At 44.2% G+C, this 133,770-nt stretch overlaps 5 protein-coding genes across 12 annotated transcripts; 2 read left to right on the top strand and 3 right to left on the bottom strand.

The window, feature by feature from the left end:
- Window positions 1–752: 752 nt before the first annotated feature.
- CUNH9orf152 (chromosome unknown C9orf152 homolog) lies at window positions 753–6,960 on the top strand. The gene is made up of 2 exons (XM_009467566.2): window positions 753–1,137; window positions 5,838–6,960. The coding sequence occupies exons 1-2, from the start codon at window positions 909–911 to the stop codon at window positions 6,407–6,409; spliced, it is 801 nt and encodes a 266-aa protein (XP_009465841.2). The 5' UTR covers window positions 753–908; the 3' UTR covers window positions 6,410–6,960.
- A 4,551-nt stretch (window positions 6,961–11,511) lies between these two features.
- On the top strand, window positions 11,512–29,743 carry NUB1 (negative regulator of ubiquitin like proteins 1). 3 transcript variants are annotated; one of them, XM_087730696.1, is made up of 15 exons: window positions 11,512–11,793; window positions 15,108–15,225; window positions 15,312–15,473; window positions 18,239–18,297; window positions 18,885–18,955; window positions 19,818–20,000; window positions 21,553–21,641; window positions 23,074–23,180; window positions 24,052–24,238; window positions 24,598–24,705; window positions 24,877–25,029; window positions 26,025–26,171; window positions 26,446–26,541; window positions 27,300–27,492; window positions 29,035–29,743. In XM_087730696.1, the coding sequence occupies exons 2-15, from the start codon at window positions 15,109–15,111 to the stop codon at window positions 29,196–29,198; spliced, it is 1,836 nt and encodes a 611-aa protein (XP_087586822.1). In that variant the 5' UTR covers window positions 11,512–11,793; window position 15,108; the 3' UTR covers window positions 29,199–29,743. The 3 variants fall into 3 exon arrangements, with proteins under 3 accessions (XP_087586822.1, XP_087586806.1, XP_087586814.1); XM_087730680.1 differs by having other exon boundaries at window positions 11,514–11,793; window positions 29,032–29,743; XM_087730688.1 differs by lacking the exon at window positions 11,512–11,793 and adding an exon at window positions 13,139–13,303 and having other exon boundaries at window positions 29,032–29,743.
- A 1,601-nt stretch (window positions 29,744–31,344) lies between these two features.
- On the bottom strand, window positions 31,345–56,481 carry WDR86 (WD repeat domain 86). Of its 5 annotated transcripts, none has more exons than XM_087730722.1 (7): window positions 56,402–56,481; window positions 55,047–55,359; window positions 52,113–52,254; window positions 50,114–50,546; window positions 40,389–40,524; window positions 35,398–35,501; window positions 31,345–33,339 (listed from the first exon to the last, which is right to left on the bottom strand). In XM_087730722.1, exons 2-7 carry the CDS (start codon window positions 55,207–55,209, stop codon window positions 33,121–33,123), a joined length of 1,197 nt encoding a protein of 398 aa, XP_087586848.1. In that variant the 5' UTR covers window positions 55,210–55,359; window positions 56,402–56,481; the 3' UTR covers window positions 31,345–33,120. The 5 variants fall into 5 exon arrangements, with proteins under 5 accessions (XP_087586848.1, XP_087586869.1, XP_087586838.1 ...); XM_087730743.1 differs by lacking the exon at window positions 56,402–56,481 and adding an exon at window positions 56,154–56,256; XM_087730712.1 differs by lacking the exon at window positions 56,402–56,481 and adding an exon at window positions 55,863–56,070.
- An 18,014-nt stretch (window positions 56,482–74,495) lies between these two features.
- On the bottom strand, window positions 74,496–82,584 carry CRYGN (crystallin gamma N). Its single transcript, XM_009467570.2, has 3 exons — window positions 82,276–82,584; window positions 80,379–80,524; window positions 74,496–74,723 (listed from the first exon to the last, which is right to left on the bottom strand). Exons 1-3 carry the CDS (start codon window positions 82,582–82,584, stop codon window positions 74,588–74,590), a joined length of 591 nt encoding a protein of 196 aa, XP_009465845.2. The 3' UTR covers window positions 74,496–74,587.
- Window positions 82,585–91,614: 9,030 nt separating this feature from the next.
- Window positions 91,615–133,440, bottom strand: RHEB (Ras homolog, mTORC1 binding). Of its 2 annotated transcripts, XM_087730658.1 has the most exons (8): window positions 133,165–133,440; window positions 114,333–114,404; window positions 107,394–107,461; window positions 104,086–104,168; window positions 99,822–99,878; window positions 99,674–99,721; window positions 99,062–99,143; window positions 91,615–92,122 (listed from the first exon to the last, which is right to left on the bottom strand). In XM_087730658.1, the coding sequence occupies exons 1-8, from the start codon at window positions 133,214–133,216 to the stop codon at window positions 92,030–92,032; spliced, it is 555 nt and encodes a 184-aa protein (XP_087586784.1). In that variant the 5' UTR covers window positions 133,217–133,440; the 3' UTR covers window positions 91,615–92,029. The 2 variants fall into 2 exon arrangements, with proteins under 2 accessions (XP_087586784.1, XP_087586794.1); XM_087730668.1 differs by lacking the exon at window positions 99,822–99,878.
- Between the last annotated feature and the right edge of the window lie 330 nt (window positions 133,441–133,770).

The following is a 133,770-nucleotide window of genomic DNA, read 5'->3' as shown; positions in this document are numbered from 1 at the left end:
TCAACAGTATCAGATGGACCTATTTCAGGGAGAGAAACTTGCAGTTCATAGTGCAGACATAGCCTCATACTTTATTTGATATGATCAAAAGCCATGTATTTTTAAAATTTTTGCCTCATTATTAGATAATACTATGACATGTATGATGAGTTTTAAACTGTGGCTTACCACGCATTTGAAGAGTTTGTTCAGCTCTCAGTAAGGAAATGATTATTTCTATAGTTTGTTTCATTTTACAGAAAGGCAGAAAACTGAATGAGTCAGACTAAGGCATTCCTGTCTGCAGCCTCCCAATTCCAAGTGCCATTGGCACATACTGTTTTGACTCTGCACCCAGGCCTGAATACTTTTAACACATTCTTAAAAGGGAGCAATAAGCACAAAATTATTAAGGTATAACAAATCCTCCCCTCCCACTCCGCTGCCCCAAGAAGCAGCAGCAAGAATGAAACTGGATGAAAGTTAAGGAAGGGAGAGAGGAGGGGAAAAGACACAAAATACATGGAAAGAAACCTGAAGAAAGATTTCCCTGGTGGAACTACTGTCTTGGGGAGGTCACCATGACAGCATCCCTTTAAGAATTAACATTACTACACAAACCAGTATTACCCAGCCCTTTGTGCACCTGACTGTGTTCAATGAGGTTTTATATTTCATTGTTTTTTTTGGCAAAGCTTCATATGCTCACAACCTTAAGTCAACATTAAATCCAACTATCCAGTTATAATCATGAACTCTGTATGCAGTAGCTCCAGACGTACCACATGAAAACAAGCTGACTGAAACCCACAACTTCAGAGTAAACCACGCAACTTCTGAAAGAAGTCACTGTACTTAGAAGAAAGTTACTTCTTCATTTAGGAAGAATTTCAGATGCTTCATACTTTATTTGCTTTTTTGCCAACACAATGAAGGAAATGTCCTGCTTCTGCATGACTTTTTCTTCCTTGTTGGAACAGATGGTGAAGGCTTACAAATATATGACTGGTATTTTTTTAGTGACTCATACCTCAGAGCAACAGGCTTCAGATCATGATAAGCAGCCAACCAAGATGGATGTAAGCTTACTTGAGGAGCAGTATGACCATATAAAACAGAAGCAAAAACTGCAATCACACATTATTGTATTTAAAACAGGTATGCTTATATTTATAGGAAACAATGCAAATGTAGATGTAAAGACTATTGCTTTAAATCTTTAATAACTCCTAGCTTTGTTCTTTTTATGCTCAGCTTCAAGAGAGGTACAAACTGAATTCTTTCTCTGTCATTTTGGTTTTTTATTTGTTTCACTGAAAGGCGGTCTTATGTTTATATCAATTAGCTTCACGGCAGTGAAACACTAACATGAATTTGAAACAGATGAATGTATTTGAGATAAGGTTTTATAGGTTTTATGGCAGTAAAGTAAAATTCTAAACATAAATGGTAACTCTTACAGGAGCCACATACTTCATGTCTATCATCAGTGTATTTGTGCAATGTATTCTGTAACATTTCTGCTCTCTTGAATGCTTCCATCAGAACAAGCAGTTCTGGGTTTTCTGTCTCTTTTTCCCTTCTTCTTTATCTGTATAAAGAAATGTGTCCTACAAGACTACAGGAAGCAATAGCAAATATCAAGTGACTAGCACAAGTTGGGGTTTTGTTAAAAAATAACTTATACTAAGAGTCATAGTGGGCAACTAAGATACAAGCTTTGAACAAGAGGTCCCGTTTTGAAAGTATTTTCACTGCATATTGCTTGGAAACTACATAAATAGGAAGGCAAATTAAAATATATACCACTCATCTGCCTGCTACATCAGGCAGATTTTATATAAGAAACTTCCAAATATTTTAAAGTTTTTAGTTAGCTACTGCTTACAATACTACAGTGATATATTTTCATTTACTTTCCAAGTTAAAGTGATATTGAGAATACTAAGTCAATTAATGAAGCTATCTTCTGAATTTAATTGCAACATGAAAAACATGCTTCGTTCACCTCTCATATTAGTATTTAGCTCAACAAATGCAGAACTTAGGTTATTTCATTCCTTACATTTTCCTCTACATTTTTCAGCAGTTCTAGATTTTGGCTGTGTCAGTCTATATCATCAAAACAATTGAAAAAACACATAATTATGAACTATACAACAGATTCACTTCTTCAATATTCTTTCATCCACATGTCTAGACATTCTTATGTGAAAAGAATTTAAATCTCTGAGAGGAAGATATAGATAGAGAGATATATACAAGCTTATTTTATCAGGTATGAAAAGGCAACTAACTTGAAGACAAAACAACCCATCTAATCAGCAATAGCAAAAGTGTTAGTCAGTTAAAGGAAGGAAGCAGAAGTCTGTATTCAGATTAATTCAAATGAAGCTTCGGATATAATGGATGTAATCAGAACAGATTTTTTGCAAGGACACCATTTGAAGATTAAAGAAAAGACATAAGAAAGTAGGACTGCACAGTTTCCGGGAAGTTTAAAATTCGGTAGGGCTGGAAGTTCACATACAAATATTTTCATATACATACACATAACCCAAAACACCCACAAAACCATATAACCTACTGCACTGCACTTTTATCTTTAAACAACCTGTGTGGAAAGGATTAATGTTACTGTTAGAAGCAGCTGAAGTTTGGGGTTTTTTTGTTATGCTGAGTTCTCACTGTCCTCAAGCTGATCTTATACATTCCTATGGTTTGGAAGCTGGAAAAACCTATTACATAGCTCAGCACTTTGAACCTGTTACATGCATCAGATTCCAAGAGCATGTCAAGCAGAAATGAACACTGCCATATCGGGATAGCCTACTGCCTTACGCTCCTTAAGTTACGAGCTTCAACTATCCAGAAATTCCAGCTAGTACCAAAAGGCAATCCATGTATGTACCAGTATTTTGTAATGGCAGTAAACTGCTTCCCTACTTAGAGGGTAAGATTATGGCTGGGCTGGGAAGGGGACGACAATGACAGCACCACCACAACCCCACACATACACACAAACGCCAGAGGCCAGACACAAAAGCCTCATGAGATTCAAACATCATGGAAGGAGGGCACCTTCAGTCACTCATGGTCTTAAAAATCCCTGCCAAAGGTCTTTATTGTAGCTAGTAAAACCCTAAATTGTTTCTGCCAGACAGACCAGCTGTCTTGCCACGGTATCACAGGGATTTTGAGCATTTCAGGTTTACTGCACCACAGCTGGAATGGTAACTCCAAGTTTCCTTGAGGACTTTTAGCTTTGTATGTCATTACCTGTTTGCCAGAGTCATGAAACTGTGGACCTTTAAACAGGACTTAAGATTCTCTAACTTCTCTGGGTTTTTGACTGGTGGGTTACTAACTGAGAAGTCACCTGAAAACAACTTTCTTCCATTCCTGCCCCAATACACACAGCCACATTCATGCTTCTGCCTGCTCCTGATTATTTGAAAACAAAGAGCGTGATAAGATTTGAAAGCCGCCAGCTAGGGGATAATACAGCAGTGTATTCATTATTTATTGGCTAAGAAGATGAAAAACAGTATTTACTTTAGGAATTAAATGGGAGCATTCAGCGCATGCAGTCACAACAGAATAAACACTGGGGCTCTGACTGCAGAAACCTCTTCCAAGAATTTCCCAAGCTAACTTGAAATAAGATTAACTTTTGTCACTCCAGAACATTAAAAGTCTCTGTCTATGATGACAGCATATGAAAAAGGCCAAATGGTAAACCCTGCAACAAGGCTATTATGCACAATTTAAAAAAAAAATAAAAAAATAAAGAGACCAAAGCTGTGTCTAATTAAAGCTTTGTTAGAGGAGTAGACAGTGCTGAATGTGTGTTAAGTCCACACACAGTGGTTCAGGACTCTAACATTTCTATCAGAAGTCGTTGCTCAATTTTGTGTGCCGCACCTGTAGCCAAGGAATCAAATCAAACCTGAACTCAAAACCAGCCCAGACTATTAAAATGGGACTAGATGCATTACTTTGAACTCTCCGATCAGCTCAAGCCAGATCATAATTCTTCAATGCCAGTTCAGCCAAGAGTGCAATTACATCCACAAGAACGTGCAAAGCTGCATCACCTCAGAGTCCCTCAGTTCCTTCTCTCTTGCTTTTTCTCTCACATATGCAGAACAAGCCCTAATTTTTGTATCTTGGTGCTATACTGTGCTGTTTTGCAGAACATGGTGGGATCTATTTTGAAGTGGACTTTCTGCAGCCACCCAAGCTCAGCTTTATTTCCTGGATAAAGTCCAGTCATAACTTTGATTCTCACTGCTCCATGATAGCGATCTGTGTGTTCTTATCGCTGTGAATGGTTTCACCCTAGGAAATTCTGTTAGCGTACTTCACTGTATAGACATATGTACAAACACATCTGTCTCTCTAAGCTCTGCATGTGCTTTAGTCTCCTTTCTCCTGGTAACCCTGCAGTAGAGCAGAAGATGTGAGCTGACACAGTTCTCACTCCCAGAGCCGTGCTGCAAAGCAGCTCTTATCAGATCAACCCTACGTGGTCAACCCAGGGAGCAGAAGAAATATCCGTGCTGGTGTTGTTGCTTCAGCAGTGGGAGCCAAAGACAGTAGTGAAAGCCGCTCCTTCGCCTAAGCCATGTTGTACAGGTTCATTTACTGCCAGTAAATCAGCTGCGGCTGACATCTTCAAATATCTCCTTGTAAAGATGGTACAAAAAACAGTTATAAAGGGGAGGCTGTGCTGTTGTTTTTTTTAAAGGCAGCATCCTATTTGAACTAGCTTCATTTCAAATTCAGGGCTACAATTCTTTTAAAATGGCTATTCAGATATTCTGTTTCAGAATATAATCAGCACTCTTCTATGTCTACTTTTTTCACTTTAATGCGCTTCATAACTCATACTGCAACAGACACAGTTCCTATAACTCAACCCTGTAAATAAGGTCAGCATTCTGCACAACCCCTACTTTAAACTGTATTTATAGTAATTGAAGTATATTTCATTAATACTTGCAATGCCAACAGCACTGTTTAGTGTAATGGTTCAGTTTCTATTCATTTTCAAGGCACAGAAAGGCAGTCATGTTCAGTAATCTGATGGCTGCTACATGTAATTACAGTAGCATTAGCATTTCTATCCCTAATATCTTATACATTTCTAACAGTAACTTTCATACTGACCAGATTCTCTCCCACTCTTACAGCTACTCTATGCCATTCATGGAACAAGCATTTTTTTCCTCTAAGCGATCATTCCAGCAACACTAGTGTGATAAGCTATTTACTGCACACCATTTATACTGACTACAATAGTAAAATTGCAGTAAAATATTAAAATACAAGCCTATGTGTTAATAATCCCTCATTAAGAAAAAGAAGAAAGAAATTCATAAATTGTTTCATCTAGAAGCAGTCACAGTATTTTTAAGTTGTGAATACGAACTTCGAACAGTATCAAAGAGAACATTTTTGTCTTTCAAATCACAGCACCTACCAACACACGGAGAAAGTCCCTGCTCACCTTAAGAATTTTGGCTTACAAGCAAATAATTACTGAAAGTCAATTCTCAATCTGTGTTGTTAATGAGTCTTAGAGTGCCAGTTAGATCAATATTGACTTGATAAATCTCCATTTTCATTTGACTAACCCTAGGGCACCATTTATGTCCCCAGAACTGCAAAACCGAGCATGAAATATTTCTACTCCATAACCTGGCATCAAAAGAACTTGCACTACTCTCAGCCACACATGGAAAGAGTACAGATAAACTCATCTGTTAAAGCTCTTCAGTTGAGTTTATGCCACAGAAATTACACCCTTAATCTTTGCCACCATAGTAATGTGCATATATGCATTTCTCTTGTAGGTGAAAATGAATCTGTTCTCCCAGAATCAATGGTCAATGCTGTTTTAATTAATAAAAAAGTTAGAAGATCAAAGTCGTTTACAGAACGTGTGCCTGTCAGAAAGGTCAGACTGGAGGCGACCAGCAGTGGCACCGTACAAGACAACTCACTATGGCGTACCCACCTGGGCATTCACCGCCTGGTGCAAGCCCCTTGTCAAGGGGTTTCCTGGGATCCTTCCCACTGCAAGAACGGACCGTGCAGTTTCAACAATCAGAGACTGATTTCACAGGGAAACGGCACCCTGCAACCCAAGGAATTAGAAGGAGCAAGTGAACTATCTGCGCTCAGTCAACTGGGAAGTTCAAGCACGTTGAACAGTTGCAGCAAAGAGAACGGCAGCAACATTTCAAGCACCTGCCAAAAGCCTCCTCTGAAATCAGCCACTTCAGCAGTTTGGACACATCAACACATTTCTTCTACAAAATGCATGCCAGCCCACAATAAACTGAACTTTTACCCTTTCCCTAATAAAAAAGGGCCCAGAATTTCTGAAGCAGCAAGGAGGCTTGGATTATATGTCTCACAATGAAGACATTCAGTAATACATAAAACTTAGTCAAAAACTTGACTAAAACTTAAAATAGCAAAATAGTCTTCCTAGTTACACTGATCGACCTGCTGAGGGTCTACTACTTTTATTAGCCAAGGAAGATCCTTACTATATAATCTGTTGTTTTACAGTACAGTGTAAAATGAGATGTTCTCATGAAGATGCTGGACTGCAATGACAGATAATCACTTTTGTTATTTGAGATATAAGAGCAATTTTATCTTTTTTTTTTTTTTTCTCCTATTTTCAGGTTACTGATTTTAGAAACTAAGATTTTATCACAGCAATATTTGAAATATCTGAAAGAGCTATAGCAAAGACAAGTAGAACCACTGATGAAGCAACTAGGCCAAATTTCAGAATGGTACTATTTAATTAGACAATAAACAAGTAACAAATGAAACAGTATTGAAGATGATTGGTACATATAACATATGATTTCATCATTGACTTTCCTCGAAAAAAGATATTCAAGATACTTTCTAATGTATGTATTTTTAAAATCAATGAATAAAACCTCTGCTCATTTCTACTGTTGTTTTAATGAGACTTAGTAAATGTCACCTTTTTCTTATATATAAATTCAATAATAACATATTGTTGGTTCCCATCTGTCCCCAGTACTTCATTAGAAAACAAAAGTCTGAAATAATTACTTAGCTCCCTGATATCGTATATCAACATACCTTCCTCACCAGAAGTAGAAAGCATCTTTCTGCTGTTAGAACTGCCCATGCACAAAGGGGTTATAACCACCTCAACTGCACAAATGTAACTGTAGTAGTACAACTGGTTTTTATAGATAGGGTTTAACATTTTCCCTTGTGGCACAACTGCACCACAAACCTGTGCAAGTTTTTAAACATGCGTAGTTATTGCTGGTCTCCCCTCCTGCAAGATCTTTAGAGGAAGGAGACCCTCTTTTGCTGGGGCTTTTCAATGATAAAAACATGAGCCAGGTATCACCCACTTCTGGCTGCAAGTGTTCAGACAGGTCTCTTTCTCAAATGCAGGCTTCAGAAAAACTGAAGACTTGAAATGTCTCCCCATTTCATCATGACATTAATTTCAAGCTATACACCTGGCAGCCACTGGCTCTGCTGAACCATTCCATATCTACCTGAGCCCTGAAAGGACAGCAAAATGAGGATCGGGTGGATGGCCCACAAAGCTCTTCATGATCCCTGCAAACAGTCTGCAAGCACACATCTCCAGTTACCACCACTGTCTCAAAATCACACCGTCCACACACAAAAGAAGTGAGCCAAAAAAAACCAGATGCCAAAGAGGCTCAGCTGTGGTATATGTCCTTCTAGACACAAACTTTTCTCAGCAAGAAAGAGAAACCATCCCCTCATAAGATATCTCGAAAACAGAGTTAATACCAATGTGCAAATAAAATCCTATTGTCAGAGATAGCAGTGCTACCCATTTCTAAGAGAAACTACCATTTTCTTTGCATCCAGCACAACTTCAAACCATTAATCCTTCATACAATTCCACTGATTTTTGTTGTGCTTGATGGAGGATACTACATCTAGAGATGTTTGCACAGATCTGTCAGAGCCTATGCTCCCATTGCAGGAGATTCACAGCTGTGAGTGTACAACAGTACTTCGTTAGGTCCACAAAACCAGAAAAAATATAATGGAATATAATGCTATTTTACTCCTTCTGGCCAAACACTATTTCCTCTGTGCCACTCCACAGTTTCAGACCCCACCTCTGTAGTGTTCCCCACCAATCCAGCCACCACCAGCAGACAGGCAGGCACCTTGCCTCCTGGAAGTGACAGTCCTTAAGACAGTGCTGAAAAGTCCTAGCTATTACCAATAGCTATGAGTACACCACAGTAACTCCTGAAGAATTTTCCATTCATCCTCAGTAAAAGCAGCAGAATCACAGAATCATTTAGGTTGGAAAGGACCTTTGAGATCATCAAGTCCAACCGTTAACCCATCACTGCCAAGCCCACCACTAAACCATGGCCCTAAGCACCACATATCACATCTTTTAAATACCCCCAAGGATGGGGACTCAACCACTTCCCTGGGCAGCCTCTTCCAGTGCCTGACTGCCCTTTCGGTGAAGAAATTTTTCCTAATATCCAACCTAAACCTCCCCTGGCACAACCTGAGCCCATTTCCTCTCGCCCTATTGATTGTTACTGGGGAGAAGAGACCGACCCCCACCTCGCTACAGCCTCCTTTCAGGCAGCTGTAGAGAGCGATAAGGTCTCCCCTCAGCCTCCTCTTCTCCAGGCTGAACAACCCCAGCTCCCTCAGCCGCTCCTCGCAAGACTTGTGCTCCAGACCCTTCACCAGCTTCGTTGCCCTTCTCTGGCCACGCTCCAGCACCTCGATGTCCTTCTTGTGGTGAGGGGCCCAAAACTGAACACAGCACTCGAGGTGCGGCCTCACCAGTGCCGAGTACAGGGGCACTGTCACCTCCCTGGTCCTGCTGGCCACACTATTCCTGATACAAGCCAGGATGCCATTGGCCTTCTTGGCCACCTGGGCACACTGCTGGCTCATGTTCAGGTGGCTGTCAACCAAAACCCCCAGGTCTTTTTCCACTCAGATGCTGATTTTTATTTCTGGGTAGGCATGACACATTAATAAAGAATCATAGCTACATTTTTTTTTTTCTTAGCAGTGGTTACAGTTTTTAAGGAAAGATTAGAAAGAAAAAAAAAGATAAAACACAGATATGCATAATAGGTATAGGTGTAATCTGGAGAAAATACTAGATAACAACTAGCCCATATGAAACAAGAAACTACCTGGTGGGAAATAACGTACAAAAAATTCATTGCCTTTTGATATGTGGTATACATTAGCTTTCTATTTACTTGTCTTGCTGATTTGTACTCCTGCCTATCATTATACTGGAGTGTTATTTTTGTTTTATCTCCAAATCTGTAGACTACAAGAAAACCAAATAAAGCTAAAGGAATAACTGAAAGAAAAATCCCATGTTAGCAAGAGGCCACTATTAAAACTATTACAAAATTAATTCACGATCATTTTGCCTAGATACTTGCAATGACACACTTCAGAACATTTCAGCAAATGCAACTTCAACTTTTAAATCTTTTAAATCAGTATCACAGAAAGTTTATAACCTTATCTAGCCACTTACCTACTCTATAAACCTATTTGAACTAAATTAGTGATATTATTTTCTGCAAATACTTTTAAATTGATTTTAAAGTGCTTTGAATTAGTTATCTTAATTAAACATGGACCTTGAATACCTTGATTTAAAACTCAGTGCAGGTTTATGCATGGACTAAGTAACTAACTCCTGTGTAAGCACTTTCATACAAATGCTATGTCCTTTTCTGGGGCTCCTCTAGCATATTACTGTGCCTTGTACTGACTGGAACTTACTTAGAAAAGGCATTTTGCCTTTGGAGAAGTCTTTCAATTTAATTCCCAAGGACATTATGGAAGAACAATTCCAGTAAATTTTGATTTGCTAGTGGAGTAGTTTTAGTTATGAGGAAAGTTGCTATACTTACATTTCAAGAGACTGAAATATTACACAGGCACATCGTCTAATGAGAAAATTATTTTTTTTCCTAAAGCAGCTGTAGTAAAAATTAAACAGGAAAAAACTGAAAACTTCAAATATTAGAAAGTCCTAGTTCTCAAGTGCACCTGGTTTTCAAAACCCTTTACTGTTAGCTTCTTCATGTTTCGAGATCATGGGACAGTAACCGTCCTCACTCTGTTACCATAGCTTTAGCTAAGTTTCAAGCATTGAACTCAAGACTGCCATAAAAGCAAGTTTACTCTTATTTTATCAGTAGGCAAACTTGACTGATTTATGGACATAGGGGAGCCTAGAATCTGGAAATTCTAGTTCAGTGTCTTGTTCAGAAGCTCATGATACCTGTGAGGTCCCCATTTCCAAAGCTGCAGTATACAGCACCCCCACTTAGTCTGCACAACTGCCTAAGGAAACTGTTTTACATAAGGAGAATCCTGCAGGCCCATCCATTCGGGAATAAATAATACTCCAGTGCAATGATTTCAGTCACACATCAGAGCAGTTATAATAAAATCCCTTTGCTGCTGGGACAGCTGGTCACATGAAAGAATTAACCCACGAGTTAATTATTTCTGGGGTAACCCATTAAAAGAACACATATGTCTTTTACAGGCACCAAAAAGATTCCAGGAACAAGCCCCAACCCCTTCAGGGCCTCACATACAAATACAACATTGAGCAGCCTACCTTGTACAGCCAAATGTCTGTGTAGCCATACACCCTGCTCCCGTTCTAGGGCATTGTGAGAATGAGAAGGGACATTCCAGCACCACCTCAGCTTGACGTGGTGTGTAGTACCAGATTTTCCCCACACCCCCCATGTATTGCCACCCCAGAAGGGGAAATGTAAGCCCACATATGAAAGCTCACCCTGAACACTGCCCTCAAAGAGCACAGCAAAAAACCCCACACATTAATCCTCTCTGGCACCTTTGACAGCACCTCAGCCTCTTGGGAAATGCTCCCCCTCAGCACTGACAAGAATTTTAGCCCCTTACAAGGGCACATAGTGATAGGACAAGAGGTAATAGCTCTAAACTGAAAGAGGGTAGATTTGGAGTAGATCTAAGGAAGAAATTTTTCACTCTGAGGGTGGTGAGGCACTGGAACAGGTTGCCCAGGGAAGCTGTGGATGCCCCATCCCTGGAACTGTTCAAGGCCAGGTTGGATGGGGCTTTGAGCAACCTGGCCTAGTGGAAGGTGTCCCTGCTGACGGCAGGGGGGTTGGAACCAAATGATCTTTAAGGTCCCTTCCAACCCAAACCATTCTATGACTCTTTCGCCTCACCAATGGAGAGGCTGCAGCTGAGGGGTGGCTGCAGTGCCTCCTCCAGGCCCGAACCCCTCCTGGAAGAGAGACTCGCTCAGGTAGCCAAGCACCACGGGGACCCCCACCACCGCATCCCCGGGGACAAGCAAACCCGGCTGGGCTGTACGACATCACGGGGACAGCAGCACCCGCCACCGACCCGCAGCCAGCCTCCCAGCGCCCCGCCCGCCTGACGCCAGGACGCTAAGATGGCGGGCGGAGCGCGGCTTCAACCACGTGACGAGCACCCGCCTCTCTCCCGCTCCCCCGGGCCTGCCGGGCTTCCGTAGGCACCGGCCCCCCCGACCACACCGGGCCGGGGTGACGCGCGCGGCCCCGCCCCCCCGCCGCCCCCGGTCGTTGCTGGGGTCCGAGCTGCCGCCCCGACCCCGTCGCTTCAGGGAGGGCGGCCCCCGCCCGTCCCGCCGCTGCGTGAGGGCCCGAGCTCCCCTCAGAGACCGCCTGGGCCCCGAGGCCCGGCCTCCGCCGCCGGGCGCAGGTGGGTGCCCCGTCCCGGCGGTGTGGCGCGGAGCTCCCCTCCGCCCGTCCCCCCCTCCCCTCCCCGCGGTGCCCGCTCGGCCTGGCCGCCTCCCGCCTTGGGGTTGCCCCGCTCAGAAGCGGCGGCTGGGCGCATCAGCTCCGCTGCCGCCATGGGAGGCCCCTGCTGTGGTTGCCCGAGGGCTCCCGGTGTTTTGGAGGTGCCTGAGACACCACCACCACCACCCCCCGCTTAACATCCCCTGGTGACACCGGTCACTTGTGGTCTCGGTGCTGTCGTGGTAGGGGAGAGACTGGATGTGGCCTTGGGGAGGCCTAAGGACGCCCATCCTCGCGTTGAGCTTCTGGCTCGGGGTTTTTTTTCCACATGATGCTGCTTCAGTCTTTTGCATCGCCTCATGGCTACAGGAGGGGTGTTAATAGTTGCTCCAGGTAGCTGTTTTTAGGAAAAAAATAATGTGTACTGCTCTATTAGTAAACCACTCTTGGAATCCTCTATTCCTTCCCTCAAAAATTCGGCCTTTGAACCCTATTTCTGCAATTGTTTTCTTTAATGTCATATATAAGACTAACTGGCTTTAGAGGATGACATTTTAGTTGCAAAAACTCAGTCTTGCATTCAAAATGGCCTTTGGGAAATACCCTGGATTGTTTACACAAATTCGTTTTGAGAAAGTCCCTTTAAACTCTTACCGAAAGTGAAATCATGTCAGGAGCACTTGTGGTGCCAGCTGATGGAAAAGTAAGTCATAAACATTTTTGCTAAGGATTCTCTGGCAATTTAGTTGTGGTGAAATAGGAATTTATGATAAATGTTAGAAGTGTTACGTATAAAATGATAGCTTTTGTGTTTGTGAAAGCAATATTTCTCTTTTTTTAATAGAGGGTTGGAAAGAATAAGTTTTAATTGGAGACTCCAGTGGTGGTTTCTGTTTTAATACCGTAGTAAGAAATCACAAACTTATAAAACAGTATTGATAAAAAGATGAATGACCAGTTTATAAATGCCACTTGTATTTACAATTCATAGTCTTAAACATGAGTTGCAATTTTAGAATTTATCTGGGTGCCCCAAAGCCATGGATACCTTCTTTGTTTCTTAAGTTAATGTTAAGTAGAATTATAGCTATAAAATAGTTCTTCAGCATAACGTAGAAGTGGGGAAATGATGATTACAGGTTATTTATGAGAATTGCCTGGCATGCTTTGGAAAAGGGGGAAAGCTGCATTAATAACGTCAATGCAATCTCTTGAAAATTGAGCATGTTTGTTGCTTTCTGCTTTGTAAACGCTGTATTTTGCCTTGGCCCTAAAGTAATAATAACAACATCATCATCCCAGCAAGAAGAAGAATGCATGGTTGTCTCTCCTAGTGGAATGCAAATTATAGCAATCAAACAGGAAGGATTGTTAAACCATCCACTTGCTCAGTTAATTCTTCTGATTCCTCTTTAGAAGAGACTATTGCAGCATTCAGAGATTCTTTGTAGCTTGCTAAAGCTGGGGTTAAGGTAAGGTTAACCAGTAAAGTTACCGCACATTGGATGTTTGCCTGCGTGGTTTTTTTCTCTCAAATAGTGTTCTTCTGAGCAGGGAACAGTCTTTGAAACTGGAAAAAATGGATAGAAATGTTTGATTCTTCTTTTCTGTCCCCTTTTCTCCTGAGAGCTATGTGCTAATAAACAAGAATGAGAAAAGAAAACCACTGAAAGAAAAGTGAAACTGATTAATCAAATTTCAATGCCAACCTTAGTGCATATATGCCAACATTTTAAATGCTTTTCTGTATAAATTAAAGGACATCTTCTTCCATATGATTCTCAGCGTCCAAGAGCCAAAAGTCTCCCATGCTTTGATATGCACATAGATTTTCTTTGTTTTTTCTTCTGTTGAGCTCACTGCATCGGCCTTTGCTTGCCCTCTCTCTGCCTTCCCTGTATCTGGTTTTGTTTTCTTTCCGGGGTATGCCCGCTCACAGTGGTTGCTACTTTTTCTGAGGTGAACGAGAATAACTTGTGATGAATTCAGCCTAAACTCTTACCTGTGAGCCAGGGAGCTGCTCTGTTCAGCTCACTGTCATCTTCTCCCCAGTGATGGGTACTTTAATGCCTGGTGCAGATTTACAGCACACTTCATCTCTGGTCTCAGCCTCTGCACTTTGTTGCTTGTGCCCCATGTGCTTGCAGTGGGAAGAGCATCTCTTGGACAATGAAGAGTGGCACCCTGCTATTCCATCTTTGTGAAACCAGAATTTTACAGTACCATTTTATGATACTATTAAACTTGTTTGCTTGATAAATGGTTGAGCTTGGGGAGGGGAGGCGTAGATCATTGTCTGCTCTTTGCACTCTAGGTGATCTCACTTTGCTGGAGGGCTGGGAGCTTTACCTTATGGTCTTCTCATGGTGGAGCTTGTGGTTCTGAGATGTTCCCTCCTGACACTTTTGTCATAGAATCATAGAATCGTTTAGGTTGGAAAAGACCTTTAAGATCATAAAGTCCAACTGTTAACCTAGCACTGCCAACTCCACTACTAAACCATGTCCCTAAGCACCACATCTACCCGTCTTTTAAATACCTCCAGGGATGGGGACTTAACCACTTCCCTGGGCAGCCTGTGCCAGTGCCTGACTACCCCTTCAGTGAAGAAATTTTTCCTAATATCCAATCTAAACCTCTCCTGGCGCAACTTGAGGCCGTTTCCTCTTGTCCTATCCGTTGTTACTGGGGAGAAGAGACCGACCCCCACCTCACCACCTTCCTTTCCCTCCCCCTCCCCCCCCCCCCCCCATCCTGTTTACTTTTTGTGCTTAGCTAGCAATAATTCATGTTCAACTGTCCACTGGCATAGAAAGGCTGTTAAAGTAGGGACGTGGGAGAAGCAGGAAGGCAGGGGTACAGCAGGGACACATTTTAGAGGGGTGGTGGATTGAGCAGCCCTGTCCAGGGCAGGGCAGAAGAATTGAATCACGGATTTTGATGAATCAGTACCTTCTGCAATTCCAGCTTGCATGAGGGGTCAGGAAGAGGTTTAATTTGTCTTGAATTGGCAAGGTCCAATGCAGGGGGTTTCTGAATTATCCCTACTCCAACCCAGGTTTCACTCCCTTTCCAATTTTTTATAATAGTTTGGACTCAGGTTCCCTTCCCCACCAAAAGGCATGGAATGCGTTTTATGCTCAACTTTTTTTGCAGAATTCCAAAATGTCACGTAGACTTCTTGAAAAAGTACAATATCTTGGTACAGGAAGGCTATATTAAAAGATTGACTATTTTTGTTTCTTTTCCCTTCCAACTGTGCTTTTGTTTTAAAAGAATGGCGCAAAAGAAGTATTTAATAGCAAAACTGACAAGTTGCTTAAGAGAGGACAAAATTCAGCTATGGAAACCACCATATACAAATGAAAAAAAAGAAGCTGGTAAAGAGATGAAGGTAAATATTCTCTCTGAATTGATGTCATGCATCTTCCATGTCATACTGCTGGTGCATTTCCCCAGTTTTTCTTGCTGTTTTCTTAGGAGCTTGTACAAAAATATTCATCCAAGCTGAATATCAATGAGAACGATACAGAGAATATGCTTGAAGAAATACGGTGTAAAGCAATTGAGCGTGGAACAGGAAATGAAAATTTTAAAGTGACTGGGATTGCGAGACTTGATATATATCTGCCTCGTAGAAAAGTAAGTGACATTGCAGAAAAGTCAGGATAAGTAGCTTTACTTTGATGGCTTTTTGAATTCTAGATATGTATCTAATGCAAATATTTTCATTTCTTCAACTTTTTCGGGTGTTTTGTATGAGAGATCTATATTAGGTGTATAAAATGTGGGGGGAGGGGGAGTTATGTAGGTATATTTCAGTTTCCCAGGTATGTCATAATATCATGGCAAAGTCATATAATATTGGGAGATGGGTAATTGTCTTGCCTTTAGGATTTAATGAGAAATTATCTTTCCATTAAGAAAAGTAAATTAGATTTAAGTGTCTATCTAGTTCAGTTTGATTCCTTCTGACGTTAACTGTTCATATTAGCAGTAAAGAGCGGGTGTATTTTTTCAGCTGTAGAATACCTCAGGTTGAGTTAGCCTGTGAATATCACTGTATTACCACAGCTTTCATTTAAATGACAGCTTCAATTAAAAAAATAATTCTCTTTAAGTGCAATTAATTCTCTTTAAGTGCAATAAGCAACTTCAACTTGGTGTCATCGTAGGCCATGTAGGGGTGATGATATTGAAAAGAACTCCTTTAGCTTTTAACCGTGGCACGTGGCAATGTTCTTACAGTGATAACATTATCTTCGTGTAACTATTCCAGCCCAGGCAGCTAACTCAACTTACTTTAAAATAGGTATGTCCAGTGTTTGAACTTGGAAATGAGAAGCAGGATTTTCTGTTGTGACGGTACTTGTCTGTTCCCTTCTAAGTCAGGCTCCTAAAAGCTTCACAAAGATACAACTGAAATAAGTCTTGCCCTTTTAAAGCCGGGCTTCAACCTTTAGTTTCGCACATAAAATATGCCAGAATAATGATGTGAATCTAATTAAATCAGTGTTAGACTGGTCACCATACCAGATTCTGTGGCTACGTCTACCCTAGTCAGCTAAACACAGGTGGAGGCAGGCTGGCCACTGTTTGGTGGACATCCATACTGTCAGGCTGTGAGCGTCGGCTCTGATGCGGTTTGTCCCAGCCCCCTGGTGTCCTGCCAAGCAATGCCCATGCACAGTGTGAGGGCTGACGTGGGCCAGGGACCGATCTCAGATGGCACTGTGGATACAGCTGCTCTGCTTTGAAGGTTGAGAGGATTCAACCATAGGGATGTGAAGTGTGCTGTGCAGGTTGGTCACAGGACAGAGAGCAGGCCCTTGGTTAGGTTCTTAGTAATACAAAGTCTCTTAACTGGGAATATTTCCCCCTTAAAAAACAGTCTCTAGCAAGCACAACAGCTATCTCCAATCACTTCCTAGTTTTGATCATGTACAGGAGCAGCACCTTCCCCAATGTTATATGTCTTCATCTGCTCTGATAACGGTGAAAGAGAAGTTCTTTATTTAGGTGCACTTAAAAGTTGTAGTTGTCTTATCAGCAACAGAAGTGAATGTTCACTCTGGAAAAAGGTAATGTTTTTTTTCTGAACAAGATCTTAGATAGTAACCTGGGCTTCAGAAGGACTTTTTTTTTTTTTTTCCTACTGAATACTTACAAAAACACAGAACACAATCATAATTGTTCTCTCTCCTGTAGTGAAAAATAATTACCAGGGAATGCAATGGGCTAAAGGGTAGAGGGTGTTAAGTGATTACCATGCAGTTAAAACAAACAAATCATTTCATAATTCCTCTTTACAATGCTACTGGGCATAGGGGAATTAATTAATTTAAAATTCCAGTTTATCTAATTTGGGACCAGAGACACTAATAGGAATTAATCATAACTTAGCCAGTCACAGGTGAGTGGCATAATTACAAAGCAGAGTTTAGATTGGAAGTGCATAATTAAATTAGCCGGTTTAAATTGTTTGGTTCTGAATTTAGAATTATCTAATTCTGAATCTTCTGCTGTTATAATGCTTATTATCATAGAATCACAGAATGGTTTGGGTTGGAAGGGACCTTAAAGATCATCTGGTTCCAACCCCCCTGCCGTCAGCAGGGACACCTTCCACTAGGCCAGGTTGCTCAAAGCCCCATCCAACCTGGCCTTGAACAGTTCCAGGGATGGGGCATTCACAGCTTCCCTGGGCAACCTGTTCCAGTGCCTCACCACCCTCACGGTGACGAATTTCTTCCTTATATCAAATGTAAATCCACCCTCTTTCAGTTTAAAGCCATTACGCCTTGTCCTATCACTACCTGGCCTTGTAAAAAGTCCCTCTCCACCTTTCTTGTAGGCCCCCCTCAGGTACTGAAAGGCTGCAGTAAGGTCTCCCTGGAGCCTTCTCTTCTCCAGGCTGAACAACCTGAACAGCTCTCTCAGCCTGTCTTCATAGGAGAGGTGCCCCAGCCCTCTGATCATCTTCGTGTCCCTCCTCTGGACCTGCTCCAACAGGTCCATGGCCTTCTTATGTTGGGAGCCCCAGAGCTGGAGGCAGTGCTGCAAGTGGGGTCTCACGAGAGCGGAGTAGAGGGGCAGAATCCCCTCCCTCGCCCTGCTGGCCACGCTTCTTGTGATGCAGCCCAGGATACGGTTGGCTTTCTGGGCTGCGAGAGCACATTGCCGGGTCATGTTGAACATGATTTTTAGCACTGTATAGCAAGTACAAGAGTCCCTACTCAGAAATTACTAATATGTATGCCCAACCATAACCCTATTAACATGATTATTATTTGAAAAAGAAATTGTAGTTGTTGTAAAACAATTAATTAAGAAAATGTCCAAAGTATCTTGATATCATGCTTTTTTCCTTCCCTCCTCCTTTCCCCCACCCAATATAATTACTACAGAGCAGAAAAATCCCACTGGAAACTAACCTGTTCATCACAGGCAAGGAGCTCAGATCACAGTAAGTGTAATCACCCTTGGTACTTCTCTAATGAGATGGCATACTGTCATACAGAACTAAAAAGAAGACACACAGAGCACTATTTGTTCGATTAAGCTTTTTCTTAGCATTTATGTTTGTTCGGTATGTTTGAATAGGATGTCCAGTGTCCCTATAGGGGAGTTCTTCATGTAAGAAGCTGTGGTTTAGCAGATGGAAAACAGGAAAGTTGTAACTGTGGAAGAAGATCATTCTCTGTAAATCCCCAGCCAGTACCTGAGAAGGCACTGGTGATCAGTACTCCAAATCTGTAACTGGGCAGGTCTTCTGAACAGTGAACATTAGCTTCTCTTCCTTTTGTGTTTTTAAGCCTAATAAAATCAGATTCTTTTCTGTCTGTTTTGCTTTTTTGCTTTCTGTATCCCAGATTTTCCCTATATGGTATACAAAGCTCTCTGATGATGTTATTTTATTTCTAGCAGCCTTTTATAGCCAAACTTTTAAGCCTGTTACAAGCGTACTCATTTTTAAGTTTTATTGCTATTCTAACAGAAATACTGCATAGCCTTACAAATTTATATTCATGGATGAAATTATTTATTTCACAGGATAGCACAGGAACATGCATTAAAAGAAAATGCTATCAAAATAATCATAAATAAGAAGCAGCTTGACCTGGGTATGTATACTTCTACAATAATTTTCTAGTTTGCTGATTCTGAGAAGAAAAAGTTCTTGCAACTCTGTGAACTGCTATTCCTTGGGAATTTCTGAAATTACATTTGTCAGGTTCTGCTCTACAGGAAATGTAATAAATTATAATGATCAAAATTCTTAGATAAAATTAGAGCAATTTTAGGAATCCTGTAATAAATGTTGAAAATCTGTTTTTCAAGTGTTGAAACACATTTAAGAGAAACCCTAAATTTCCTCAAAAACCATATTGTGTAGCAGCACATTCAGAAACCTTTTGTAATGCTTTACACATGTTCAACTTGTCAGACGTTGTGGGAAGTGATGACAACAGCTTTCTCTTTATTGATGGCCTAAGCATCTGACATACTTATTTCCCTTAGAATATGTCAGAATTAGAGCCATGGAATTGACAACAGGAACTCAGATTCAATTCCCAGTTCCTCTGGACTGTTACTGTTGTGGTATATCATCCTGGACATGTTGTTGTGCCAGTTTTTGCCTGAAGATCAGTTAACTGAAATAGAAACAATCATATTTTTTGAATGTTCTGAAAAAAGCAAGCAAAGAAACATACCAGTCATTTAAAAAGCACTTTTAAGATGCAAGTCTGATTCTAATTTCTGAGTTTCTGCTGAATATGTCAGTAATTGGCAGAGGTTTTGATTGTGTTCTTGAGTCTAGTAATTACTGTAGTTCTTCAGTCCAGCATGAGTAAGGCAAGGGGCTGTTCAGGTTGTTCTGTTTGTGGGTAGTGTTTCCCCCCCTGCCAATGACATTAGAATGTAAAATGGTCTCTCTTCACAAATAGGGTCTTTGGATTGTATTCATCATACTCTATTTTGCAGGCAAAACCCTTGAAGACCAAGGTGTAACACACAATGCAAAAGTGATGGTACTTCAACTGGAACAGAGTGATGAGGAAACTAAAAGAAAAGTTCAGGAAGAAGAACTGCAGTGCAAGAAGGAAAAAGAAATAAATGACAAGATGCAAAGGACTAAGAAGGGTTTAGAAATTCTAGCAGAAAGAGGTGAGGGGGGTTGTTGGGTTTTTTTTGTCGGCGGGGAGGATATGGGTGTTCATTAAGTCTTATGCATCAAAAATTATCTTCTCAGTGGACTTTCAGCATAGAAGAGTGCCTGTACTGTGGCTGGATTTCAGTTTATACTTTTCTAGGTTTCTGCCTACTTGAAAACTGGATTTTAAGTTGACTAAACTTCCTCTTCTACTCCAACTCTTCTTACACAACTAGAATGCTAGAAAACATCTGGCACTTTGAGAAGGATATGATATGAATCAATTATTATTTAATTGGCACTTGACAGTTAAGGGACTGACGACTCTTGAGAACAGGCTTTAAATTTATTGTAGACATAAGCAGAGTGGAATAATGTATTATAAGTCATTACGCACTTTTTTGTAGTTTACCTCAGATATGGCTGTGCGTAACCATGGTTTCATTGTGCAGAACAGCTCGCTTGTCATTCTCATCTGTAACGTGGCTGTTCTGCTCTCATTGCATTTCATGTTGATTGCTGGCAACTGTGGATTAAGTTAAAGGGATATAATCAGTTTAACAGTAGTAATTTTTCAAAATGAGGTTGTGTTTGTGAATTGCATTGCTGGATGGTGAGTTTAAATCACTTCTCTATTTTATTGTTTCAAAAATCCCCAAACAAGAAACTGAAACTGAGTATGTAGTGAATTCCTGCCAAATGCAAAAATACCTGAACAAAGCTTCTTTTAATGGTCAGTGACAGCCTGTTTCTTACTATAATGTCATATTTTGAACAAACAAAAGAAGTGATTCCTTTTAAGGATTTAAGGGGTAATTTAGACCCCAGCCCTTGCATCCTGTAGAGGGCCTCTTTAAGGTATTTACCACTAACTGTCGGTTATAGCACAATGGCAGAGTAGAGAGTGGAGTCTGTCATGGGCTCACAGGCTGAAGGTTCTGTGTGAAGTGTAGAAAGGATTTAACAACCCTTTTGTTTCATCTGAGAAAAATTGCAGGGCAGAAGCTTTTAATCTCAGCAAACTCCTGCTCAACTGTCTTTTGTTTACAAGAAAAGCATCTTTTCATTTCAAATCAGATGGAAGTGAAAACAAAATTGATAGTTTGGTTATAAGCATTAAAGATGTGGGGAAAGGAAAATACTGAGCTCTATTTTTGGGTTTTTTTCAGTTTTATTAACTGTGCTCAGTTGTGTGTTTTCTTTATATTCTATGCTTTACTTGATAAAGCATTTCAAATGTTATATTGTGTAAAATGTAGGTGTGTTGTCTTCTGCAAAAAATTCTTTACAATTCATGTAACTTTTAGTGTTGTGTCTAAGTTTCTGGATGAACAGGGCCTTTTCCTTAGTGACCTTTCTCAAAGTTCCTCACGTTTGTCTGATCAGGGCCATTTTTGGTAGGTCTGCCCAAGACACAGATGCAGCCCTTTATATGTAATTCTGGTTTTTTTGTTGTTTGTTTGCTTTTTTGTTTAACCATGTGCTTACTGACATACTCTTACAACAGCAGAGTTACTCTGTCGAAGGTGATAATTAAAATTTAAACTGCTTTTTCTTCTCTTTCAGAGGAGTACTTGGATCCAGATTCTGTTCCATACCTAGATATCGCTAATCAGACTGGAAGGTCAATTGAGATTCCTCCTCAAGCTAAAAAAGTAGGTAGAAGTATCTTACAAAGCTACTAAGACAGCTTTTTAAAGCTTGATTCCTGAAGCATTTCAAATATGGGATTGAAATACAGTCAGACTTTTTTGGGGTGTAACCGTGGGTCCAGTAGATGTTTGCTTAATAGAAATAATTTTGAAATAAAATTAAAGTAGAACTCTACAATTGGGAATACTTCAGTCATCTGGAGACAGACCTCTCATTGCTGATCTAATTGCAGGTCTAATCTTGCACTAACCCCTGTGTGGTCCACATCTTATTTTTGTGTTTTAAGATGAGCTTTAACTTTGTTATATCCTAGCACCTATTTTAAATTTTGGGTGCCCTAGAACAATATGAAAATAACTTGTTCATTAAGCCTCCATTTCAGTTGGAAACTTGATGAGTCTCTCAAAATCGGGCTCTTTTAAAATAGTTTTGAGATCTTTTGCATTGTGACCCCTCTCCAATTTAAATTTGCTCACCATTCAAGAAAATTCCACATTCTCAACTGAAAATATCTTTGGGTGGGTGCATGGACTGAATTACAGTAGGAGTGACATACCTGATGTTGGCTGCTGAAGCAGAAGAATAGTGGTAGATACTATCTTTTAAGATTGCTGAATTTCCTGAAGATAAATAAAAATCTTTACAAGTACTTGGAATGACACCCAGTAACAAAAAAAATAATACCTTGGGAAGAAATGAGCAGGCCCCAACGTGTTCTTACTGCTGCCCTCACCTCCTCTGAGGCATGCTGTGTTTTCTGCGTCATCTGGAGATGCTGAATGATTGGAATAACAACTGTCCATTCTCACAATGCTGCTGTTCTGATGAAGTGCTGAAAGTTGTAAGTCACCTGAGGAGTTAAAGCATCAAATGTTCAAGTCCACGAGATTTCATCAGTATTGAACGTGGGTGAGAAGAAATATTGCAGGTTGTTTCTAGGCAGAAATATTATTTACATTTCCATTTGTCATACTGCAGGAACTAGAGTGTTTTCCTGCCACATTCAAAATTTAATTTTCAGTTCTGAGGTTTTGGAGGAGGTGAATCGTTAGGTTTTACAAGATAGTTGTAATAGCAAAGCAAAACAAATTTGCTGCTATTAGGAAGTGTAGCACCCAGGAAAATGCTTAGCTTTTTATCACTCATCATTGAAAATCTACCTAGGGTTGCATTCTCAAAATAAACTTGGTGCAACATTTCATGTGTCAGTAACAATCATTGCTTTTAATTAGACAATATCCAGCGTTAGCAGATGGGAGAAAAGTATGGAGCGATATGAAATAGTACTGCTATGGTATCTGCTCTTACAGAACTGATAGCATGGTATTTTTCTAGGAAGAACAAGGGCTCTAATGGATTACCTAGATATTTCTTTTCAGTTATAGAAGTGACGTGGGGAGGTGCAAACAAAAAGTCTCAATCTGTTTTTTCTAGGCACTTGTGCTGGCAATGGGTTATCATGAGAAGGGCAGAGCATTAATGAAGAAGAAGGAATATGAAATAGCACTGCCATATTTGTTGGATGCTGATAAACACTTCTGGTAAGAACCTTTTTGAGTCCTCGTGTCTCCTTCCATTACTGTCAGCCAAATACAGGAACAGTATCAGCTCTACCTGTGCACATAAATCAGGGCCTGTTTTGCCCGGGATTGCTTCACACCCCTCTGCAGATGATGGGAAGCAGCAGACAAAGGCTCTGACTCGCAGTGACAGGTGGCTTCACGTAGAAGGGCTGAAACAGATACTGCCACTGGGCAATTTAATCTTTCATATCAACATAAACAGAAACCGTCTGTATTCATATGCTAGGCTATAAACTGCATTAGCTTGAGAGACAGTTACAGATACTCTTGCAATTGCTCCTGTGAAGTCATAATTTCTTGTAAAAGGTGGAGCCGATGGCTGAGGTCAGTAACAATACCAGGGTTTCTGCAGGGAAACTACTTTCCTGTCAGCAGTCAGAGCCTGAAATTGCTGTTTTGAGATCCCCCAAAGTAATACTGTCCCATCTGTTTCTCATCTGTATGCACATGCAAGGAGACCAGCACAGGACTTGGCTCACACGCTCTAAGGAAGACAGTTTCTCTGTCCTCTCAAAGATTACACAGGGTTTAATTCCGCTCTGCTTTTAAAGAGATGCTGTCTTAAATAGCAACAAAATGAGTTGTGACTACTGTAATTCTTTGAGATGTAGTGTTATCATTAGTGCCCTGTGTGTTACTGAATGTGGTGGGAGATCAGTGCTTTATTGAAGTTCCACCGACATCAGTTTGCTACCTGAAATATGACATGTGCTTTCTCAAATAAGCGAGTATGCGTGTTTCTAGCATGTTGTTTTATTAGTGGCACAAAGTGTGTGGGAAAAATAAACCACCTCCCCCAAACAAATGAAGTAATTGTTTTATTTTGCAGCGAGTGTAGCACAGAACTGCTGAATACCGTTGATAATTATGCAGTACTGCAGCTGGATATAGTGTGGTGCTACTTCCGCCTGGAGCAGCTGGACTGCCTGGATGACGCAGAGAAAAAGCTGTCCACAGCACACCGGTGCTTCCAGAGGTGCTATGGGGAGAACCACGAGAGACTTATTGATATCAAAGTATGCTGGTTTTGATTTAATTAGTTTTTTTTTTTTTCTTCTACATGTATTCAGTTATTGTTCAACTATTACAAGACTGACTTTTAGAAGTTTAAAGTTTCCTCCTGCCTCCTCAGCCTGCAGTCTAGTTGTGTAATTGTCAGCATTGGACCTGACACAAAGGTCGTGGCAAACGTGCTTTTGTATGCACAGACATCGTCAGCGGTTTAGGTGTGCTGCTTGATCTGCATACTGAGTGTCACAATAGCGACTATGTCTTCTTTAAATGTGTAAAGTGTTCTATTGATAATGAATTGATGTTCTACCGTATGCTTCTGCCCATGTGCCCCTTCCCCTCCCTTGTTTAAACAACTCTCTAGGGAAGCTATGGTCGTGAGAAGGTTTTATTCCTACGGCTTTACCTCCTTCAAGGGATAGGACACTATCACAGCGGCAGAGAAAAGGAGGCTGCTGAGTATATTCAGAAGGTAAGACACCATTAAGTAAAACTTCCGAATCATTCACGCTAGCTCCTGTGTTTGGGCTCTGTCTTGCACCTTCTCCCTGTTCTTTGCTTACTCAGAAAAATGGGGAGACTTTTGTTTGTTTGTGTGTTAGCAGCAGCGTAAGTGGCATCATTTTGTTCTTTCTATATACAGGCATCTCGTTTATATGAAGAGCTGTCCATAGATCCTGATAAAGTTTATCGCCTGTCGCTCCTGGGATTCTCTGAACAGGAAGCCCGCCTTGCCCTGCGAGCATGCCATGGGAACGTGGAGCACGCTGCCAATCTTATCACCAACAGGAGAGAGGTACGGTGCAGTGAAAGCATGAAATCAAGGGTCATATTAGTTGGGGTGTCCAGAAGATCGTGTTTTGTGTGACTAGTGCAACAGGGTGCTAAGTTAAGGACTTTGATTATCCTGCTCTGGCACTGTCAGTGCAACTGGCAGTTTGACATCTGTTGCCACAAGTTTGAAACCAAAATTTAATACAACAAGGGAAGCTCTGTCCCAAAACAGGTGGGATGAGAGAGCCAGAGATCTGTGGCTGTACCACAGAAGTGCATAGCAAGACTTTGCACCAGCGTTTGCTGGTCAGCCATGCTCCATGTGGGAACAAAACCACCTTGATCAAGCTGTCCCTCCTGGGCTTGGCTGGTCTGAAAGACAAGAGGCTGCACAGTAAAGTGCTGTGAGGGGAAATATGAGGGTTGAGCTGCAGCAATACAACCATCAAGCCACACCATATTTTGGCTTTGGACGTGGAAGATCCAGGAGGGGAGAAGGATTTTTTTGTGCTGAAGTGAAGGAAGCTACAGTGAAGTGAAGATGGCGTTGTCCAGATCTGAAGTGCCTGAAGTTAGGTTTGGTAAGCTGAGGTGGCACTTGTAGACTTCAGAGAGTGAAATGTGGATGGAGAAGTCAAACGGCTGAGAGAAGGGCTGAGCAGAACGCCTTGGCTCCGTGCCCAGTTCTGACTGCGCGTCCTTGGCAAGTCTGGTCTGCAGGCCCATCTGCCAAACGGGTTTATCGCTTACCACACAGGGCCTGTAATAGCTGTGGTAGCGTAAGAGCCGATCCGCAGAGAGAGCGGAAGTAGGGAAACAGTGCTAGCTCATGGAAAGGCAACTTTATTTAGTAATGAGTGTCTGGCAGCACAGTCTGTATTTAAAAAAGAAAAAAAACCTCCCTTTTCCTCAAGAGATTCAAACTCGAAGAAGTAAATCCAAGAAACTCTATGTGCAGAGGGGAAGGCTGAAGCATTCCCATGCACAGTGCGCTTTGTAATGGCTGTGTTCTTGCAGGAAAAGGCACAGATAAGGAGGGAGGAGAGAGCCAAAAGAAGGCAGCGCCTGGAAGACATAAACACCTTGAAAAGTATGGGCTATTCAAAGAGAGCTGCTCAAGTAGCTCTGCATAATACACAAGGAAACCTGGACCAAGCCTTCAAGGTAAGTGATTTTCAGGAGTAGTACTTTTGTACAAAGACAGCTTGGTTTGCTTCTCTTATTTATTATGTAGCAGATTCTTATTTTCCATTGTCCGTGTTCATAGCTACCTTTTCTGAACTGTAAGGACTGAACTTCCACTTCCTGACCCAATGAATCAGATATAAACAAACCTCAGCCAACTTAAATGGTATCAACTGTTGGGCTAAATACGTATCCTACCGAGGTCCATTATATTGCTGTTGCTCCATTCTGATCCTTCTCTGTTTTATTGTAGTTTATTCTTGACAATCCAGAGTTATTGTTGGAAGATGACGATGATGATCCTGTGGCCACAGACCAGTTTCAGGTTTCCCAGGAAAGTATCGATCAAGTAAGTTAGACCTTTTGCTTTCTTAGGAGTCGGTTGTCTTGTTTCTGAATTACACCTTCAAACACACCGTATCTTCCTTGAGCAAAGCTGTACAAATTTTCTTTGACCCGTGTTACTCGGGCTGTCAGGCTTCCACTGTCTGGCATCTGCTCTTCATGGTGAAGTCACACTCCGGCTGAAATGTGATCCATGTGCACCTCCTGCCCGTGACGCCAACCTGTCACGTACGGATGCAGAGCAAAGTCTGCGCTCTAATGCTCTATCTGAAAAAGACAACAAATGAGAAATTAATTCAAGTCTCTAAACATGGCAGTGCACGAGGGAAAGAGTTGGAATGTGTCTTTCTCATCACAGGCCATCTGAAAAGCTCCTCAGGAGTTAGTGTGGCTGCAGAATCAATGTCAGATAGGCAAGAAAACGGTATCGCCTAGAAAAAGTAAATGGCACATGCACCCTCCCGATATGCTGGAGTGCTTTGAAGTTTCCTTTTGAAAAACAGAAAAAGAATTGGTTTGATATTAAACATGAGGCTCTTGATTCTGCTCAACATCCCCATTCCTTTAATAGGTCACTGCCCTGTTGTTAACTGTTCCAGTAAACCAGAGTCAGTGTCCTGGAATTCCTGGCATGCAGCGCTTTCCTCTGTGCAAGAGGAATGACTATCAGATGCAGAGTCAGATTCCTGTCAGGCCCTGGTGTTGGATGAGCTTGGATTTCTCCAGATTTTTTTATTTTTACTTTTTTTCCCTCTCCTGTAGCTGATGTATATGGGTTTCAGCCGTGAGTCGGCAGAGCAAGCTTTAAAGGTCTTCAAAGGCAACATCCACTTAGCTTCCCAAACCCTTGCTCATTACGGGGGAGTTCTCCCTGCCTCGCTGCAGCTGTCTCCAGAAGGGTCCAGTCCGTCAGAAGAATCGACTTCATCAAAAGACTCGCCTACGGAGTCTGCAGGTCAGAAATGTTGCGTACAGCGGGCAGAGGAGAGGGAAGGGGAGAGCTGTTCTTCTGGCTCGGGTACAAAGCGATTAAGCAATCTCTGCTTAAATACTGGTAGAGGGCCTCGAGTAACGCCCCAGACTACTTTTATTAGTAACACAGTTACAGGCAGGGCGTCCAAGGGGATATGCGTCGGCTGCAGGCAGCGCCCAAGAGGGATGCATCCCAGAAGAGAGGGGTGTAACCTTCGGAGGCCTCCTGGGACAGAGGGACCGGCGCTGAGCAGGCTGTGGCTTGGGCGCCCCAGGCGTGAGGGCTCGGCTGTCTGCATCCTCGCTTCCCTGGGAGGGACACCTGGCCCGCTCCAGCCCGCCAGCGAGCCCGGCTTCTCCCGTCTCATGGTTCTCACTCACACCGGTTCTCTTTAAAAACAAACCACCCTCTCCCTGCCTGTACTTTCAGAGAGTGAGCGCTACGTTGCTGGAGCACGTTCCCTGGACCTGTTGCTGACAATGATGATTTTTCGGTGTGCTAATATTTGGGCTCTGACTGCTGGGAAGTTTATTCCCAATCTGTGCTATACAGTCAGCTGATTTGACCACATACTCCTTCCCCGTGCCCCGTCCATGGTAGAATTGTAATGGATACTCGCCATGTAGCAAAGAATCATAGAATCATAGAATCGTCAAGGTTGGAAAAGACCCTTAAGATCATCGAGTCCAACCGTTAACCTGTCACTGCCAAGCCCACCACTAAACCATGTCCTCGAGCACCACGTCTGCCCGGCTTTTAAATACCTCCAGGGATGGGGACTCCACCACTTCCCTGGGCAGCCTGTGCCAGTGCCTGACTGCCCTTTCCGTGAAGAAGTTTTTCCTAATATCCAACCTAAACCTCCCCTGGCGCAGCTTGAGGCCGTTTCCTCTTGTCCTATCACTTGTTACTGGGGAGAAGAGACCGACCCCCACCTCGCTACAGCCTCCTTTCAGGCAGTTGTAGAGAGCAATAAGGTCTCCCCTCAACCTCCTTTTCTCCAGGCTAAACAACCCCAGCTCCCTCAGCCGCTCCTCACCAGCCTTGTGCTCCAGACCCTTCACCAGCTTCGTTGCCCTTCTCTGGCCACGCTCCAGCGCCTCGATGTCCTTCTTGTGGTGAGGGGCCCAACACTGAACACAGCACTGGAGGTGCGGCCTCACCAGTGCCGAGTACAGGGGCACTGTCACCTCCCTGGTCCTGCTGGCCACACTACTCCTGATACAAGCCAGGATGCCATTGGCCCTCTTGGCCACCTGGGCACACTGCTGGCTCATGTTCAGGAAAGGAAACTTGCACATTCTCTCTTCTGTTATTTTTTAGAGCTGCAGTGATCCCTGTTGTACAACTAAGGCTTTCCTGCAGCTTATAATAACAGGAACAAATTGCCAGGCTGCAGTATCCTTCGCAGAGCTGTTTTCGCTGAGGCGGTTTTACAGTAACAGACTCGCAGAGCAGTCGTGCTGGGGAAAGAGGGAAGGTACCGGCTCCTTTGAATTCACTGCTGCTCTTCTTTCTCAGAAGGTTCTTCTGGTTCACCAACAGATGAAGACATGGAGACTGATGCAGTCAATGAAATCCTAGAGGATATTCCGGAACATGAAGAGGATTATCTGGATTTAACACTGGAGGAAGAGGAACAGATCATTCATGAATACTTATCCTATATACAAGTACCACAGCATTAAATCCCTTTACATCTACTTCAGTTACATGTATTTACCTTGACAAATTGAGTTTGGATTATAAATGCACCTTCAGCTTATCTCTTACTAAATTCCTTGAATTCAGTTAAACAGTAGGTGGAACACTTAATTCCCGCTTATTTATAAATCTGCTTAAAGCCTACATTTGTGATACATTGTAATTTATTGTCATAGCAGAAAAATAGAAACATTTATTTTCAGAAGAAAATTTAATAGAACTAAACTATATTTTTATTGTGAAATAAGTTAATCACTTAGTATTCAAGTAAAGCATTTCTATACCATTTTAAAATACCAGCTTTAAAAAAAAAAAAAAAAGGTGAGTTTGTAAATCAGACACCTGGCTGATGAGGTTCTAGAGGTATCAGCTTACAAACTGTTCTCCTTTTCTTCTGAAAGATTTCTAAGAGTCAGTTCCGTATCTGTTGTGCATGGATTTATACTGTGTTCTGCTTGTCACTTCACGCGGGTGTTACGCAGGCAATAAAGGTAACGCTGTGCTGCTGCTGCCGCCGCCGCTGCTTTCAGTAAGAGTTTTCTGTGCTTTGGTTTTAGAAGCCAGTGGGAGCTACCCGGCAGGGCCGTGCCCCGTCAGCCCCCGTCCCCTGCCTGGTGGTGGCATTTCCCTCGGTAACCAAATAACCCAAGCAGCTCCTCCTGCCCTCTGGCAGGTGTGCGGCTTAAGACGGACGGATTTCACGGGGACTGCAAGATTTTCTTCCATCAGCTGCTGGACAGAACCCGGCTCAGGCGCTGTCTCAGTTCTTGTACCCGGCCTCAGCCTTCTGGAGGAATATCTGGGGTCTGAGTCTGGTCTGTAACGTCCCGTTTCCTGCTGTGGCAGCACGCCTGCTTGTCAGCTTTTCTCAAAAAGGGTTTATTTGCTTTCCGTACCTTCAGCCTCGCGGTAGAGGGAGCTCACGGCCCGTCTGGAGCCGGTGGGAACGGGGGGCGGGGGGGGGGACCGGCAGTGATCTGTGCTTAGAGCCCGGCCTAAATGAACCTTCCCGGTGCTGACGGGTTATTCTTACCCGGCATTTAGCACCGAGCTGGTGTCAGGGCAAGCACGCTGCTGGGGGAAGCGGAGCGTTGGCCTGCCAGATCCCTGCTCGGTTCCACTGCAGGGACTTAAGAGCTTTCGGTAGTGCATTTTTTTTTTTCCCCCTGGCTACCTTAGCCAAGGACAGCAAAAAGCAGGCAGTGATTACGCTGCCCAGGAATTATTTGTGCTTCATACTTCTGCATCCAGACAAGTGTTATAAAAATGGAGTCGTTTTGTGTCTCCTCCCGGAAGGCTGAAGCATTTCTGAAGCCGGTAACGTGAGCTGCTGAGGAGAAAAGGCAGCCCCAGCAACCGTCGCGTCCTGTCTTGCTCTCGGGGAGCGCTGAGGAACCACTGGACAACACACAGCGCAAAACCAGAACAGGAAAGGACTGAAAAGAAGAAAAACAGTGATGGATGTCGTTTTCAAAAGAAGTAAGTGGGAAAGCGCAAATTTCTCCCTTCCTTCAGCCAGAGGGGTTCCCAAACCTGCTGGCGTTGTGGCATTGCCTTATGCTAGCCCGTCGGCAGGCAGCGAAGGCAGCATTTCTCCTCTTTGAAGTGGCTTGCGTAGCAAACTGGCAGTGACAACTTCAGAAGCGAACGTTTGTCCTTGGGGGAATTTAAAATTAGCATCATAACACGCAATGATGTAATGCTGCCAGCACTGTCCCGGCGTCACTGCCTGCAGTTTTAAGCGATCAGCAGGCAGGAGGCATTGGCTAAAACTTTTAAGTTAATTTTGACCATGTATTTGAAGACATGGTGATATGTTTAGCAACAGAGAGATGCAGCTCTCATGAAGAGTGGAATTAATGAATCATTACCACTTCTATGAAATCCATTGGCTAATTCTCTGTGCAGCTGCTGTATGGCCGGATAAGCTCGCACGTCTAACGTACTGCATGCAAAGTTTTAAACAAAAAGTATAGCCCGGACCATCTGTGCAACGCTGTCCGTCTCTGCCGAAGGCCTCCTACTTAGCACTGACCTCAGAAGCAAAATGCAAATAAAATTAGCCGCATAGCAAGCCATCACCCCAGCAACCGAGAGCCACCATCTCATAAACATTTCCCACAGGGCCAGTACCGAGCTATGCTGACAGTTTACACTGGAATGAAGCCTACGCTATGCAGATGACCTCCCAAATTAGTCTCCTGGTAGGCATTTAACATAATTAAAATGCTGTTTCCTACTAGATGGGGAAACCTGCCAGGTAAGGGCTAAGGAGGCTGCTCATCAGGAGAGGCGAGCAGGGCACGTAGCCGCGCTGGCAGACCCGGCCGCATGACGCAGCGTTACGGTTTCAGGGTGCCACCACGGCAAGCGCTGAGCTTTCCCTTAAGACTGGGCTCACTCCTTCCCCGGGGCAGGGAAACGGAGCTCTGGTGGCTGCAGGAGGCAGGAGGGCCTGACTCCAGCCCCAGCAGTGAGGGAAAGGCAAGAAATGTTTCCAGAAGTAGATTTTCCCCCCCACCCCCCCATATTCCATCCATTCTTAACTGCTGTGCATCTGCAGCCAGCCACATCCCCTCTAAATGAGAAGCAAATAAAAACTAGACAGTTTGTTGTCTGTAGATGCCACATGTTTATTAGTCCATTCTAAAAAAGGATTACAGCATTTTTATCTTGCTGTAGTACAGAATAAATAAAGCCATAAAAATAAAAACATGTGGTTAGATATTTTTATACTGGTTCTACAAAGAGTTATATCTGCAAATAGAAAAATAGAAGAACCCTTGTTTATTCATGGCTCAGTGGTTATCAGAGGGATGAACCTGGAAAAAAACTGGGAGAACTTCTCTTGAGTTTGACCGCTTCTCCGATGCTCCTAGCAACCCAAGGCCAGGCATAGCCTCCGAAGGAGGAAAGACAGCGCCTCTAGAGCACCCAATAAATTTTCTCATTTTGCTCTCCTCTCCCCTGAAAAAATCCCACAATTCGACATTCCCAGTGGGTGTAAGGAAAACCTTCCCCCGCCCAGGACAGTCAAGCAGTGGGCCAGGCTGCCCAGAGGCGCTGCAGTCGCCACCGTAGACCTGGTGCCAAAGGAACTCTTCCGTGCCCACCAGGAGCCCCCCATCTGGGGAACCGGGCCGGGGGTAAGCGGGCAGCTGGAAGCATGCACCCCCGCAGCACACAGACACGTGAGGCCGCTGATGCTTCCTTTGCTAAGCGCGAGATCGTAAAAGGTAAAAAAAAGAACGCGCCAGGCTGTTGGGAGGAGGACAACTGCTGTGCCTTGGTGAAGAGCTGACCTTGGTACAAAAGGTCTGAGGTTTCGCTTGTTCGCTAGCTTATGTTTTGTTAAAAAGAAAAAAAAAATTAATTTCTGTCCTACTCCTCCCCACTTCCCAGAGAGGTGTCCAGCCTGCTTTAAACTCCTCCTGCTGAGCCATGCCATCCTGCGTTAGCTGGGCTAATCAATCAGCAAAAAACTGACCCGAAGGTCAGCTGTGAGAATTGCATTGGCAGTCGTACTGCAGGGCACCTTTCATTTCTACATGCGGCCGAACGGAGGGCACGTGCGCGGGCAGCAGGAACGGGAGAAAACAGTGCTCATTAGATACTAGACAGGCAGAAGTGTGCAACACCTCTGTGCCAGGGGGAATTGAAAACAAGCAGTCGTAAGTGAAGTTCTTAATTACACCCAGAGGTACATCACCTGGACCACACCGCAGTCCCTCCTGACAATACCTGCCTTGGCGCCGTCTGACAGTCACAGAGAATCCCGGCTCCTGAAAAAGAGGTTCAAGCAAAGCCTTTTCCCAGCTCTTTCCAAGTTCTGGTTTACATGGACACAGTGGTGCAGAAAACAAAAGGTTCAGCTTTGGTCACAGATGGAAAGTCTGTTCTGGACAGTCACATAAGTTCAACGGCCTCGTGTTCCCCATTTTCTTGCTGTACCATACAGCCGACTTTATTGTTGAAGAGCCGAGACAGACTGCCCTTCTGAGAGCTCCTGCCCTGGGCAGACCTCTCCTTCTTCAAACGCCGCTTATTTCTCTTGCATATTCCCCGGATGTCCCAAATCCTTAGCGTGCCATCGTGGGAAGCTGTGTAGAGGAGCTCGTTGTGGATCTGGAACAACAGGGTCACATTTAATACCAAACCGTACAGCTCGGAATCGGCACAATCAAACTGTCAAAACTCAGAGCAAACACAGCTTGATCCTAACACTTAAGGCCTGATAGCTCATTGCAAGAGCCAGTATAAATTATCACAAAAGCTGCTGAAGTGGGATGAGACATTACCACGTCAGGACTCATTTCTCAGCCACTTCACAGAGCCATAAAATATAAACAGCAAGAGTTATTTATAACCTAAACCCACCAGAAAAGCAATGGGGAACTAAACTCGATGTCAGAGTAGGCTGTAGCTGGGAATTTCTGTGCTGATTTCAGGCTGCTGGTTTTGAAGACGAAGCTTAAGGAGGCACCAAAATCAGCATCAGTGGGCAGCGGGCAGGGTCAGGAATGCTTCCCTTCTCACTTCCCTTCTTCCTTTGCAGGAAGGTATAGGTACAATTCCTCTTCAAAATTTGTTGTTCTTCCAAACCTGCAGTAATTTAACCTTGATTCCCCCCCCCCCGTAGTTTCATTTCCTTGATGAAACATTTGCTGCTGTTGGTAATGTCTCCAATTGTCCTCACCCCGCCCTAGAAGTAAGCCGTCAGTCTTGATCATCTTCCCCTTCCTGCGTCAGTCTGTCCGCCACGGGCACTCGCAGTCGCCGGAGGCGGGCCGTGATAGCGAGCATCCCGCCGGCAGCCTGGCTTACATCAGCGTGAAGCACCGCACAACCACGGCCCCCTCATCCATCCCTCATTAATATACTTAAGATCATTAATATACTCAAGGTCGCCACTTCTCAGTCCTCTCTCTTCCCGGGATTTTTTTGCCCTGTACACTTGGAAATGAAATTACAAAAAAAATACGAAGCCAAGCTCTGGTCTCGTCGAGACTTAGGAGCTGCACAGAGTGATCGTATCCGCTATCAGCCAAATACATCCAGGTGACCACCTGCTCCACAGCCAACTGGTCGATACCCAAGAGTTTGCAGTTTAAGACCAACTAGCTACTTGCTAATTCACAAAAATATACAAAAGACAACCCTATTTACAACTCTGTACGCTTGGGATCAACTCCAAAAGGAATCTTATCCCCTCTCCTTTTCCTTTCGACTGTCAGCCTGCCAGAAATACTCACAGTGTCTCATGTCCTTCATCAAAATCCTCCTCCCGCACGCAGCTTTTGCCGAGATCCTGATGCAGGGAGATGTGGACTCTTACTTGCACAAAGCATGTAAAGATTCAAGCTTTCCCCCCAGGATTCCTTGCATGATACTGGTCTTTGCATTGCCACCAAAGATTACTAATTCCTCCCCTTTTAACTTTTAAACACCAGTATCGAGCCTGGACAATATGCAAGCAACTTTTCAAGGACTTTTAATTAACGTTCAGAAAAATTTTAGGCCAGTGGCAGAGACATTTCCATTTGTGCGGTAGGATGCGGGTCAGACATCAATACCGAGCTTCTTTGTCATCTTCATACCTTCAGAAAAACAGATCCTGATGGCAATATTTTATATAAACGTTTATATACAGGGTAGCACATGGAAATCACCACTAGCTCTTCCCTAAGATCAGAAAGGACGGTGAGCAGTCGCTAGCCTGTTGAGGGATGCCGCGCCCGGGGGGTTAGGGGTATAACACTGTGTATTATTCTGCTTGGATAAAGCAGGAACGTCTCCTCTGCCTAGAGCACTGCACACACGTATCATCAGTGTCTTGTAACGGAAGGGGGTCTCATGAGGTTGGCGTCCACTCCCTGCCCCTACACAGGATCAGTTACATCTGTCTCATTTCTTATGGTTGCTTGTCTAACCCGACCTGAAAAACCTCCAATCACACACAAAGGACTGTCTCTGCGGTCTCGTTCTGTGGTTTCACTTATCCTCATTATTATCGAGTTTGTCTAAAATTACAAAAGGAATATTCAAGTCCGTTACTTTTCGTCTTACCCTAGCACAACATCCAGCCCAAGACACACAGAGCAGCTAGCCACACCAATTCCCACAAACCAAATGAGGGAGCAATCAGAAGTGAGAAATCCCAGCAAAAAGAAACCCCTTCCTGACCTGGATGCAGTTGATGATGAACTTGTGCCCTCGAAAGATCTTCTGCAGGACACCGCTCTTGGAATTGAAAGCTCTCGCGCAGGCATCACCGCTTCCCGTGAACACTGCAACGCAACCACACAACAGAGCACACGGCCAGATGTCAGCAGCCACGTAAGGTCAGTTCATGCGAGCTCAAAACGTACCTAACACTGGTTGACAAAGGACCATGACGTATCATTTTTGGGCTTGATTCTCTTCTCGGTTATTGCGAGTCCAGATAATTTTCATTTCGCTGACCCCAGCATGCTTGTTTTCATTCATGTTTTTCACTGAACTGCCTTAAGCCTGAAGTTCCTACATACATCAGCATTTCACTCCACACACACTTCAAATATCTATTTCTGCTCTTCTCTTCCACGCATATTTCCCTGCCTAAACATGCCTCAATAATTCTAAGCAGGCAATTTATCTCAAGTCTGGCTTTAAGGATTTCCACTAAGCCTTCCATTTGTTTTACCACAGTTATTTCCAGGTTTCCATTCAGTACTACAGTATCTTCATCACTTCTGCTGCTGCATCAAGCAGCAGAAGCGTCTGTACAGCGGAGCTGCAAACCACAGTAACAGCATTACCACCTCTGATGACACTAATAATATCAATTTGGCCTTAGCTTCATTCAAACATACCCTTTTTTTCCCCCCCATTTTCAACCTTAAGCTTACTATCAATAGGTATGGCCATCTCTGTTGAAATACCACAGTTAAATTGTCTGCCCTCAGAGGTGAGTGGCATGTGCAGGCAGCTTTACAAAGAAGCTTTATAAATTCTTTCAGTGGGGTAGATTTCTTCAGCTAAATCCTGTAGCTTAGGATCTTTGCAAGCACAGATCAGCTTTGTAGAGCCTTTAAGTGATTCAAGACCCAAGCTGTAATCTCTATTTCAGTATGGCAGAGAATTATTTGAGGGTTTTGGCTGTAACTCTCGGGCTATATTGTACACGTGCTACAAAAGGGGGGAGGGGTTTAAGTAAATTAAGCGTGACCAGGGATTTTGGCTCTTCAGCAGGTTTCCTTAGGGTATCTTAACGTGTTTGAAGAACAATTTCTCAACACTTCAGATCCCCAGAACTGCTGCATCCGGGAACTGTAAGGCAGTGTTGAATATTTAGATTTTATGCTTAGCAATATGCCCCCAAAGGAGCACATTTGTGTGCTTTGAGGGTTACGATTGTCTTCATAAACACTCACTTTCCTTCACTTAACCCAAACTCCTCAAGTTTATCTAGAAATAAATATTTTAGAACTGCAAAAAGCAATATATTCGCTGCTCCCTGCATTTCATGTCTTTGCAAAAGCCACTAGCATGGAAAAATTTTTACAAAACTGAACTGCCTGAAGACAACAGATTCCTTGTCTTTTGGGAGAAGTCAGGCACTGGATTCCTAAAGAGAGGTGAAGAAATTATCACGGCAGTAAATTCAAGGACTACGACAAGAGACGAGAGAACAGGCTACCTACTGCCATCAGCTTTTCAACTTCAAATTAAACAGCAGGAGGCTGGGTCCTTCCTGGGTACGCCTTCAAGAAACGTCTGGATGTGGAAAAATCAATGTCATTTTATATGGGCCACTATAAATTCAATTGCCAACACAATCCTGAAAAAGCATTGCGTCCCATTCTGCAAATGAGGAACAACGATGTAAAGCAGGGAACAAGGGACAGATTTTTTTTTTTTCTAGTGAATGGAAATCACTTAATACTATTACACACATGCAGAGTAGGAACCAATTAAGAGCTGTTTTCACTACACAGCTGTCGGTTGACTTTAGCTATCGCTATCAAGATTTTGCTGCTGACAGACATCCTTTATGTCTTTTGAACTGTCACTCTAGATTTAGGAAGTCTCTTTGCACCTCTGAGTTTCAAAGGAGAGCTGTTGATCTAACCCAGATTTAGCATTTGAATATATGCTTATATATACCACCTGTGAAACAAACAAACAACAAAAAACCCCCAAAATCAACAATTCATTTTTATTTTTTACTTAAATTTCAGAGACTCTTGGGAGGGAGAACAGGTTTTAAATGTTCCCTTGGAGCTTCTGCAACATGAAAATATATAAACCGCATTAAATTTTAAACGATTGTGCACATACTGTAGGAGAGAAATAACCAACATAATATCATTAAGTAAATCAGATTGAGAACCAGCTTTAATATTCCCCATGCTATTAATTCCACAAGCAGACTGAGGAAAGCCACTAGAAACACATTCTGATGATTTAAAGCATAGCTCTCAGATCTGTCGGGACTCCCTGTACAATATAAAGCCATTTTGGAAACACACATATATTTTTCCTCTCATTCTTCTACTATATTTTCATATTTAGATGGTAGACTCTTTGGGGAAACGAGCCTTTGGGTACTGATCAGATAGATCTTAATTCTGTTGCTCGCTAACGGAAGGTTATACTTCTCAGCTGAGATTCTTGCCATGTTCTTGGGCTGGTGCAAATGTGACATAAACCATAACAAGCATCATTTATACTGAAGTATTTTCTCCACATTTTTAAAAGACAGAGAATGGACACACAGTGCTGATCTGTCCCAGGTGAACAGCCAGAATTTAAACTACACTAGCTCCAACATTTGGTATCCAGTGAATGTGTCTTTGATCACTGATCTACACAGTACGTAATAGTTTTGTTTCCCTTAGAATTACAACATATTACAACAATGCAAGCAATCACAGTATATAAATTCATTTTTAAGGGGAAATTTCCTCTTTCAAGCACTAAAATGTGTCTAAATTAAATTCAAACAAGTCCCTAATATTTTTCCATGACCTTTTTTCTGCCCTTCAATCGAACAATTCGATTCTCCCTGTTTGACACTTCCAGTATTTTTGCATTTGATTTAAAATGAGATCTTAAATAACTCTGTGAACGTTTCCATCACACTATCAGGATGTTCTTCACAGGTCTGACTAAATGCAGCAATATTGCCTGCATTTTAAGAAAAAAAGAGTGTTATGGAAAAATAATGTATGTGTATGGGAGGGACAGGGTGGTTGGCTGAGGGGGAAGAGAGAGAAAGCTGCAGAGCTGATGGGGGTGGCATCAGATAATGAAACTTTTGTTTGAGCCTAAACTTTCTTTATGACGGTTTTAGAGAGCCTGGTCCAGCCTACACTGGTTGCATGAAAAGCAGGATCAACACTGAACACACGCAGCGCTGGAGGTCTCATTAACGAAGGAGACAGTTTCTCCATCTCCCAGCCTGACATGAAGACTCCTCACTGGGTCAGGCCAACATCAGCTTAGCACAGTTATCTCGCCTTTGGGTAGTCCTGATGAATTCAATGTTTTATTTTGTATCTTTACAATTAAAAGGGGGGAAACACACCAAATCAGTATTTTGTTTGCCAGTGTTCATACTGGTTTAAAATTTCTTGTTCATTTCCCCTGTCCTACCTGCCTGCATCTTTGAGCAATAATAACTTCAGGGTACAATGTAAGCGCAGACTCTTTCGCCTTCCATTTCAGCCTTCTAGCCAACTGCAAAAGCTGAAATCAGCAGAAATTATAACCTGCAGGTAGGGGAGAGTGGGGTAGTTCTGCAATATTGGTGAGGAGAGATGAAATTAACTGCAAATCATGATTAACTGTTTTCAATGGAGAAAAGTAGTGCTGTGGGTCTAATGCTGAAAGGAAGACCAAAAAAAGGCTTCCTGATTAAAATCAAAATCTACCTATGGGCTTGGTTACACGTTGCGTTTCCAAACATAATTAAGAAATCAATTCAGTTACTGGTTTATAAATGTGGTCAGTCAGCCATGTCAAGCATGGTGCTAGACAACTGCCATTAAACTGTAATCATCTGCCTGGGCAGGTACAACTCTCTTCTAATGTGAACCATCTTGCATTTGTCAGCCATTTATCACCATCGCTCTGATGATCTGCCAGAAGAGATGTCAAGGCCCAAATAGCAACCATTCATTTGGCGTTACCCATTCGCTTCACAGCTGAAGTACAGAAATCAAAATCAGAAAAGCGTTGCAAATTTCTAGATTAGATTAAGACAGGCGTTGCCATCCCGGTTACCCTGAAGAAGAGAAGTACTTGTTTGCGAAGCAAATGAAGGCACGTCAGGTCTAAGGCCAGTGGCAGGATAAGGCCAGGATGATACACAGAGAGGTTCAGGCTGATAAAAACAGAGGCACAGTCTTGCAACCCAAACCCAGAAACGCAAAGATGACGTGCAGAAGGAAAGCCAACCAAGACAGCAACTTAAAGAGGAGGTTTCATGGTCAGAATATACTGTTATGTTAACAGCGGACAGTTACATGAAGATATCACTACTAACAGGAGGATTGAAAGTAGGGGAACTGAGTCCCAAGCATTAGTAAGGCAAGCAATGCTTGGCTACTGCAGAAAGATGGTTTGGGGAACAACTACATGAAAGAGGACAGATAAAGGGAAAGAACTTGTGGAAAAGGAGTCTAGGAGATGGCCAGAGCCTGAACAGAAGCCTCACTGTTAGAAAGAAGCCGTGAGCATCTGAGATGTGATTCTGGTTTAGGACAGTCCATTACACAGTACCTACGAGGCAGCAGAGGCAGGCACAGGCTGCATATCCAGCAGCAGCACTTGCTGTCCCCGAGTATGCAGCAGAAGCAGCCTGACAGACATCAGACTAGCAAGGTTAAACCACGGCTATACAAACAACCCACAGACAGCTCAGGATTTAAGCCGCTTCCCTTGGTAACAGAAATAAAGCAACTGCCTCTTCATTTGCCAGAAGAGGGAGGTGGAAAATGGAGGGAAGATCTAAGCTTCCCACGTGGAGCAGTGCAGTGGAGTTTGATACTGAGCATAAACATGCTGGAGTTGAAAAAAGTGACAATTTTGCAAGCCTTCAAAATTATAAGCTTCTCTATTAACAATCTTTGATCAAAGACAAACATTGAAAAGGAGACAAGGGATTGCTGAACATAGCAAAAGCAACTTACAGATCCCAGCGTGGTATTTCAAAGTGCTAACGCTGTGTTTGTGAGCCTTGTACGTTTGGATTCGCTCCCCAGTGTCTACTAACCAGCACTTCACTGTCCTGTCCGCGCTTCCTGAATACAAGTGCCGATTCACTAGCTGAAGGGAAGAGAAAAAAACATCAGCAATAGTCTCTCAGGCACGTTCGTGAGAGAACTGCACTGAAGTGACTCATCCGAAGCCACGGTTTCCAACTCAACAGCCTGTTAAAGAGCAACAACTACACCTTGAAACAGAGGGATGGTGAGCACAACCAACCTTGCATTCTTCACGATCGCATGTCCCATTGACTTCTGGGCCTTAAAAACAGCTCCCACATTTCAGAAGATATAAAACTTAGCCCATCGGCTGGTGCAAGCAGGCAGGATTTTGGTGAGCTTAACAATGCTAACCCGACTTCCATAATTAGTTACATTATTACAGCCTCAAGAAAACCCCTGCAGTGTAGTTTCCGCAAAGCGTATTTGACAAGAACTCTTATCAGATTGTAAGTTTTAATTACAACAAAAATTTCAGAGCAATTCTGAGTAACAAAAAAAGTAAATTAAAAATAAAATTCTACGCAACATCAACCAGGGTTTGACATGATCACTCTGCACACGGTCAATATTCGGTAACGCTAACTCTTCCTTGATACTGTTTTGTATCTGCATTTCCACAAGTCTTTTTAGACTGTGTTATCAAATGATTAAATAATTAACTATTCTTACACAGGTTTCTAAACATCTTCAATCAGAGTGTCTTCTGCTGTGTGTTTAGAGCGTACAAATCCCCAGGAAGACGGGTGCCCGATGACACTAGTTATCCTGCACACTGTGTGCACTCACTAGCGGTGGCGGTTGGTTTTTATTCCAGACAGACACGACAAAGAATGGCAGAGGGAAGGATTGCAGATGGGAAACCAAGAGAGGTACAGTAACAAACCATCCAAAGCCTGACAGCTCAGCAGGGAAACCCTCCACAGTCCAAAGAAAAATCTAACAAAAACAAAGTAAAGGTTTCAACAGCCATCATTAGGTACAGCTCTGATTGCGTACTCCTCCAAGCAGAGGACTGGCCCGACACCTGCCATCCGAAGGCAGTGCAATGAAGGCAGCCAGTCACCACAAGCAATCCAGGGGCTGTAGTCTGAGGTAAGCTTCATGGACTTGCAGCAATCTCTGTATCAAAAGGACAGAGAGGCAGGAGGGGGAACCCTGATCCCCCACAAAGAAACAGAATTTGCATAAGGACTAATAATACCCTCTTTCCCCTCTAGACAGACAGATCAGAAGGCTCAAGTGACCAGCAAAGCACTAACCCCTTACGCTCCTCATGTCTCCAGGAAACCAACTGCAGAACAAATGACAAATCAACTTGACATGGGTCTTAGGTCGCTTTTAAGGATCTGGTTCTTCCACCACCTTAGATTATTATAAACCCACGGCCTCCACTCTTTGCACACTCTGTATCTGTAAGGTTGAAATGTTTTTCACGCTCTCCCATCTCCACCCCCATTCCCAGAAGAAACCACCCCATTCCCAAAAGGCATCATAAGTGAGCTTTGTGCAAAAGAACATTTGCACTGTGTTACAAGAACACGAAACAAAAGGCGTTTTAAGATAAACAGCACTACATTGAGGGGACTGTGCTAACCAATATAAGAAACGTACGCGGGCAGACCAAGATGATCACTGGCCGCAGCTCCCACCAGCCCGCTTGGAGCAGTGCATGCCACACCTCCTGCCAGCAGAACGTGGCCCGTGGGACAGATTTCGTAGCTAATCATCAGGAGACTGTAAAACACATACAACTGTTAAAAGCCAGTGGTACTTTGAAATGTCACATCCTATTACTTTTGAGCTGTTTTAGCAATGGCATTAAAACTACATCTCAGCGAGGACGGAGAAGGAATGACCAGCAGCACTAACAAAAACTGAGAGCTATACAGTCAGCCTGAGGAAGGTAACCTGACTTTTAAATTTCCAGACTCAACCCGAATGGGCACGAAGAGCATTGTCACATTGCACCGGCTAAATGGAAGAGGTTGCTTTGAGTTGAGATCCTGCTGTATTGTTCTTGGCCAAGTCATTGCATTTCTTTTTCAGACATCTTGCTAGCAGCATCAACCCACCCACTGAATAAGGGAAAACACTAAGTTATAACCCCCTGCATGCCACTCTGCCTTAACGGTACATTACGTTACGCTGCTTCATTTCTACATTTAGGTGGGTGTGTAAGTGCTGAAGTGAAACAGAAAAGCTGTAACTTGCCTAGATCTGCTAATTTGCTAGATATAAAAATGTGTTAAATGACGTGGGCTTACCCAGGTAATTTATAGCACCAGGATCATAAGAGCCATAAAAGCTTTTGATGCCCAGTCAGAGGTCGGGAGAGCTGGCTGACACACCAACCACCTTCATTAAATTCAAAGCCTCTGTGCTACGCGGGCTGCTGCATGATATACTTTTACGCACCTTCCTCCCCCTCACCAGTTTAAGCAGGCGAGCACAGCAGCAAAGGATTCTCAGCCTTGCATGGAAACAGAAATACTAACAGGTTAAACAGTCTACCAGATGCCACAGACTAAGCCTGTAGCACAGCCAACAGCAAAACCCAGGACAGGCTCTGACTGTCACACGGCCTCTCATTTCCATGGTATTTTTAAAACACAGAGCACGAAATAGCAATTAGTGAAGAAAGCCATCAAGAGCTATCAGCTCAGGTTGAAGTTGCAAATCAGATCTGCCTTTAGTGATGCGATGCAGGCATCATCTCATCTAAATTGATGCAGATACCTACAGCTAAGATAAGTCTCCTTATAGTCACTGCAGTCTAGGGCACAATTCATCTCATCCCGAAGCAGATGTCTGAAACAGATCACGCCCTAAAACTCGCTATTCCCCCCCCAACAAGGACAGCCTTCTCAGTTGTAGCCATCTGTATCAATTTAGGTGAGATGACTCCTTTTTCACTTGACTAAAGATAGGTCTAGTTTACAACTCCAGCCTAAGCTACAACACTTCAGATATCTATATTTAATCAAAATAATAATCATCATCACATACTGTTCCCCTAGCCAAAGCACCTTACAAGCAGCCCCCACACTCCTGTAAAATAAATACCTTCCCTTCTGGTAAAATAAATACCTTCCCTACTTTACAGATGGGGAACCATGATATTATGCAACTGAAGTCCATCCAAAAAAGGACATGAAATTTATAGCATCCTAACTTTTGAACGCCCAAATCCCAGAGTGCAGCCCTGATTTGGGAAGCTGATCCAGGCTGCAACCGTCCCCTCCTACAACGCACAGGAAGCATTACGTGCTTCAGGGCAGTTGTGACAAGCAACAGTGCACAGTATCCCTGAAACGGGTCAAGACGGTATATGAAAAGCAGATGGGATTCTGTCTGAGAAGAGCAAGACAGAGGCACCAATCCAGTCTGACCCATGTCAAATCGGTATTTTTCCTCCAGAGCCTTCTTTCAGAGTTTGCATCCGAATGGCGTGGCTATGCCCCAACAACGCAGAAATGGCAGCCTTGGCTCTAACTCGCCAAGGCTGGACGCACCGTGCCAACACCCTCACGCTGGCTGGGCACAAGCCACCTTTGCTGTGCAAGCAGTGGAGGTCTTAGGGTCACAGCCAGCAGCACAGGTCCTGGGCTCCTGTAATCGTTTTTCTTAAGCCATGACTGTATTGAAAACTATCTAAAAAGCCCAAGAAAGAAGGACTGTAACACAGTTCCCCTGCCCGCTTCCAGACAGGTCCCCAAAGCACTAATTTCTAGTTAGGTCACCTTCTGCTGGCTCTCCTTTTAGGACTCTTGCTAACCTCCTTACACCAGCTTGGCTTCTCCTATCCAGCGGTTATGGGACTCTCCAAATGCGTTCAAATCTCCTCAGTCTGCAGAGGCCATCTAGTCCAGATCCACCGGTTCTGTTAGACTACTGGGCAAAACAGTATGTTGCTGTTCCTTGGGTTAAACAGAGTTGCTGTTCCTTGGTTTAAACGCCCTCGCTGACACATTACGCTCAGCAGATCTGTCCGCTCTTGGGAGCTGGACAAAGCATACTGGCTTCTTCATCAAAATGTAGGGTCATGCTGCAGCTTCGGTGGGAGCTAAGCCTCCTGGCTGCCAAGACTGGCACCCGTTTTTGTGTATGGGCATCCAGGCACAATTATTTTCAGCAAATACTTGTGGGCTAGGTCCCCATCCCATAACTACTGGGCTTTTCCAACCCAAAGGCTGCAAACCTTTACCCAATTCCCTAGGTCTCAGTCCTATTCTTATTAAAAAAATGTAATTTTCTTATGATTTAGAAGGAAAAATGTAAAATTTCACTCAATACATTTTTCCAGATATACCCAAGTTTGTCAACTCTTGGTTTAAAAATGATCAGTAGAAACAGTTACATATTCTAATCTGCAACTGCCTGGAGAAGCGGTGATATCTTCAAAGCTGTATTTTTCTTGGCTGGCTTTTGAGCACTTCGTTCACTTTGGCTAACTGCCCAACAAAGCTCCTGCCACGCTTTTCCTTGTCAAGGCAAGGACACCTGTAGCAGAGCAGACAACACAGAACAGATTTGCAGCTCAGATACTAACAAGCTGAGAGGACATTTCAAACCCGAGTAGCTTCAAAAGAATTAAAAACCTGATGACAGTCAGATGCCCAGTTCTAAAGCCTCAGCCAGACAGCAAAAAATCACTGCATTGATAGCTGTAATTTTGGACTGTTAATTTTTCGCATTACTCTGAGGGACTTTGCTTTGAACCAGATGAAACACTGAGACACATGAATGGAGCAAAGTTGTCTTAATCCTCAGGCCAAAGTACCGGAGATGTACTATTCCATGTAAAATTTCAGTCAGACTTGCTTGTGAGTAGCAAAGTAAGAGCAGTAGCAAAATACAGGTTGTAAACACTAAAGTAGTTACAGGTTTCATTATTAAAAAATGCCAGTTTTATTCAACCCTGACCTTGGCTGTAGCCCCCAGGCACACCACAGTTTGAATAAAAAAAAACCAAACGATCACTTCTAGGGTTGGTCTCTCAAGACAACCACAACCCTATTGCTCCACCAGCTTGGCTGAACTGAATATATGCAGCAGCTTAAGACAATTTCTACCCATATGAATGCCAAAAACATCTGCAAAAGAACGGTTTAGCAGGTATTTCAACCTTATAGGAATGGACTTTGCTCTCCCAGTTAACCTTTGCTGTAAGAAACAATTTAACCCTCATCTGAGGAGAGGCAATCGGCTCTCCAGATTTGGACACATCCTCTTTCTGAAGGTCATTGCACTCAGACTGGCTCCCAGGAACTCCATGATGAGTTCACATCTGCAACGCTACCCGCTTATTCTTCACATGGGGGTCAGTATTCCTACAGTCTGCCAGCTGGGTTTTCTGTCCACAGCCACTGCTAAGTTAAAAATCACCAACTTGGACCAATCTCAAGTTACAACTATGTAAGTCTTCGGCTCAGTTAGACTTTCAGGATCCTATTCAAACCACATTCATTTTAACGAGCTAACGAAATCCCTGTGGGCAAGAAATTGTTTTTTTTTCCTGAGAATCCATCTAGAATGAGCTCTCTGGTCCGGCTGTTAGAGAACGTTTTTTCAACTTTTTTACTGCAGAGCAAAGTAATGGTCCTAGAAACATGTTTCTTTTCTACAGGTGTTGTACACATTCATATTCCTCTAATTCACATCTTCATCCTCTGATGAATTATGCAACAAATACAAACACAAATTACAAAAAATATGTGCACTTCATTTAATTGGTGTGACAAGAAAAAATTCTGTCCCCATGACCACAACAGTTACGCATATAAACGGAGTTCAGGCAACGGCTTAGTTCAAAGCATTCTTTTCTTCTAGTCAGCTTTAAAAGGCAACTAAAGGGAATGGTCTAAACAAAGGATCTTTTGCAGGAAAACCAGAAGCAAGTCCTTGCCCACTCATGTTCACTTAAAACTCCTTTTGCAAGAAAGGAGTTTTCTTGCAAGAATGTTTGCTATAGGATCCAAGCTAAATTCCAAGCTGGATCATTTCTCTCTGCCAGCTTTTGGCAGCACAATTTTGATAAATACTCAGAGGCAGAACAATCAGCAAAGGACAAAGCAATCCTTGTGAGCGGCTTGCAAAGCTACTTCGGAGACATTTAGAAAAACATACACAAGTAAATATTTAAGTCAGGATTATTCAGCCTATTGCAGGCAGTCACGCTAATGAAAATGCATGTTTGATTATTAATTGCAAACACTGGTCTTCAGCCAGGCTTGAAATTTTTAAGTGGAAGAACTAGCATGAGCTGTGTGACTACACTCTGCCCACCCTCACTTTTTCCCATTGCTTCCTATAAAATCTCATCATTGGCTCTTACATGAAGAGGGAGCACCCAAAATAGCTGCTGTCCCTTGCCTGCCAAGCTATCAGTGCACTGCAGGAGAAATGGAGTGAAGAGTTCTGGCTGCTCCACTGCTAGTTACCTTGCCTGACTACAAGAGTCAGGGCTGACTACGTAGGTCAAGACCTGACTACGAGGTCAAGGCCACCAAAGCACCTACCATGCACACAATTCCCACTGCAGATAGAAAGTCTCCTGGCAAAACATTTGTCAGTCTAATTTAGATAGTGGAGGGAAGAGGACAGCAGTGTTAGAATAAGCTGGTACCTGCAGCAGAACTACTTTGACAGCAGACCACATGGAATCCGTTCAGTTGTGAATCACCCTCAACAGACTGACCCCAGGCCAGCAGGACAAGCCCTGGGGAATATCTGAGGAGCTCACCCTCTTCCCTCCACTGCCCAGGACCACGGAGGACAGGGGAAAAGGGAAAGCTAAAAGCTCACCAGTGCTTTCCGTTCTGCCATGCTAGATTAGAGTTGCTTTCAGGCTCCTCTAGCTTATGCTAGCTGGCAACATCACCTAAAGGATCTTGGAGCAATGAAGGAACATTCAAAATCCAAACATGCCTGTGGCATCACCCCTCTGCTTTTCATACACCAGCACTGCAGGAAGCAAGGTGGAAAACATGGGTGTGCTTTATGGATATCTATCCAGAAAGGCTCCTTCAAGAAGCTCCAGGAATTTCCATTCACTGCTACAGCAACACTATTGGTATTTACTGGAAAGTAATGGGAGATGACTGGAACAGTCCAGACCTAATTTGCAGCAGTTTAGAACATCCTGGGGCATTCCCGTTACTAACAGTACTTTTTAAAGTTGGGGAAAATATGGTCTCAATATCCAAATTTTTCCTGATCTGTGTCCAGGATGAGAGATCACATTGAGCATTTCTCAAACTTTTTGAAAGGTCACCCTCCCTTAGGGATCTTTATTTGAATAAATAAAATCAAAATAAGTCTTTATTTTTTTCCCTTTATTCTCTCCACAAAAGCATTATACCCACCCAGAGAACAGGTAACTAGCTTTATTTGCTGGTATCAACCCAGTTCCTCTAGGACAGGGGAGTGAAAATCTGGTATAATTAGCAGCTCACTTCTGCCCTGAAGAAAATGAACTGTTGTCAACAATTAAAACTGTCTGCTGGCTACTGTGAGCAATGCACAGCTACCTCCAAGTCCTTCCTGACCCCCAGTTTGAAAAATACTAACCCAACTCACTGCCACAGATTGCAACACTGTTACTAAGAAGCCCTAGGCAAAAAAGGCTCCAAGAGCTTTTTGAGAAGAAAACAAAAATTTAAAAAAATAACCACCTCTATTCAGGAAGTTTCCCTTCTGTTGTAACATCTTTGTATGGATTCTGGTGATTGACCCCTTTCTAAAACAATGAAAATACCACGTGGGCTGTGCTGAGAAGCAGCCAAGTGGAACAGAAGGGCCAGTGTTGAACCCAGTAAGGAAGAGGGAGGAATTAGGAAAGATCGACAGCCTAAAGCTATTCAACAGCAGTACAGTGACTGCTTAAGCTGGGGTAAGTTTTAGAAGCCTAGAAACGAAACGTTCTCAGTATGTACCTCAGCTGGACTCTTCTAGCCTCAAACATCAACTGGTGATGAGAGAAGCGAGGGGCTACCAGTTACTCACAGCTAGCAGAAGACTGGGCCAGGCCTGTTGCCAACACAGTCTTGGCAGCAGTAGTCCTGTGTACTTTGAATTGTTCAGGTTTTCCAAATAGATGTATTGGTTTTGCTTTTCTCCTCCCCTACAAGAAGTTCTGTTTGTTTAAAACTGTTGTTTAACTCCGTGCTCACAAGCAGAGAAGCATTGCTCATTCTTGAGCATTCAAAGAGCGTAATTGAATTTCCCAGACTTCTGGGAGAGGGTCAAGCCAGTTTTGTGTAACAATTTTAGCAAGAGCCCAATTAAATTAAAGCAAGCTCTGTTGTTGCCAATCTGTGCCTTGGAGAAGGGTTACAATTAAACAGCAAAACATAGCATGACACCAAGAACAGCAACAGATTTACTTGAGCATCCTCAAAATACATTACCACAGTATCATAAAAACAAGCTTTAACACTGAGAATTTACCCAAGCAAGACAAACATTACTCCAGGGCAACATGATTTTCTGTGGTTTTTTTTCCTTTCTAAAACTGAAGGAAAATAGAATTCCTTCAGTACTACCAGGTTTTCAGTCTGCTAGTGTCAGCTGTGACTACCTTGTTTAGAAACAAAGGCAACATTTATTAAACAGCTGTTAAAAATACATACTGTAGCCTCTGTAAAGGAAAGCCACTTATGGACGACAAACACAAACAAGGAGAGTAATGAGAAAAATTACTGTCATTAACTTCAGTCAGACACAGAGTTATAAACAGTTAAGGTTTGCTGACCTGAAACTAAGTTACAGACCATCATATACCTTCTTTAAATACATCATTAGCATTTTCTGGTGGATTATGGAGCGTACAGGACAAGTGCTTATGCGATAGTTCCCCTTTTCTTTCATCTGCTTAACCTCCTTTTCTCCTCTGCAACATTAACAAACCTGGCAGCATTCACCAGAAAAATACTGCAAACAGAAAAACAGGGCAGAGTTTTTCAGGTCACGTTAAATTTTTTCCCCTCTCTCCTTCATCATTTCCTGATTTCTCTCCCCCATGCTCTAGTTCTCTTTTCCATTGTCCTTGCCCATTTTTTTGTCTTGGCCATCTCTTTCTCCCTTTCTTTTCTCAAATTATGTCTGTGTGGTTTTTAAAACAGGATTTCTTTCAGCTTTATGCTTTCCTATTTTCTTTTGCCCACAATTTTGGGTTGGGTTTGTTTTTGTTTTGGTTTTTTTTTTTTTTTAAGTTATCTGGTTTACTCTGATTTTTTTTTCCCCCTCCCCTTTTTCAGTTATCTGACCCTGTGTCTGTTTACTTGCTCAGGTTATTTTTCTTCAAAGTCTGGTGATCCTGTGTACACAATCCTACTCAGATGAACAGCCCTCCCAGCAAACCTACTTATGAGTTTCAAGACCTAGGAGGATTTAAACAGCTACTGCACTAGAAGTTAGACCAGGATAGCCACTAGAAGCCAAGAGGATATCAGAAAGTGTTTTAGGGAAAGAGGATTTGTCTCAAGGCCACAGAGCACTATTATTTTGTTATTACACGAATGTTTAAGCTTACCATTTATAACCTGTCTCGGAAGAGCTTCTTTATGAAAGAAAAGACAGCTGAGACCCACATGAGTTAGGATATGGATACCCCCTTCGAAGGCTCTTGAAGAAGCCTCTGTTCTTACCTCTAGGCAAATTACTGATCCTTGATGCTCTTTGAACACTTTCAACTGCTCACCAGTGACAATATTCCACGTTCGAATGGTATAATCCGTGCTGCCAGAAAACAGCTCCCTGTTTGGTGCGTCAAGTATAAGGCATAAGACAGCCCCAGTGTGTCCCAGCAGCGTCTGGTAACAGCGCCCACTGGACACCCACCAGACCTTAACAGTGCAGTCTGTGCTACCTGTCACCAGGAGGTCTCTGCTCACTTTCTCCTCCTCCTCCTCTTCCTCCTCCTCCTCTTCAAGAACATCCCTGGAGGAATAGTGAGCTAGAGTCAGGACACAGTTCCGATGGCCCCGGAATTCCTGGATTTGTTTCTCCTTGTCCACACTCCAACAGCGGGCTGTCCTGTCATAGGAGCCACTAAAGAGATAGTCTTTGGCAACCAGGATCCTGCAAAAAATAAAGTTTGCGTGTATGAACAGTATCATTCCTTTTACATAACCATTTTTTGTCACAATTTCAATGCCAAGCACCCCAAAGTTAGAAACAGCAGCATGAACACATAACCCCAATTCAGCATCACTGTTTAATACGCATTATTTATGAACTTCTTTGTTGGATTTTTTAAAAAAACAAAAAAAAACCCAAACACTTCCCTGTTTCTACTTTTAAAATTGAGACCCCTTGTTCAGGCACACTGATGTAGGCATATTTACACTATCGCATTGTAACTTTGGGCATTTGTGTTTTTCTAAAATCTTTTCCAGCAGCACTATTATGTAATTTTCATAAGTTATATATACTAGCTAAGAGTTTCTTGTGGTTTTTGTTTGTTGGGGTTTTTTTTGTTTGTTTTTTAAAAAAAATAACTCATTCTTGGTAACATATTTATTAGTATTTCTTTGCAAATAATTATTTATAAACTGACCTATGAAAATAGCTTGGAATTAAAATAACAACAACAAAAAAACCCAAAACCCACACGCATTCCAGGAACCTGAACTGTAACTGACAATGTGCAAAGATAATCATCTTTCCATCATCAAATAGAGAGAGTGCAGGAAAAGAGATATACACCTAATGTCACTTAGCCCAGGATCTCAAAAAAGGTAGAGCAAGAGCACCCCACTTATGACATAACTGAAGAGCAAATCAGAGATTACAGCTCAAGAATTCAACTTACTGGACCTCCAAAATAATGAGTAGTAGCTGCAAAAACATATAACAGAAAAATATCTACAGTTCACACTTCCAAACTAGAGATAGGGAATACCAGAACCTGTCGTCTTTGTCAGCTGAGTTTGGTCCTCTGGGACCTTTCAAACTGGCAACAAAGTCATGTGAATAGGGAACACATTTCCCATTTGCTGATCCAAGCAAAAATCAGGCCAGTGCCAAAATACAGACAGAGCCAGCCTTCCTAACTATTTACAGAATCTAGCTACACATCGTATGTGTTTTGAGTTTAGTAAGGAACAAAAAAAAACCACCCGCCCGCCAAAAAAAAAAGTAAGAAAAGAATACCAATCTTTGGCTGCTCTATTTATCATTAATTAAATCCAGTCCAACTATTAAGAGGCACTTTAAATTGACAGGCCAATCAGTCACGCACAATCAGTTTAATGTTAAACTTCATTTGCACAAACAGGAATAGTAATTCCAGAAAAAGCCCTGACTTCATCCCTCTTACTGACACAAAGGCTTGACGTGATGTTTTTACATCTATTTATCAGAGGCATCTGTTATCAATTGACTAATTTCTTCTGGAATTTCATTCCTAGCCCTGGATTCAATTCCCCTGCTGTGTGCCTTTCATTTCTCTCCTATCTGCTGTCTATGGATGTGTCAGCACTGTTGCTAGGAAAACTAATCATTACAGCACAGAACACGTGTAGCATGAACTCAAAGGTTTACACAACCCATTTTATTAGTGTAGCAATGGAGAATTGCAGTAAAATGACAATGTACGTGATAATAGATTACAGGAACACAAGGGAAGAACTCCACAGAACCAACCTGTTAACAATTGATGTGTGTCCTCGGTAAATGGCCAGGCACTGACCTGTCATCACATCCCACTTTCGAATGGTATGATCTGCGCTACACGTGAAGGCAGCCTCATTTTCTAAGTGGCAAAAGGTGATGTAACTTTCATGTCCTAGGAATAACAAAGGAAATAAATTGAATCACTGTGCATGCAAGCAGGACAGACTAGTCAGCTCTTTACCTTAACTAAAAGAAAAATAAAACAAACAAACAGACTGAAACTCTAGTTTTAAATGCACCACCACGTTCTTCACATGTAAGGATTTGTATAAAACACAACATTTTTAATTAACAGCAGAAAACTGCTTCATCATTATAAGGATTAAGTGAAAGAGTAAAACAGTACAGTTCCACCAATCAGGTAGATCGAACAGTATTATAAAAACTTAATGAGCTAAATTAATATCACTATAATAAAACTCAGACTACTGAAGTTTAAAACCAGTAAAAAATTGGCTCATTTTTTTAATGAAGAAATGCTTTTGCTTCCTTCTTCTGAAGTCAGGAAAAAAAGGCTGCATTTCAACCCAGCCCATTGATTGTTAAGACACAAACAGCCCTAAATTAAAGCGTGAAACTATGAAAAAAGGAAGCAACATGAGACTTACCAGCAAATTTAGTTTCATTGTCCAAGCAGAATGAAACGCAAACAAGAAAACATATCTGCTAAAAAGGCGGCCAATACTTTCCCCATTACGACTAGTAACATGAATAAAACACACAATTTTCAAAATATCAGTATACCTTTAAGGAAATGACACAGAAAGAAAGAATAAGAGCACAATTATTTATACAGCATTCAGAGTATGTTGGGATTCTACAGTTACAATAAAAATAGGCACAACTGCTACTCTAAAAATTTCATGCTGAAAAACAGGGCAATGCTAGCAAAGAGGAATCAATATTACAACCTTAAACTTTTGTTGTCGCTTAGCAAGATGTGTCATTTTTCTATTGTATCATTAAAATGCACCGCATTTAAAAATCACCTTAGGATTCAAGTCCCAGCTTTGTCCAAGATCTCTTGTGTGAAATTGTTGTCACCTCTCTAATCGTTGGAATAGTATTATCTTGCACTCTTCTGTTTTAGTTATTTAGACTGTAAGCTTTCAAGATCAAAACTGTTTCCTCTTAAGTCACTATCACAAGAGAGCCCCAGACTTTGGTTGAAGCTGGTGGGCCCCACTGTGATTTAAATAACACTATTCTTTGAGGAGAAAAGAAAAAAATATAAGAAGGACAAATGTGATTAAAGAGAGACAGATCTACAGACAAAGATATTAGAAAAACAGAATCATGTTGTAGAATAAAGGGATGGTAAAAAAAAAAAAAAAGAGGGAAAGCAGACTGCCCAGTAAAACACTTTGTTTCACTGACTGCAAAAACCAGATTTTACCACAACTCCTGTAGTTCAAAAGCTTTGTTGAAGTTCAAAAGCGAACCAGAATCCACATTACAAACACAAGTATTGTTTTCTCTTAAGCAAATTCACCAGATGCCAAAAATTAAACAGATCACCAGGGCTATAAGCAAAACTATACCCATCCTCACATTTTTGTGAAAATTTTTTGCGGCTTAAATGGGACAGGTTTCAACCACCGGGATTTTTCTTACAGTATCATGTAATCCTGCTCTGAGAAGATCAAAAAAGCATCTTGGTTACCGCACCAAAGTCTGTCAGTCAGATTTTAATCATCAGTAATACTAGAGACACACAAAGGATGCCAAAACCCCCTGTGGCAGACAAGGTCTGGTGCTGGTCTGGTCAAAAGCAGCCACCACAGAAGTCTGTTGGTTATGCTGCGGTGGAACCTTGAAATTGTGTTATAGATACAGGTTTTTCAGTAATTATAGCTTGTACAATATAAATTTACGCAACAACTGTGTGTGTGCATAAGCATAAAAGACATACAATTATCTGATTCGACTGACAGTTCACAAACCATCTAGCCAACCTTCTTTAGAGTTCACCCAAACACCAGCAGTACATAGGCCAGATTCTGAATATTATCCAATATATTTCTCTTTCTAGTTAAAAGTTAATTAGTGGTTTAAAGGGATTTCTAAGCCTAAAGCAAATGCAGTGAGTTTTCCAGGAGCTAGAACCATGGCAGGATGTGAGGAAAAAAAGACAATACTCCTTAGTTAAAAGCAAGCAAGAAAACAAACAAACAACAAAAAAAAATCACAGCAATGTGATCTCTTCTTTGGAAGAAAAAAGGATCAGAAATTCCAAATTTAAGAGCTTTTTTCCCCCCCTATATTAAGAGTGAGTGAGAATACGAACATCTTTAGTCCACATCTGACTCCTGCATGACTGTAATTTCTACAGAGTTTTTCTTTTCTTTGTTATTATTGAGATGCTAGTTTAAGGTTAATAAATTTTGTTTAAAATGCAAAATCAATTTAAAATGAGGAAGCCCAGCAATTAACATTTCTGTGTGTCAAACGTGGGGAAAAAATAGCCTATTTAGTAAGGTTTCCTTCCAGACTTCTGGGTCAAGACATTCTAAATAAAGATTGTCTGGAAAATGAGATGATTAAAAGGACACACAAAAAAAAAAAGAAAAGAAAAGAGAGAGAGAGAGAGAATAACAAAAAGTCCAGATTTCATCAGGGTGTAAACCAGAGGGCTTCCGGAAAGAGAGGTAAGTTAATCAACTGCTATGTTCTGCACGCTGGGGTAAAAGGATCCATGCATTCAGTAGCGCTGGTAACCTGTTTTGGGTTGAAACAGCTTCTGCTTAACATTACTGTAACCAATACTCAAAAAAAAACCACAAAACAAAACAAGCATGATTTTGGCTGCCCAGCAGGCTACAGTGACTGAAAGAGACCAGAACATGCTGTGTGGCCTGTGCCAGGCTTTAGACTCAAAAAATAGGCAAAAAGAAGATATTGTACCTTGGAAGTGGCCATGGCACTGGCTGTCGGCAGTGCTCCAGAGCCGCGCAGTGCCATCTTCACTACCCGTAAGCAGGCGCTGCCCGTCCGGGCTCAGGCTCAGCCAGTTGATGCCTCCTTGGTGATCTGTGCAGACCTTCACCGCTGAGCCACTATTCCCCATCCTGCCGGTCCCAGCGAAGGCAGAAGGCTGCGGGTCAGATCACCGGCGCTGTGCAAACCCCAGACCGTGCTCTGGGCCTCCAGCCGTCTCCCGCCGACCAACTTCAGCCATTACCTCAACTCCAAAAAACCATCAGGGTAGTCCAGACTCCTGCACAGGGACACAAAGGAGGAAGAGGAGGGCACGTTAAATCATTTCACCTCCCCTGTGGGTACATCACTTTCTCAGTCAGGGTGTGCTGAAGCCATCGAGTGCCCCTTTCTCCGCAAGAACCGAAGCCCTACCGTGGAAGACGGCCCTTCAACCACACGCTCGCTGGTGCGGCTCCTCCATGGGCACTGAGGTACCCCCAGCCCCGTGGAGAGGACCCAGCCTGGACGGCGGCGGTGCCGCTACCTGGTGCCCGGCTCCGAGGCTGCCGGCACGCTGCTTCTTTTTAAGCAATTTCAAGGCTAACTTGGGGCACGCTGAAGAGGCGACGCCTCCGAGCGAGGGAAGCCCAGCCTCAGGCGGCCCCCGACGCCCCCGGGGGCCGCCTGCCCCCTCCCCCGGCCGCCGCCGGATCACCTCAGCGGCCCGCAGCGCTCCCCGCCCCGGGCTGCCGCCATCCCTCCCACACGGCCCCCCCCGGCATCTCCGCCCTCGGCACTTACTCATCGCCCCGGACACGGCCGCGGGTGGAGGCGCGGGGCTCGTCTCCGGCGGGACGATCCCGCACTCACCCTCCGGGGAGGGGAAACCTCCTCCCGCCGGGGGGGCCGGAGCCCAGCGCCGGGCTGAGCGCAGGATCCCCCCCGCCGCCGCCTCCGCCCTGCGGGGAGGCGGGAAGGGCTCCCCTCCGCCCCCGCCGCCGGGCCGAGGCGGGCGCCCAGCCGCTGCCGTGCCCCCCCTCAGGCCACCTCGGGGCGGTTCCCTACCCCCAGCGCCGGCCCTCCCCCCGTTACCTCCCCCTCCATGTTAGAGCCGCTTCCAACGGCGGCAGCCCCCCTCCCCGGGGCGGGAAGCCGAGGCCTCCCCCCGCCCGCGCCGCTTCCTCGGTGCTACCGCTTCCCGCCTCGTCCTCCCGGGAGGTGGCCGGCAGCTCTTCCCCTCCGGGACGGCCTCCCCCCGCAGCAACCCCCCTTCTCGGGGGAAAGAGCCATCTCCCACCCCTCTCGCCGCCCGCCTCCCCAGGGCTGAAGCCGCCCCTTACCTCATTTCAGCCGCCCGGCGGTGAGGGGGGAAGAGCGGAGAGGCGGCACGGTCTTTCCCGGCTGGGGACCCTTTAATAACCGCACTACGACCGAAACACCCCCACGCCCCCCGCCGAGTCCCCGGAGCTTGGCCTCGGGGGGAGGCAGCGCTTCCTGCGGCACGTTTCGCCCCCGCCGGCTGCCTGCCGGCCCCGCGGCGCGGCTGCGCCAGCCCCGCCGCCTCAGGGCAGCCCCGGGGGGCACCGGCCCCGCGGCGGGCTCCCCGGCAGGCAGCCGCGCTGCCTCCCCGGCCTCTCAGGGGGGGACGCAGACGCTTGTGCTGCCGAGCTGCGGGCTGGCTTTGAGGGAAGACATCGCCTTTTCTTCCTCCTCTCGCCCCCCTCCCCGGGCCAGCTCCCGCCAAACTTCTCCTCAGGAGCCTCCCCACGGGAGCCCCAAACCCCCTCTCTTGCTCTGTGCGTACCCGAAGCTTTTGGGGCTGTTTCTTGTTAACGCGGTCCCTCGCCCCATCCAACCCTGGTACCCCATGGGCTGGGCTGGCGTCGTGCTGCCCCAAACCGCCTGGCGAAGGGCTCCGACATGGCGGGGTGGCGGCAGGGAGCTGCTCCAAAGCGGGGCTCTGCTGCCTCGGGAGCTGTGCAAAACGTGGGCTGAAAGGGTCCTGTCCCACCGTGGTACAATTAAACATACAAAGGATAAATCCACTGGAAAGAGAAAAGTGACATAGGGAGGCCGAGAGCCCCCAGCAAGGCAGCAGCAGGGTCCGAAGTGGATCCCCCCCCTAAGAAATGGGAAGCTGTGGCTAATGTGCTGCTAAAAGCATGCTGGCAGTGGTAGGATGAATCACAAAACCCACTTCTCCCAGCTCCCGCCCCATTAGATCAGAAAACCACCTTTTTGTGTCGCATCACCAGCCTTGAAACAAGCCCATCGGCTCCATTTCACACCGGCGTGTTCCATAGCGGGGTTCACCGGGCGCTTGCAGACATTTAATGAGGCATCAGCCCTGCTCCGGCATAATGTATTTCAGTGCGTGGGCTGTACAGAAATGCATGCGTTAAATGGATACTTCATGGGATATGTTATTTTGCACGGCGCATTCTGGCAGAGGCGAAACAGGCCTGATCTGTCACACCCAATGCAAACACGAGGTGATCCCGGTTCGGCTGCCGGTTGTAGCCGTGGAACCGTGGAGAAGCTTGCAAGACGGAGCTGTCGGGCTGCAAATTTCGGTTTTACGAGGGTCAGGTCGAGCCCCGTGGCATATCGTCACCAGCCAGCTCTTTTCTGAAGACAAGCGTTTCCGCACAACCCCTGCACGTTCAAGAAACGACCGAGAACTTTTCGTGTGAGATGTGAGCACTGGATTTCTTCCCTCTGAAAATCACATTATCCGTGGAAAGATATTTTTTTGGACATGGAGGCCTGGGAATCGGCTGCTCTCAGGGAGTGTCCCTCACCATCTGCTTGTACATCTGTCAAATCCACTCACAAACCCCTGCCTGGAGTGCTTGTTCGGGAAACTGTAGGATAGATTAGCACTCCTTTTTATTTTCCTACGCTGCTGTGATGTGAACGCAAGGGAAAATTCAGACGGAAGGGGTATTTTGTTCGGTTGAGGCGGGTATGCGCGTTTTAAACACACGCAGTTTACATCTCCGGGGGAGGCTGAGCTAGAGGGGAAGCCCTTGGCCACAGCTCGGCCATGCGTTGCCTGCGGGAGCCCGTGGGAGCAGAGGGTGTGCGGTTCCTTCCCCCCGTTTTTAAGGCCTTTTCAAGGGTTGTTATTATTATTTCAAATTAATATTTCCCTCCTGTGGTGACTGATGAAAGCATCTGGGCTTTTGAATATTTTCATGAATATTTATTCATTTTCTTGATTTTTTTTAATGTTCTTTTTCTATTGGTTTTATCTGCTTGAATTTTAGATAGTTTTTCTTTATTACATTTGTGTTGTTTTTTTTTTTTTAATTGTAGTGCCATGAGGAAAGCAAAAGAGAGTTATCTGCTGTTTGATTTTGCTCCTCAGGGCCCAAATCCTGCAATGAATCCTCCTTTATCGAGACACCCGAGGATGAGCAAGTATGCAACTCAGGATTGCTGGTATACATTTCACTTGTCGTTCTCCAACCATTTTCTATTAGCTATGTACATAAATACAGATATGTACATACACAGATGTACGAGCTGCTCCTATAACATCCGGATAACTATAAAACCTTGAGAAGGCATCTAGATGTTTATGACTACGTTCATAGTACATGATTTGCAGGATCTGGTGGCTATTACTAAGTTTGGAGCCAAGTTTAAACTCTTTTGGCAGTTACCAGGAGTAAATGAAGGATGTGGAGTTTAGATCAGCTACGTTGTCTTTTGGAAGGGGGGGGGGGTGCCTCTATCCTTCACCATGGACTATCCCAGGGGTCCAACATCAGCAGGTTCCTAATTCTCTTCCAATAAGTAGGATGAATTGGGACCTTTGTCTTTAAAACATACCTTCATTCAACCAGAGGTTCAACCTGTTCTCACATTTCTGATCCAAAGACAACACAGTGCAGGGACACTCCTTAAATCCCTTCCCAAGACAGTAATGATTGGGTGCAAAAGCCTCTATGGGCAACTTCATCGCAAATTATTTGTGTTTAGACTCACCTGACAGACCTTCAGACATACAGCGTAGGCTCCCAGCCCTGCTGTAAGTCTTATTTAAGTCAGCATTTACATCAGTAGCTGCACTGATGTAAATGCTGAAGAACGTTTCCCTTGAAGAGATTTCAATAATGATGCAAATGATTTCAATAATTTTATTGACGCTATTTGTGGGGGAAGGAACACAGGCATCTCCTCCATGTTCACCTCCCCCTTCTGGGGCCTTGGGTATCTGGATGGAATTGCAATGGTCTTTGATGGACAACAAAGGCGCTTTTGTTCTGTCAAAGAAGCAGAGCCAATAACGCCCCAAAGAAGTCAGCACCGAGAGCTCCACTCACCCGACCAAAAACAAAAGAATAAAGTGTGCAGCAATGCAAATTATCTTTCTTAGAGAATTAACCCCTTCCATCATCCCAACCCCTCTGCATTCCTACAGAAGAACTCTTCTGGCTGCCAGCATCTTTTCACTTTCATCCTATTGCTCTGCTTCAGGCTGTCAACCCCAATCACTGTCAGAATTGCTGATAATTAAGTATTGCCTCTTCTTTTTTCACCTCAGAAAATTGCAAAAGCCAGCTAACTCTCTTAAAACTACTGTCGGGGGCCTGGAAGATCGATAGTGGCATATCCTGCACTGACATCCAGCCTTGTGTTTTTTTTGAATCAACCACATCGTTATAGTCAATGAGAACTGTTAGCCTCAAAAGCATGTTGCATGGTGTCTCCAGAGGCAGGGTTCCTCACTGAGCAAACCTAGTCTATGCTAAGAAAATTGCCCTGGTAGGGTTAAATTTGATTTAAAAATCGATCCAGTTACACTGGTACAATGTAAATAAAATTTAATCTTAAATAGATTTAAATGTAGCTTCTACTGGTTTGATTTAATTCAAAACATTATCAACGTCTAAGTAGCTTCACTTGCATTAAGAGTTGGCACTGGTGAAGGCAGATTGATTTTACATGGATTTAATTATCAAAACTCGAGCAGATGTAGCCTTACTCTGAAGTGAGGATGGGGGAACAGAAGTCAGCACAGTTTCTTGAATAGTACGTGACCAGGCCTTGCTCCATGGACCTGGCAAGTGCTAATGCTCAAAGGGAGGGGAGAACCTGCCCTCTCCTCTTCCCTCCATCCTTTGGTAAGTCCAGTAACAGCAACATCCAACTTTTCCTGGCAGAGCCATACTTCAGCTAAAAGACTGGCACAGAGCTTTGTGTTAAAAATGCCACAGGATAGCTTTGCAGGATACAATGTCTTGATTTCCCAGCCCGATGCCACAAGTATGAGGGCAAGTCAATGGAAGCCAGAGAATTTGCAATTCTGAAAGGAAATACCTTTTAGGCAACGTGTAATCAGCCTGTGGAACTCATTGCCACAGGATGCTGTTGCAGCCAATTGTTTAACAAAGAAATTCCCTAACAATTCATACCAGTGGGACCTTGCCAGCCCTCAAAATTTATCATAGACCACCCTGTAGCTCTAGATCCATGTGGGGCTTTGCACCCCAGTCACAGTGCAGGAGAAGGCTGTGACCATGCATCACGTCTAGGCTGTGTGTGATATTGCTTGAGACCTCTTTGAAAGCAAGGGTTGGTTTGATCCAGAGACCAGCTGCAGGCTTCTTGTCATAGTTGTGTCTACACATGGGACCACACGCTCTTTAGAGCCGTCCTCTTGCCACCCAGATTAGAAGACCTGTTGGAGTACACCATGGTTCCCTTCCAGCCTTCCCGTCCCATGTAGGCAGTGCAGGAGGGATGGCGTGTGCCCGCACCGCTCACTGTGATGCCTAACACGCTGTCAGTTCGTAGCTGGTGTGCAGAGCCAGGCTTCACAAAACCCTAACCCGCAGAGCACCAGTGTGTGAGGCACAGTGGTGACTGGGAACAGGACTGGAGAAGCACATATAGAGGTACACAGACAACTGTAGTATTGGTAATTGTATTAGGAAACACCAAAAACTGTTTTGGAAGGTGTATAGACCCTCCCCATCTGCCTATTCTGGAATTTCATGCATTCTCCCAGGGTCATCCAAAAACCTTCAGAGGCTCTGGGCAGAGTGCCTGTATGTGCAGTTCTGCACACCATCTGAAATTATCCTTTCAAACTTCAGACCCAAGCTCCACGACTTAAGTCAGCATTGCAGTTCCTTCTGACCCCTCTGCAACCAGCCTCTTTTACAGGCAACACAGTTCTCCTTTCCTCATTTAAGTATGGATCCTTTGCAGTTTAAAATGTCCTGGAGTGCTCAGAAGTCTAGCTTGGGTATAAACATTTAGCAGATTTCCCCTACAGGACAAAAGATGGTTGGAAACTGTCACGTACCCCAGGATTTCCTGTAAATATCTACAAAGTTCTTTTGGTTTTTAATCAGATCTGAAGCAGTGTTTCCAAAGCAATTCTTTTTGAAAATATTTGGTGTTCTAGGTTTCCTATACTACTGTAACAAGCATACCTACCTGCAAAACCCAGGTACATCTCTGCTGTCCACTGCTGCTTTACCTGGGTGGGTGGACTGCTCCTAATGAATGTCAGGAGTCTGAAAGCCTGGGATCTGAAAAAATGAAGTGGTATTCAATGACCTAATGAATGGTTAGGTGATGGTAATATTGCTGGTTGATACAAATGGGGTCTTAGCACCTAATCCAAATATCAGTCCCTAGTGGCAATGGGAGTTTAGCCATGAACTCAGAGCGGGGCGGGGGGGGGGATTGAATTAACTTTTTGCTGTGATGAACCGATAGCTTAAAAACCACTGCTGTGAAGGCATCTTATCTCTCTGGCTAAGAAAGCAGATGCAATTTCCTAGAAATTCTGAAGATGCTACATGCCAGAAAGTGTAAGATCTCACGGCAGCTGTTTCAAAGATTACTGTAAACAGCTTCCCCCTCGCATAGCCTATAGATGGCAAGGCCCTTCCATCATATCACTGTATAGTGGGAACTTTACTGCATAATTCAAAATTACAAATATTTACAAAATCACAAAATAATAGTCAAAAGCTCATTTTACCCTGTTCCCTGCTTCGATGGGAGTCCTGCTGTTTCTTCCAGACAGTAAGTTGGCCTCTTGCCCAGACCATATATCTCTTATGACAGGCTCCTTAAGGACCAAATCTAAATGGAAGCCAAAAGAAATATGTCTTACTAAGTGACACAAGGGTAACTTTCCGAGTCTGATTCTGAGCCCATTTTAACTGATTTTGCATGGATACAACTCTGCTGGCTTTAACTGCATTAATCCAGATTTGTACTGATGCAAGCAGAGAGCCCCAGTGCCTTTGACACATTGGTACAAAAACAAATTTCTAAAAATGCTGAAGTTGCAACCAGTGACCTAGGTAGTGTTTTAACAATTGCATTCACATCTGGCCTCTGGAAGATTTCTCAGTTGTTTGTCTGCCTCGTTGTTAGCAGAGCCAAATCGCTCTGCTACCTTAGGTAAGGGGGGAACGTTTGTGGTCTCTTACAGCTCGTCGCTGCTAAGAGAGTTATACGAACAACTGATAAAAAACCCACTGACCGAAACGGAAGAATCTTCTCCAGCCTTGACTGAGCTTTGTACCAGGCTTTCAGGGCCAGACTGCCCCTGCTCCTGCCACAGGTACCGCGGGAATTGCAAAGCTGCTCCAGGAGGTCCGAGAAGGGCAGGGAAGAGCTTAGACAAGTGTTGCTGTTGGTGGGAGCAGCTAGTACCATCCCAGGGGACGTCAAAGCTTCTGCTCTCTTCTGTGCCTCTGCCAGAGCTTGTTTGGAGCCAATGCTGCTCATAGTTTCTCTCTACCAAATACCCCAGTGATACTTGGTACAGAGGACACCAGGGTAAGCATTCAGCCTACCATGAGGATTACTAGCACCTCTGAAGTTTGAGCTGCTCCCATGCAGCATCCCAGGTCAGATTCATAGAGAAAATATTCACATGATGCACCTGTTCTTTTCTTTTTTTGGCGCTTCTTTGTGCTATTTATAAGGTGCATTTTTCTTGGACCTCACAAGAAACGTGGCTCTGCCTTTTCAGATACTCTCACCCTTAGGACTGGATTTTACTTCTACCTGATCTAACGTAGGTTTGCTCAGGGAAACTGTGTGCTGCAACAACCTCCACCTCTAGCCACCAGAAATAACGTGATCCATGACTTGCGTGAGTTTGGGCTTGCCAGTGGGCACGGTCTGTCTCTCTTACTTGTTGCCGCTGGGCTGAAATAGAGCTGGAATGTGCTGCAACAGCCTCATCAGGCCCACAGTGCCATTGCCAAGCAAAATCCTGCTGAAATCGGTGTCGCAATGAAAGTGCAAAAGTGTTGATGATGACTGATGTTCTGTTGGGGAGGCACAAAATGGCAGCTGTGGAGTAGCTGAGGAAGCCTGATGCCGTGCACTGATACTACCATGACAGATAAGGTAACGGGACATCAGTCTGCTTTCACTTCCCGAGCATACCCCGCGGCTTGTTTGGTGAATAAATCTTTCCTCATCTCTGTTCTCCTTTTTCCCTCCCCCACCGAGTTTGCAGTAGTGTTCGTCCCATTCTTGTTTTAGGAAGGCACCCCGACTGGAGTCCTTTTCTGTCAAGAGGAGCGTGCAATTTAGCTGGTCTGTAACCGTCTGTTTCCATTCATTCCTGAGGTTTTCCAGCTGCCCACGAAAACAATGCACTGATACACTCTGTGTGGACTTGAACCACGTCCAGAGCAAAGGGTTAGGTGGGGCCGGGAGATTCGGGGAGCATTCTTTGTCCTGGAAAACATAGCGGATACCGGCACGACACAGTCAGAAAGACAATGGCAGAGGAGCAGTCTGCTGATTCCCCAGCCCACACATGGTCCGCACACCGGACTTTGGGGTCAAGCATCCAGCTCCTTGCCTGGAGTCATGAGAAATGTCAGGAGTACCAAACTCGAGCATCTAAGCACCGGGAGGAAAAACAAACTGAATTCTGAGGGGAGCTGATGCTGCACTTTCATGGATGTAAAGTAGACAGATTTCATCAGAAAGGGTGCAATATTTAGTTAATTTTTCTGTTAAACTCTCTCTCGCTTCTTTTATCTTCCTTCTTTTTCATGGAGAGACATAAAGTGAGTAATAAAAAATGCTAACAGCACAACTTCTTGATTTATACCACCAGCAGATCTCAGGCAGAACTCCCTGTTGAGTTTGAGGGAACAGCCTGATTAAAAATTGATGCCACAATATGGTCTGTCTTAGCAACAACACTCGCAAGTGAAATTCATCTAGGATATAAACTGTGACATTTAAAATGCCTGTTGGGTGAAACTTGACCAAAAAAAAAAAAATAATTGGTGCGCACAGCTCTGGGGAATAAAGGCAATTGCCGTGCCACTTTATGGAATATCGTGTGTGAATCACTGAAGCTATTAAGTCTTCTGCTGCCTTTTTCCTGGCCTCAAGAGGTTAACTTCGTCCCAGAGCCATTCACTGGGGTGGGAAATAAGACCTGCATGCATGTGCCACAGAGCTGTGTCTGGTCTGGGTACGCGGGTGATCCGGCTTTCGTGTTGTTTGCCTGAGAGACCCACTGGCGAGTATAATGAGGGGGTTCAAAAGAAGAATGTTCTTTCTGCCAGAAGTGGTCCTTTAACCAGGCCTTTGCTTATTTGTTGGGGGAGATTACTCACAGGGTCACCTGGCAAAAATGACTGGAAGTTATGAAAGAAAGGGCCTCCTGCCAACTATTTAAGAGAAAGAGGGAGAGAAATGGAGAAGAAACAGGAGAAAGAGCAGTGAGTTGGCTGCAGGGAAAGGGACGTTTTGTGATTCAGAGGAGAAGCCAAGAACCAAGGCTATAAAGGGAGGGAGAGGACCCTGGGCTCCTTAGAAGGCTCGGTGCTATATTCAGGTGGCATTCAAGCATAAATTGAAAGCTGAGGCAAAGAGAAAAGGCACAGGCACTTATACATGCCTTGTGGAGCCCTTATGGCAGAGGTGGAGCTCTAGGAAGGCATGAGCATAAAGCACCGGAGTGACCTGGGGCTCGGCACTGCTTCTGGAGGTCTAGGGCTGTTAGTCTTCCCCATCCCGCTTCCAAAGAGGGGCAAAGACTGCCTGTGCTACGAAACCAAGGCCAGGAGCTTAGCCGAGTCACTCACTGGTTGTTAGCTGTTCACTGCGCCCAAAGAGGTGTTTTTAAGACTCAGGAAAGGGAGGGTGCTTCTGAGCTACCCCCATAAATCTCAGCCTGGGCTGTTGTCACGACAGCAGGGACCTTCTGGGGCCAAGGCAGGGCGGGCTCCCAGAGAATTTGGCTTTGAGCATGCCAACAAGGAAAGCTGTCGCAAGGCAGCAGCGATGCACCCACTGAGATCCAAGGACAATGAAAATATACAAACCCAGCACAGTTCCCTGCAGCTTACACCACTTCGACAAAACATCTGCTTGCCCGGAATAAAATCCCTCCCCTGTTCTAAGCAGATACAGTTCCCCCGAAACAGCAATAGGAGCTGCTGCATCTGCTCACGCCATGGCCAGGCTGCAGCCCCAGGAGGATGAGGCCTTAGCTCAATCAGGCTGAGCTGCCTGCTTTATCTTACACTCTCCTGTGAATAACTTTTCTTATTACACCTTTTTACACAAGCGCCAAACCCCAAGCAGGCAGGAAAGCCAGCCAAAATGCAGAAGAGTTATGACAGAGGCTCAAACATCACGGGGTTCTGGAAAGGTTATTCGTTTAGTAAAAAAGTAAATGTGCCAATGAAACTCTCTGGCAGCGTTTGTGTGATGATAATCATGCTGATTAAGTGTTCGAGCCTCAGGATATGCTGGGAACGGCACTAGGACCTAGAAAATAACCACCCCATGCTTTTGGAAGACAGCTGCAGGCTCTTCCTGTTCTGCTCTCTAAGTGATCCATCTCCTCTCACAGATCTGTTCATTTTGGATGCAATTGCTCAAAATATGCATTACTTATGGTCATACAGATAAATACAAAGGGGACTAGCAGTTGTGCTGTTAACCCTTCAGATCCCCATTCGGACAAGCCATGCAATGAGGAAGCAAAAGATTCAGAGCCCAGTTTTACCTACAACTGACTTTTTGATAAAGCCAAATCAGTTACATTAGCTAAGGGTGTTAACCTTCGGAAATACACTTTTCCTCTCTCCTCTCTACATTCGGCTATGGTCTCCATTACCATTTGCTAATGAAAAAGGTGCATGTTCTCCTGATTTCTGTGTTGGTGAAGGAAAGGAGAAGCTGATCAAACCAATGGCCTTGATTCACCTGCAGCCTTAAATTTGATATACCATTTTCATCTAATCAGTGCTCTGTAAGCGTGTTAGTGAATGTCTGATGTTTAAGGCATGGAGCTGAATTCCCAGGGAGTTACAATGGCACAGAAGTGGCAGGAGGAAAGAATCAGGACAGAGGAGATGCTATTTACCTCGGTCAGCTGCTTTGGGACTTCTCTCCTCCTCAAGCATGAATTTCACAACTAAAACACTGAAATAATAAAAACAACAGCTACTTTGCAGAGGTGCTACTGAAATATGCAGTCTTGGAGCTCTCCAACAGGAATGGAAATGTGAAGAAAGACTTTTAACCGTATAGGAACATATACGCGCTGTGGGCCAGCTATTTGGCTGCAGTAAATCGGTGCAGTCAGGCTAAACAAACTTGACTGAACTACCTGGCCTGCTTGATGAGCCAGTTCTGCACCAGGCTCCTAAGCCAGCCGGTGTCCCTCTGGGACAGGCTGCAGTAGCCAACACACAGCTCCGGGCCTGCCCTAATTCACGCTAATTGGCACTGACTGCCTTCGACGCTGGGTAATCACACTTTGTAACTGAGAAAGCAGAGCTTCCCTGCCATTGCTGCACCCAGCAGAAGTCAAGAACAGCAAAGGACTGAGACTGACACCTCCTGACACAGTTTTGGTCTTTTCCATACAAGCTAAAGTGCTCTGCTGCTTCTTTCAAGGGGCGATTTGGACCCAAATGGAAGAATCACTGATTTGAATGTTTTTATTATTGTTGTTATTACTATTATTCTTACTATTGTCATTCTGTCCTGCTAGGGAGGTGCTGGGAAAGGAACACCTTCTGCAAGAAATCAGTGCAAGCTTTGAGAACCTGGTAGCCAATGTCCTCCCCTGGAGCTTCCATCATCCTGACAGCAAGTTTGTGCTAACGGGTCAAATGCCAATTTAAAAGAAAAAGAAAAAGGAAAAAAAAAATACCCCAAGAACTGGAACAAGAGAAACTCTGTCTGGTACCTCTTTCCAGCCAAAGAACTCTTTAATAGCAAACTATTAGATAAATCCCAGGCCTGGGGTGTTGTTACAGAGGTTTTGGATTCCTACCAGAATTTTTTGTGTGTGTGTCTCCAAACCTATATTGTCTGAATGCAGCTGAAAAGAAGAATCATTCAGTGTAATCAGAAGTTTTTCCAGTATCATGGAAGTCCCTGTTTCTGATGGGATGTGTGATCTTTAATTGTCAAGGGAGCTGACTGTTAAATATCATTTATTAATAAATTGTAAGAAGAGAGATCTGAAACCTTTGAAATGAAGATTATCAGCTCTGTAGTTAGACCTGAACTGAAATGATAAATTCCAGAAGTCAAAATGGTGCTTGCCTGCTTTTTTTCCTCTCTCCTTTTAAAAGGTAGATGACAAATGAATCTGGCCCCAGCCCCCAGTGAAAAGAGAAGCTCTATTATTTTCAGAAAAATAATTTCAAAGGGCAAGTCAATAATAGCAGGATACACACAAAATAAAACCTTTGGAATCCTGTTATTATTATTATTGTTATTGTAGGTTCAGATGACTCAAATGTTATTATTTTCTTCTTGCATTACCAGCCAAGAAAACCAATGACAACCACATAAAGCTCTGCAAATCTCAGCAGTTTTGATTCCCACTTACATTATTGGAGCAGCTGTTGCACTTGGGTAGTTTAGCAGGTCAGCTCTGCGTGTGGACTGGCCCATACTGTGCTTTGTCTTCTTGAAAACTTCAGCTTGATTTACGAGCAGGATTCATGTCCAGCCTACCCGGCAGAACTAAACTAAGCTTATAGTATTACTGTGTCAGAAGGGGCTCCGTTATGTGCTAGTACCTTATGGCCCATATAGCACATAACACTGGTTCATGTACAGGTAAGAGACTTGTTTTGGTGGTGGCCACCTTCAGTAAAGTATGCAAGGAAGCGGTCTGCACCATGGACACTCTTTTGCTATTGCTCAATCTAAGCTGTTGGTTTCCAACAGCACAAAAAAAATGCAAGGGGAAAGTCAGCTGAAACCACAGAATCTTGCCCATCTATGAGTCAGGATCATTCACCCACCTTCCCACCACCGTGATCGTGGGGCAGCAACGTCACAGCTTAAAAGCACCTCTCCCAAAACATGAATAAACCTGTGCTGACCATGAGCCGGTTGTCTTGCCTGGCGTGGTGTCTTGCAGGGAAGGAGTTGCACTGCTCTCTTACCCCGTCGCAGATGATGAGCAACACTGGTGACCACCAAGAACTACTCACATGAGAATACAGCTATCTTAGTTTATATCAGGCTAAACAAACTGAACAGCAGCATACCAAAACTGCTACAATGAGCTAAACAAAATTTTTAAAAATGCATTTTTTTTCATGGAGTAGCAGGGACTGATCCTTCCCAGACGTTGGAGTATCCTAGCAGGAGCACATGAAACCATGCTGACTGAGCGGAAGCATGCAGTACATTTTGGACTGTGTGAGTGCAGGTGTGAATGCCTACACAAAGTGCAAATTTACCACAATCCACTAGAGACCGGCATATTTAAAGAAGGAATTTACATTAACAATTTCAATATGATTTTGTGTTTGCTTCACGCACAATTTGACTGAATACACTGGTACATTCCTCCATATGTTAACATGCTTCAAGAGGGACAGCTTGACTTGATTGCAAACTGACTTATGCCGAACAACATAAGGATGGTCACCTGTCCATGGAAAACATGGTGCACCCATTCGCTCTTTCTTCAGTGTTTCTGTTGCTCCATGGGAAACTAATACACATTTTACTTCTGTTCTTTTCCACTTTCTTCCATGTGTGTTTGATTTCCTTCATAGCCACCAGTAAATATGGCAAGAGCTCAAATTGTATGAGATGTTATTGCACCTCCTCCGCTGATTGAATGGTTACTCTTGGAACAAGAGGACACCAAGCTACACGAGTCCCAACCACTGGAGGTTGATTTAACTGAACCTAACCTCTCCAATAAACCAGATTATTTAAAATTAAAAAGCAAAACAAATCACCATTTGCAATGCTGAAGATGCTAACCACATCAGGCAGATATAATCTGATTCAAGGACTTGTGAGTTATATCAGATTTACTCCTGGACAAGAGTTTGAGCCCATGGATAGTAAAAATTTCAAAGCCAAACCCGTTTTCACCCAAGTTAGTTTTCCATTGACTTCCATACAACAGGGAAAAGAAAGCTAAAAACCAACCAGGTGAAGCATGTGAGCCAGGATATCTGTCAGTGCTTCCAGAGCCCTAAGATGTGTCCCCTCTACGTTTTCACCCTGTCATTGCTTAGGCTTTAACAGTGACCATGGCTCTCCTCTTGATGCCAGAGGTCAGGGATGTCCTTTGAAGCTCTTCGTTTCCTTTTTGCAGTTAGTCAAAGAGGTGACTATTGAGCAAGATTTTCTACTTAAAGAACTAATAAAACAGCTCTAGCAGACACCAAGGAGTGAATTCATTTTTACCAGGTCCAGAGAGGTGTCTCTGGAGGAGGAGAGAAGAAAGCACGGGAAGGTGTGAGTGTTGGGCAGCCTCAGCAGCAGGATAACGCCTCTTGAAATCCCCAGGGCAGGGAGGTCTCTCTGCAGCCCATTCCCTGTGTAAGCAGTGAGTAGAGATTCATTTGAGCTATGACAACATCGAACATGCCATCAGTGGATCGGTAGGCAATTTCCTCCTCGCCTTCACTATGTATACATGTACTGGGCAGTATAGCAATGCAAAAGTACTGCAGTTACTCAGCTATCTTCCAAGGATTCATTTGAAAGAGATATTCCATCAAATTCCCACATTATCCAGCTACAGAGAAAGGACATTTGTGTATGCAGGCATTCTGGCAGGAGCTATTTGCTTTGGGGCCAGATGTAATTCAAAGTTATTCTGAATATTACAGTGCAGCAGCCTGGCCAAGCCCAGTAATGCTGATTATTAGGGCTTTCCTGATTTTCCAGATGGAGCTGATTTCATTTAGTTCTCTCTCTTGTAATTAATAACTTGTCCCTTTTGTTCAGTTTTGAATCTTTGTTTTATCTCTAGCATTTCGTAGAATAGTTTCCAATTTACATAATCCACTGCTTGCCTCCGCGGTGCACGTAGCAGGACTCATTCAGCCATACAGTTTAATGACGTACAGCTCAAATCTCTGCTGCACAATCTCACATCCACTTCACATCAAGCTGGCATTTTTGTCGTTTATATTTTATGTGCTATAAACTCACAAATCATACCGTTTCGTACTAGAGCAATGTCAATAATCTTTAAAAAAAAACCCAACCCTAACCACTAGCAAACATATGGGGTCTGTACGTTCTGTCCTTTAAACAAGTGCAGATTTAGCAAGGAGGGGGAGGGAAAAGGAAGAGAGGAGAGCCACATCCCCCCGCTGCCAACGCAATGCATGTTCCTGCAGCATCAGTGCTTGGATTAGGCCCATGGCCACCCTACTTAGGTTTCAAATCAAGAAAAAATAGATGGAATTCAATTCCCGCTGCCAGTTTTTAGCAATATTAGACTTCTGCATACAGAGGATTTTTTTAAATAGTGTTCACATGAGACTAGCTCTTTGCATTGAGAGTGTGTTCATAAATGGGATATCAGATGTTAATAAATGATGAGTATTTAGTCTGTAGGCATATTACAGATGTGTAAAATGTGCTATAGGTGGCTAAACACTAGCTGGTTACAAACAGGCTTCCACGCACAGCATGGATTAACCAGACTGCCTGTTTTGTGCTTTTAACTCCTAGCACGCAGCAGGGTTCAGTCCAGGACTGAGGCTCCTAAGTACTTCCACAATTTAAATAACAAATATTAATCTACTAGAACATATAAACAACCGCTGAGTTTGAAGCGTATAGATGCAGTGGGCTTGCGCACAGTAGCTGTATGTTGGAGTCAGCCTGTACATCTGTGCGTACGTGCGCAGTCCCACGTATCCCAGTAAGGACGAGGAGGGATGTCAGTGTGTCCCTCTAAGGGCTGGTCTGCACCGAGGCAGGTTGAACCGCTGAACGCTGGAAGCCGTACGCCAGAATATCTGTGATATCGCGATATCTGACCCCAACATTAGTGGGACAGTCACCTCCCCTGGCTGTGTGCACCAAGTGTCGAGAAACCCAGGCGTGCGGATTTCTGGGCTTAGGCTGTTCTGCTCAGGGGAATGTGGGTGGATGGTTGTTCTTATTTCCTTTCCTTTTGTCCTCCAACTGCTTAAGAGCATCTGGGATTCCAGTTAGTGTATATTTTAAAGCCTTTGTTTCTTTATCCTTCATGCTGCACCGTGACATTGAATGTGCTTCAAATGAATGAAAAGCCTCCTTTAAAGCTAGTCACAATTCAATGGCTGTCTTTCTTTGGGACCACATTTGGGGTTTTTAACAAATTAATGGCCAGAAGGTCACAACAGAGAGCAATGCATATGACTGAATATTAACTTTTAATAGAGTGCACTGAGCTCAGGAGCTGATCAGAGACTTCATGAAGCAACACTAATCCTGGAAGGATTCCTAAAATCTTTCGTAAGCTGCATTTAATTAAAAGAAAATGAAATACGCAAAAGTTGATGCACGAGTTGTACATTTGTGCATCCCACTCAATGAATGAATCATTTCCCTGCCTTCCTCTCTGACAGAGAAATACCTTGCAATCCATTAAAGGCACTTAAGTATTTTTATGGCTCCAATGGACCACATGTCACCACGAGCCACCCAGGACATGGCCATTGCAGGCCAGAGCTGTTCTGGTGTAACTACAGCTCTTCTGCAATGATTTGGGTAGGGGATGGCACCCAGACCATAGGCGGTCTACAAGAGGACATAACTGTTTGTGCCACTGCTAAGGCAAACATCACCAAAACTACTGCTAAATTCACAAAGTAGGATTTTTTTTGTATTTCCATACCCCTCATAACACATATCTGGCATACGTGCATCTGGGGCAAATCTCAATCGATGTAACTCACCAACGGTACCACTTCATCACGGGAAGAGCACGTGTCCTTCTCACACAGGCCCAGGCCCAGTTGTTACCAATTGTCCCACTCCTGTTACTGGTAGAGAGCCACAGGGAGCCAAGAAGCTCTAGCTGGAAAGATGAACTACAAGGTGGATGAGTGTGAATTGATTGAATCATAGAATCATAGAATCGTTAAGGTTGGAAAAGACCCTTAAGATCATCGAATCCAACCATTAACCTATCACTGCCAAGCCCACCACTAAACCATGGCCCTAAGCACCACGTCTGCCCGGCTTTTAAATACCTCCAGGGATGGAGACTCAACCGCTTCCCTGGGCAGCCTCTTCCAGTGCCTGACTGCCCTTTCGGTGAAGAAGTTTTTCCTAATATCCAACCTAAACCTCCCCTGGCGCAGCTTGAGGCCCTTTCCTCTTGTCCTATCCCTTGTTACTGGGGAGAAGAGACCGACCCCCACCTCGCTACAACCTCCTTTCAGGCAGCTGTAGAGAGCGATAAGGTCTCCCCTCAGCCTCCTCTTCTCCAGGCTAAACAACCCCAGCTCCCTCAGCTGCTCCTCATAAGCCTTGTGCTCCAGACCCTTCACCAGCTTTGTTGCCCTTCTCTGGCCACGCTCCAGCACCTCGATGTCCTTCTTGTAGTGAGGGGCCCAAAACTGAACACAGCACTCAAGGTGCGGCCTCACCAGTGCCGAGTACAGGGGCACTGTCACCTCCCTGGTCCTGCTGGCCACACTATTCCTGATACAGGCCCGGATGCCATTGGCCCTCTTGGCCACCTGGGCACACTGCTGGCTCATGTTCAGGCAGCTGTCAACCAACACCCCCAGGTCCTTTTCTGCCAGGCAGCTCTCCAGCCACTCCTCCCCCAGCCTGTAGTGTTGCATGGGGTTGTTGTGACCCAAGTGCAGGACCCAGCACTGACCATTGTTGAACCTCATACAGTTGGCCCCGGCCCAACCATCCAGCCTGTCCAGGTCCCTCTGAATGGCAGCCGATCTGGTGTCAGACCGGGATGCAGTACAGGACCAACCAGCCCACGGCCCTGGCACAGAGCATGGACCCCTGCTCCTCCCGATCGCTCTGTGAAGGGCAGGGTCCCATTGCAGCCCTGCAAAGCTGAGCAGCCCTGAAGGCAACAGGCGCCTCGTGCTCCAGTGCGCTGGGGACCTGTCAGCCTCGCTCACGTCCCTTCGAAGGGCTGGGGACAGCGGTTAGATCAGCAGCCTTCCCACTGGATTAACACAGAGCTTTGCAGCTCTGCCGGCACCATGCGTGCCTGTCAGGATCCATCAGACAGCCAAGCCTTAACAGCTAATAGAATAATGGAGTGAAAAGAATAAAATTACCCCTTTCTGCAATAGCCAGAAACACTCTTAGCTAATACAGAACACAGCTTACGATCTTACAGAAAGGAGGCTGCCTGACTTTTGGGCGCATGAATGCAAGGGGAAGCACCCAGGGTGTAGTGGATGGCCCACAGGTGAATGGGCAGAGCTGTTCCCATCCCGGCTGCCGTGCATCAAATGGGGTTTGGAGGCACCGAGACAACTGGGATGGACTGGGAGCACCAAAGGAGCAGAAGGATGGGAAGAGGGTTGTGCAGAAAGTGACAGTGCTGTGGCTGTTTTTCTTTACTGCCGCCCCCTCAAAATGTCATTGTCAGCTGAAGGACTTATGAATCAGGGAGCAAAGAGAAGATTGCTCAGGTTTTGTGCCTTCAGGGATTTTTTTTTAATATATTTTTTAATGTGTGCTGATCCAAGGTCAGAGTAACTCAGGGCAAATGATTTCTGTCACCTTCACATCAGGACCAGCATGTCGTGCTCAGACAGACCCCGCGAGTTCATCAAATCCTGACATGATCCTCACATGTGTCCTCACATGGCATGAGCAGACCCTCCGACGGCTATGCGCCTGCGCTCACAATGCATGCGTGCAGCAACGTGACCCCCTCCAGGCATCAGGAGTCACCTGGATCCATCACGTGGTGGCCCTGGACGGGGCAGAGTGAACACGTGTCAGACCACAACTGCACTGGGGAGCGTGTTCCCAGATCTGCTTCTCACCGCCAGTTCTGGCCCATGACCCTCAGGTCCTCCTTATAAATCATTGCAGAATAAAAAAGCAAATTCATAGCACGTAAATCAAGCTTAGAAAGGTTGCAAGTCCATTCCCTCTTGAACTCATGCAAGTGATGGAAAAAAAGTGCTTAGAGCCAAAAGCTGGTGTTTAACAATTTATTCCATGGATCAGTGAGTGGGAAGGAAGGTGATGCCCAGTCTCAGCAGGCCGTTGCTGGTAGGATGAAAGCTCAGCTAGAAGTAGTTGATGACTCTTCTGATGGACTGGACGCTCGCGCTGCGCGCCTGCCACGCGTTGCAGCTGCTGAACTCGCCCCGCTCCACCACGTACATACGGCCTCGGTAGTTGGGCTCCTCGTACAGCACCCACCTGAGCAGAAAGGGAGGGTTACTTGGGTCCCAACAATGTGGTCATGCGAGGTGGCCTCCTGCCCACATTGAGTGGCTGCATTCAGGCACAGCAGTACTGCAGACTACTGGGGCCTGATGGTCCCTCGGCAGTCCTGGTCCCATCCTGCGCACAGAAATGCCCCCAGTGGAGTTAATTGCTGGTGCTTCTCCCCGTTTCCAGCGTAGCCTGGCAATTATCCACAGCCAGACTGGACCTTGCCTTTAGAAGAAGTTGGTTTAGGTTACACCAGCAATGAGGCCTGGGACCAGGGGCTCCCTGCTTCACAGTGCTGTAAGAACGGATCTCTCTGAGCTTCACCATGTGCAACAGAAACAATTCAATAGCATTTGATAGCGCTAAAGAAGGACATGAGTCCCCTCAGCCCCTGGATAAACCCATTTTGGACTCTAAGGAGAAATGTGCAACGCTTGAAATATGTTTTACCTCTTTGAACTGACTCCTTAGCTACAATGGGAACCATATTTAATAATTTCTCTCTTTGCTAGTAATTCTAAATGGCCTGTCTTTTCCAACAGAGAGCAGGACTTGGCTTGGTTATCTTCACTTTATCTCTACGTCCAGAGTTAACTACAACTTTCCTTTGGAATACAGTCAAATAGATACAACACTCGACACCTCGGTGACTTTGGCATGCCTGACTTCTTCACTTAGCTTGGCTATGTTTCTTTAGAATGTCTTTCTCCATTTGAAGGTCTTCAAGTCAGGAACAATTCTGATGGTCAAGAGGGACAAATTTTGCGGCTCTTCTCTGCCTTCATCCCTTTAGTACACACCGCGCCATGATATTACTGTTGCCACAAGTGCCACCTCTTCCCTCTATTTAAATCTCCCATGCTTTTTAACCAAGTTTTGCCATTGCTCTAACAGTTTTACAGGTTTCCACCCCATCATTGCTGAACTGCTCACCTCTGCCTTGCTCTTCTCTTCTCAACTTTTTTAAGGATTTTATAAGGATCTCTGCTGCTTGTCCCATCTATTTGCTCAGCAATGACAACAGAGCACAAATGCAATCTTACAAATAATTTGGTTTCTGTGGTCTGTCTCTTGCCAGGAATTCAGCTGTGACATCTGGGTTGGGACCTACTGTATGTGGGATTTCCAGGGAGAAACTCCTTTAAGTACTGGATGGGTGAAAGACTGCTGGGCCGCCAGGGTCAGACAACACCAGGTGAACTCAGATCAGTCTGACCCAGAGCAAAAAGCTGGAGTCCTAGGAAAAAAGTTGTTTATAAAACCAGCCACCCATAGGCATTATTAAAAAAAAAAAAAAAAAAGGCAAAAGGTTAGGGTATTTAGTTGAGCCACCTTACAGATTCCTTGACATATTTGGATTTATTTTGTGTTTCTGAGAGGACACCAGGTGGGACTGTGGTGGGTTCCTTCTCCCATCTGCCCGTGCACTGACATGACCGGCATACTGATATGACACACAGCTGCCTGGTGCCCCTCTCCACCCTGCTGCCCATGCTTGCACAGCCCTTTTCCGCAGCATCGCTGCGATGGGCTCAGCCAAGGCATTTGGATCCTGAGCGTTTCCTGCAAGCAAACAAGCTCACTCTTTGGCACTTTTTGCAGCCAGTTTATATCCGAACCAGAATTACAAAGTCATCCTCAGCCTTTTCCTTTGAAGCGGATGGAGGAGGCTGCTCGCTGCTCATGTGGATATAGTGGCAGGTTGCCCCAACGCCACTTCCCATCACATATCCTGATGTGCGCTGTCGGAGAGCACGCTCAGCTCTTCAGCTTAATTAAGAACAATTTATAAAATTATCCTCCTCTAGATACACCCCAGCCTTGTTCCTAATCCTCACATGGCTTTCTTCCTTTCCTACCCCACCCCTTTGGCTTATATGCACCTCTCCATATTTTTTGGGCCTCTTTCTCCATCAGTTCACCATCCCTCCCTTAAGCACTCCTGAAAAGAGCTCCCCATCTTATTTTTCCGCACCTACCAATCACTCCCTCCTTCTGAGAATACCTAACGTTATTGAAATCACTGCGTGATGGTAGGACAGGGATGTTCACAGGGCATTGCTGGCCCACCAGGACGGAGTGATTATTCCAGCTCTGCTCTGCTCTAGGGTATCTTTCAACAACTGCTGGACCCTGGGGAATAGCGCAGGGGGTAGAGCAGCCCCTCAGAGTCACTGTCTTTCCCAAGACCTCTGCGTTTCTCTCCAGGCACACGGTTGATGTGTCTGCACAGTCACATGGAGGGAATGGGACAGGCCTTGGGGTAGATGGAAGCAGACTGCGTGACCTGGTGTGGTGATAAGAACCCACCGGCTTGTCCCTCTGCTTAGGGAAACGCTGCAAAAAAGAGGAATAAAAGGAATAGTAGAAAGATGGAAGTGAAGTGTATTGGCAGTGCAAGGTGATGAGTGAAGACTTGTACAGCTTACTTAGCTGTTCCTTTATTGCCTAAAATTTACGTTCCCTGAGACCATCAGCGAGAGGGGAAATCAAGTCAGTCAGGAGCCCAGAAAAAAAAAAAAAAAAGATGATCCTGTCCTCAAGCCCAGCATGGGAGAGCTGATCCAGGCACATAGCACACAGCCCTCAAACATCGCCGTGCTGTGTTTCATTAGCACATAAACCCAGAGGACATGGGAATAAAACTCACATGGAACCAGCGCAGGCCCTGTAAGCCAACGCTGGCTGCTCGCGCTGAAAAAACTAGCAGGGGAGTGCTGCAGCTTCAGCCTGAACCAAGCGGGATGCTTTTGGGAGGGCTCATTCTCCACGTAGGACTCGAGCAGTACCATGAGCAGCTATCGCCTCTGCCGAGAAATAGGTAATTCTTACTGAGTGGCAACGTTTGGGTACCTCTTCTGGTTGATATTTCACAGCCTGACAGCAGAACATCTACCAAATGCTTATAAATGCTTCAGCAGAATAAATGGTTGGTCTGGTTCCTTCAAGTTAGGTCACTGTAGCTTAGAAAAGCCCTTTTTGGGGTATTCTCTCCCAGACTGTGAAACAAATTCAGCTTTTTAAAGTTGGCATTTCTAAGGAATCCTCTGTGGAGTGGCTGAGGCACAAAGGAGGACAAGAAGCGCATGTCTTCATCTAAAACCAGATGATACCATATGCGATACCGGAGCTGGCTCTGCCCGTGGGACGGACAAAGCCGCTCACCACGCAAACCGCAACAGCTTCCGAGGAGGCGGTAACATCTCAAAACTGCTCCAAAACAGCAATCTCATTTCCAGCATGGTTTTATAACAGCTTTATCATCACCCTTTCTGGCTGTGTGAGGTAGCAGTCTCCAGCCCGAAAAGGGCAGCAGGGAAGGTGCCGGACACCCTCAGTCCCACCATGCACCATGCCAAAGGCAGATGTTTCTCTTCATTCCCGTGTTTCCAGCTGATCCATCATCACTTCCCGCAGGCACAGCCACCCCCATAAGTGCAGGCAGCAGCTTTTTAACAGCACGTGACACCATCCACGGATTTTGAAGGGGAAGCAAATATTTCTGTATCCAACAGATGCCCTGCTGCGGGAATTAAGGGGGAAAATCGCAGAGCGAGACTTCGGCAGGCAGGGCACTCAGGAGGACCCTGCTTTACGCCTGCTTTCAGGATGCACAGGGTAAAACAGACCCGCTTTTAGGCTGGGGATGTGCTGGAGACGGTCTGTGGCTGAAAGTCCCCTCGTCTCCAGTGACCCCATCTCCTACGCTCCCCAAATGGTCAAGGATGGGTCCTGGGAGGGCTTTGCCAGGCTGAGCCCAGCACCAGCTACACCTGCAGCATGTCTGGGGTCGCCTGGGCTTATATGGTCCATCCAAAGGAGAAAAGCAGTGCCATAGGGTCCCTTTCTCCTCCCTGGTTTCACCTCTCTTCTGTGGTATCTCCTCCTTCCCTCCCTCCCTCCTCCTTGCAGCCCGGGGCCAGCAGGTCCCTCTGCACCGTCCTGCTTTTTAATGGCTTTACAGGCCCTGCCACGCGCTTGCAACAACCATCTTGGCGCGGTCTGAATGTCATGCTACAAAACCCAGCGAGTTTCCTCACCACGCTCCTCTCAGTATTGAATTTTTTTCTATTTTTTTATCGCTACTCAAAGCCATGTAATGTTAACATAAACAGTCTAGGCTCCCATGCGAGGGAAAGCAAGCTTTGTGCCCCTTATATATTTTGCAGGGGAGGGGGGGGAAAGAAATCAATCTGAAAAATTTAAGTGCTTGAAAGTTTCTGGGCAGCTTCCCAATTTCTCAAGCTCCAGGCTGTGCTACAGGGACATGTGTGGTAAATAATTGGCCCTAAAGCTCTTGCCAGAGCACTCCCAGGCTCGCTCTTGGCTTTATAGTGTTGGTACGCAATGCCTTTTCCTTCAAATGCTCAGCACTGACGGAGTCCCTGGTGGGCTCCAGCCATTTCTTCCCATTGGGAGCAGGTAGCCCTGCTCCTTAGTTTCAATGAACCGCCACTGCCTGATCACAAGCCTGGTTTTTTGGAAGAGGAGAGGTCTCGGGTGAATCAGAAGGGGTCCTGCAGGACACTCGCTGTCAGGATGTCATGAGCTTGGATGGCAACAACCTTTTTCCTATTCTGGGAAAAAAAATTGCTGTTGGACAGAAAGGGTCCAACATCCCACGCTGGGTGCAGGTGAGATGCGCAGTATCCAGTCCAGGACAGGCGGAGAGGAGCGTTTCTGCGCTCCCTCCTCTGCAGGGGCTCCCCTCTGCCCCGTGCCTCGCTCCAGCCACCCTCTGCCTGACTCTGGGAGGATTTTATGGCATTCCCCACTCCCAGCACACTTGCAGTGAAAATGCAATTGTCGGACAGAGGAACGGGAGGCGGCCAGATAACAGCCCATCTCACAACAAGAGAGAAAAAGCATAAAAAGGACCAACACCATTAAGAAAATGCACATCGCCACGCAACAGCAAGAAAAAGGCAAAGCCGCCATCCTGCCAAGGCTTTTAGGAGCATCTGCAGGGCAGGAGGATGGGGCTGAGCACCAGTAACGCATCTGCAAAGTGTGTTCACAACGCACCGAGGGTGACCAAAAACCCCCATTGCGTGGCTGTTCATCACCACCGCAGTTGCCCCTGTCTTTCAGAAGTAAGATTTAATTTTAAGATGAGACGCTGCTGCCTCATTTTTGCTGTCCAAGGAAGAGGTTTCTGGTGTCGCAGAGAGCCTTGGTGAAGCCACTTGCAAAGCAAAAGCCCTGACCTGCATCACCCGGAGCCATCCATCCGCCCTCCCCAAAAGCCTCTGCGCAGGTTTTAAAGAGGTGTTTGGAAACATGCACAGAAGTGTTTAAAAAAAAGAAAGAAAGAAAAAAAAAAAAGCTGTTTTGAGGCTTCTTGTTTCATACACCTTAAAAAGGTGTCTCAGAGGTCTTGTAGCTTGTGCTTAGCTGCCACCCTCCAAAAATCACGCCCCTTTGAAGCAGCTCTCAATGGACAGGCATGAAAATTCACCCTTAAACCATAGGGTTAACTCACATTTTTAGGCTTTCTCCAAGTCCCCCCAGCATCAACAGGCTTTTCCACGATGGGGGGAGCCTCTGCAGCCCCCTCGCTCCCCTGCGGTGCCGGGTACAAAGGGTGTGGGGACGGGAGCGTGGCAGCGGCTGCGTGCCGGGGCACGCGCGGTTACTTACGCGCCGTCGCCGTACACTTTGAGGGCGTTGATGCAGGTCTTGTCCCAGCCTTGTCCCTGCAGGAAGGAGCAATCTTCCGTCAGCTCCAGGCTGGGACCGCTAAAATGGCTCCCCTCAAATATTTCGATCCTGTAATGCTCGCCGTGCTGGGGACAAAGGGATTTGAGTCAAGAAAAAAAAAAAAAAAAAAAGCAACAAATTATTTCCCTGGCTTTTATAAGACAAAGAGGAAGATGGAAGGGTGATTAGGAAGGGGAATGTGAAAAGGATTCCAACACCACCAGTGCCAGCACGCACAAACTGGTGCCACTTCCCAGCACACCGCGCCAACCAGAAAAGCAGCCAGAAACCCCTCATCTCTGCACCTTCCTACAGCTGCCGTCCACGTGCAAACACGTTGTTTGTGGATGCGTTGTGCTCAGGCACACGTAGCCCTCACCCATCTGCAGATCCCCCCACGGGCCCACAAACCCTCCGTCCCAAATCATCAGCTACAGCCCCTGCTCTCCATGCACTCACGCAGCAAAAAAAGATACGTATCCAGAGCGTACAAAGATGTTAGCCTGTTCCCCTAAACTAATTTATATTGCCTCCAGTTCCACATGTAGCTGCTGCTCCTGACTCGAGATGTCGCGCCTTTCTTTAAGGAAAACAAAAAAAGGGAAAAGAAACGGAAGCTTTCCCAGCATCATCGTTGCTGCGTGAGCCCTTGAGGGTGACACGACATCAGTTCCTCTGGGGACATTTCTGCAGCCTGTGACATAGGTATGTGGGACAGAGCGAGCTGAAAGGATGTTTTTAAGCTAAATTCAAAGAATACCTAAATGCATTTTTCAAATAAACAACGTCAATGCACAAGAAGCTGGGCTGTGATGCCAAACCCCACAGCAGGCGGCCGCCAGCAGCAGCCGAGCGGATACCGTGCCTGAGCAAACATTCCTCCGGGAATCTGCGCTGCAGAAATGCCTCGAAGCACTCGCTGGCATCTCGGAGGGAAAATCATGAGCCAGGGAGGAGCACGTCCTTGTGCCGGCCGGGCTCCAGGGCCCAAGGCAGAGCATCCCTCCGTGTACGGACCACGGAGGTGCTTTGGGAAGGACGTTACAGACCTGAAACAAACCCGTTGCTGTGCTGAAAAGCAGCTTTGGGGCCAGTGAGGAATCCCACCAGCTCCAAGTGGATTCAGCATTGCCCCGCAGGTCACGAGTGATAGGAGGGTCAAATGGAAAGACCTAACCCAGATTCATTTTTCTTTGCTACTTTTTAATCTTCCCGATTAAACCTTCCTCAGGGCGGTGCTTTTAAAAGCTTCATAAGGGGAGGGCTACCTAGTATGGGGGAAAAAAAATGGGTTTAGTTTAGGATTACTGGGGTTTTTTTGCAACAGCAAAGAATTCAGCTAAAATTTGCTAGGAGCAGCCCAGCTGCCCCATGGGTCCGGTTCGGAAAGTCCTGGGGCTGCCTGCTCCTCCTGAGGGCACATGGGGAGACCAGGTTGCTGTGGCTCAAACTTGCCTTGGGCAGCGACCCTCCTTCTTAATTCCCCCGTGAGTATTCCGTAGCGACTCACATTAAAAAAGAAAAGCACGTGATGCTGGCAGGACCTTGCCACCTCGTCTGAAAAAACATGGGAACGTCCCATCCCATCCCGCTGCGCTCCATGCTGCAGGAGGAAGGAGCGGGAAACCACGACTCGGCTTTGTGGCTTGCGCAGACCGCTCCAAGGGGTGACAAACCTTCCCTATGACTATTCCCTTCTCAACAGGATGTATTGTTTCTAAAAAGTGCAGATTTTTATTACACTTATTCGTGGGGCTCATAAAAATAAAGCCCAATGGCAACTCTGTCCCACTGATGCTCTGGCCGGGAGAGCGAAATGCCAGCGGCAGCCACTCACCATCCCGATGGGCCGGCAGGAGCCCAGGTGGTCGCTGCGGCCGTTCCAGCGATAGAAATCGGGATACTCGCCGTGCTCCAGGACGTACTGCTGCCCTCGGAAGTCGGGGTGATCGAAGCAGACCCAAGCCCCGCTCTGGACGCAGATGGAGTTGACCCGGTTGAGGAAACCTCGGTCCTGGAAGCTGCCGCAGCTGCCGCAGACCTCCAGCTTTCTGCCCGTGAAGCATTTGCCTTCGTAAAAAGTGATCTGGGGGGAGGGAGGAGAGCGGGCCCGCGGTGAGGAGCAGAGGCACGGCTGGAACCCCATTTCGAGCAAATGGGAACCACTTGCAGATGCATCATTTTACAGTGGTTGGGGTTTTTTTTCAAGCTGCTTTCCAGCAAGAGGAGCACGGCATCACTGGCATTTTTTCCTAAGAACCGTATTTGTTTTTCTGGGAACGCAGCGCATCCCGCATTTACGACACTTCTTGCCGCCTCGTGCTCGCTCACACATATTTCCAGCAGGAATGTTTAAACAGGAAACTCCACTCCCGAAGCGCAGCTCCTTCTGCCGCACCCTCCCCATCCCCGCTATCAAATTTACTCCCAATATCATCACTCACGTCGCATCCTCTGGGATATTATCCTAACGTGCTCCTTCAACCCTGAGGATGCTCAGGCTCTCCGGCCCCAGGCTGAAAGGGAACCGGTTGGGTCGTTACTTACTTTTCCTGAGTATTGAGACATTTTCTGCTGGCTGCTATCCAAGACCAAAAGCGGGAGCCAAACCAAAACCGCGAGGGACAGAAACGTTGGACACCCCGCTATATAGCAGCCGGGGCGGGGGGAGACGGGGCTGGTGTCGCGAGGGCTTTTTAACAAAGCTGCGGGAACCGGGGGCTTTACGCTTTCCTGCTTCGTAGGCAGAACCGCCGGTAGCGGGGCCTGCTGAGTCCGGGGTTTTGATTTCGGGCAGACGATCTGACAAAAGATTTGCTTGGCAGGCCTTTGGTCGATTAGCGGTGCACATTTACTGCTCCTTTTTGAAGAACTTTCACCCCCCCTTCATTTTTTCCTCCCCCCCTTTTTCCCACCCTTTCCCCCCCTTTTTTCTTTCCCCCCTTTTTTCCCTTTTTTCTCTTTTTTTTTTCTTTTTTCCCCCCTTTTTTCCCTTTTTTTTTTTTTTTTAGAACAGACAAGTAGTAAATAAGGAACCATGCAGCTCTAACCATGGTGCGTAGTTTCTCTATGCTACGTTTGCTTCTTTTTACTGGTTTTTCCCAGCTTCTTCTCGCCTATTGCAGCGTGGCAGCCAAAAGCAGGCGTCCTTGGAAGACTCCTCACCAATAACATGTTGCACTCCATCCGTCAAAGCAATGGTTTCTCATTCAACCTTTGAACCTCTTTAAATGGCACCTCCAAAAGCCAAGGACCTAATCCCCCCCGAAGCGCAAAGGTTGTGCTCGCAAACCCACCGACGTTACTCACGAGTGTCATTTTTATGAATGTTCCAATCTTTCGGCACCAAAGCACCGAGACACAGATATAAGTCAGGATTAGAGGTATTTTTAAGCCATACCATCGACCATAAAGTAATATTGCCCGTATAGCTGCAATTACGGCTTCAGAATCTGTCATCTCAAATGCTGGCACATGGAGAAGCTGCTTCATATTCCCCTCTTTTGTGATATAAGAGCATCCAGAAACTTTAACTGTCTTATGCTCAGGACAAATAGCAAGGGAAAGCCCCAGCCCCGTCAATTTATATTAATGAGTCAGGCTAAGAAGAGGTAAAGGCAAATGCATGGGGGTGGCCCATGGCCCAGCATGCAGAGATGTACCAGGGCACCATGTTAAAAGGAAATATTTCTTTTATGCTATTGAATAGCTCTGGAAGAGACTTCGCACCCAGCTCCTACTCATCAAATCCTCCTCTTCATCACCCACGGGGCCCCCATCAACTCCCCCCCGCCACCAGCGCTCCGCTCCCCGGACCGTCAGGCACACGCTTTGAATCCAAACCCTAAAAACTCATTTCTTGGCAGGTCGTTCCCATCCGCACGCGTGCCAGCAACCTCGCTCGGCAACCCCGCTCTGCTGCTTTTGTTCACCGCTTCGTTTCAAGATTAAAGACCATTTGGGAAGAAAGGATGTCATTATTAAGGCTTAAACGCATGCCGCCCTTTCAATTAAGATGTAAAAGTTAATAAGTGCATGTACACGCACATGTAGGCCGAGCTGGAAGACGTCGCGTTGACTGGGATGCGCTGGAGGAGGAAGGAGGGAGATGGCACATTACGTTTGGAGAAGAAAGGCATCCTTCAGCTGACAGAGGTAAACCTGCCCCGGCATCGCAGAAACGCTGTTTACATTTACATGTTCTGATGGGAGGCAGGAAATAATGACTAAAAGCCTCATCTCATTAAAAAAACCTGCCCAAACTGTCATTGAAATGCTAAATTAGTCACCAGATGGAGTGAGAAAAGTACCAGCGCGTGGAAAGTCCCACTTGGAAGAGCAGCAGCCAGAGCAGGGGGCATTAGCGGCATACCCAAAACCAGCCCTTCTCCACGGCCTTGCACTTGGTGCCCTGGGAGGTAAGGAGGAGACGTGTCCTCCTTCTGAGTCATGGCTGGGAGCACCAGGGTGAGGAGGTGGCACCGGCGTTGGCTTTGGGACCCAACGCTCCCAACCACTGGGATGGTAATGGTCCATATGCTCTTTGCGTTGGCCATGAGCTCTTTGGTGCCTGGAGAGGAAGACCCAAAACATCCATGACAAACTGGCCCTAAAGTACCCAGGAAAGCAAATATTACCGCAGGAGGAGGTTTTTATGGAACCACAAAAGCCTGGTTTCCTCTGGCTCTGTCTCATGATGCAATTTTCCTGTTTCTCCTAAGGTGTGAGCTTTAATTAAATCTGCAGGAACTTGAAGTATCTGAGACTTGTGCCTGGCTGTTAGATTTGTTAGAAGTTGTCCAGCAGGTTCAAAAGCTATTTTAGGAGAGATGGAAAGAGGGTGTGACAACTTTATTCTCATTTCTTTGAGAAACTACGTTAAAGATATGAAACAACAAAGGGCCCATCTCTAGAAAAAAAAGGAAAATTATGGGGAAAAAAAGAATACTGAAGAACTGCAAACCCTAATTCCTGGAAATAAAACCCTTCATTCCTTGCAAAGGATGGAATGGCTGCCCACGGAGGAGATAAAAGAGCAGCCTGAGGAGCCTGCGGCCACTAGCAGCCTTTCGGGCCCACGATGCTGGGGCAGAGCTCACCTCCCACTCGTGCCCAGGTGCAGGATTGCATCCGACCGCGGTGCCCCAAACTAAGAGGATCGTGGGCAGCCCTCCTCCGCTGTGGCTGCTTAAAGGATGAAGCATTGGAGATGTGAACTTAAAAGTTTGAGTGTTAGGCTTTAACAGACAAACCCCAAAAGTCTGAGATTTTTTTTGCACGCCTTGTTTTAGAGGGAGTGGGAAATGGGGCTTGATGTCCGCAGTGGTGGCTCCGGGTTGTGCTATCCCTGCCTGCCTTTGCTGCCACGAGGCCCAGGAGCGAGGCGGTCAGAGACGATTTGCCAGATTCGTCCAATTTGGACGACTTGTCCAGGCCAGAACCAGGGGCATGAGAAAACCAAACACCTCAACCACACAAGATGGCCAAGGTTCATTTTCGAGTCCATTGTAACCCTGCAGTTACGTCCCCAACAAAACCGGGGCGGGGAGGACTCGATGCCACGGGACACTGTCGGTGCCAACACCAGTCACAGAGATAGACCCAGCCATGCTAGAAACCAGAACCCAACCATCCAGGACAGAAACACCCTGCCTGGATAAACGTGGTGGCTCCTGGCCACCACCCCGCTCTGTCCCGCATCCTACCTACGCACAGGATCTGGGCTCTTGTCTTCTTCCAAAGTGATTTTCATTACATGCCAAGGGGTCACGAGCAAGGTTATATTGGCATAAATAAACCCAGGCTGGCTGGTCTTCAAAACGCAGCCGTAAGATGCCACCACCCCTTTCCATGGGGTGTTACGTAGGATTTAGGGGGGGTGAATTTTCCGTGCAGTTCAGCAGACACTGGCCATTGCACGTGTCTGGCCCAGCAATACGCCTCGCAATAATCGGCAGCGGTAGGTGGTGCTGGCAGTCGGATGCTGCTGAATGACCCCAGGTAAGGTAGGAAGATGCCAAACTCACTGCTTCTCTGACACAGAGATTTCAAGAGAGCAGGGCGCGACTCCTGGAGGTGAATCTTTGGGAGTAACCTCGCTAATGCTAACAGGAATATTTCTTAGCAGAGGCTGAGCAGGATTAGCATTCTGCTCAGAGGTACCTACCACAGCCAGTACAACCCCCCCCCCCAAATAATAATAAAGTGAGCAACAGCCAAGGAGCTGCACCACAGCCTCTGAAAGGGCCACGCTTCAGCTTCTGGAGGAGCTTTTAGTATTTGCAAAGCAGCGCAAGACCCAGCACAGGAAACATCCCTATCTCAGGGCTTTCAAAATGCCACCTTGCTTTAAAAAGCTCCCAGATTTCTTCACATACCTCAGCATGAAATACTTCCAGCTCATTAGATATGGAACAACCGCGGAAGATGGTTCTTCCCATGGAAAATTTTTTGGCTCGCTGCTGAAAAGGACGAGCACATCTTGTGGGCCACTTTGGAGCAGCAACAGACCTCAGAGCGAGAAACCATCCTTATGACTCAAGGGAGAGTTTCTATATTAAATCCACATTGCTTGATTAAGATCTAGCCCACCTCTCACCAGTTGCCAAAGCACTCGTTTCTGCTGGTGATGAGCCCATTCCCAGCGCCTGGGTACGCCACATGCTGCCTCCCGGAGCTGCTGGGGAGGCTGGTTACGCTAACTGCAGAACATCTCTGCAAACCATTCAAGCAGAGAAAGGACCTTCCAACCCACACCCTTGCTGGCAGAATACCTCACCTGTTGCTGGAAATGGGAATCAGCTGCCAGGTGATGGTTTTGGGTTCAACGCGTTGTCTTCATCATGGATGCACCGAGACGTAGAGTCTCTGCAATATCTCTACCAAGGGTGGCCATCCACCACCCGTCCCCGTGCCACGCAACACCTTGCGTCGCCCCGTGTGGGTACAGACTCCAAAAAACCTCCTTGTGCCTGAGCAAACCCTGTCACAGAATGACAGTTCAGATCCGGCCAGGTTCCTGCTAGGAAAAAACAGCTCCTCACCTTGGAGTTGGGACCTGCTGGTCAGGTTTAGCCAAATATTTGTTAGCAGCATTAGAGATGGATGTTGAAAAAAATCTACAAAAGCTTGTTTTCAGTAATATTCTGTCTAGGGATCAGTATTAGTGCAGCTCATCACACAGCAAGGATCTGACTGAGATGGGGCTGGGATTTCATTTTGGAAAACATCAGAAAGCCTAGCGTTTTGGGTGAAATCCTTTCAATTTTCAACTTATTTCAAAAAGGAAAGGTTCCAGTAGGGAAACCTAAGGACGCTTAAGAAAAAGCTGGATGCTGAGGGCACCCGTCACCCAGGCTGAGTTTAGCCACGTTTTCGCCGTGCCCATAACAAGTTGAAGGCATCTGGGCAAAGGTTCTCACTCCCCCTCCCCAGCTGTCAAAGGGCCTTCCCCCTTGTGGAGTTAATCAGGCAGGGATAAACTTTGCTATGCACAGAAACAAGACCAGGAAAAAGTAATTTTGACCTTATTAGATGAGGTGATGAAGATTAGTCAGTATCAGCAAAATGCTCTGAAGAGGAGCAGTGCTGGTTACATGAGGACTAATTAGAACCTGTTGATTTCTTTCTCCAGAGGCTACAGTGCAGCAGCGCTAATTAGCAGGATCAGCCCAACCAGCCCGGGTGCGTCGTCACCGCCCGCACCGCACTCGGACCGCGCGGCGCAGCGGCCTGCGATATCTGCATGGAGCAGCAGCACAAATCGTTTAGCAACAAAGGCGTAAGATTGCACATTTCTTTAAAAGAAGGTGAAACCACAAAAATACGCACCATGACATAGGCTACCCTTCTCATTTCGGGCTGCTGCTCATCTTGCACTTCAAAGGACACTGCTGCGGGCTGGGATAGACCCAGCTGGATGTTTCACGCTCAACTGTGCCAGAAACTGCAAGAGTTGTCCTTGATCACTTCCAGGGTGCAAGTTTGGACATAGAAACTTCTCTGTTCAAAGAAACTAGAAAACAGAACACCTGAAGTCTTCACCATTGCCGCCAATGCTGCAAGAACTTCCTCAGCAAAGTCCGACTTCAGCCAACGCTCCTCTGCCCTTGGCTAGGGACCGACATAAGGCTGCCTGGTCCAGATACTACAATGCAGCTACTGCAGACACAAGGGAGCAGTAACAACACTTTTCCAGCTTCTCTTCTTCTCCGGCATGCATTCAGCAAGCCTTGACAGAAGCTGGGAAGAAGCGTTGGGCAGAAGACTCCACAGACCCAAGGCAGACTGCCTCCAAGCCTTCCCCCTTGTGGAGTTAATCAGGCAGGGATAAACTTTGCTATGCACAGAAACAAGACCAGGAAAAAGAAGGATCACGTATCCTGCCCGCAGTCCATCCTCCACTTGCTGAGCTGCATCTGCCCCACCGCGTTCCTCCTCCTCAGCATCTCCGTGCCCGGCAGGCTGGGAGACGGGCAGCTCAGCCTCTTGGACTCAGGACACCGAGAGGTCTCTCAGTATTCACGCAGCAAAGCAAGGAGTTGGACAGGAGCACAAGCATGGCAGGAATCGCTTCCGGAACAGCACATTTTAAATCCATGCAAGTCAATGGGAATTTAACGTGACTTATGGCAGTTAAGTTTTGCTCATTTCCTCAACAGGAAAAGGATCTTTGCACTTTTACCTTTGCCAATGATCATCCCTGAAGAATAAGGCTGGGCCCCATTCCGTGTATATCAAACTTTTTCTAGCCTGGGCCAGAGAACTTATTTCCTTCGTGACTTGCCTTTTAATCCGTGCACCATTTATCACAATCCTCCAGAAGCCTCCGGAGGATCAGGGCAGCTGCCAGACGAGGCTGTATACATTCATCATTCATTCCAGGCAAGCAGCAGTTTGCTAGATACCGATTTCTTGCTTCCGTACAGAATACAGGGCTTCCAGAATTGCCCACCGCCCCATTCTAGGGCTCTCACGGTGAAGAACCTAACCCGTGCCAGCTCTTCAGTCAGCATAAAGAAGCACGAGGCTGCCCCAGCCTCTATTAGACTCCAGCTGCTGGAAGGTGCCATCCCGAGAAGCCCGCTGAAATCCCTGTACAGCAAAGGACAAGTAGCTCCCTGATCACACCTGACTACACATTTCATTAAAACTGCAAGACTATCGCACATGGCTGGTCTTTAGATCTTATTAGCAGAGAAAGGCTTAGACAAGCGGAATAATTTACATTTCTTACTGGATGAGCCAGCAAGAGGAGAAAGGAAACGATGGATGTTGATGAATTCAATTCTTCAGCTATTACAGAAAATGCGAGAGCAGTACATGCTCTCAGTGCCGAGCAGGCGAAGCCTGGGAAGTTCCCTTTGTAAATCACCCAGAGAACCTGCGCTTGCCTTTAAGCCCTCCTGAAAAGCCTCACCTCTGGAAGGCACGGCCTCGATTATCCCAGGACTATCAAGTTGCACATTTCCTCATCCATCCCCTTTAAAGCCTCAGCAGCTGGCACACTTCAAGCACCGATGCAGCAGCTATTTCAGGCTTTAGGTTGATTGCCAGTACACATGCAGCCACTATTTTACGAAAAAAAAAAATTGAGTAAATGTGGTCTTTGAGATTTCTGGTATTCCACAACTTCTACCTTTTGACATAGACCACATGACATTGTGTCCACGATGCAATGCCGAAGACTCTGCCCATGCAACAAGTCATCTGCCACCTCACGATTAGGCAATGAAGAGTACTACCAAAGAGATGCACATTGCCCCAAGTTCCACAGAAGATCATTTTCTGAATCCTCAGCAACTTCATTATCAGCCAAACCACCCTTGTTCCAGCGCTGCAGGTCTTGTGAAGGAAACCTGCCGCACAGCCCCGCATCAGCCCGGTTCCGAAATGCAAGGTGCGCTGGTTTCCCAGAACGAGCACTCTGACTCTGCTGAACTTCAGGGAGCTATCGCCTGTGACCATCATCCAGCTACAGAAGCTGTATTTGGCACAAGGTATCAAAACTCGGACAACAAACAAGCTTTCAGAAACTTTGGGAAATATCCTAAATGGAGGAAAAAAAGGCAACTTTTTTGCCAAGAAGCTAGTTAATCTCATGGGGACCAAAGGAAATATTAAATTTTCTACATACACTGTTAATTGAGGGGTTTAGGCAATCTTCTATGTAGTATGTGGGAACCACTGTACAAGAAATGAAGAGATGAGACATGCTGAATTTGTATCTTTTAGCACAGACCGAAATGCAAAAGCTAATTCTGGTTGCAAAAACATTGCAAGTTTCCCTTTCATTTTCCTCCAGCCAGAAATCAAGTTTTCAAATGGACACAAAAATGCATAAGGAACACTTCATTTAACTGTTCCCCAAATCAGCCTCGTTTGTTGTTGTTTTGGGGTCTGTTTCATTTTTAAATACAAAGTAGGTTAAGTGCACATTTTTTTAAATATATAGTTGAAATAGTTTGTTTCCAGATAGTTTGTTTCTAGAGATTAAGGCTCGTTAAGCCTCTAGTCCAAAAGCCAAGCAAAAACTTGCAACTGGTGAGGGGAAAAGCTGCCAGCGCCGCGCTGGGAGCCCGACATTGTGAACAGCCAGGTGCCAGGAGACCGCTCACCTGTACCAGTGCTGTCCAGGTGCAGAAGCAGAGAAATGCACGATCAACAATCCACATCCATTGGTTTGGGAGATGCAATTTATTTTAAAATGACATTTTTGTTTTCTTAACAAGTCTATCCTTGTGACCTGGATAAATCCACTCCATCCTGAAAGCATTCCTAGTTACAAGCCCACGTCAACAGTCTGTAGCGCAGGCGTTTACCAGCCCATTACTTGGGGCAGATCCGTGTACCCTTTACTCCGTAACTCTTAGTTACGGAGGGAAAATACAGTGCAGGTTGTCTGGCTGAAAACGCAAGCCTTCCCTTCCAAATCAAAGGTGTCGCTTGTGCCTCCTTCCCACGAACGGGCACAAAGCACCACTGAGCTACTCGGCCAGCCTGCGGTTCTGGTAGCAAACATGGCTCGGATCGCTCACAACCAGCTTCCCAAGCAAGAGTCAGACTATCTGCTGGCTCCACGGATCTTGCACCTCCTCTTAAGGTCAGCAGGTGAACATTTTTCACAAAAAAAAAAAAGCTGATATGGAGTAATCAACAAAAAATTATAAACAGAATATTTAAGGTTTGCAGCTATTTTATTTACAAGTATACATTTAACACAAAGAAACACTGATATCCAAGCCTAGTTAATAGTAGTGTAACAATATGCATCATTTTGATGATTATTCTAACCAACAAACTACACTGAAAAATTAATGCCAGTAAAATTCTTGGTCATAATATTAAGAAATACAATATAGAAATTGAAAATATGATTGCTTAAAATTTGAAAATGGAAGTGAAGCCATTTGCACAGGAGTCGAGTTTAACGTAATCTGAAGAGAAAGGCTCCAAACCAACTGTTTATCTTTCAGGTTAACAGAAGAAAAAAAAAATAAAAAAAAGAAGCATAGTTTATCCTTAAAGATAATGGGCAGTTTTGCTTCTTCAGGTAGAATGTATTCCCAGTGTTTTCAGGTTTTGCAGTGGAATTACATTACTGAGCATGAAGACTTCCCTTGTGAAGCTGCCCCATCAATTTTTTCTGCCTCCAAAATTATCCTCTTAAAAACATCAACGGCAGTCTGCAAAGAGAGAGTACAACGTTAGTAGGTAAGGAGAAACTGGCCACTCACTGAAAAAATAATAATTAAAAAAATGTTAGCAGTTCTACTGGCTACAGCAGCAGATAAACGCACGTCCAACACTCACTGCAAAATCAAAGAGGGAAAATGTGGTAATTTTCGTTTTGAACACAACCTTTTGGAAGAAAAGTATAACCCCCTGCTCCACAGCAATCCTCAACTATTTTCTCTATCACTGCAGGGAGGGCAAGTTTAAACTGAGCCATACTCACAACAGAGCTAATAACTGTAATTCAGCTTTATTTTAAATAGTAAGCTTGTGCTGGGTGACTGACAGCACTGAAGATTTTGATGCTGTGCCGCTCCAGAGAATAAACCATTTCATTTCCTCTAAGGAATCTTTAAGATTCCAAGTAATTACGGAAGGCAGCAGATTTTTCAGCTCTAAACACTGACTTTGCACAGCCCAGTATGAGGGTTACTTTAACATTCTTGATTTTCTCATCTTACCTATAGGTAAGACCAGTATTGGACACGGTGCAAGAACACGAGGGTGAAACGCGAGCCAAACTAGCCACTGTGTAATATTAAGCAGTACCCTTTGATAAAGTCCTTCTGAAAGGGGTTTTATATTTTAAACAGCGTGAACTATGGGGTAGCTATCGCTAACAGGGCCAGGCTCACACAAACATCCTAGCTTACTGTATGGAACATACAGGGTTGTAACAGAGTCCTCTGCAAAACCGCGAGCCACACGAGCACGACGGATCCCTCCACTCCTTCCGAGGGAAGGCAGCAAGTGCTCGCAGAGGAGTCACTTCTGCTATCAACTCCGCTTGGTCTACACCAAGTCTCCTCCCTCCACGCTGAGTGTAAAGCACTCTGCTGGGAAAGGCTCTCCCCTGCCGAAACTCCAGGTGATGAAACAGCACACGGGCTCAGAAGGGCGATGCTTCCCCAGATACACGCGCGCTAGCGAGTACAAGTTAAAAATCTTGGGATGGAAAGACACGATCTCTCATGAAAGCCCGTTTAACTGAAGCAGAGGCGCTAAGAAGGGATGTCAGACCACTTGAGTGGTTCAGGAGATTTTACAGAAGAATTCTATTAAGTGTAGTTAGGTTTTTGGTGGGGTTTTGTTTGTTTGTTTTTAAGGATACTGAAAGATGGGGAGAGTAAGGTGTCTGGGACAACACCATGAATGCTACTCGTAGTAAATACCTTACACTGTTAATCTGGTATTTTCAGGATTCACTCAGTTTTAAGGCTTTCAAAGTTGTACACTACCCTCCATCAGAACATGCAGAAACTACAACACGCAGCATCTGAGATTGCCTAGAAATAATTGAAGACGACTAAATCCATACTACCGTCAAGGACAACTCTAAAGTGCTCTTCTCTACGGTATTTTCAAGCTGAAGATTCACCATGTGATCAGTACTTCAGCATGTGAATCTTCAACTTGGAAATGGTCTCCTGATCATCTCAGACATGCCATTTTAAGCTTATCTAACCTCTAGCCATCCGTTTCATGAATTCCAAGCACATGCTCCTTAAGAAGGAAAGTATATCCGTTATATAAAAGCAGTCACATTATGGAAGCAGATAAAAGGGGGTTTTGTTGGCTTTAATCAGCAGGCTGAAGAGCACCCTGTGATCTATGACTGTGTTCTGACCTGACAGATGTTTTTCCGCCTCCACAAGGTATAATTCTTAATTGGATCACTTCCAAATTAAACCCATTGACTAAAGTAGCCCCACAACAATCTTAAAGCAATCTTAACAAGATTAGATTGAATTTTAAAAGTTTCCCATATTTATACCGTTTGTGCACATGGAGCTATGTCTGGAACTATTTAAAATACTCCATCAGCTGGAAGTAAGAGTATTCCTCCGTATAATGAAGTTTCCCTGCAACCCCAATGGACTCTGACAGAAGCGGCTCATTAGTCCAGTACCACACAACAAATTTCCTGGGCAAATTAGGCTCTAGAACCATGGTCAGGACTGCAATTGCTATCAAACTGGCGCCACTAATGAAGTTTCCCTTAATCAAAACTTGGTGAGACACTGATTCACAAATACACTGCACCACCAATGTTTCCCTACTTAGAGCTGAGATTTTCAATGGTTTCATTTTAATGCACAAGTTCTTTATAACCCTGCTTCAAAGCATCTATTAAAAAAAAAAAAACCACTACAACTTATTCTGTCAACTATGAAGCTGTACATTCTCTGTCAAAGACGTGCTGCTTGAAACACTAAGATGTAGGAGTTCCCAGGGCTTGTTAATTCATTTCACAGAAAATATGTATTCACTGAGAAGGTTTAATCACTGTCCTACAGTTAACCCGTAGGAATTAGTAATTCAGCCCAAATATGCTGAAGTATTTTAGAATGAGCTTTTAAACAGCTCAGGAAGCTGTGTTTTGTGACAAGGAATAAAGAACGCAGCCAGACTTCATACGCATCTGTCTCCATATGGTCCAATTACAGAATGTGGGTCACACCTAGCCTACAGAAAGCCATCTGGCTTGCTTCTACCTTTCTCCCCTGAGGAAACAAAATAGATGTCAGCCTGGGCAATGCATGCTGCCTAGAGAGCTTAGCACCGTGCAAGAGACACCAGAGGTTCAACTGCTTCTGCAGATGTGCCCCGTGGTGTGAGCGGGACAGACGGCCCAGGGACAGACAGCCCAGGAGGTGCAATTCTCTCGGCACAAGCAGGGAGTTGGGACTGCAATGCCAGGAAGGTGCAAACGCCCACATCCAGCCCACGGCCTCCAGAGTCAGCTGATCCTTTGGTATGCTGTATTTTTCAACTACACAACTGTTTTATTATTTCGAAGAGGCAGCTCTCAACTGCTCACACTACTAGTTTATCTTGGCACAGAACTGGGCAAAGGAACTTGAACAACAGTCAGGTAAGGAAGGGAGGTTTTCTCCCCTCCATCCGTCGCTAGTCTGAACACACTCTCCCAGGTAAACATTTTGGACCTCAGAGGGACTAAGATCCCAAACCACTCTGAAGCACATACTGAGCACTGCGTCGGCTGAGCTTGACAATGAAGTTATTCCTGAAAAAGAAGCAATGCCCAAGCAACTGCTTTTTAAGAGAGCTCTGTTCTGGCGAGAAGTAGATTTTTTGCTACATCCTTGCCCCTTCTAAAACAGGTTTATCTAATGAGTTTTGTGTAACCGGATGAAAACAATTTGGCTGCTCGTTACTCCCTAAATCCTTCCAGTAAAAGTTGGCTCCCAGCTTCAACTGGGTTTAAGACCAATTTGGATTCTGGTTGCATTTCAGACAGTTACCACTTTATTGTACTGGGATTAAGATGAAGATACCATGGCTTAGGTGAAACAAATTCCACAAGAAAGGCTCGAAGCTCCTGAAGTTAGCCAAAGCAGTTCAAGATATCTGGTAATAATTAAGCAGCTTGAGAAGATGCAACACCACTAGTCCAGCAATAATCTAAAAGAGGTCTTTTCCATTAAGCCTCAGAATTGCCTTCTCAAAGCCCAGGGATTTCCGTAGATGACTGATAAGTAGGCTCCTCCGAAAGTCCCACCAGGTCACCCTTGTCGGGAGGAGCTGATACATAGCCTCAAATATATTTGACCTTGGGAACTCTTGCCAGCCGCTACCATTTACCCTTACCGCAGCTTTGATCTTTGCCTTTCTCGCTTTCCATCTACTCAAAGTCATGCTATTTCTGGAACGTGGTATCTTTTGGCAACTCCTGGCAGAATGAGACTCGTTTGCTGAGGTTCATCTATAGAACTATTTCAGTTGCCCAAAAAAGTAGGGCTATGCTCCTAGGACTCTCACAGATGCTCCAAAAAGGATTTTTTTTTTTTTTTTTTTTTTTGGCCAAAGCAGGAAGGGAGAAGAGTCAATGCTCTCCCACCCCCTTTTAGGGGGAAAGGAGACTTTGCTATCAGAACCTGTTATAGGCAATACCTCCTCTGGTTTCAGCAGTTCCTTGCAAACAGAGCTGTTATAAAGGATAGACCACATAGCTGATCAAGTTTGGTCTAACCCCTGTAGCAAGGAGTAGATACTCTCCTCGCTGCTGTGAGGAACATCATGTATCAAACCCATTTCAGACCAGCAGACTAGAAATTATCATACTTTTGCTCCACATCCACCAAACGCAAACAGCTAGGTTTCAGAGAGAAAGGATTAACAGACTTCCCCCCCAGCCAGGAAGGTTTGAGCTCTCCGCTGAAGTTCTTAAGCTCTAAATTCCCAATCCAGTCCAGCTCATCCCTTTAAGCACTAAATTAGCTTTCTGTAAAGCAAACAGAATCTGAAGCAGTTCTGGAAGGAGTTTAGACTTAATCTTGATAGGCAAGTTACACTTGCTGTACCAAGCAAGCACAGGGGAAGACTTCAATGAATCTCCAAGAAAAAAGTGCCAACAGACTTCTTTTTCCAGTAATGTTGACTGACATAAGGTGAACATTCAGTACCAGGAGAATGACAACACGACTTGTTACTAAGTTCAAAATAAATCCTTTTCCCCTCCAAACCAGAGACGGTTTGAGAGTAAGAGAAGATATCCTGTCTTGACAGAGGCCTACATATCAACTGTTTTGATCCTGTCAAATTAGGATTTGGAAAAAGAAAAAAAACACGCATGAGTTCAGAACTGCTCCTGGTCCAAGTCATAGGAAGGGACGTTACAACGCCCAATGTCTCCTGCTCCCCCCAGCACCTCACAGCTCCAGACTCCACACTTTGCTCTCGAAGCTCAATCTCCCACCTCTTCAGAGGTGAACATTCCTCTGCAACCATTTACGAGAAGACTAAGGCAGCTGCCCCAGCTTTGGGCTCCTTCACCCTTTCTTCTGTACATCTTGAGCCTCCGAAGGAAGCATGCCAGAGAGCCTGAAGGATGGTCACATGCTGTGGGCACCCATCTCAGAAGTGCCATATGATCTCCCAAACTTCTGAAGCCGGACAAATTTACCAAGTGTATTATGTAAAAGGCACGAAGGAGGAATTCACGTTCAAGCACCTGTTTCTAACAACCTGCATCCGACTCCAGAGGGACAGAACCTACAGCAACCCGCGATCGCTATCCTGAAGGATCCTGCTGAAAGGAACACCTGGTAAGAACAACTCTGACAGCACGAATGAATACAACTTCTGACTTTTTGCGGGGTTTGCACAGGACTGTACAGAATTTTGAATATCTGACATATAATTGCCATTCTGATTTCCCTGAAGGCTACGAAGTTTGCTACATAAACTTCAGCTGGCAGCATAACTTGATACAGCCTGAGACTAAGGAACAGACACAAATATGTGGCAGTCAACGGGACTTCGTTAGTGCAACAATTTAATATGCAAGACATGCCAAGCATCATATAAAGCTTGTAGTTTTCCATAAATATACCCTTTTTTTTCTTGAACCAAGAACAATACAAACTTCAGAAAAGTTATCAGTAAGATATTCTGCTAGATATGAATTGCTACACTGTTGCACATTGCGAACACATGCCAAAAGAAAAAGAGTACAGACAATAGTTCTGCCTAATCCAGAAGTATTAATTTGTTTAAAATAAGGGGGGGAATGAGATGCTTTGAACTGGCTTATTCTTTACCCTGTCAATTTGGTTTCCTTGGGTATGCATTTGAAGCTCTCCAGCATACGGAGAAGATATTGAGAAATTTCGTGCTTTCATCACGCCCAATTTTGACAAGGTTAATGCAAGTCTTAGCCAGAAACAGAAGTACTGATAAGCTAACTCCATGTATTCCATATCTGGAGAAAAAAAATCCAAGTTTTTCTTCCAGGGAAAATCCAACTTTACTCAAGCAACTCAGAGTTGTTGACAACAGGCATCAGACAGAAGCTATGTTTTGATTTTGGGGATGGGGGAAGAGGGAAAGAAAGGCTGCTTAAACGGGTCCTACAGGATTGCCCTTTTGATTGTGCTGATGGTCTCAAGGAGGCCAAGGATGTGATACACTAGGTTAAATACGAGACAATGTAAATGTTTTTTCTGCATAAGGACTCATTTGTTTAAAACTAGCCTGACAATGTCCTTTTGACTGTATCATACGTCTATCTTTTCAAAAAGCAAAAGCTGTTGAGACCTATACAGAAAAAGAAAAAAAATGGGGGGGAAGACACCCCACCCCCACCCCCCCCAATCCGCAGCAGTTACCCATTACTTCAAGCCCAAACTGGGAGGCTCTTGTAGCTTAGATACACAAGGTGTCAAATCAATAACAAAGTAGTACTAACAGCCACAGGAACAAATTCAAATACCAGAACGTACTTAGGAGGCATTTTAAAGAAAGTTTGAGCAACCAAGAATAAGACATTATTTAAAATGTAATTAAACACTTTCTTTCTGTGATAGGAAGCCACCAAGTGTAAACGTGTGTGGGTTATATTGGGTCAGATTGTGCAACTTCACTACAGCTGTATCACGGCAGTGTCTGACAGCCTTGGCTGGTTTCTAACATTTTTGTTCAGTGTTTTTTTTTCTTCCATGAACCCACAAAACGATTATTCCCCACGTTAGAGAGACCAAGCCTTGCCTAGCACCTTAAAACATGAGGTTCATCCCCTTATACCAACTCACTCCTCTGCAACCGCAGTGACCTCCTATTTAGGGTAACTGCAGCAGATCACAGACCCTGTTCCACCCACCACGTGGATTCGAGTTTTAGTTTGTCACCAACTGTTCTGCTATGTTCAGTGAAGCTCAACTTTCAGTTCTTCACTTCCTCCTTCCATTTATAGTTGCATGGAAAAACTTGTATACATAAACCTGAATGCAGGCAGTCATTTTGTTTCCAACCATCTACACAAAGCATCTGTAGAGCACATGCAAATACTTCAGCTTCCTTTATTAAGTGAAACTCTGAGTCATTCTACTACACTGCTACTCAAATAAAGTGAATCTTAAATCCGTTACCTGATTTTCTTTAGCAGAAGATTCCAAGAAAGCTGCGTTCCAGGATTCTGCTAAAGCTTTCCCTTCTTCGTAGCTGATCACCCTGACCAAAGAAAAAAAGTGTGTTTCTTTGTAACTTGCAAAAGAATTGGAATATGATACATCAGAAAAGTCCTCAGAGTACTGAAGCACATAAATGCATGTAATAGGAATATTTTGTGAAGTCTGATCCAGAGCATTTGCTTTTGGCTGCTGTCAAATAAGTGCATTTGTACCGGGCCAGGTAAAACTGCTATGTGACCCAGAAGAACAGTTGTCCCAAAGTATTGCTTTGTTTTCATAATCTGTAATATAATCTGGTATTTTACAGTTATGAAAAATACACTTTGTTAATTGTTTTGGGGCAGGGGGAAGTGTTAAATGACCGTCCCTGGAACCTGACAGCAAAAGTCAGCATTACAACAGAAGTTCATGGCTCCTGGTTCGCATTCTGGACACAATTCCTTTGCCAGTACCTTACTTTAATCTACAATTTGATTTTAGTTACGGAAAGCCAAGAACAAAACTAGTGCATTGAAGCCACAGGAATGCCGGCTGCTGTCTTGCATTTCACACATACTGGAGTTCACATACCGTTCCATATGCAGGTCTTTTTTATTTCCAACCAGCATAATGGGTATTCTGTGAAAGAAAGTTCAGAACTTCAGAACAGTTATAGTATACTGAACAAAGTACTAGTAACATGCCTGCAGTGAAATGAGATGAAAGTGTCACTACTTACTGGACTTTTCCCACCATATCCAATAACTTGCCATGGATAACTTTTATCACTTCAAAACTGCAAAATAAAGGGATGAAGTCACACATGCACTCCAATGTTTATCCTTAATACCCAATACACAAGCAATTAAATGCACATGTAGGCTGCTGTGTTTAAAATTCACTCTAGGTATAGTGGCAGAACTACAAAGATGCCGAAAGCCTTACCGATTTGTGTACAACAGACAAAACGGTCCTAGAAGCAGCAAAGACCAGCCTGTGCCTACCGTTATAGCCTCCCCGGTTAGGATACTGGCAGAAATAAATAACGTTACCCAGGACTGATGCATCTAACACAGGATCACTATGAGCCCCTCCCACTCCCATCTGGCTTGTATCTGCAGTAAGGTATTTAACTGCTACAGTCCAACAACTCTGGATGAGCATGTCAAGTTAAAGCAGTTTCAAAGAAAAAGTATTCGGTTAAGCACACTCCATCTTGAAGGAATACATTTTTTTAAGAACACTTAGTTCATATCAAATTCTTTAATTTTATTTATGTGAAAGCCAAAGGAAGCCTAAAGTCTAATTTTCTGTGGAAAGTGAGTAAATTGATATGCAAGATGGTATAGAAACAGTGATTATTCAAATACTTGTTGTCTGTCCACCTACCACGTACGCGAAGTTTGGATGACGGGAGATAAGAAGCAGTACTGTGAAATACCAAGAAGCCAAAACCCACACTAACAAAATCCACTGCATTTGACATTTAGTACTTTTGCGAACAAGCTATAAACAGGGTTGAAGAGCAGATGTTGTGCTCCTTTAATTACAGTATGCAAAAAATGCTGGTACATGAAGTGCACAGTTCAGAGTTGTTTTTAAGAGAGAGGCACAGGTTCACAGAGAAGACACACAACTATACAACAAAAAAGTGACCGAAGCTTTTCCAGTTTCCAAGGTTGTTAGCTACAGGCAGCTTCTTGACTTGCACTGCATTTCAATTAGAATTGAGACCCTTAAAAATAGAGCAGCACTCAAACACGCTTCCAACTCAGAGCTCTCAAAGAACCGGTGCCTAAAAACACTATTGAAGCTTTTTGAATCATTACAACTTCTCACTTCTGGAACAATGAACACTGCCATATTTAAGAAGGATTTTCTGTCAAGTAGGTCAATTTGTCTGACTTCAGCAATAATTTTTGCTACTGAGTACAACATGATACTTCTCCATGTTCAGCTAATAGTTTTAGTATAACCTATCAAGAAAATGAGTTCTTTGCAAACAAAAGCGTGACAGTCTGGCACAGCTTACTATTAGTACCTCAAGTACGATACTACGGGTTACATTAAAATGTGGAATCAATGAAAGGATTTCAGGGCTACAAAGAGCTTATGCTGAAAAGGTATTAGTGAAATTCTGGTCTTTGAGAACTTGTCTTGGACTTTCATTCTTATAATTATTTCAAAAGTAAGAGTTAAAAGGAGGCTGGTTGTGACAAAGTTGAGAGTCATTGCTACATATAGAACTAGGTGACCCTGCAAACTGAAAGAGGAATAAAAATACTACAAAGAAAAATTCTGCTACAGACCACAAAACTGTTTCTCAGTCTGAAGCAACAGGAAAGACGTAGCGTACTAGCCACACGATAACTGAATCACTAACACAATACAATCACCCTTTCCTTTCCGCTGTTCGGCCTGCTGTTCCCAGCACAGCTAGAAAAAGCCATGCCATGGCACAGCACCCTGGCGAGCCCTCACCCGAGGTTCCAGTGCACCGTGCTCCAAAGCGTTCTTGTTCAACTCAGGCTCTTCATTTCCCAGTTCTGTTTATCTGCTTGTCTAGTATAGTTCACAAGCTCCGTTTTTAGTAAAAAGACTAAGAATAAACAACGGATCTTTGTTAATAGATCAAGGTGGAAACCAAAAGAGAAGTGCTATTTAAACTCACACACAATTCCGACACAGAAACAAGTTGCTAAGAACTGCCAAGAATGAAATTGGCTTGACCAGATCAATTTAATGTTCTAGAAAGCTTTCCAAAGTAATAAGGCTAGAAGGAGCAGAGGCAGAGTTTAAGACAGATATTGACCAATTCAAAAAGAGCATCAAATCAAGTTGTGAAACAGCAAGAGACCTGGAGACCATAAGAGGTCCTTTCCAGTTGTGACAAGCAAACATGGTTACAGCGAACAGCTCAATGTGTGAAATACAACAACAAAAAAAATTACTAGCTATCAGATAAATGTGTTACACAAAATCATGGAACCTAGCAAGATACAAAATTGGAATTTAATTAAGCTGAACTAGAGCAAAAGCCTTCCGGTAACCTTGCTGCTGAGAGCCTGAGAATATGGAAAATGTAGGGCATTAGCTTCTACTCAAGTCCCATTTAAACTTCCCACTGGAGGTTAACAGGGAAGATGATAATTTTAAAAAGGCATTTCTATTAAGTTTGCTGTCAAAGCTCTCTGCTCTGCTGGATCAATACTCAGATCAACATACACACTTTGACAGAAGTCAAGACAGATGGTGACTAACTTGATTGCCTGTTGTGGAAGATCTTCCTGTTGCCTAACACTGTCTTGATACAGAACATAAGGATCATTGATACTTTGCAATTTAAAGGAAGAAACAAGAAACTTGGAATAAACAGATCAAGACTAAAATACCGATAAAAATACTATCTGCCTACACTCTTAACATACCTTGTTCTGTTAGTATTTTCACCATAATTTGGTTTCTAGTTTAACTGATTGAATGCTACCACAGAAAACATTTTCATTTCTTTATCTGGGCTGCTAAGCTCAAGACATCATGAGGCAACAACTGGAGTAGCTGAAAAAGAGCATCTCCTTTACCTGTCAACCAGGGAACGGCACAAGCTGCAGAAGCCTCCAAGGATCTATGCTGATTTGAGTCAAAGACATTTGTGTCCTCACAGTACCACTTACCAATGAACCTTTTTCTCTTCCCTTTAGAAGTTGAGTATTGCCTACTTGAGGCTGAGGATACTAACTCCTATTTCATAGAAGTTATTCATCACCAACAATGAAGCTCTGATTAAAAAAAAGGAGTTACGTAGTTTCATATCTCTAGATGCACATGAAAGCCTAACGTCTGTTCCGTCTCCTCCAGATCACGTGTGCTTGCCCTTCACTACTTCAGAACTAAAGATGAAAACCAAGAATGAAGGACTGCCAAAACCTGCTCAACATTAAAGACCTTGCAAGCAATGGAAATTTACAGCCAGATCGTATCCTTTCTTTGAGAAGCACAGAAGAGCCAACAGGCAAGTTGTTTTACCTGTATTTTATGATGGTCTACTAAAGAGCACTTGAGAGGACCCATTTTGTCTGCTTCAAAGGAAAAGACATGGAACGCTTCAGCACTTGTAAAAAGCTGATCAGCTTCCTTGCAAGTAGAAGGGAAGCATCAACTTCTCTTCTACTTGAAGAGAGTGAAAGGCCTAAGGTCTTAATCATTTTACTCAAACAAAAATTCCAAAAAATAGGATTATTTTGACTGTCATAACAAAGATGCTGTACAGTACTTGAAAATTAAGATCTATTCAAGAATGACCAGTATTTAAACAAAGCAAGACAACCAGATGGAAGGGACAAACAATGGAAGATGACAAAACCTTATGAAGGCTGAGATGCTTTTTGCAAGCAAATGACTCCAGCCAACAGCAAGGACGAAATAGGTATTCTGGGAAATTTTTCAAATAACATATTTGCTGCGGCATGGCAAGAGTGAGTCTACAGGCCAAAAGTCATATACTGATATATTGCTATGTATAGGAAAGTTTCTGATGGTTAACTAGAACAATCCAAGCCAAGAAGTCAAAGAAATCTCAATACTGTAACAAGCTACAAGGGTGAGGGACCAATCTAGCAACTAACTGGGTACTTCACATAAATGAGCAGTGCCCTTTTGGTTCATATTTAAGTCTGCCTTTGTATCTGGTGCTACAGCAACGAACTCTACTTATTCTTGAAATCATTCCATGTACTTTTACTTACACCTCAAAACAATGTAGGTCAGCACTGTCTCGTTTCTTACATGGTACCTGGCATATTAGTCTGTAAAGTATCTGTGACATTTGGATCTGAGGGGAAATTTCTTGAAAGCCATTAATTTTTATTTCCGTTATACTTCTAAGGGAGAGAGAGATTCAATGAATTAAACACACGTAAAGAAAATATAGCAGAGGCAGGAGCTGAACCCAGAATATATCTGGTTACTATCTGAACCAGAAAGAACACAACAGATTTTATTACCTTTTTATTGACGTGACTGAATAAACAAGAATGTAGCCATTGATGTCTATGGAGTACGTCTGAGGAAATATGGAGTATTCATCCTGTAAAAGGAATATTGCATTTAAAATTACTTACTGCCACAGTTCAGAACTTGATGCTAGCACATCACCAGCAGTTAAGTTGGTCTATTTCTAAGACATGAGGTGCAGGACCATTTTGTATAGGTAGTACTTTCAGAATTATGTTTTTTCATTATAATGCCAGATGTGGAATCTTTACCAAATTAAGAGAAAGCTGAGTCAGTCTGTGTACTCTAAAATTTAATCTACATATTTTTTGGTTTATTCCCTCTAAGACTGTGGATCAGCTAAAGCTATTCCCAATCCTCTTAGCCTGCTTAATTATCAGTTTGTGTTAGTACAAAACATCCACTCTGTCCTACCGCTAATTAGCAATTACATCTCTTATCTTGCTAGTGATACATTTCAAATTCCTAATTTCAACAGCAGATGACAGGGTCTAGCCGTTCATAATTTCAAGTGACACATCTAAATTATCTAAGGGGTCTGTTAGGAAGTGAATAACTGTGGCTTACCAACTAACTAATGCTTATCAACTGTAGATGCAAGAAATGCAGTTACTAGCTGCTTTAGGACAACTAGAAGTTTACATTATATGACAAGTGTTTAATTAAAAAAAAAAGGCAAAAAGAGGACAACAAAACAACAGAAACTTAACCACTGAATTTATTACCCCTGTAGAAAAGGAACTGACCAAGTAGGCAAATGAAAGACTTACATATTGCAGGAAATGCAACACAAAAACTATGAATCTCATGTTAAAAACCAAAACCATTCTGATACATGTTCCCAGGAAACACTTCCATTTTGACAAGAGCCATACTTCTTAATGTACAAGCTCACAAATTTTTAAACCTGTGCTTCTTAAGATGTTAATTTTAGCTTAAGATCACATAACCTTTCTGTGCATTGCCGTGACTGAACAGATGGAGCAGTGCAATCACACAGCTTAAATCTAGACAGCCAAAAGGAATCAAACTTCCATAACTGACAAATGAGGAAAAACCCTTCATAAATCAACTTCACAGATTCAGCCAAAACAGTCTGAAAGAATAACACTTGACAAAAGATGCCCTTATTTGCCTTTATTGCTACACACTGAGGGCAGCCCTCCCCCATCTTCGCTGAAATGCCAAACTGCCACTTCAGTTGGCCGCATAATCCCAAAGTCAACACAGAAGGGATCTGACCTAGTCTGCCTGTAAAACAGGTGAAAGTGCAACTCTGTAGTTGTTTGACTTTACCCACAATTTCTCAGGATTGCCCCAGCTGGAATGTGGTGTTGGGTAAGATTTCCTTTTGCGCTCCTCTTCTGTGATCCTGTACCAAGACTCCTGTTTAACTGAACTAGCCAAATCGGAATAGATAACTGAAAGGTAAAGAGGCATGGGACAGAAGAGAAGTAGCAAGAAAAGTAAGTGCCATAACCTCACTTTTTTCTAATTTGTTACTTAATTTTTAGCTTGTTAGGAGAAGGAGGAAAAGCTGCTACGCTTCCTGGAACTTGTGGGTCAAATTAAGAACTTTGCCAAGTGATAAAACAACATAGTTATAACTTTTCAAGCCATAGCCAAGTTTTCAAGTACGTTAACAAATCTACAATATAATCCTTGCTATGCTGTATACGCAAGGACTCCCTATGGATCATTAAGCAAGACAGACTTGAGAAGGAAATCTGTTCAAGCCACACCTTCCATAACCCAACATCATCTCTCCCCTCTAACCCCGTGAGCCAGAACTCAAAGTTCAAGTCATTCGTAGGAAGAATCAAATCTGAAAATAACCACAGGCTGGAAAAGAAGTTATTTAGATTTTACAATACTGTACAACATTAAATCAACCCTGAAAATAAACCTCAGCAATAGAGGTCAGTTACCAGTGAAGTTACAGTACTGCCTTCCCAGGCAGTCATTTCTTCCTCAAAGAGAAATCTGACTTCTATCACTACGCTACAGCTGGAGATGTAAGGCAAGCACACTTATAGTGGCACACAGTGAAACCTATGGAGCCTGCTCTGCTGCTCACACTTCACAGCTTGCCCATCGCAACCCTGCTCTCCTCTGCATATTCCCCATCACACAGTCTTGCCCCAGCACATGTCGCCAGTATTGTGGTTTTAATCACTTCAGACACCTCTGACAGACTGTAAGTGGATATAGTGTTGTTGATTAGCACCACAAGCTGACACCATATAAATACAGCGTGGTTATTCTTAAGTCATGTAGTTCTCTTCAAAGAAAGCGACCAAACACACCTAGAAGGTTACAACCCTTCTGAATAGTGTCCCAGCTATGAGCAAGTGTCCCGCAGCTTTAAAGTCTTAAGTACTGGCTGTGTATTTTACAACATTAAGATTGTTTAACACTACTCATTAGTTTGGAAAAACCCAAAGGCATAATATCAGAACTCAAAGACAGTAAGAACACGTAAGCAATAAAAAAACATAAGATAAAAATACAGGGGTTTAACAGTCTGTTTTCTGGTTTGAGGTTTTTTTTTTTCTCTCCTTTTTTTTCTTCCCCCTTTTTTTAATATAAAGTCTTTCAAAAGCCGGAGCACTCCTGTGCATGGAATGTGCACAGCAAGTTCCACCAAGCAGCACTATATAATGAACACCTGTACTTCATGAAGCTCCTGACGGTGCCACAGGACACGTGTTCACCGTCTCCTCCTGTGCTCCCCGTCATTACACGCAGCTCAGCAGCACGCATGGATCAGCACTTATTTAAAAATGTAAACAAACTGCAGCAGTTTACTGGTAGCCCAGTAAGTACTACCTATACGCATTTCTGTCCGCTCCCCTGTGACTATTCCATGGATATAACTCACAGTGGTGTAGCTGGAGCACACAAATAGCAAAAAGTCATGGAAAAACTTCTTCATGGTTCATTTAAGTGACATTTTCCATCCAAAGCAAGACTGATTAGTCTGTAAATATCAAGCAAGCTACTTATGAACTTTTGGTACATCAGAGTTAAGGCAGTTCCTTCTTCACTTTTTCAGGTATACATTCAATATACAGGAGAAAAAAAAACAAAAAAACAAACAAATCAAAAAACAAAACCCAACAAAACCATTTGAATAAACACTACAGAACCATTGTTCTTTGGTGACTAAATGACAAGGCAGAATCATTTATGTTGAACTTCAGCTTTGAATGGATGGCTGCTACCAACTTAGCTCTACAGGAGCACAAATACTTGTCTTAACTCTGAAGAAAGACTCAAAGAAAGAAAGATAACTTACTTGGCCAGCAGTGTCAACCAGCTGAAGATGATATTCTTGGCCATTTACTGTGATCAGTTTTGTAAAAGCTAGAACAAATAAGAGATACATACACATTTCAGAATTATAAACAAGGAAGCGATCAGAAGTCACTCATCTATGCCATCGTCAGCCGAGGCACTAAGAAAAAGAACTTCAGTTGTAGGCTTTAAAGTAGCAGTAAAAGGCTGGATCAGGTGGGTGTACTCTTAACTAGTATATTACAGACAACAGAATTTACTTCAAAAATTCAAATTTCAGAAGATTCTCACATTGGATGCAGCAGCTTCTCCTTTACTTAGAAATGCACATAAAAAGCCTTTTTACTCTTTCCTTCAAAGAGACTTCCAGGCGACTGTGATTTGTGGTAACACAAGATACTTAAATACAATTAACATCAAAGCTAACTTTGAACTTATTATAGGATATTTTCCTCAGTTTCCAAGCAGTTTAGCAAAATCAATTTCCTAAATGTAAATACCATGAGGTAAATGATCTGGACTAAAAAAAAAATTCTTTGAAGGCTAAACCACATACAGCCTAACTTACAAATATACTACTAAAGCTACATAACGAGAATTTAGCTAGAAGCTCGCCATGTTGCTACCAGCCGATCTAGTCCTCGGTCAGGAAGTACATTCAGTCCCTGAAAGCGATGAGCGTTGCTTCTCCTCTTCGGATTCATGAAATGCCAACGCACTGTGAGCTGAGGAATCTTACTCAGTGTTTGTATTATGCAACTGCAAAAGCAAACAGTGTCACAGCTCTTGTAGGAATAATGTACTACCGAGCACTACATGTACCAACCAGAGCACATAAACCTGGCTTCAGAGCTTCACCTTGGCATTAGCGTTGCGCTCAAGACACGATTACTGGACAGTACTGATATATTGAGTAAAGTTTGTGGTGTCATCTGGTTGAGCTGGTTTTCCCAAATACTAACAGTCCTAAGAAGCTTCATCTTTCATTGCAGTGATGAGCAGGGACATAGCTAACACTGCAGTGACCTGTTCATCACACTCAAAATCGTCCAACAGCTTCCCGAAGCTGCGAAGTTGAATGTTCTCGACCCCGCTGTGCAGTCTCCTGCCTACGCCTTCTGGGTTTTGTACAGGGTCTCCTAGAAGCTGAAGTTCGCCAACTTTCCTCCTCCCTGCCAATGCTCGTTGCCCCATCGAGTCTCCACAATGTGAGCATTATCTTGAGTAAGTGGGCTGAAATATCTGAAACTGGAGGTTTCAGCCCACCTAGTAAATCAAAACACCCTTTTTAAAAAAAGGGAGTAATTCAAACAGCAAAGCCAAATTAATGCAGAGTGTCTAAATAAACAGTGTAAAGCGTACCTACAGTTTCCATTACAATACTGACAAGTGTCAGTTGAAATGGAGCCTCAGAGAGAGCTCCTACCTTACCCTGTCTATCCCCTAAGAAAGCTGCTTTAGCACACGTCCATGCGAGCTGCTATCAAGTCACTGTCCGGACACTGTTGTCATCGCTGCACAAAATTTTAGGGTTACGAAGCAAGAATCCACAACAGCTTTTTGCCTTGGATGGATACTGTGGTGGGGACAGAAGCAACCGTTTGTTTGAGCAGATGTTAACATGCAGCGTTGCTATATACAGTATCGCTGCTTCAAGTCGGAGGGAAAACAGACTCATCTGGAGAGATACTGCATTAACAGGTATATTAAAAGTAAGTCTCCAGTCTCTTGACACTTCATATACACATGAAAGCACTCCGCAATCAAAGTGGCTTCAAGAGCCTCATGAAGTTAATATTTAAAAAGGGACGGAGACAGATGGCAGCTTTTTCAGGCTATTCCAGAAGCCTAGAATAGACCCAGCAAAGACATCATCATCATCAGTACTGGAAGAAGAGTGTGACAGAGCCAGGGGAAGGGAAACAGTGGAGGAGTCGCCACAGACTGGGTGAGGAGAACTGTTAGTTCAGTGCAGAGGCTTGCAGCACCAGGAACAGCCCACTGCAAGAACACAAATCTGCTTTGACGCAGTCATAATTACTGAGTCCCATTTCTTTGCTGAAGCTTTTTAAAAATATTCCTGGTAGGAATTTAGTCTTGGGAAAAACCTGCAGCTCTATTAAATGTCATTAGTGATCCACAGGTCCCCTTGATCCAGAGGAAGTCTTCACTTCCAATTCCATCAGCTACCATCCTGGGACACATTGCCTTCTGCTGTGCCCACGAGCAAGACAAACAACAACAATACAATCACAGGACAGTATGGCTCTGGTACGCCAAAGACAGATTTCAGCAGACCTGAACAAGCTCTGCAGTCCTAGTCATAACGTGAGCATCTGTGAAACACTGCTCATCAGCTGAAGCATGGGTAAAGCTTGTTGCAGCTCCACGAAGCACACAGATCTCGGAACAGGACAGGCTTACAGCTTGCAATGCATAGCTCGAGTGTAGCTATAGGAAGAAAGCTGCAATCCCCACCTTCACCTACAATTGTGTCTAGTTCTGATGCACTGCTGAAAGTTGGAGGATTTGGTGCTGCAGTGAACAGCACAGCACCGAACAGATCTATGCGCACAGGTCAGGGTGCAGCAGTCAACAGCTCCGTTGCAAAGAACTAAAGCCATTCTGCTGTCAGAGAAAGTCCTGGTAAAATTTCATGCAGAGCGCAGCCCTGAATGCTGCTACAGCTCAGCAAAAGTGTAACTTATGCGGCAACTCCATCAGCTGCTGATCGTTGTTACCCTAAGATCAAGTATATTTCAATTAGACTAACATGAATGAAATGATTTCCATATGCAACTCCAAAGACAGCTGCTGTGACAACAGGACATTATGATAAGAAATCAGTACCAGGCATACGAATGCAGACTTTCAGATCAACAGTGCCACTGAGTAAAGGTACGAGAGTGGTGTAACATTATTCCCACAGAGGTAGTGGCTGGTAGCGAAATACGACTGCCTCGTAAGGCTTCCTCAGTTGCTGCCTTCTGCATCCCTTTCTGCTTGTCTTCATCCCAAAGTCAATGCCTAACACTAATCTGCCAGGACATCTTTTACAACACTGAGATATGTAATGCAACAGAGCTATTTCTAATTTTTTCCTCAGAAGCCTCATTTCCACCCCTTGAGAAGGCCGCTCATCAGCAACTCCTGGGAAGAAGCACACTTCACCCTTCCAGTGCAGCTGCCACGACGTGCATGGAAGAAGTTTAGCCTTAAAGATGCTTCTAGCAGACCCATCTAAACCTACAGGTATCCCCTCCACAACTACGAGGGTGCCTCCAGCCCCCTCCCCCTTTCTAATACGCTTCTACTCACAATTGTGTTAAAAAAATGGGGTGGAGGTAGGAAGCCTTTGGGGGGAAGACTGTTCCTTCCCCTAGGGAGCTACTGAGCCTGTTCAGGGAAAAAAAGGAAGACGGAGAGCACGGCACAGTGCTAGAAGCCTCTCCGAAACTGCACGGAAAAGCAGAAAGCAGACAGGCGGGCCTCAGAGGAGCTGGAGGAAACATTTTTGCGACTCGGGCGGTCAAGTCAGCTTTTCTGCAACACAAAATCACTGACCTAATGATAACCAAAGACATCTCTGCGAAGCTGGGGGTGGGGAGAGTTATGTGCACATCCTCATTATCTATTCCGTCTGACCTATTTGCTCTGAGTTCCAAATTAAGATTCTAGTTTTTATTCCAGTAAAATTCTTGACTTTTAAATCGTTCTGGTCTTCGCTCATCTGAGCTAACCTGCCTTCAGAGCCAGCATCCACACAGACTCCCTCCACACACCCCTGCTCTGCAAGGACTTTCCTTCTCTTTCCAACACTCCTGCAAGTCATCGTTCCAAAAGTAATAGTTTCTCAATCTGTCTGTCTCAAGACTAGCCACGCATCATGGTGGCACTCCCGTCGGGACACTCAGAAAGGGAAATTCTGTTTTGCTAAGCAATTAACTCTCACCTCCGCTGCTGCCACAAAATGCTACAAGTTACTGTTCCTGATACACAAGTTTAGAAGAAGCAACTAAATTCAGCATGCTTGTTAACTTTAACTTTCCTGGTTCTAACATAATACAAGCAAAGGAAAGGGTGAAAAGCAGCACTGAAGTGGTGTTGACTTTGTTAACAAACACTAAGTGAAACCTGATGCAGGTTTTTTTTTTTTTACTTTACCACTTCCAAAGAAGGTGGAGATTTTTTACACTGGAAAATGAAACTACTGGAATATTAGGTCTTATTCCTATTGCTCAAGGCTTATATGCTATGCAACTTATTCCTGTAAGAGCTTAACTATAGCTTGCCTTCTATACAATTTAGCTTTAGACTCAATTTTTTTGTGCAAGTATTATTTGCAGACAAAAATTAGAAAGATTAAGCTACCAGCAGTACTGCAGCTTTCTACCCTTTCATCAGTGCTGGTAGAATACTGTAATAAACTATCAGTAACAATTTTCTGGAGGCAAAACAGGAATCACATAGGCTGGACTATTCTTTAGCCTGTATTTTTTTCATTTCCAAGTTTTGTGACACTAAAGTAGACCCAGTCACTAGATGAAACTGAAAAGGTTTTTATAACCTGCTATAAAGTACGGGAAAAATGCAACATTCTCCAACACCGCCCCTGGTATAGGAATCTGGACTTTTCAACCCCTTTTGCCAGCACTGTCAACCAGTTTTGAAATTACAAGCTAGGAAAACAATAAAAGAGTTGATTACATACTTTGTGTGTGACGACCCTGCACAGAATCAGAAACACACAGCTGGGAGGGTCAAAAGACTGGATTGATCAAAGATTTATATTTAGAAAAAGCATTTTTAAAAGATTAGAACTTACGTCAAAAGAATGATTTTATACTAATCCCATCAAAACTAGTTTCACATGTCTGTCTTCAAAATACATCGAAGGTATTTTTTTTAATTTTAGTGGTAAGTTTAAAAGTGTTCTCTCTTCTGTTCTTCACAGAAGCATTTTTAAAACACTCTCTCTCTCAGGCCTTACAGGGCTTAAGGACAGGACAGACTTCGTACTGTTCTGAACCTCAGGGCACATCTTTTACGTTTTCAATCCCTACTTCCCAGCAAAGTGTTCTGATGCAAGAAGGGCCCTTCAATTCTCTACCTTTCAGAAAGCAAATTCCTCCAGCCATGCTGCAGATCACAAGACTTCCACCAAATGAATAATGCTGTTTGTTTTCCAAACAAATAAGAAATCAAGTGAAAAAAGTTAAGCCTTTTCAAGATGCCCCTGCCCAACAAAGTCTTCATGGTCATGTCACGCTCCATGTTTAGAATTCAGATCAAGCAAGCAGTGCAGATGACAAGAGTCAAATAAGAGCAGAATTCATGCTGAGCCTATTTTCATATATTTAAGAAATGCTACCAGTGAGAGACATCCAACTACAGAGTTACTAACAGTAGTTACAGACAATAGGTTTCTGTGGATGACAGGAGCTTGTAAAAGATGAAACGAGCCAACCTTCTACCAAGGTGTCAAAATCCTAGAACAGGATACAGGCTCGGTATTTGAGCGAGTTTGACCCCATGTCTCTCAAGCTTTATTCATTCCCATATACCTGCATAAAACTAAAAGATTACTTTAAATAATTTGCATTTATATAGCACAGACAGTGAAAAACAAAGCTGTTCCGTCTGATATTAAGATTTAAAATACAGAAACCTAATCCCCAATATTTTCTTAGCAGCTTTAATTCAAAACAAACATCATTTATAATTCTAACGAAGTAAAAAGGGGTGATGGAAAGTGTTAATATTAATGACATCTGTATAAGGACTAACAGATCATTCAGGTCATGGGGGAAATTATCCACCCTGACTCGCTAAAGCAAATTTAGAGCTTCTCAAAAAGTAGCATTTTAGTTCTAAGCAATAAAATAATCCTGAATAAAATACCCTGATAGCTACTGATTTGTAATTATTACCATATATATCCAAAAGAAACTTTGTTCTGCTTATTACTTCATTCAAACTTCCTGAGTATCACATAGGCTTAACATCCTACTGCACAAGTTCGAAACAGTAAAACTGTGTGCTACCACTGCATTTCAGAAGTCATTAAAAAATACAAGAACTCCAAAGTTACGATCATGATATCAAAGTTTTATTTGCCACAATTGAAGTGAGGCAATACGATCAAATTACTCTGCCTAACAGCACAGTTGCTCAAGTACTTTATGACCACTACTAGCTCAGAAAGAGGTGGTTGGATTGTAACGAATACTGGGTAAGTCGCCTCTCAAGTAACTTGTTGCTCTTGGCAGCATTTTTACTATTAGCATCTTTACTTACCCACTATGCTAGCTATTCACAAAGGCACTAATATTAAAAAAAACTGCTAAGAGAAAAAAAAGACACTTGAGAAGTCAGTAACTCAGTGTTTGCAGCAAGCTGATTGTGTACCAGGCTTGTCATTGAGCAGTCGGAAATGAGTAATTTAAAAGACTATCACGTTATCACGGCCACAGCACATCTACCTTCTAAGGTAGTCATTTGCTCCTGACTGGTATTGCTGGCTTTGTGCTTATCTGGATATACTGATCAAATGAGACATTTGACACTTTGGAATATTTGTATATAGTAGCACATTTTCATACTTAATTTGAAGTGCCCCGACTATATTAGGGGAAGCAGATGTCCAATAACGTACATGCGATACAAGAAGGATGCATTTTAGCCAGATTGATCAGGTTTTCCTTCATTTAGTGTTAAAAGACAGCTGAGCTGTTTGGAGAAATACGCACACAGCGATTTCCATGCTGCAATACTGTAAGCTTGGTAAGCATTGGTTTAGAAGATTAATAAAAATTAACAGTTAATTAATGAGCTTTAATGTTAATATGTAAATTCCCATATAAGTTATATGTATAACCACAATGGCTTCTGATAAAAGTTAGTTAGGTACAGAAGAACTGCTTGTCAGTTATTTACTCACTGTTCTCTATGGTTGGATCATATGAATCAACAAACTGTCCTTCCACAAACTGAATCGTCAGTGAAGATTTTCCTGTAAAGCAAGGAAAACATAATTTGTATTGAAACAAGTCTTCAGGCTGTTATCACTTTACACTTACCAGCAGATACTGGCTCTTATAAAAACATTAGTGTATGAGCTTTATATGGTTCATTTAAACATCTATACATGACAGCTGACCTATTTTTAAATTAAGGGCCTATTCCCAGTAACTGGGTCTCCTGAACATATAAAAAGTAGTGCAAGAGCTACTCGGCACGTGTTCTGCTTTTGTTTTAATATAGAATAATTTAAGTGCCTCCTCCAGTTTAAAACAAATCTAAAAGTAGCAGCATCCAATCCTCATAAAACTAAATTTAACAAACTGTTATACTTGGAAGGTTTTTCTGTCGAGAAGTAAGGAAAACTAGAAATAATTTTCAGTCATTGCACAGAAAACTAGGAACTTGAGTGGAATTAGCCAAGTTTGGTTTGACTAGGAGACTGGACATCTTTCCCATGACAAAAGGATGATCTCGGAATTCTTGAGATCAATATACTCTCCTCTTCTATTAATCCTCTTAACGCCATGCTACAACAGACCAGTGGATGCTGTATTTTAAGCATAGTGATTGAGGGGGCATCATTGGATTTTTTTCTTTCGAAAGCAATTTAACTGCTACTTTTGCAGACAATGTTCCCTATTTCAGTTATGCTGACCTGATCACACCCCCCCCAACAAAGAGTAATGCAAGATGTTGCACTTAGTGGCAGACTGAAAAAAAATGAAAGCTAATTTAGTCTTGAAAGATTTTACAAGATGGTAAAAGCGAATCGCATACATTGACCATAAAAAGCACCTTTAAAGCTCTGCAACTGAAGACTTTTCAAAGCCTTACTGAAGTCTTAACACAATTTCCATTACAACATATCTTCTACATTTGGGAATCTACTAGATCCTATTACATTATGTTTACTGGACAAATATGCTCTTATAAAGATTGCCAAGTGCATTAGCTGCTTTTGGACATGAGCATATTCTTCATGCTCCTTTATACTCTTCTCCTTGGCAAGAAGCACAAACAAAACATGACCTCAGGTTAAAATTTAGACTCAAGACCATCCTACTGAGTGGAAGCCTTTCAATGACATCATAAGTAACCAATGCTGTAGATGAACTAGTTTATAGTAAAACTATTTTCAAGAATTGCTTTGGATAAAGATTGCCCACTTGCAGTGCTTAGACCATGCTATGTTTATACTTTGCCGTAGAAAAAGTTACTTCCTAAGCATTCCTTCAGGAGACATTAAAAAACTGTTTTCCACTTCCAACCCCCTCATTCTTGCTTCATCATACAAGGCTCTTGACTTGTTCACATTTGACTTTATTACTATCAACATACTTAGCAAGTCATTTTTCTAAAGGCACTGTAAAAAATTGCAAGTCAGACAAAGTACAAGGATGAAAGTGGTACAAGGGAAGTTTGGCTTAACATTTGTAATTACATGTGCAGTCAATTCCTTCATTAACTGCAACACTTCCAGGATTTACTTCTCCAGGAGGAAGGAAGAAAATGTTACACAAGCATCATCATTTGGGGATTTTCCAACAGCTGTAACCTTCATCAGCTCACCCCTTGGTTTATTTTAACATCACTGCCCAGCTCTGCCATACTTATCCCTTTGCCATCTCCTATCAATGATGACAGTTTATTCCAAGTACAATGCTAAAAAACCAAGACAAAACCTCAAAAGACCAATCAGCACACAACCTTTTAAGAGTTGCTTTTTCTCAAATCAAGTTCTTAGATACCATTTTCTGATACATCTAACAGCGCAACTAAAGGTGTCACACTCGCCATGCATGAGTCTACAGAGAACACTGCGCTTTAAGCCGTTGCTCCAGCACGGAGGGGGGGGGGGGGAAAAAGCAACCATGCACATCTGAAATCATCCTAATAAGGACAGACTCAGAACGAGACTATGCATCCCAGAAGCTTTCTGAAACTGTGTATTTTGGACACCATTTAGAGAGCGAATAAACTTTCAAGCTATTTCTTCTTCAGCTATAAGCTTATGAAGTCGCTACCCAGAGTTCGTGCTTCCAGATTCTTTGCCAATACCAGCACATTATGCGCTCCATTTTAAAACAAAGTTAACTATTCCTTCATTAGGCTGCCATATATCTTCAAGATAAGAAGAGCTAAGTTAAGCACAGATCATCACTGAACATTTTTCCTCCTAAGAAGGATCCTAAACTAAAAGACTTGACTGCTACCGTCTGTCTGTGCTCAGTCTGGAAACCGAATACCAGAAAGAAGTCGGAGCCAACAGAAAATGTTGCATTTAACACCCAGCTGTATTAATTATTGCTTTCCTCCTAGCAGTGAAAGAGGAGGAAACAAACACAGACAAAACCAGTGTTCCAACACTCTCCTCCTCAATTCCTCCAAGCTTTGTAACAAGCCTTCCAGTAACGACGTGTCTGCGATCACAGAAGGATGCCTGCTTTCCTCAATGAGCCACAGGGAAGCTCTCCGGTCTTGGATTCAGCCACGTACCCCCTTGGGATAAGTGCACGCAACAGTATCCCAATAAAGCAAGGCTTCCAAACAGGACACAAGAAATTTAAAACCTAAATCATTAACACCCCGCTGCCTTGTCTCAGCCCATGCCAAAGAAGCATGCAGGACCACGTAAACAACAGCTTGGCTTGAACTTTGTCCCACAGGTTTTATTCCAGGCCTTTGACCTATGCTCATGGACAGATAGGGAAATTAAGTTGACAATTTAGCTCCTATCACCTCTTTCCCTAGAAAGATCAGGCAACATTTTCAGAGAGAATTGCAACACAAACCTAACATCCGTGAGGCAGGGGCCAAGGAACTGCACGCAACTGGGTTTACTGATGAGCTAACTCCATCTCGGAGCACTGCAGGGAGGAGGACGCGGGGAGACACTGCAGTCTAAAAGGACGAGAGAGCCTGACACCAGCAGCAAAGATTTGATTAATTGATTCCTCAAGGGTGCATACCTCAAAAAAGGCTCCGCTCTAGTATGCCCTCATTTGGAACAAAAGCCAAATGCTTTTTAGTTTGCTAAGCTTTTCCTTGTACTATCCTCCACGCTGGTACTTTTAGCGTATCCACTGTCCTCAAGTTTTAGGAAAATAAACATCTGTGAGACCAAAAGGAGAAGCGTCACGAGCAGAAGCAAGGCAAAGTCTGCTGGAAGCAGTTCACTAAGTTGATGGAGACCTGTGATTTTTAAGATGAAAAAGCATTTGCAGAATCTTACTGGAAAAGATTACGGTTTAACCTTTTGACTCTGTTCAGAATCAGAGAGCTCAGAATGACTATGAAGAAATAAATGAATCAAATAAGGGCAACACTGGGGGAAGGCAACAGGATGACTCCTCCAGCTGTACTTGCTATGGTAACTCAAAGCACCAGATACTCTATGGCAGAGGAGTCGTAAGCAAAATCCTTCAAGTTTACTGCCTCTCCCTCTCCCTGGAGGAACAGGGCAGACGGTAAGGGGTGGGAGAAATGGGTTTTACCAGTGTTTAGAATACAAGTCCCAGGTGGCCGAAAGCTCAACTCAAGTTGTCCAGAAGTACCCAAAGGATATTTGTATACACAATTCATTATTTATGATATTATGTGGGAGTGGTAATGAAACGAGTTTTCCACTGTCAAAACAGAAGAGGAACAGGTTTTCGGACAGAAAGGCATTTCAAAAAATAAAGCTGTTGTATTTCTGTTCATACAATAAACCACTCGCTACATAAAGCGGAACGTCCCATAAACACTGACCAGTGCAGTCATAGCACACCAGTTTCAAATGCCATTGCAACTGCCAAGGCAAAACAGTTGCCAAATTGAGTTTTTACTCATCCTTTTACTTCTTGGACAAGAGCTATGATATTTAATCTAGCCTTAAAATTCAAGCTTTACAACACTAGGCAGTTTACCAAGAAGCCGAGTAACTGCGCTCATGAAGAGCTGGCCTCCCCGAAGAGGCCATGCCCTCTCTTCGGTGCACCACCACCTTCCCGCCATCCCATCCCGCATCCTTGTTCTCCTTGCAACAGGCAGCAGGAAAGCCCAGATGAAATTCTCATCTGCAGCCAGCTTCTCCCCAAACCCAGGAGACAGAAACGCTGCAACTGGCCAGCGAGCAAGTCAAACAACAGCTCCACAAGCAAGGCATTGTGCAAGCTCCCTTCTGCAGCTGCCCTCTAACGTGGCATCCCCACGATGACAGCCGCTCCCAGCACAGTGCAGTTTATCTCAACAGGAAGAATTTCTCAATACTCAAAATCATCTGCACAAGCAATCAGTAAACAGTTTGATGGGGTCAAGAACAACAACTACTGAAAAGTTGCGATACTCCGTTCTGTTCGAATTTTAGATGTATAGTTTCTTTAACCCATCTTTTTCCATTAAAATGTCTGCTTATATACTTTGCTTAATTATTAAACACTTAACAGCTGGCAGCACCTAATCCTCTCCTACCACAAGCCTAGCATCTTATCTAAGTTAGTCTCTACATAGATCTACTCAGTCTTACATACAGAACAAACTAATTTAGGTTTTGTCACAAAATGGTTCAGGAAATACATCTGGGTCAGTAAAGAATTCTGTTTCTAAACCTCTGGAGACAGTGATACAGTGAGTAGTTTGTGTTTTACTCAGATGCAACTTAATTCTACTATTAGACTTTTAATCATGAGGAATTATCACTTACAAACATCTACTTTGAGCCAGAGTTTTATCCATTTTGGAGTGATTTCCTTGAGACATCAACATTATGATACCAGGATTAAAAAAAAAATTATTTTCTGATGCTTACAGAGAAAACTCTTGCTGACACACAGAGCTCAACTGGTGCACTTGCTCATGCGATACTCATGCTCGATTTGCAACACAGAGTGGTGGCACTCCTCCTCTCTCAAAGTGCTGTCTGAGCTTTCTGAAGGACAGACTAAAGCATCTGCCTTTATAATCCTGTAAGAGTGAAAGTCTGAGGACCGCAATGAGACATCTTTGGGTACTGAGGGACCTCAAGAACAGAAGAGACCTTCATGACAAACCAAAGAGCAGATCAGCATTTCAGGACAACACAAGCTCTTTCTCAACTTCTATGGCACTCTGTCCCATTGCTACAACTGTTCCCTGCCTTCTCCTGATCTATTTTTATATTAGGATATAAGGAAATACATTTGACAGTCTAAGGCAAGGTATTGCAGCAAGAACCACTCCTGCTCTAGAAGAGGAGGTTCACATGACGGTCCGTAACACCACAAACACAAGTGCGCAGGGAGAAAAGGACACATGCTCGTTTCCCTTCCTTCTGCATTGCACAATGTTCTTGAGGTTTATCAAAGGTATTCCTCTGCAAGCCAGAAGAAATCTGAGAGGCAGTCATTTGGAAAGGAAGTCAGATGGCTTCCTGTATTTTCTTCAGATTTCAAAGCAGTCGGTCAAACTCACTAATAATGCTCTCTAGATCATACTTTCTGTAAGGAAAGCAAGAAGAGAGCATGTGCTTTATTCCCTGGTATGTAACAACAAGCTTGCTGCATCCTCTGCAGTGCTCACCACTCAGCATTCACTTGCACTTTGTTGCAATGCATGAGATGTCCAGGCAAGTACGTACAGAAAAATTCCATTGTTTTGCTGCAACAGCTTAGTTGCCACTTCCAGGTGTCCATTTTGTCTCCATTTAAGTCAGTAACCTCAGCAAAGGATTGTCAGAAGAAATGTTTTAGTTATTTTAGTGCACAGTCTGGTTACCTCTGCTTGTTACCCTTGCTGGCAGAAAAGCGTGTGCCACAGCCTAATATTTCCCTTTTAATGAGGTAAACCAATTTCAATTCCACGTGTTTACTATCAATTGTCAAAGATGGAAAAGCTGTTACAAGGCTTAAAGAAATCCAGAAGACTTCTGTGGCATGCACCTCACCCAGCTGTGGTATACATGCAGAGATAGCTGCATCCAAGATGCTTTCAACAGGTCAGGGGAACTGCATCCTGGGCTCTCCTACCTACAAAGAAAATTCAGACATTCACATCCAAGACAGCCAACCAATATTTGCTCAGATAAATACCATCCTCTGTATTCCCTTCAGACGCCCTGCAGAGACCATGCATCCCTGCAGCACCTTCCCACCTCCCTCCCCACAGCACCATGCCTAAAATATTTCAGGTGGCTGTAGAAATTCAGAGGCAACTTGACTTATCAGGCACACCTGCTAGCCTAATTAGCAAATGTATTCCTAAAGTAAAAGTTAGGCAGTACTACTTGATATACTGGACTTCTAAAGGGAAGCTTATTAAGCTTAAAGATCAGACTCTAACGTTTTGGTTTATGACACACTTAGAGGGAAAGAGCCTGAACTTTGTACTGATTTCCCCCCCCGAAGAGGCAGAATTCAAGCTGTACTGCTGGGTGGAAGCCAAGTCCTCTCTCCCTATGCACACACTTCAAGCAGCTAATTAAGTATCTGAATAAACTTGACCTTTCCTTGGATCATCGGGTATGCACAACATGAAATGTCTTTGAAAGATACTTTTAGTAACTGCCATTGTTTCATCATTAAATCAGTTTTAAAATGCTATGTCATTAGAAATAAAAAAGCGTATTTCTTGCTTTAATGCATTCCATGCATTCCCTTTTTCCATCTCCAAGGTTTTAGTTTCAACACAAGGGAATGAAGTCCCAATTTCTAGTCAGTTCTTTCTTGACGCTAAAGATCACAGGAGCGTACAACTTTACCTTTCTGCAAGCCAGAAATACCAGGACTAGCAGGTTTTAAGCACTTCTTAAGAAGTGGGTCTTTCCAACTGCAGTTACCAGCACCAGCTCTCCATCCGCTGCATAGACACTGCCTCAGCTGCACTTGCAGCGCAGCTGAACTGAAGAGCAGAAGCCGATGAACTCCACTCTACGCACACCAGACGGGATAAAGCAGCTGTTCAGCTTTACCCTGGGGGGTTGCAGCCATCTTTTCCCCCCTTTTTTTTCATTTCTACACAACCAGCTGAAGTTAACACCAGCCACATTAAGTTACATGCTACTACTGATCACCTGGTAAAGCAGCATGCCATCGAACAAGCCAGAGGGTGAAGGTACAAATTAGGATTTTAAACTTAACATTTCTATTAGAAAACAGGATAAACTCTTCTCTCCTCTTCCTTTCACTGCAAATGTCACTTATGTTTTTAGACTACCTGATCTATACCAATAACAGAGAAAGCTTTAATAGCACAGAGCCCTTACCAAGGTGAAAGAGCTCAGTCTTGCAACGGATCCGTACTGTCTCACTGACACGCAGGTCTTCCCTACGGATCTTCCTCTCTAAGGATCTTTTTGAGGACTAAAGCCATAGCACTGACTGTTGCCAACGCTGTGGCCGCCATATCTCATCGTAACTTACAGCCACCACCAAGCGGAGGGCTAAGTCTCTGAAAATGTCAGTGACATTTTCCCGGCATTATTTTTAAAAGGCAAGTCTAGGAGCTTGACCCTGAGCATATCGTAACACCAAGTAAACTGTCAAGAAACACAGCTGAAATGCTGAAAAACAGACCGACCCTCTTGACTGTACTACTGAAACGCCTACGAAACAGGGCCTCAAGGAGCTTCTTGGAATTGCAAGAACAATAGTAAGAGATTTATTTCTCTCCTCTTTGTGGCAGGATGACAGAAGGCAGGTACCTGACAAAATCCTGACAAGGTAGTAATGGTAATACCCCCCTCTCTTGGTCACATTACCAAGCAAATAGTGTGATATATATCCAGCAACTATAGCAAGGAAATTTCAGCATCACTCTGACGAAAGGTCCGCAGAGCTATTTGTCAATCCGTAGCAAAACCCAAAGATGCACTGATTTGTTCCAACAACTGCATGCAGGCTACTTTTACAACATACTAAACGTATGTATCTCAATCTAACTGCATAATAGTCACTAGAAGATCTTAGCAACAAAAGGCAGCTTCAGCCTGCAGCACTACACCTGACTATGAAGTAGTAAGTCCATGTAACAAACTCTTTGCGCTCCCACTGATGGTCCAAAGTCTGATGAAACCAATGTCAACAAATGCCAGCCATGCACGTGGCAGCCCAAACCTGACTTTCATGAAAAGGGTGCTGCTACCGGCAGCCAATATCAGCACAGCACTATTCACCTGCCATGACCTGCACTGCTGGAAGATCCCAAAGCTTGAAGCATCGGGAGCGGGGGTAGCAACCCTGACAACGCTAACATCTCTTGACACAGAAGGTGGTCTCTAGGGATAAGGTGGTCTCTAGGGATATGGACAAAGATTAGTGTTGACCCTCTCTTCCACCAGTGGAGCAGGACATGGTCAACTTCATCACACCTCTATCAACAGATGCATAGGTAGATGCTGAGACCGCCTTGATTCATGATCATATAGTTGAGCCGTGACCACTTTCATTCTCCTGCACTAGCACAAGGCTGCCGTGGATCTATACATAACCATGCCAACATAAAAACCAGTATGCCTCTACAAAAACACTCTCCACCCGTCAGATTTAGATCAACTTCTGATGAGTTACTGTTGTCTCTCCTCCAATTCAATTCCAGCCCTTCTTTGAATTAACTTTATAGTTAACTATGTTCCTTCTGCTTAACGTGTGAAGTTCCTCCCCTTTATTGATCAGGCTTGAAGAAACCCACAATCTGTTAAATACCATCTTCATACCATAGCACTTTATACAGCTGGAGTTAGCCATTAACCCCTCCCCACTAAGCCCAATTGCAAGCCTTCTTCATTTACACACTTACCTGATCAACATAACACAGTAGCCTCTGAATACAGAGGACAATATGTTAATAGTAAGGAAGGTTCGAAGTAATAATACACCAAAATCACAGCATGACAGACATGGGTGAGGTACCAGGAAAAAAAGACGACTCCGGGGTAAGGATAACGGCATGCAACATACCAGAAGAATCATCAGAGCCCCCAAACTGGGCAAATTTTAAGGGAATTTAAGCCAAAGATCCATCCAAGATATGACATGACATAGTTGATTTTCCATAGAGCAGAGAAGACAGAATAGGTAACCCTTGTTTGCTATAGCATACTATAGAGTTCTTGCCTGTCACGACAGCCAGCTGGCTTTCTTACCTTCCCAACCAGTGTGTATCCATCTGTTGGCTCACAAGGTACTTCAAATTAAGAGTTTTCAGGTAGGAATCATACTTTTTTATTCTCAGTTTTTATACTATCTAGTACAAAAAGGTCACAACACAGAACTCTGATCTTTCCAAGGAACAACAACAAAAAACCCACAGAACAAATAGCAACCCACCCCACCCACCCTTGAAAACAGCCCAGGGAGATAACCGAGGATGACATTTGCAACCTGACATTGAACTGTTTTTCCATTTAGACTTTCACACATGAAGTGTCTTCCAGCCAGTCCAGCTCCGGCACCTGAGGAAGCACTTGCCAAGAGATGATGGATTCTTCACTTCCCAGCACTCCGCTAGCACAACCATGCAACTTGGACAAGAAGCTGAGTATCAAGCTACAGTTTAAGGCAACCTAACTTCAGGCCGACCTTCAAGAGACAGAGCAGTGCGCTGTGTTTGTCTGCTGTACAGGTCTTTGCATATCAACACAAATAAAATTCTCAAAGTGCGATAGTGATTATTATTCTGCTATTATCCAGTTAAATCATAAGTTAGTCCAGCTGATCGTAAATTCAAGTCTATTTTAAAACAGTATCTAAGAAATTAGGTACGTCACATCTACTTGGCAGAAATGGATAAAATGTGAACTATGACAGGCAAACAGGTCAAGGGCCAAGATTTACCATAGGTACAGCAAAGCCCTTCAGAAGTTGCTTACTTCCTTGCCTGGCTATTTGGGAAATAACCCATATCTTCATTTTTGGTTTCCACACTTCCATGCTGTAAGAACTGGAGGGGCACGGCCCAACTTTCCCCACAATAAGCTGCCCTTAAAACTTGGGTCCATACACCCCTTCTCATACTGTCCCTTTTTCTCCTTACCAAGCTCCACCTTTAAACCCTTTCAACCTTTGGGATGTACAGCCCATGGCCATATAAGCAGCTGGATGCCAATAAAATGGTATGTTCATACGACCGTTTTCAGAAAAAAGAAACGTATATCCTACAGTCTCACCGTTAATTATAAATTGTGTATGAGATAATGGCTTTTTAAGATCACAATCTTTTTGCCTGGAAATGCAAAGAGAGAAGGCACCATCTTATTTTTCTGTACTACCATTAACTTACACTTGTTCATAGCGGTTGATTGTGACAAATGCACAAGCCAACCCTAGGCTTAGGAACACCACCCGAGACACTCACCTAGCAGAAATTTCCACAAGCTAGTCATTGAAGCAGTTCTGGCAGTTTCATTTGAACTCTACCTCTGTCCTACCACCACACTTAGGTGTAAAAGGTATTTCGCAGTTGAGGCAGGACAAGTAGAAAAATGGTTTCTGTGTCATAAGACTCCTCGATACACTCTGTATCAAGAACATGATTTTGAAACATTCAGACAACTTCTCTTTCTTTCAAGCTTTACTGCTCAGAAAAACTTGAACTACCTTACATTTAAACAATTTTTAGACTTAAGTTTAGCAACCACAAAAGGTTTACCAAGAATTTTGATAACCTTTTTCCCCAAACATGAAAAAAGTTCCAATAGCACAACTAACACTTTTATTTAGAATTGATTCACCAGTGTCAAACAATACAGATGAAGCAGAACTTCTATTAGAAACGGACACTTCCAAAAAAGCAATGCAGAAGGTGGTACTGCAGCAAATTAAGAAACACGGTGCTTGTTTATATGCACGTTTCAAAGCAGAAACTTCCAGTTCTGATTCAAAATGGTAATTCTGAAACAGATTTTAGAACACCAAAAATTTATTATTAATGGAAGACTAAGCCTTAAAGCAAAATACACTTTACCGCATTAATGTCAAGGGCTTGATTGTTTTGACAGTTTGTAGGACAGATTTAATGGAGTCTTCCTACATATTATGCATCCCAGCTCTTTTGCATATAGCAAGAATACCTTTCAAGGAGGTCGTACATATTGAATGAAGTTTTGGCAATACAATCTGACAAGTTGTTGAAGCTAGACAGATGTATCCCTCTAACTCAGGAGACAATGTTGTCAAGAGACACTTTCATATCATAATTTCATATTACACTTGCACATGTTCACACCCACACACTGAAGACCACTTATGTATTCCCTCTTTTTCCAAATTAAAATTCATTCCACTCAATACTCCACAGAATACAAATAACTAGCTAAGATTTGTCATGCATGCTGTTCCGGTTGCTGTAATCTAAAATACCTAAGAATACTGATAACCATTTCAGAATTATTAACCCCTCATTCTTTAAGACTTCAGTGTTATATTAAAAAAGAGAGACGAAACAGAACTTCACTGTTTAAAGCATAATCTAACAGGGAATCGTGATTTCTTGAGTTTGTATCTATTTAATACAGAAGCACTGCAACTTTTCTGAACAAGTCTTCCGAGTGTCACACATTGGAGTCTTTTGTTCCTTAAAAGGCCTTCAGAAATCATCCATTCCGTCTTACGCCTCAAAAGATTAATCTTTGGCCATTATCCACAGACTCTTACAGATTTCATCCCAATTACACTACTACAGATTTCCTTCTCATGTTCTAGTCAGAAGTTCTCTAATTCACTTAAGAAGTCCCATAAGAAATTCCAAGCAGTCTTCCCTTTTGCAGGAGCCCCAAAGGTTCGCAAGCTATTTTTTGCCTGTCCTCTCTGCATCTTGAGTGGCACATCATGCTTGATAAATCCAAACTCTGCACTTCAGGAACTACCTTTTTCACCACTGTCTCATCCCATATCCTTCATACAACTATACTTAAAAATTTGCATGTACAGTGATCAAAGTGCATATGGTAAACTGAGGAAGAACCAGTGCATCTAAACAGATTAAGTAATTGTGACTCATTTCTATGCTGCAACAGTGTCAATAAATACTTACAACTAAAGGAGGAGTCAACCAGGCTGAGGTCAACTGGTATTTGCAGGCAACATATATTTTGTAGCATATCTTAGCAAACACTGAAGATTACTCTGAAAAGCAAGAGAGCCTTTAAATTTGTTTCCGCTGGTTTTCAAAGTAGGGAGGCAGTCAGCAATTCTGAACACCTTGCACGTTGTAGTCTGGACTTCTGGCTTTGCTCCGCTGCAGCATCTTTACTACCAAGCGTTTCCAGAAAATTCCAGCCCATCATATCACTTGAAGCATCATCTGAGTTTGAAGACTTCAGAACAAGGTTTAGATTTACCCCAGGTCAAACATCTTACTTCTCAATTCTGCATGAAAGGATTAGATTTGACTATGAAGTTTATTTAAACAAGAATCTTGAAAAAAATTGATTTCTTCATGGTTCCCTAATGCACAGTTCACCACCTTAACAAGGCTATCTTTTTCCGTCAAGAGAGCTACTCAGGTTCAAAAGGCCCGCTGTTGAAAGTTTACGAAAAAGCATTCGTGCTTATCTGGAGTGGCGGAGGAAAGTACTTACAGATGTGGTTTCATAACAGGTCTGACTGAAGCAAAGTCTGCACGGCCGCAAGAGCCTACTCCACCCTCCCCCAAACAGCTCACGCTCCTGACCCCGCTCCCTCCGTCAGGGTTGTACTGGCAGAGCCGACCAGCTGAACGATACGAAAGTTTTTCCTCCTGGTTGCGTTACTTTTGAAAGAAATAAATTCCCCCAGGGGGTGACCAGGCTTCCAGCGTGCCGGTGCCAGCAAGGTGCAACTTCCAGCCCTGCTGCAGGATGAGCTCGAGGTGCGCCAAGGGAAGCCCCAGCCCACATAGCTCGTTTGCATCTGCCTTCAATACGTGGCAATTAAAATAGAGAAGTGGCAAAGACACCTCTTGAGAAAAGCTGCACCTGAAAGCCTGTTGCAGCACTGTTCAAAACCTGTCTCAGTTTATTTCCTTGTTACAAGTTCAATACAAGCATCTTTTCCCCAAAAACACAATTCCACTATACTTCCTATTTCTCAAGAAGGAAATATAATCTTTAACGGCCCACACTCATGTGTTTTCAGTAAACTTAATGATTTTAAATCCTGTTAAGAGGTCTGCTAGGCAACATATAGCATGGATTTTCTCCATATTATTCCCTTTTTTCCCCATCCCACATCCCCTCATTTGCAGGGTAGCTGCCATCAGTGTGCAAGAACCGTATGGGAAAGCAAATGTCCTGACCAGGATTGGAAGAGAGACATTTTAAGCAACAACCACCCCCAAACTCAGGAAGCACATTTTAGTTTCTCACAGTATCAAATTCACAACAAATCTGCCATTCACGTCAAATATAGGCTTTGGAAAACAAAAGGAAGCCTCTCAGGTCCTTAAGGAGACAGATCCATCACTGACAAGGGCAGCTTCGTGTTTCTACATACCGTGCTTCGTGTCTGCAGCTTCCGATTTAGGATAATTTGGGTTGACACCAAGCAATTTTGACTCATGCAGGATTCGCAGAGCTTGGGTGCGTTATGAACATCTCACAGAGAAGCTGTTTCAATTTTGGATTGAATACACAATTAAGTCGATCAGTTTTTAAACCACGCCCTTCAATGTCACCTTCAGGAGAGCTACAGGAAGTCAATCAGCATCGGTAGCTCATCACGTTCTAGCCTGCTCTTGTAGTCCCAAACGCGTGGTTATGCTAAGTTTCCACAGCAGTGTGTACCGCAGAGGTGGTTGGTTTACTCAGAACCTACACTTAAGGCAGTGTAGTATATCTCAATGAAGAGCGTCGACTTTATATAGCTTATAAATTACAGGATTTACATTTCAGTTGGCTTCTCCCCTCGACGTTAACGCTAAGTTGAGTAATCAAATACCAAAACACGCAAATATACAAGCAAAACCTGCAAGCGCTACCATTAAGAGACCAGAGTAGGCAATTTAAGAGTTAATCCTGGAACAGCGTCCTCAAATAACCCTACCGTGGCTTGATATTACAGCTGAACATGCTGCCTCTAGTGCTTCCAGCTACTGCTATCAAATGCGCTGTAGCAACTTTCGCCATTGAACAGCGTAGTCAGTCACACCGAAATGCAATTAAAGCTGGCATTTCCAGCCTCATTTCAGTCTCCTGGTAGCTGCAACTGTTCCTTTTAGCAGCATTGCCGCGCCCCGGCGGAGCGAATGCAGTCCTAACGAGGGAAGCGCTATGAAAATAATCTTGGCACTTATTAGGGAGTCGGCAAAATTTTAACCTTAGGTATCAGCCGGATCCTGAACCCCTCAATTTTCCTGTTCAATCTCAGGATTTCCAATGTTGTGGACGCAACCAATTCTGTAAACCAAATTACTGCACACGACAGCAGTAATTTCTCCCTTCCTTCTCTCTTGACATTTACACGGGCAATTTATTGCCTGCTAAAATTACCACTTCCCTCTGTCCAATATCAAAGGGATACCTCCTCAGGGTGCTACACTACTGTGCGAACAGATGCCATCTTTCAGAAGCAAAAAGCAAAGCCGCAACTCCATTTTACCATACAAACCTCCTAATATTCAAATAAGTCATGGTTTCAAAACCAGTAACTACGTTTTGGCCTAACGATTATTCTTACTATTTACAGGTATGTATCAAAGGCTCTACTTTTTCTGCCTTTCTTGCTTTCAGGCAAGGCAGAGGGGAGAGAAGCATTTTTGAGCTTAATACAACCACCTGGAAGCCCTTCCATATAAATCGAATCTTGGCAGATAATTTTGTTCCATCATAGCTTTTTTTGCTACCTGCATGCCGCAGTCACAGACCACGACTACTTCTGCCTGCAATATGGACTGTTCTCCACCCACACAAAAAACTTGATTTATTTAGATGGGGAAGAAAATAGGTAAGTGACCACTAACTTAACCTGATTTCCCCCTCAGAGCTATAAACTGACCAGGAAGGCATTTTCAGATCACCAGTTCAAATGTGTAAAATTCAGGAACAGAATTCCAGTTTGTGCAAGTATATCTGTGATACCAGCAGCACGAGTTATATGAACGCTAAAAAACAAATCAGGCTGAGATAGTGACCTACGACTGAAGCAGCTGATCCAAACAACACCTCCCTGCTTATCTTAAATCCATCAGTTCAATATAATACAGAGACTCCCAGTAATAAGCTACTTTGCAAGACGATCTAAGAAACCTCTTCTTTCATACAGGCATTTGTGGTCTGAATTTACATATTTCTTCTATAAACACAAAAGAACCAAACTGAGCACAAAGCATTTCAGACAACGATACGCCGCTTTTTAAAGTGGTTGTTACTCTGAAAAATCTTAGTCTTGCTTGATTTACTTCCATGCAAATCCATTATTTCAAATTGTATTTGGGATATGTTAAATTGTGGCCCAAATACAAGTATGAAGATTCTTTTTAGAGAAGGCAGTAACTTTTTAAGATTCTATGCTTCATCATGCATAAGACAGATTATTTTTTTTTTCCCCTCCAGAATCAAATCTCAAGTAGCTGGTCCGCTCTGGTCACTTATCAAACAACAGTAATCAAAGTCAAGTTCCTCCCACTGTGAAACTATCAGATTTTGGGATGAAATCCATCTGACTTCCACTCAGAACCTCAGACGAGTACACACTTACATAAGGGAATTTAACTTTCGTAGACCAATGTAAGCCTGAGCAGAACCCAAAGGAGACAATTCTTGTGTGATTTTGCCTAGCATCATGCCACAACCTGTATGCTATATCCACACATAATTGGCCTTCCTCACCAAAAAACAAGTCCCGAAATTCCTGGCAAATACTCCGTCTGCATCTCAGAAAGCGTGCCTGCCTGGGAATTCAGGAGGCTTCCACTGCGATCTCTCCCATCAGCAAAGAATACTAGTTTCACATATGAAAGGGTTGATGGTAGTGTTGAAAGATAGAGGGAGTGTATTCAAACAAGCAGACTCCTGAATTTTCTATTCCGAGAACTATTATGTCAGAATACCACTCCCAACCTCTAGTCCATCTGACAACAGCACTGGGATAGGAATAAAATTTAACGTAAGTAAAAGAAACAAGGGCTTAGCACAAAGCCAGTACAGGATTCAGGCTCAGTTTTCACAAAGCCCCATGGAGGACATGCCTGCCCATCACTATACACGCTCACAACCTGAAAGTTCCGCAGAATTGTTGAATCATCAACCGTAGGGAACAGCTCACTGCTTGAAATATGTCATCAAAACCTGGTTATTTCAACACATAACTGAAAGAGACACAGGGAAAAAAGCTCGCCATTTTGTGATCAGCTTCATCTCAAACACCATACAAATTACACAGAGAGCATGCAACTTCACAGAGCAGGTCACCTAAGCATTTATGCTAACCTATAAAACCATAAACATTTTACAACTTACCAGAGTTAGCCTCCCTCATTCCAGGGTCAAGATTAATGTTAATGGCAAAGCAATGTAGCTCCCTAATTATAAAAGGAAGTTTAGAAAACATTTCCTTCCAGTCCTTCAGATCTTGGAATTATTCCCCACCTTAATGAATGTTAGCCTTATTCAAATGTTGCATTTTCCCCAGAAGAAATGCTCTTCATTTTCTACCACCCAAAACCTTGTCCTAAGAAGAGATTAAATCCTTTCTTACCCAGGGCTCGAGTAATGTTCTTGCCATCATAACACAAAGCAAGAGTTACTCAAAAGCTTCTCTGAAGCCAAACGAAGTCGCTATGCTCCTAGACTTTAGGAGGCATACATGGATAAGCAGAGGACCCAACCTAAATCTCACAGTTTAACTTACTTGTTTTTCTAACAGCTTTACAAGATGGAAGCAAGAGCCCAATGACCTGTTCCTACTGCTTCAACTTTTACATAAGTATTTGCCTAGAAATTTAATGCTCCCATATTTAAGAAGAGTAACTTTGCCCTTTTAACATGCGTGATTTTTACCTAAGAGGGAACAGATTTGCAAAGGACAATGACAACTACAGTAAACCAGATTTTTTTTCCCCTTCTTAATTCTATGTTTGTACAACTTGTAGCTGTGCTAATAAAACTGATCTTCTCCCATCAAGCCGAATACCACACCAGTCTCAGAAAACTTTAGCTGAAGAAGGTCAGCAGTAGGTCTTAATAGACATTAGGTAACTTTTTGCCCATCCTTTCCCTATGAGCACTATTGCTCAAAACATCACCAACCAGATTATGCTATACTATTTCTTCTGCTTTTCCTCAACTGCGTATATACCTTACTGTCACCTGATTTTTTTGACTGCTGCTTGTCATTGTCAACAGATGAAAGAGCAAAGCTCAACAGTACACCCAGTCCCCATCACAGACTTCTCAAGGATGGCATTTCAAGCATTCTTCCTTCCCACTTACACTGCCCATCGCTTGTTTTCACCAGTGCTCAAAGAAAAAGGAGAAAAGAAAACATAACCCACAAGACAGACAATGAAACAGACTGCAACAAGTGATGTCAAATATACTATGTGAACTGATCAATTTACTATTCACTGTTCCTTTTACGGACTAGACAAATTCATCATCCTTTTTACACTGCCCCGTCCCAAAGTCAGGCTGCAGCTACACACAAAATCTAAGAAACAGCTCCACTTATTTAGCCTTTTTTTTTTTGATCTTTAAAAAAGCCTTTTTTTAAGGGTTCTTTCTGCTGAGTGCGTAACAAAAGACAGGTTACTGACTTAGCCACTACCTTAATGTAAAAACCCATTTTATAGCAGCATAGTATATCTCTGTAGCATCTTCTTTTTTTTTCCAACCATGCATTATCTTCAACATCGATCTACGCTTTTAAGTTTGATCGATCAGGATAGCTGTACCATAGTTTATTCCCCTCGGCTTTAAGCACCCCAACATTGAAAACATCTGAAAGTGTTTTCCATCGAAGATGGTGAATGTAGGAGGAGAAAGGAGTACAGGTGTGGGCAGTTACAGGACAGAAGCCCCAGCAGCCGCCATAGACCTGGGCTGGACGCTTCCAGGAGGATTCTCCAGGCAGACTCCCCCGCGCTGGACTGCGCCAGCAGCACCGATGCGGTGCCGGGGACACCGGGGTGGGTACAACCCCAGGGCCGCAGTGAGCACAACCGGCTCGGCGGCCGGCCTGGCTACGCTGCTGAGGCGGGTACGAGGCACCTCTACGGAAGGGGGGGGGAAAAAAAAAAAAAAGCCGGGACGGGCAGCAGGCCAACGCGCTCTGCCCTCCGCGTTTCGGAGCGGGGCTCTGACTGCGATGCGTGTGGAGGGAGCTGCATGGCGGCGTCCCCGAGCCACCGGGACCGCAGCGCTCCCGCTCCGCGCCCCGCACCCGGAGTGACACCCCCCCCCCCCTTCCCCGGCGGCGGCGGGGGCTCGGTCTGTGGGAAACTTCCTATGAGGGGCACGGCGGCCCCGCAGCCCCGGGCCCGCAGCGCTCTGCGGCGCCGCCATGGCGGGGCCCGCCCGCCCGCCGCGGCTGCGCGCTCCCGGCGGCGGGAAGCGGGGCGGCCCAGCCCGGCCCTCCCCTCCCCTCCCTTCCCCTCCCCGCCGCTGCACCTGCTGCCGCGGAGGAGGGCGATGCGGCGGCGGGCCGCCGGGCCGGGCCGGGCCGCGCTCCCCCGCGGGCAGGGGGGCGCTGCGGAGCCCCGGACCGAGCCGCCCGCTGCGGGGTGGGGGGAAGGAAGGCGCCGCACCTCCGCCCCAAGGGCCCGCCGCCCCCCCCCCCCCCCCCCCCCCCCCCGCACCTCACGGCGGCGCCCCCCGCGCTCACCCACGCTCCGGTAGCCCAGGATCGCGATCTTGCGGGACTTGGACGGCGGCATCTTCTCCCCGCCCGGCCCCGAACCACATCAAGGGCGGCGGCGGCAGCGGCTGCGGTCGCGGCGGAGGCGGCGGCGGTCGGCGGGCGGCTGACGGGGAGCGGGGTGCGCCGCCAGCGACATGCGGCGGGGGGAGGAGGGGCGGCGGAGCGACCGCACGGGACCCGCGGCGCCTGGCAGCAGCGGCGGCGCCCGCCCCACGTGACCGCCGGGCTCGCCAGCCCCTCACGTACCTGTGCGTCACGCGTCACAGGCCGGAGCGGCGACCTCACCGCCGCCGAGAGCCGGCGCTAGCCGCCGCCAGGGGGGAAAAACTCGCTGCGTCATGCCTCGCCTCGCCCCGCCGCACGCCGATTGGGCGGCACCGCGGCAGCGCGGGCGGCGATTGGCCGAGAGCGGCGGCTGCGGTAACTGACGGCGTTCAAAGAAAGGGGCGGGGCCGGCCGGCGAGGGCGAGCGGGGACGCGGATGCGGGGGGGGGGGGCGCGGGAGGCCGCGCGTGCGCAGCGCCTCAGGGGCGGTGGGTGCCGCTCCGCGGGCTGCGCGGCCGCTGAGGG

This window comes from Nipponia nippon, unplaced genomic scaffold, assembly GCF_047370975.1.
Source record: "Nipponia nippon isolate SJK-2023a ecotype South Korea unplaced genomic scaffold, ASM4737097v1 scaffold_1, whole genome shotgun sequence".
In the NCBI taxonomy this organism is placed as follows: domain Eukaryota; kingdom Metazoa; phylum Chordata; class Aves; order Pelecaniformes; family Threskiornithidae; genus Nipponia; species Nipponia nippon.
Note: the sequence above shows the minus strand (reverse complement) of the source record. Positions and strands in the feature narration are given on the sequence as shown.

What these genes read in the sequence shown, in the direction of transcription:
- CUNH9orf152 (XM_009467566.2), top strand. Translation starts at nt 909, where the DNA reads ATGAAGGAAATGTCCTGCTTCTGCATGACTTTTTCTTCCTTGTTGGAA. An exon ending in CATTATTGTATTTAAAACAG is followed by an intron (nt 1,138 to 5,837) that starts GTATGCTTATAT and finishes TTTCTCTTGTAG; the next exon opens with GTGAAAATGAATCTGTTCTC.
- NUB1 (XM_087730680.1), top strand. Translation starts at nt 15,109, where the DNA reads ATGGCGCAAAAGAAGTATTTAATAGCAAAACTGACAAGTTGCTTAAGA. An exon ending in CTGCTGAGTATATTCAGAAG is followed by an intron (nt 24,706 to 24,876) that starts GTAAGACACCAT and finishes TTCTATATACAG; the next exon opens with GCATCTCGTTTATATGAAGA. An exon ending in TTATCACCAACAGGAGAGAG is followed by an intron (nt 25,030 to 26,024) that starts GTACGGTGCAGT and finishes GTGTTCTTGCAG; the next exon opens with GAAAAGGCACAGATAAGGAG.
- WDR86 (XM_087730722.1), bottom strand. Translation starts at nt 55,209, where the DNA reads ATGGGGAATAGTGGCTCAGCGGTGAAGGTCTGCACAGATCACCAAGGA. An exon ending in CACACATCAATTGTTAACAG is followed by an intron (nt 50,547 to 52,112) that starts GTTGGTTCTGTG and finishes TATTTTTTGCAG; the next exon opens with GATCCTGGTTGCCAAAGACT. An exon ending in GATCAGTAATTTGCCTAGAG is followed by an intron (nt 40,525 to 50,113) that starts GTAAGAACAGAG and finishes TCTTCCCTTCAG; the next exon opens with CTAGTGAATCGGCACTTGTA.
- CRYGN (XM_009467570.2), bottom strand. Translation starts at nt 82,584, where the DNA reads ATGGGGTTCCAGCCGTGCCTCTGCTCCTCACCGCGGGCCCGCTCTCCT. An exon ending in CCTGCCGGCCCATCGGGATG is followed by an intron (nt 80,525 to 82,275) that starts GTGAGTGGCTGC and finishes CTTTGTCCCCAG; the next exon opens with CACGGCGAGCATTACAGGAT. An exon ending in AAAGTGTACGGCGACGGCGC is followed by an intron (nt 74,724 to 80,378) that starts GTAAGTAACCGC and finishes CTTTCTGCTCAG; the next exon opens with GTGGGTGCTGTACGAGGAGC.
- RHEB (XM_087730658.1), bottom strand. Translation starts at nt 133,216, where the DNA reads ATGCCGCCGTCCAAGTCCCGCAAGATCGCGATCCTGGGCTACCGGAGC. An exon ending in TCAGTCACGTCAATAAAAAG is followed by an intron (nt 99,879 to 104,085) that starts GTAATAAAATCT and finishes TTTATTTTGCAG; the next exon opens with TTTTGAAGTGATAAAAGTTA. An exon ending in GATATGGTGGGAAAAGTCCA is followed by an intron (nt 99,722 to 99,821) that starts GTAAGTAGTGAC and finishes TTTCTTTCACAG; the next exon opens with AATACCCATTATGCTGGTTG.